General features: G+C 39.0%; 2 protein-coding genes across 2 annotated transcripts in view; both read right to left on the reverse strand.

The window, feature by feature from the left end:
- Positions 1-214: 214 nt before the first annotated feature.
- xylt1 (xylosyltransferase I) lies at positions 215-71,205 on the reverse strand. The gene is made up of 11 exons (XM_020941922.2): positions 70,860-71,205; positions 28,757-29,318; positions 24,456-24,628; positions 24,130-24,332; positions 20,585-20,665; positions 18,888-19,104; positions 18,012-18,188; positions 16,314-16,579; positions 12,614-12,812; positions 7,098-7,431; positions 215-2,872 (listed from the first exon to the last, which is right to left on the reverse strand). Exons 1-11 carry the CDS (start codon positions 71,136-71,138, stop codon positions 2,550-2,552), a joined length of 2,814 nt encoding a protein of 937 aa, XP_020797581.1. The 5' UTR covers positions 71,139-71,205; the 3' UTR covers positions 215-2,549.
- A 67,490-nt stretch (positions 71,206-138,695) lies between these two features.
- The window catches only part of nomo (nodal modulator), a 21,872-nt gene continuing 16,388 nt past the window's right edge, over positions 138,696-144,179 (reverse strand). Inside the window, 15 exon segments of the mRNA XM_055158451.1 lie at positions 138,696-140,020; positions 140,128-140,220; positions 140,300-140,419; positions 140,496-140,597; positions 140,676-140,786; positions 141,254-141,337; positions 141,460-141,601; positions 141,665-141,792; positions 141,894-142,007; positions 142,500-142,626; positions 142,834-142,993; positions 143,255-143,337; positions 143,415-143,636; positions 144,001-144,096; position 144,179. The exon segment at position 144,179 is cut by the window's right edge and continues 63 nt beyond it. Coding sequence (XP_055014426.1) covers positions 139,889-140,020; positions 140,128-140,220; positions 140,300-140,419; positions 140,496-140,597; positions 140,676-140,786; positions 141,254-141,337; positions 141,460-141,601; positions 141,665-141,792; positions 141,894-142,007; positions 142,500-142,626; positions 142,834-142,993; positions 143,255-143,337; positions 143,415-143,636; positions 144,001-144,096; position 144,179 — 1,715 coding nt within the window. The 3' untranslated portion in view covers positions 138,696-139,888.

The raw sequence follows: 144,179 nt of genomic DNA on the forward strand, positions 1-144,179 counted from the left end.
CATTTCAGTCAGTCTACCCCTGGGCAGGTGTGGCTACAATAATTGCCAGTAAGTATGGAGTGAATGAATAATGCAGTGTAAAACTCTCTTCATACATTATTATTATTATAATCAGTCTTTAATCTTTTAATTTTATAAGCACTGATTTTTGACAAGAGATGACTCTAGTGATACTGAGATATTGTTACACAAAATATTCGTAGACGAGTAACAATCACTTTTCAGCTTTTATTTTCAAAAGCAGTCCAAGAAACAAAAAAATAAGCCAGTCAAGTACAACAAATGTCATTTTCAAAAAAGGCATAAAACAAAAGGTGGTAAAGACAGAAGGCCTGATGAAAAGTACACAACAGCAGACATCTATTTGGTGTTGCAGTACCGGCGAATCAAAAGCGGATTCATGGTAGTCATTACACATGGTCAAATCAAAAAAACATGTCATTTTAAAGACAGAGAAGGTTCTAAAGTCAGCTAAGGCACACAGAGCCTCCCCGAGAACAAAATGTAAAAAATAATGTAGTGAAAATGAGAGACGTTTGTGCAACAGTTGCTCAACAATACATTCCAGCAAGAATAACAACAATCTGGCATTAGATTTACTCTGAGGCCGCAAACAGGCATTGTCCAAACACTGAAAGATTAGGTACTTGATCAATATACACCATCCATTTAATTTACTTTTTGTGTCCAATTACTGTGACACTTCAAAAAGCTTTTAATAATTCACCATCTTTTTAAACCACATCTGTATTTACATATACAATACTCTTGAAACAATAATTCATTACAAAATTCTTATGTACATTTTCATCATTGTTAATCATTTTGTTACAAAATAGGACTTTCACTTTAATAATGTACCTTTCAAAAACGTTTGAAATTATGTATTCACTATTAGTCTTATTTATTTTGTATGAGTAAAGTGACACTGTATGTTTCTCACTGTCTCTATCCACAGAAGCAGTGGATTTGAGGGAGGAGGAGAGGCAGCAGTAACCAACACATCTGACACGCACAAGGTGAACTTGACATTAATGAACAGTAATGTCTTTAATGAGGCCTCACTACAGCACTCAATGCTGAACACACCCGAGTGTCACGCGCCACAAGGCTAATGGATGATTTAAACTAAAACTAACACACACCTCATGATGTGTTTGTTACACAGCCCATCCTCGGATTTCACTCGTCCCAAAGGTCCAGATTGTCTTGATGGCTCAACTTCGGCTGTTAACTTTATTGATCTACTTCATTTTAAGTTTGGGCAAGTAGTATTTAGTGTAAGTTGCACATTACTGTCACAATGAAGCACTACCATCACTATCACTCAGACAGACAGTGAAACAGTGTCCAGTGTATGTAATGTTTCCTTCATCTTCTCCGTTTGGTGACGTTGTTAGGTAGCTGACCTTTGACCTCATGGGTCAAAGTTGGACAGAACACAGACTGACACACATGTGCGGCCATAGAAAGTACAGTTTGGGCTGTGGGCCTTTGTAAATAAAGGCGACTTTCTTTACAAAAAATATTTATCATGCTGCCAAGGCAGCGACGCACTTATTTAGTCACTGACTAAACTTATCAATATCCATATAAATTTATAAATAAATACTCATGGACTCTCATTATTCACACAAATTTCAGACTTCTAGAATTATATACAACATCAAGCGTCATTGAAACTGGAAGAAAGATAAAAATGACAGAACAAAATGAGAGTTTAAGGTCAGCTCGAAAGTTTCAAGTTTGAGGCAGTTTTGTAACAGTTTGTTCCTTCGCCCTCTGCCTGTCACAACATGTGGGATTTATTAAAGACAACTACCCTCTGAATGCTAAGTCTCCGAATATGACAAATGTAGCGATTATGACTTGAAACACTAAAAAATACCTACATTAGATTTCCATTACACTCCAAACAGAATTAATTATTCTTGGAAGGCCTCTGTTTTTGCATTTGTCATTTCCATTAAGCACAGCAGCTCTGATCAGGCACTCAACTGAAACACACTGAACTGCTGCACATTGACTGTGATGCACAAACACTTTTAAGTGCTGTGATGCTAAATATGAGTTTAAAATGATTTGAATGCCTCTCTCTTCAGTACGGCACATTACAACATTTAAATATCGTATTTACTTTGTGCTGACAGAACACTAGGAGGCACATTGTACTCAGTACCCCTCCCCATAAACTATGAACTCATAAACTATAAGGCCTTTCGCAGCAGGATTCCACAGCTCAGCAGTGGGGAGCACACAGCCCTGGTCTGGCTCCATTCAGAGGAATATTAAAGGCTGGACATTTTTAAGTTTGATCACAGTAAAACTCAGCCATGAGGAAACAAATAAACACACTGAAAAAGCAACGCCAGCATAATCCCCCACACAACCGTCCCAGGAGCCCTCTGATGCATTACTCCGCTTTACCAACATCCAGACCATAATCCACTTCCTCTGGAGGCAGGAAGTGCAAAGGCCCATCCCTGAACCCTTTGAAATAAATAAACTATAACAATGCTCAGCCTCCTGTCCCACTGGAGGCGTTGCTGCTACCTGATGCGCCCGTCAGCGCGTGGCGGTCCCAGATGGGATTTGGGGTCTGCACTCAGAGAGCTCCAGCGGTTTTTGGGACAGGCCTGCATGACGGGACATGCACTGAGGCCCACTGCGCACACGTCCACAGCCTCCCACATGTCTCCCACCACACTGTCCACCCAGCGCTCTAGCTCCGCCCCTGTCAGAGCTGCATTCCTCTTGGAGCGCTCCACCAGGTCCAGGCTCACCGGGATGTTGAGCACTGGGTTCAGCCCATGGAAGCTCTGCTCCATGTAACTGTTCTTGGCCGGGCCATTGTGCAGCTTCAGGGCGTCGTCTGGACAAACACAAGAGAACAAGTTTGAATGGACACAATTAAAATAGTATATTGACAACAATAAAAAGGAAACTCTCCTTATCTGAATTCTTCCAAAATATACAAGTAAATTATAACATGAGATTTACATTTGTTGTACACAGGGATGGGTGATGAACAAAGATCTGAAGATCTAAAGATATTTTTGGAGTATATACCTAAAACTCAACAGGATGACTCCTCCTCACCCTGATGCGGTTGAAAATTCCTCACTGCAGCACTAGCTGAGACATTTAGCCCACATGTTAGCCCACACATTTCTTTTCATGGGCATGTGACAAGCTGTCAGTCTGAGGAGCTCACTGCCCACTGCCTGTGGCCGGAGCCTCTGCTCCGTGTGCTCAGGACTTTGTGTGAAAAATGGTGCAGAGGTCAGGTCATATCCACTGGCGCAAAATGAAAGAAATAGCTATCATATATTATAGTGGACTGAGATAAAAACTAACATTACAGCATCTTCAGACGTCATGATTGGGTATAAACTTTACCAATGGATGACAAACATAGAACTAACTTTATAATTTTTTTCCTTCATCTTTTTTCAATTATTTTTTGTTTTATTCACTATATGATAATTCACTATACGTGGCTTTCAGACTGTAGAATCTCATGATTTCATACTTCCGACTGGAGGGCAGGAGCCAGTTTTCCCTATTCATTACATGGGATTTTCATAAGAAATATTTGAACCAGATAATTTCTATATGCGACTAGGGTATTGGACTCGCTGTGACACATAAAATATTCACATATTAACAGTGAGAATATTATCAGCACCATCTCCATTAATCATTATAGGGCAATCTATGTCATCTGAGCAAGCAACTGAACAAGTAGTTAAAATTCAGCTTAACTCCAACAGTTCTGATGAGGAAATAATACATCATGACTAAAAGTTCATCAAATCAGTTTAGCATGTGCAGGATCTAGTAAGTAAAGTTACTGTCTACCTCAAGGCATAGCATTCCTTTACCACTCCACTCATTAATTGTTCTTTTAATAGAGTGAAGTAATAGTGATTGCTCTCAGTAATAAAACGGCTCTATATTTAAAGTAATGATCAGTTAAAGGTGGTGAGTGTAGGAGGTAAAGGAGCTGATTTGCATATATGGAGACAAGGATTCATAATTACTTTTCATTAATGCACAATTATCGGAAACTGGTAATCTGTGCAAAAATTGCTTAATGGTTATCCTCATGTTGTGTTATTTTCTTTGAATGTACTTCTGTTGGTATTTTCACAGTTTGAGTCCATGTAGTTAACCTACGAGCTTGCAATGGTGTTCATGATGTTAAAATCATGGTGTTATTACTTTCATGTTTCAAGGATCTGGCATATTTGTATTTGAATTATGGCCCTTCCAATACCATATATCCAAAATGATTACAACATCAGCAGCATTCATATTAATCCAAATATACAACATAAACAAAATCCAAACTCATAAAAGAACTGTAAGAAAATAAGGTTGTCCAAAACATGTTATGCTCAGATACTAATCAATAATAAAACTCAGCATTCGATACTCATTTGAACAAGTATCAATAATATAAACAAATAAAATCACTAAGTTGGCGCTTTCCTGAAAAGTTTCAGAATGGCCTGGTGCCACATCAGACCAATAAGTACATCTTATTTGCTTACATTTACTTTGAAAATAACATTCTATTGTTTGTAGTTATTGTGGCATTAGTATTGTATCAGTATTTCCTTAGTATCAAAATCTAGTTTGAAGCTTTAGTTTTGCAATAATACAGAAGTAAATAAATATTACTTGTAAGACATTTAATGCTTTTAATACGAAAAACAAAACAAAACAAAAAAACAAAAATTGTGCACTAAAATCACTGGTTCTTTTTTATTTTCAGATTGAGGAAACACCAGCTCCTCTCCCTCAGAGATGCAGGTTAAAGATAAACCCGACTCCTCATTTGTTTTTGCTTTTCTCTTTGTCATTAGAAGATTATTTAACAGTGAATGGTGCATTATTCGGCATTAGTGTCACCAACTCTCCAGTGACTTTGACAGCCAACGGGCAGCTTATGGACCGGTGCAATGTCGTGATGGCCGTTATCCACGCTGCCTGATTGATTTAATTGTGTCATTGTTTTCGGATAGCCAAGTATGTGCGGTTGTTTAACACACTGTTTAATATGTATGAGCAGCTCTGTGGGTTATTAAGGTTGACTTGATGACAAACAACATGTCCTCAGAGGCCTGTGGGCTTGATTAGAAAGGACATCTCTGCAGATACAAGGATGTCTGCGTAGTACGTGTGTTTAGACTGCTGCTATTATTGTTTTAGATTGGATAATGGGCAAACAATACAGGTAATTAATTTCAATGAGCCTAGCCAGAGATTTGCCTTTATTTCAGCTAAAGACATTTTAAATAAAAGAACAAGAGCTGTTTTTTTTTAATTGCCTGGGGAAATATCTGCTCTCAACAATGAACTAATTTTCTAATCAATCATTAGACATTATATTACTAATTGTAACTAGATACTCATTTAGACAAGTATTGTAAGGTCGATGATTTCATGGATAGTTCTAGAATAGTTGTTAATAATAATAATAATAATAATAATAATATGAAGAAGAAGAATTGAATTAAAAATTATAATATACCATTGCAAATATAAAATTGATGAAGCTTGGTTTAGAATTCCTCATAACACTGAATTAAAAGCATCACACAAGCCTGAGACATTGTGTTTTCCACTACATAACATTTCTACATAACATTTAATTTCAGTATCCACAAAGTAAAGTAGCACAAACCTGTCTTTGAGCCTAGCTGTTGTTTATTGTCAAACTGATCCTGCCTGGTATGGATTTATTGAGACGTTGGTAACTTCAGCTGACAATACACTGCTGGTTTAAAAGCTTACAAACTCCTCTGTCTTCTGTCACAGCGGCACCAATTTAATAATGCTATAATAATTCAGAAAGCAACCCCTCTCATGTGTGACAACAAAATATGACACAAACCACACAGACTCGAACTTCAGAAATGACAAAAGAGTGGCATGCATTCCTCTGTGACTGAGTGTCCACAAGCAACAAGGAAAACATTACATCCTCTTGTTGTATGGGTTTATTACAGAAGGTCCCTATTGGTTTGCACAGTGCGATGTTCGGTTCATTGTAACATAATGTGTTATTGGAGGTGATGTCATCTTCAGGAAGACTACTGGAGAAGTATCTTTTTTACCCAAACTGCCGTAGCAAGTCCCAGCTACTACAACAAAGTGAAGACCTATTTTATTTTAGGTTACTTTTTGGCATTGGCTCTAATTTATTGTCACTATTCAAATAATATTAACTATAAAATGTTACACTCTCTTTGAGTTGAGTTTAGAAGATGATAGTAATAAGAAATGTTATATTGCTATTAGGGTTGTCAAAAAATCAATACCCAGAAAATACTAAAATGAGCACGGAAACTAGATATTCATCTGAACAAATTACAGAAAAATATCACATAAATTGGACAAAATTATACCTTTCCTGATGATAATAATAGAAACTAAAACGAGGCACCAAGTATTTTGTGTTAAAATTCCATTCTATTGGCCAAAATAAATCAATAGATTTATTGCATTCTTTACTCAGTATAAAAATCAAGTTTGAAATTTTTGTATTATGACTAATTTCAATATGACAGTTTTAGTGAATTTTTGCAGAATTTTTGGTAATATGCCTGATTTGATCTATGTTATAATGCTGTTAATGTTGTTTCATTAAAAACAGTTGTGTTTTGTTTAATTCACATGTGTAACACGCAGACCCTACATATTTACTTCTTAGATGAGGTTTTCTCTCAAACTGATGAAGTTCCACCCTGTGATGTCATATGGTAATACACAAAGTGCTCTACTGTGTTTTTAAACTCCATACACTGTCACTAGAATCATTTGGATGATTTCGGCCCTGGAATTGCCAGTCCTGACTGAGCTAAAGGTAAAACCTAGCTGTTAACTTGAAAACTACTGCTTCATGACATGACAAATATTTTGAGCTTTGGAGATGGACTTATAATAAAAAGACAAACGTGTAAATGAAACAAAACAAAACTCCAGGCATGTTTTTGATGAGGTAACATTTTAGCATGGCTTAAAGCTTACAAGAGTAAATTTTGCATAATATAGGACCTATAACGTTTTCAACGTCCTCCTATCCTCACCTTGTTTTATGGGCTGATGCTTGCTGTAGGCCAGTGGTGCAATGAGGAAACGCAGCTCGGCCACAGGGCTCCAGTGGTGCAGGATCCTGACGCTCCACACCCCGGGACGCAGCGGCTGGTTCAGGGGAGGACGGTAATGTGTGAACTCTGCACTGGCATCGATCAGGATGTCATAGGTGGCGGCAATAACATTAGTCGGGTCTATCCAAACTACCGTCACTGTTACATTTGGGCCTTTGTTCCACTTCTGCATCCCAACCGTTTCATCCATAGGGCCCATCAAACCCCCGAAATTCCTGAACATACGCTCCTTGGCATCCCACTCGGTGCCGACCTGACAGGAAGAGAGTGGGAGAGAGAAAACAGGAAGAACGCAGTGAGTGACAGAATGAGGTAAGTGCAAACATCAAAAGCTGAGTCTGGAAAAGGCTGGGAAATCATTTGACTGCTTAACACAGCCCACAGTGAATAATTAAGCAGTGATTCTGAAGGGAAGACAATTAAGTTAACCAATACACAGGCTTAATTATCTCTGAGAATTATCTACTGTATAGCTTGCATATTTTATGAAACAGTACCATACTCCCCCTCTATCTCTCGTGGATGTTATATAAGTGGGACAATTCTATTTTATTTGCAGAAGCATTTGAGAGATGTTTTAACCTGTTGTATAATGTGTTTGTTAATACAAGGCAAAATGAATAAATCTGCTGGTGCAAGACAAAGCAACTAATGTCATTGATCTAAACACAATCACGATAAAGTGTTGAAAAATACATAATACATTAAAAAACGTGTCATGGTATGAATTATCGGTTTGTTTTTGTTTTTGTAGTGTGTGTTTCCCTCCTATTTGATTGTTGGCCCCGCCCTGGCCTAATTCCCACTGTATTTGAGTTCTGAGTTCTGTCCTGTTCTCTGCTGGTTTCCCATAGTAACTGTCACATAAAAAGTTTAATCACTGCTTTACTTTTCTGGACTATTTCGTAGATTTTATATCATCTGAATTTTGGGTCTTTTCCCCTTGATAACCTAGTCAGTGCACTAATGCTATAGTCGACTTGAGAAATTCTTGGTTGACTAAATGCATGCCCTCCAGTCAATCGTGGCTTGGTGCTGGCAATAGCTTTCAGTGATTTAAGGATCATACTGCACACAAAGAAGTATGGGTAAACATAAGTGAAATGGCAAACTGTACAGCCATTCTTAAAACTCTAGCTAACGTTCTTATTTCTGCTATAGTGCATAAATTCTTATAATCCCAATAAAATAATTACTCAGCTAAGACCTCATCGACTAATTAATCACACTTACAATCTTTACAAATGTTTGGAAACTGTAACTCAGCAGGGGCGATGCTGAACTGAGGCTGAAAGTGATGTAGATGAGTGAAGATTAAAGACAGAGACGGGCCTATGGAGAGGTGTGGCATCCTGACAGTGACTGATGCTCATGCTGCTGGCTGGGTGTGAGTGGCGTGGCTGCTTTAAGAGATGCTCAGTCTTTACAAAGCAGCTGATTAACACAGCTTCACCCTTGTGTAGGATCGATGCCTGACGGGAACTGCCTCTCCATAACATCCTTGGAGAATACAGATTGCCACGTCCTGTATAAATAGCCTGCATAAATGAGACACGTGGAAAAGCGCGTGTGTTTCGTGGCTCTTCGTAAAACACACTTTAATCTCAATTATTGGACCAACCTCTGTTATCTGCGCCCCACGGACCCCGGTGTTTTCTTTTCAAATCGTTAATCAACTCGCTTGTCTTGTGTATAGCTCATTACTTTATCCAAGGCCGCCTCTCTGGCCAGCTAACATCCCTGATTGATTGGCAGCAGTCTTGTTTTAAAGCTGCAAAAATGAAGAGCGTATCGACATAGGGTTCTCAATGTAATCCACTGGGAGCAAGGCAGAGGAAGTTGAGAGAGTATGTTTGCTTTCAGAGGGTAGACGGGGCCCCTGGAGACTGGACTGCCCATAGTTCATTCTGTAACATACATCGGCCAAGAAAACACTAATTATATTCCACTGGTGTCAAGGTTGAGTCGGCAGCGCAAACGTAGGAGCAGAATATTCAGGCCAGACGAGTGGGCAGCCGCCTCCTGCCTCCACCAGCCCGCAGGCTCACATTTAACTCAACAAACCATGATGAATAGTACTCCCTACAATAAATATCATATCATATAAAAGTTAATTTGACAGTCTCTTAAATTATACTGTAATAGCTCAATATATATATATATATATATATATATATATATATATATATATATATATATACACATACACAGTATATAGTGCTTTGTGAGCAAAAATAAGATGAAAAAAACCTCAAACAAGAACTCCCAAAAGTACGACCATGACCTCTGCTAACCAAAATATATATAAAGTGATCACTTTTATATAGTGTTTTTCTATGATCAATTGACTGTCAAACTGTTCGTAGAGACTGGGGCTGAGGCGGGTTAAGTGTCTTGTCCAAGGACAGAACAAGTTGGAGTTGGAATCGCACCGCCAACCTGATCTGACCACTCTAATGCTGTTTACTGCTGACCTTCAAATTGAAGGACATCCACTGTATCAACTGAGCCACAGTCATAATTCATTCATTTTCACTTTCTTTGAGCATCTTTGACCATTTTGCTTTAAACATTGTGGATAATGTATGAGGCCAAATAGTGGACCACCTTTCCTCCAGTATGAAAGTGGGTCAAACTCAGATTAACTTGTGACCCATTTGAGCCTGAGCCTGAAGCTTAGACTGACCTCCACATTCAACCTGTCTCCAGCTGCTTCTACTGCCAATAAGCCAATAAGACCCAGCACCCTCTCACCAGCTTCTAGGACAACTACCCCTTATAGTATTTTGTGATTCATTTCTTCAAGCTATTATATCCCTAAAACTCTTATGTGATATACTCTGACCAGTGGCAGAAAATTGTTGATATAATCAAGATCTTATCATTTGCAACAGGTTATAGGTTAGGTATTTTTAATTGACAGGTTTACAGCCAATAATAACTAAGAGCACAAAATTTGGAGCTGAGTTTAAATTTTTGAGGATGACATTTGATCATTGTTAAATGGCACTGGAGTCAAAATAATTCATTTATGATCATAGTTGATATATATGTCTGCGAAATATGTCTGCCTTGTCTTTGTTTGGGATTGCTTTTCATAAGAAATCACTAAATTGGAAAAGTTGAGCCCACCAAATGCAAGAAAAACAAAAAAAATATATATTTTCATTGCAATATTGCCCAGTCCTAACTTAAGAAGCAATGTAATTAATTACCTGCATTCCAAGCAAAGACAGTCACTTGGTGTTTGTCAATACATTATTTCAGTCACTCAAATCACTCAATAACAGGAAGCAGTTGAGTAGTGGCTACTCATAAAGGGAAATGCCAATAGAAAATATTACAGTACAGTATAGCTATAACTATAAAGAGGTTCTCACAAAACCATCTCCTACACAAGAACAAAGCTAATGGGTCCCATATTAGACATTTTACTGTTGTGCATTTCATTCGAACTCAGTCTCTCTACCTGATTTAATAGACCACATAAAGTGCTCCCATCTTGTTATTGAGCTCTTTCCCAGTGCTTCCCCATGACCCTGTGACCTCTGCTGACCTCTGCCCTCATGAGCATGACACTGGCGCCTTGAGCCTGACACCTCTATTAAACATTACAGGTAAATTTAATCAGGACCGACCCAGCCCATAAACAGCCCTCAAGACTCTATTGGCATTTATTAGTGGCATTTCTGTGTGAGGTAATGACACACAGGTGTTCAATGCAGCACGTAAGGAGCCCCCAAGGACGCCCCCTACGCTATGGAGGACCAGGGAGGAGAGAGTCGTATTTACAATGCAGTGCAAAGGGCACAGAAGAAGTGTGGTTCTGTGTCAAGAAAGAGGTTGGGAAAGCTATAACATACATCTAAATTAAACAATGTCTTGTGAGCTGGCTGTGGCCGAGCATAGCTAAATTATGCCTGACCTTTCTAGTGTCCTTTGGTGTTCACAGTGTAAATACAAGAAGGGTGAATTAAATTACAACAACTCTTTATCCAGAGTTATATAACTGATCTATGCTATGTTAACATGGGGCAGTAAAGGGCAGCTTCACATGGGGACCTTTTTATGCATTAACGGACAACTTCACAAAACACAATAAAGGAATCTCATCTTACAATATGGACTGTAATAATCACACAAAAATGCTGTGTTTCTTATGTCCTTCTTGCTGTGTTTACAGACTATTAATGAAGGCTAAAATGAAGCAACTGTTTCCTGTCAATAACCTAACGCACTTTCCTTTTCCATCACAATTTGTGTATATATTTTGTACCAAGGACGTCGGCATCATTCAGAGACTCATCCGGTACCGAGTAAAAACGGTATCTCTCAATGTCAAGTCTGTCTTGGGGTGCAATACTAATTTTAACAGTGTGAGCTGAAGCTGCTCTCCTCTAATCACTCCATAAAGTCCTTTGCAGGCAGCTGGGAGGCGTCTATTGAAGAGTTTAAACAGACATAAATGTCCTTCTTTATATCTAAAGGAAGACAGGGAACACATTGTTAAGCCAAGCATATGGTTTATCTACCAAACCCCATACTGGCTAAGCATAATGACATATCTGCTAAGTCGACAAAGGGATAAAGCTATTGCTGCTTCTTATTTAAAGTCTTTCAGCTTTAAATGACACATGGACAAAGTGAGTGACAAGCGCTATAGAGCCACCGACAGACTGGCCTTTCTTAGACTGAGCATCCTGATAAAAGCTACAGTTCAAATCACTGGACTGTCACTCAGGGCCCTGACACCAGTGCCGCTATGTTACAGGAAGCGTTTTGCACTTTGTCGTTTGTAAAACCACTTAAAAGGTTCAACTGGGTCACAGCACATGGCGAAAATATAAAAAAAGCAAGAGACCACAAAACAAATTACTTTTTGACATTTCTGCAGATTGTCGAAAAGGTCAATTTGCATTCACATGGTTAATTTTGTCCTTTTTCAACAGACATTTGGCGGCTGTCACATCAGAGGGGGGCTTTGTATCCTAACAGGCGTCATGGTAAACAGAAACACAGATTAACATAACAAGACAATCAGGGGAGGCATGGGAGTGTGAAGGTGAGATGGAGTCCTATTAAGAGACAACAAATAAGCAGCACACGCCGCGTTCGTCCCCATAAACTCCAATGAAGCCAGTCAATTTACATTTTACAGGGCTATTACAGTCTCTCCGTTTAATTGTCTGAAAATGTGCAGCTAGCTATGGGCCTGGACAAGGGCGCTATTGCAATGAATGTAAGGTCAGAATGGCAATGAGTTGTATATTTCACCTCTAATTATAGACTATAGGGCTGTGTTTCTGCTCACACTTTTAATTGAACTAATTTCTTCTGATGGGCAACGCTTGACTGATTGTTTTGCAAGTGACGCCAAGCGGGAGAGAGTTAACTGTAAATGAAAAACAAATGCACAACACAACATGCTGACTCACCTCGGCAAACTGCAACCTGCTGAATGTGCTGCTAGGAGGGAGGGTGATCTTAAAGTTTTTCTTAGGTGCCACCCAGGTCTCCATGGTTTCCAGTTTGCTTGTTGCCAGGTTGGTGGCGTGGTGTCTGACCAGGTAGCCCTGAAACTGGTCCTCCTGGAAGTACAGATGTACCGATACGGGATGTCCCATAGGGAAGTACCTGGCAGCACACACAAGAACAGAACAGAGGAGAAAAAAATCAAGTCATTAGCAAACCTGATCCGTGTTGACCTACCCGCTGTGCTGCTTTTAGGGCCCAGCGGTGTAAGGCGAGTAGCGTATCTTGATTCATCGGGATAACGCTCAGCGAGCCTTGCACATGCTAATGTGCTCAATGCTAATTTATGCTCAGAGTGAAGGTTACGGGGGCTTGTGATTGTGCGACACACTGGACATTAATTCACTGACCTTTTGTAGAATACCAATTTGTCAAAGACATGAGTACACCATACTGATGTGATTTTTGTTACTTATGTTGGTATAAAGTCAGTATTTTGATACTATAGACTAAGTACAAAAGTTATGGGTATCTCTGTTATCTCCTGTCTTATTGGCCTATATAATCCTCTTTCATTGAGCCATTAAACTCTAAAACTGTATTTAACAATGGTTGTGCGCCTGCTAAAGAGAATAATTTGTTCTTCTAGTGACAGATTCCTGTATGTTTGCTCTGCATCTTGAAGCAGTCCAGAATCCCTCTTTGTTTCTCAGCTTGTTCTTCAATATCTACCATGAAGACATAAATATTTGGGTACATGTTAAAGCAAAGTAATGTCTAGCTAGAGGTTATGATTTTACTGTTGAACAAGAAGCGTCCTTCGTCCAAATTACTGCTTTAATTTGGAGCAGTGGCCTGAACATGTGCTGGAGTCCTGAAGCAGAATGGACAGTTAAATGTGATAAATGGCAGGCGGGACCACAAGTGTCGACAAGGAACAGACAATTATGCCGTCGGTGAGGGATTTGTCACACAACTTAGTTACCCAGTTACCTAAACCTCAACATCCTTGGTTCAGTTCTCACTGGGAAGATATGGCGTTTCTGAGTGTGTGTGGGATAATACTTGAAGACGGTGAGGAAGCAAGGTCTCTTTAAAAGTACCCAGGTTGATGCTGATAATCTGTGGCAGAGGTAGTGACAGTGGCAGATGTAAGGAATGTGAACAGCAATGCAACAGGTGAGAGAGAAGTGGAAAAACCCTTCCATGCAGTCTGAATATTTGCTTGAGCTTTGAGTAGTTTTCACTCCAAAAATATATATTTTTTGTCATACAGTATAGGAGTTGCTGCTGTAATTCACCATCCTTTTTCTCTCCTCCCTCCCCCCATACCTCTCCATGTGATCTGTCTCTACACAGTGCCCTCTGCTCCCCGGAGCCTATGGCCTCATCAGTATTCCTCTAAAGGCCCAGGAGTCAACTCGGCCCGGTAAACGCTACTCTGACAAGCAGAACAGCAAATATTTACACCCACAAGGATAGCAGCGAGCAACCTGTCTCCTACTCTCTTTCACAATGCATGCATTTCTTCTAGTTTTGTCTACTATTTTTCTCAGACTGTATTTCCTGTATTGTCTTTAGGCATTAATTTATTGGTTTGCAAGTATATATAAAAATATGTTGGGATGAGCTACTCAACAATCCAAAATAACTCCTGTAAAGGCATTATGATGTAATTTAGATGTAATTACTGGGCCTTTCCACTTCATTTCACTTTCTCCGGCATCACAAGTAACATTAAAAAGACCAAAAACTTGGGCTCTACAAAGTGTGGCACTGCAGGAATGTTTTTTTTTTGTCCTTTCTATTTTGGCTTGAAAGTGTTTGAAAGATTATTTGGGGATTTTCGCTTAGAGTATTTTATTCCAAATTAGGGAGTAACCCATAGACTAATACAGACCACTGAAATTTTGACATCATAAAATTCCCAACCGATTGAGTAAATCCAACTCATTGCTACCCACGTCTGGTCTGAGGCACTGACTTTTCCTACAGACCCACAGTGGCCAGTGTTAAGGTGGTGGGAGAGGAACACTGGGCGTATTCTGCACAGAAGCTCTATTCAACAGACTCCTAGTCTTTCCAATCAAGTCACAGCGGACCCCCTAAAAGCCACCTCCAGGCCTGGCCCCTCACTCCAGTCTCACTCTCTGTCCATCTGGAGCAGGCACATCTAAATTCTACACACGCGCCAAACAAGGGCCCACACACGCCTTATGGGTGTAACAAAAAGATACTTAACTTAAATGTAAAAAGTCTGTTTGTTCTTTACGACTGGGTTTTGGTAATGAGCATTGCAGATCAATAAAGCAGGCCTGCTTTAGTCATGCCACACATCTTGTGTATTTAATTATTAGGCTCATAAAGCAGTGAGTGGCTGGATGAAGTCACAGCGCAGCACTTTTCAGACTTTATTTTTCCTCTTAGTGGAGCCAACTTATTGTCTTCTACTACTTATTTTTTTCTCTTCAAATTAGCCTTCAGTCTCTCACTGACTTTTGGGTATTTGTGTTTTGTGCCAGGCATCTTGGGAATCTTTAGAAATACTATACTCAGTTTTATGTACCTTAAACTTAACCCCTTGAACATCCTAGGTTTAACATTTTTGGATTTTTATGCAAGCAAAATAACATTGTATGTGATGTAATGTAATTAAATGAGAATGACAAATGACACTTTGTAAGAAGTAAGTAAGATCTAACTGTATATCTATCTGAATAAATAATAACAGATACCACATTCAAAGAGCCTTCTAAAAAGATTTTTAGGTTCAACATTTGGAAACACACATAATGCATTTGTACAAGGATAGTTATTATGTTGAGTGTATAATGATGAAAGTGTATAGTTGTAACTTTAGTCTCTTAGGTTTGTGTTTATATATATTGTTTTATGACCGGAGGGTTTACTTTATGACTGTGTACACCTCAGCAATATGTTTTACAACCAGCCACTATGTATATGCAACCTGCAAATAATGTCACTTAAACAATAACATCTCCTGTTTATGCAATAGATGCAATGTGATTTATGCCATAAGATATACTACTAAACGATTAGATTTAAGTATATTTTTAAATTGTTATATATTTTGATCTTTGACTATACATTTTTATTCCTCTACTGTTCTTGTACTTTGCATTGCAGGACTGGAATTCCCTCATTGTGGGACAAATAAAGGCTCTTTATTTTCTCAGATTTCTCTTATAAACTTAAGGCTTTGTGACTCAAAAAAATAAATAAATAAAAGAATTCAGGGCTAGAACACCTTTTAGAGTCCACATTTAGTCAGTATTTTTTGACACACCTTGTTCATTTTTATCCCTGGAAAGGTCAGACTATTAGCCTTGTGTAAAGTATGTATGTATGAAGTCATTATCCCGGGGCTGAAGTGACAGAGAGCCATATCTTGTTTCAAAATGAATAGGGTTGCTCCATGCTGCCTTCTGCTTATTGGAGAAAGCTATTGTGATGAGGCTGCTTTGACATATGATCACGTTACATAGGAGCAAATACAAATGCTTTTCAGAGCGTGTTGACTTCCCTTGCTTACAAAGGTGTGGTCCTCATAATATCAGTGGCTATATGTGGAGCAGGTGTACATTGTCTGAACCTAAAAAAAACATGTTTGCATACAAGAGTGTGTGTTTTTAGAGGACCAACCTGCAGCTGTGGTCATTAGGGCTCCCTTGCAAAGAGGAAGAGGCGCGGGACAGTCCCAGTCTGGAGAAGGAGTGGTAGTAGGTGAGTTGAGTATCTAATAGACTGGCCACTCCATCGGGCTCGTCATAAATGTTCTCCCAGTACGAGTTCAGGGCTGGAGTCCCATGTGGCAGAGGGCCAAACAGGTAAGAGTCCAACTGGTTCACGATCTCCTGGTTCACGCTGGCCTCAAATTTACGGGCGAAGAAGGTGGGGCGGACAGTTTGCTGCAGAAAAAAGGTATATAACAAATAGTTGTGAACAGAAATGAGCAGTGTTTCCACATTGTACTCAAGCTGCATCAGAATACTTTTAGAGATTCGATTATTTATATTTCAAAATGTGGGCTACTCATGGGCTACTTGTGCCAAGAGTCACCTCACTGCTAGTTGTGGGTGAGAGTCCTTTATAAAAATGTCCATAAGTTTCAGTGCATACAAAAATAATTTTGCAACCATTACTGTATCTTGGCTGAAAGAGCAAAAATACACAAATACAAAAGTTTAGAGAGATGAGATGGAGATGGAGGGACATTTAGTGAACAACTGTGAAACAGCACAAAGAAATACATTACCTCACTGGAAATATTTGTAATTATAAATATTTGTAAGGTCTGAAATCAAATATTTTTCTAAGTGATTGGGAAAGTAAAAGAGTGTAAATGGAGGGTGTAGTGAAAGGAAGGACATCAGGCATAAACCTAATCTAAATTAGTGAATTTAATAGCTACAGATGGAAAATCTTACAGTACATCTACTAATATGTATAATCCCTCCCATGAACATCCCTCTGCCAAAGCACGATATGAGAACAGCAGATAGTTAGCAGCAACGTAATTATTCGTCTCATCTGCAAACCAAAATTAAACTTCGTGTTAGTGCGTCTCTATCTTTCCACTGCAAACGTTCAAAGGGAAAATGTGATATTAAGAGCCATTAATACTGGGGTCTGGCGGCCTCGGATGGACTGTTGGAAGCGCCTGTTTTTGTTCAGGTTTTTGGACTTTGCCGATCCCACAAACTCTGAGCGCTGATGCCAGAGACCCGTGGTAATGTGTTGGCACTGACCAGGGCCAGACTGCAGCCAGACAGCGGGCACACTCGCCAGGACAAGAAGCAGTGAGGTCAGCCTGACGCCTCTCACTGTGCTGTGAAAGACGGGGAGACCACCACTGTCCTCGAGCCATTTAGCTAGGGTCAGACTTGTGAAAATGATTTATCAGTAGTCTATTCAGCTTCACTTTGAAATGACAGTGGAACCAAAACAGCAGTGGAGTATGTTTAAAAAAGTATGTTTAAAAAACAAACAAAAAAATCAACACATGAATTAAAATAAAAAAAATTCAAGTTCTGAAAATTAACTGATCTAATAGTAAGTAGGTCAAAATCTAATTATATTGGGGAAAGATTAGAAGGAATAATAATTTCCATAGTCAAACTTAACCATTAAAAGTATTAAAACTAAAAATAACTCCCTACAATAAAGACAGTTTTGACTTTTTAGATGTCCCTTCCCTGAAATGCCAGCAGGTATTACACAACTGTTATCACTGCTAAAAAAAAGCCATTAATGCTCAGTACAGATACTATTAGTTAAGCCGTAGGGGCTTAAGTAGTACCACTACCACTAATAAATAATACCACAGAAGTAATATATTACCTGGAAGCGGTGGAAGTCAGCAGGTTTGAAGTCATTGGGTGAGCAGCCGCACCAGTCCACGATGTGTTTGTACTGGCATTTACAGCCCAGTTTACGGTTCCAGTTTGTGATGCGCAGGTTGTTGTCCACCATGCTCTCACAGTACGCGCTATTCTCCAGCACAGTGTGGAAAAATGACTGTGACAGAGAAAAACACACAAAAGACAGTAAAAAGCTGAAGTGAGAAGCAGAGAAATCAGAAAATTGTAAAGCCTTTTATAGGTTTTGCCCACCATCCAATTCACAAGAGGAAATAGAGTAGCGGCACAGAAAGGCTCATGATAAACATCCCATTCGCCCAATTCAATTCTCATCCAATCCTTGTATTTGGCTGAAAAGGAGGGATTTACACCATGCTTTCACTTTACAGTGTTGTCTGCCTCTTTCATTTTCAAGAGAAATAAGAGTACTATTTTGGGGGACACTCGAAAATGTGCCATGTGCAACAAAAAGTTTATTCAGCTTAACTACAACTGCAACTGTAGCCACACATCTGCAAAATTTAGGCCCATAGAAGTTTTCAGTACTTTTCATATTTGGTAACTAATTTGATTGTATTTGTACTTTATACAGGGAAATTCCAGATGTAAATACTGCCAAATTAATTTTGGGTACATAAATATATGAGGATATTTATAAATAATTGTATAAATTCATACTCATTCTTTACTCAAAATGGTTGCAACTACATGCATTTAATTTTTTATTTATTTATTATTTTTACTTGCATGATACAATGTACCTCCACTGAAAAATCTATAAAAATATGTCTTATTATAAATGTGCTTCTTTCACTATATATTGACATGAATGACAGTATACTGTAGAGCAGTGTACCTCGGCCGGCAGCAGGGTATAGGCATAGAAGCGCTTCATGTTGGTGACCAGGTCATCGTGAGACTTGATGACATATTCTACAAACATACGATTGAGCAGGAACCAATCAGAACCTCCGTCCACCGAGATGCCCTCTGGGATCTTCCTGTCGCCCAGTCTCCACATGTGGGTGTCACACTCATAGAACAGGCGGTCCAAGCCCTGCTTACGTATAAACCTAGAAGAAAAATACACATTCAAATACTTTCTAGAGCAAAAGGTTTAATGGGGGCCATTTCGTTTGCACATTTCTGAAATATAACTTTATCATCTAGGCTCCACAGAGGTCATAGCTTTGACTATAATGTGACACAGAACAGCAATGGGCTTATCTATCTTACATTAAGTCAATTACTGGTATTTTTATTACACAAAAATACCCTGTAAAACATGCACAACAGACTGAGAAAGACAAGGAGCAATCTCTGCTACATCTACACCCAAAAGGTCAGTAAAGGGACAAATTAATATATAATAAGAGCTTTGACACAGGATAATATAAGATCAGTTACACATGAACTTGAACATTCAAGGTTAAAGTTCATGTCTGGTATCACATTTAGATTGTGAGAAAGAGAGAGTGGTGTTTAACCCTATTTCTAATCTCATCAAATGTTAAACTGCTCATTTAACAGCATTTTTTGTGATGATGAAACTAGCATTGTTACTCTAATTCAAAAAGGCATTGTACAGTATCAAGACTCTTAATAATGCATACACAGTTTCTATGGAGACAGTCAGACAACATGCATTATAGATAACAGGAGTCAGGTGACAGGGTCAGACTGTTCCTCTGCTCACATGGGACAGAGGATGACTGACTTTGCGACTTTGAAACATAAACAAAGACAATGTCAGGTGTAAACAGTGCAGAGTATATATGCATAGTATCATTGGGGATTAGCAGAATTAATTATAGCTTATAGATAAACTAAATTAGTCCTAAGCTTCCCATCTCATTGAAAAGTATTTAAAAAGTGGCTATGTTCATGTAGGGCGTGTCATGGTGATTTGAACACAGTGTCCATAAGTAAAATGTGTATTTTCGTTAGTAAATCCATCAATAAAAGGAAGCAGAACAATGCAAAGAAATTGTCATTTGGGTTGGGTAGCAGTAAAATATATAAAATCTTATGTTCGGTTTTTATACAACAGCTAAAACTACAGCATTACATCCATAGTTTCACAGTTAAATTTCAGAGTTGCAACAAAAAGAATTACTGCTACTAATGCAGTTCAGTTTTTTAGATAAAATAATATTTATGTTACTAATGCTACAACACCCATCTTCACACTTCTAATTAAATACCTCTAAATATGTTTATACTTGTAAAATGTAAATTAGGTCTAGATTAGTAGTATCTAGTATATAAGTATGCAGTGAGCATAGCATGAGAGAAGCATTTTGACTCATTCACAGTTGGTAATGACAGAGCAGTGGGACAGTAACAGCAGTGAGGGAAGTTCTGGCTCTCACCTCTTCCTCTCACCCCATCACCAAGGTTAATTAATAACGCCACAGATGGGAGCTAATTGTATTATGATTCAGTGACCACATCGCACTGGCAGCGCTGCGCCCTGAGAGAGGAGAGCCAGGCACTCCGAAAGGCGGGTACTTTAGAGGGCAAATGAAAATGAGGTTTAGAGGAGTGTCTCACCTGGCGTTATCTCTGCCATGGGACTTGATGAAGTTCATCTCTCTGTATTTGGACAGGAAGGCCACCAGCTGGTTATTGGTCCTGAAACGGGACAAACGACTGAGTCAGACTGGGGAACATATGGTGGAGCTGAGCTGGGAGTGAAATATTGATTTTGCTGTAACATGCAGGGCAGGTGCAGTGTAGCTGCCAGAAAAAGAGATAAAACCAGCTTTGCTCCTGAACCAGCCTGGGTAACTAAGTGTGTGTAGAGAAGAGATGCTCCAATGAATTTACTCTTTAATGTCCAGTTATAATATGAAATTTATGTTTAGGAAAAGACTGAAACCATATTGAAAAAGGCACCTGGATACCAGATTATACACATACATGAGCCCAGTTTAGTCCCAATAACTGATTTGGTCCTGTTCCAGTCCTAGTTTAGTCCTCATCTAAGATTACTTCCAAAATTAGTTCTGGTTTTGTCCTAATTTTGATGTAGTCTGTGGGTAAATGTGAACACATGTGGTATTTGGTATGTTACTTACTGGTTATTCAGGTATAAGGTAGAGTTTATAAAGCATTTATTGATGCATAATAAGATAATAGTTAAGATAATCCAATAACATTCATATGGTGCTAAAAATGCTAAAAAATGGAATTTAAGGAATTTATTATGTCATAGTAGTTAGGATAAAACATGAATGTACTTTATGCACACTAACAAAGATCTCTAAATTACAACTTAGTATGCCTATTACTACTAGTTAGCCATTGATATGTAGTCCCTAAGAAAGTGTTACCCTAATTGTCTGACTCCATTGTTGCTTTTTTGTTTCATATTTAAAAGAAAAACATATAAACACATGTTTGAGCTGTTTTAAGCTATGCCATGATCAATTAAACTCCTCTTCTTGCAGCCCTTGAGCCTGTTCATGTTGTTAGTGGCGTTTAGGATAACACAAAAGATCTATGATTTTGATGAATGACTGCATGCTGGCGTTACATTGTAAGGCCGTCTACTCCTTCATACATGGGCCAGACAGGCTAAAAGCTTTGCTCTGCAGGCTGTGCCCCAGTCAATGGCTTCAACATTTCATCTGCACTGAAGGCCTTTGATGATGGCTTGGGGTGGCTGTTCTAAAAGAGCAGCGAAGCCATGGTAAAAAGGCTCACGGATCAGTGGGGGAGGGACCAGCGCATATTAATGTCATTTTCTCTTCAAGGAGCAATTTCACAGCCTAGGGGGTTTATCTTAGGAGGTCCTGAGCCACAAAGCCTAACTGATGATTTGCTCTAGACACTCTCCACTTCCTGAACGCACACATAGGCCTCGTGTGCATCTGCTACACTGCACAAACGCTCCAGGCCGCACTGACACATGCAGTCGCACTCAATGAGGAAGTTCATGCAGAGCTCCAGATTAGCCACCTGAGCGGTCACCTCCTCCACCATGTCCTCTTGGTTCAGTCAGTGTCAGACCTTAGACTTACTCACCCACTGTTCTCTGAAATAAACAAGAGAGTGTGAGTGTACTTAAAGTTGTGTTCATTTGTGGAACTTTATTCTGTAACTACAGTTTTGTGTATTTGTAGAGACTATAAATTATCACAGTAAATGAGTTTCAAGGCCTTTCAAGCCCATGTGATTACAGTTCCTCTAATGATGACCGCATTTGGACACAGCACCTTTTAAACAGGGACTGGCAAAGTGGTGAAGATTAGAGATATGAGCCTGCAGCTAGTCATTGACTCATCAGCTTAGACCTCTTAAAGGCAGCACTGGAGTCTATGAAAGGGCTTTAAAGGGAAAGGGCTAAGGCAGAAGACAGTGCAGATTAAAGCTGGGGTGGAGGGCTGCACTGGGAAACTGAGATTCCCCCTGGACACTGCCCCTGTGCTGGTGTGAGGCGCTCTCAGCCTCCCTTTGAGGGGCAGCCATGCGGCAGCACAGATATTATCAGAGAATTAGAGGGGAAATAATGCTTGTCTCCAGTCCCACTGATAACAACAGCGGTAGTCAGAGCTGAACAGGGCAGGGAGCCTCCCACATTCCTCTTGCACCAACTGCAAAGAGAGAGCTGTTGGGGCTCCACCCCAAGACTACTGGGCAGTCATATGATGTTTACATTGTACACTTTGTAGTAATGAGCCCAACAGAAATACATTGTGCTAAGGTGGTAATGATGTAGAAAAATAATAGTGTTACTGTACTGCTGTAGTTTGAAGTACCTCTTTACAGCACAAGTTCTGGGCAGACTGGTGTGGTCTGTGATAGTATAATGTAATGCTGATGTGTTTATTCTGCGGGAGGAAGTCGGAAAGATCACAAAAGTTGTCAACAGCAAAATAACAGCCTGGTTTTATTTCCCTGATTCAGGATACTCTGGATTCACTTTGACTTGGCAAAGCAAAGATAGTGCATTTGTCTACAATACTTCATACTGCACAAACATGCAGTTCCTGTAGTTGCCCTGGGGCATCTCTCGCTCCATCAGTCCCTTCTCTGCAGATGAGGCTTAAGCCTCACTGTCAGCATCTGCCTGATGCAAATGAGCAGATGAAGCAAAAAAGCAGAGGCAGAAAACACACACCAAGAACTGTAATAGTGCACTGAGGTGGAGAGACAACCCAAACACGCATCAGTGTGGAGACAGGTAGTGAACAAGCTCCGGTATTAAATATATGTAACAGACAGGTAGTGAGCAAACCGGGGTAATAAACATATGCAACAGACAGGCAGTGAGCAGCCTGCTGGGGTAATAAACACATGTAACTGACAGGTAGTGAGCAAATTGCTGGGGTAATGCATGAACACAGCATGCAGCGCTGCGCACTGATACAGAGAAGACACAGACATCTGAGAACAGAGGCTCCAGCTGTGGAGCTCCTTTTGCCCACTGGCCATTACAGGCTGTCCTATTCAACTGGTGGACATCTGGCTGTAGTGAGGAGATAACTCTCTCTTTAACAGGAGCTTTTTTAATTGGCTGCTGTGGAGCTACATCAAAAACCCAGCAGACCCTGAACTCCCGCAAGGACCATAAACCCACATAAAAAGGTACTCGTCCAAAAGGCTATTTCCATGACTTCATGTCCAGCTCACACTCTTTTAATTACCTCTTAGTGCCTTTAAAAGCCCCAGTTTGGAGCAGAGACGAGCCCGGGACGGTACAGTACACATCAGGCCGGCACAGTCGATATGTATTGACCCTCTGCAATTAAATTGTAATCAGTTCAGCGTGTAGCCCATTGAGTGCAGCTGAGGAAAGGAAACAGGGATGGGGAGGTGTGAATGAACCGTGCTGGAGAAAAGCAGAGGCTCTACTTCATTGATCTGTTTGCTTTGGAGAGACTCTTTATTTAAAGCTCACAGCTAACCACAGGGGCCCTGACCGGTCTGGATTGAATTTCCCCATATTGGCTCAGCACGCTCTGCTATTATTTTGCACACTGGACATCTGCTTTTGAGGGAAAACTGCAGGTATTTGGTACCAACACATGCCGCTTAATCATCCCTCTCCACAGACACATGCTGCTGCCCATAGTAACATTATGCCTGTGCACCTGATGGGGTAGTCGGCCGCACTGAGGTTGATGAAGAAGTCCCAGCTCCAGTCTCTCATGGCCAGCAGGTCAGCCATACTACGCAGGTACATGGTGAGGAGACTGGCCCCACCCCAAATGGTGGACATGCGCCATGGGGTCACCCTCACGTTGGGATATTGAGATGCCAGGGACAGCACTTGTCTGTGTAGGTAGTTGGAGCGCTGGAAGACAATACAGATTTATATTAACAACTGTATCTTTGAAATGTATTTACTTAGAACATAAGTTCTTTTGAGATGTTAGGCATTAGGTATTTACTGGCCATGCGTGCACACAGGGCTTACCTGGTCCACGTGTATGTAGTAATAGTGTGACGTGTGGTAAATGGCTTTGAAAAGGCGATGCAGTTGGCGAGAAGCTCGTCCATGGACCACCAGCACAAAGGCGATCCGCACTGGTTTAGATGGAACAGTCTCAGCTGAGTCCTCATCCCACTGGACATTAACATTAGCTTTACCTGTGTGAGACAGAATGTTGGAGCCATATTAGCTGTGGCAAATCTATTACAGCGCTCAAATTTAATTAATGGGAGCTCCCCCTGTAGCTCTCCTATGTGAGTACAGTGTCAGTACAGAGTACAGATTAAAAAGTGCCTTTTTTCTTTTCACCTCTTTTCTTTTTTTTTGTTGACATACTGAAATTATAAGCACATACAGAAATTAAAACGTTACCAAGTGTAAAACAAAAAGTCGAGGTCCGCCATTCTTGCAAGGGTGGAGATAATGGCTGCTCAACAGTGGAACTACATACAGTATTTAACCATCACAGGGGCTTAGAAAGACTTTTAATGAGATAAAAATGTTTTACTTTGTTCTGCTTTAATAAAACACATCGCATGACATAGCATAAGGATTTGACTTTGAACTGGTATAAGAAAATACTGAAAAAATTGAAGCTTGAAGAATAATTAAAAACACATTAAAACAGTACAAGGATCCCAGTTGCATGCCACAGGGGCTCTTCTTTTTGCCTTTCTTTGTTAAAACTCCCCAAAGATGTTTTCAATTTCATACCAATGACAACAAATAGCACAGAGCCAGCAGCCATGTGGTGCCATGGTCACAGTCTGCCCATCCTGTATCAAATTAAACTATTCTCATCCTCTCCGGAGAGACGCTGCTAACCTCAAATATCTTTCCGATGCTCATGCCGCCCTAAACCACTGAAGAAAGAGATAAACATGTCCCAAAGAAGCCCTGGGCCACCAAAGTCAAAGCATTATGGGATTGTTTGTTTTTGAATCTTTACTAATTGTAGAAATGGGCTCATGAGAGGCTTGTACACATAATGTCCCATAAAGAGATAAACGAGTGTCATTTTAAATTTTGCTCCCAGGAGGATAACCACATAGACAAAAGATAAAGGAAAACTAAAAGTGTATTTCCTCAAATCCACATCTACACTAAAAAAAAGGTGGCAATTTTTACCACTTTAACCAACTGGCTCTGTACAAAACTAAGCAGCTAATTGAGCTCATGTTGAAGCAAATGATTTGCATGTTACAACACAATTAAAGGTAATATTAAAGTAGCATCATATTTTCTGTTTGTAAAAACTGTTCCCCCTCACACCTGCCACATTTTCGATATAGGCTTGTTGAATGAAGCAGTGGTAAAAGTCCAAAGTCCTGGTTAAAATTAATGGTAGTAGTAGATACTTTAAACATTAAGAAATGGTTAATGATGCGCTTGCCCAATTTGAACTTCTGTCAGTCATTTGTTCTATGTTTTTGTGTATTTGTGTAAGCGAGAGAGAGAGAGCCCATGGGGAGATCTGCTGCAGGCTATATCAGATTGAATGGTAATTGGTGGCCAGCTAAGAAGGTTCACTGGTTTGCTTTGCACATGGATAATTGGCCAGTCGCTCCACAAAGCACTTTGAGAGAGTGCGCGATGCTAGCTAGCTGAACTAATGAGCGTTGCAGGGTGTGTGAACCTCCATTTTACTGACAGCTCAGTTCAGCATGTGTGTTTTTGTGCAGCTCGGTGTAGTATGTGAGCTATTGTTGAACCTGAGCAGAGGTTTGTACTTGAACTCATCACTCTTTATCATGGAGGTCTGAGCAATAAAGCTTTTAAATGGCCTCTATCACATCCACCATCAAACCTCTCCACATACAACTGCGCACTCCTGCTGTCTTACCTTTAACAGTGTGAAGGAGCCAAGTAAAAATACAATTTTACACATTACCAGTGCCAAGAGCGTAACTAACATCCAACTATTATGCTGATGATACCAATGAAAAATATGTATTATATTAAAATTTTTGGACAATTAAACTTATTAATGAGACACACGATTTGTATCTAACAGTCTTAGCTAAGAATATTTTAGACTATATTTATATAATATAATTATTTAAAAACTCTTCTTGCAATAAAGATTTTATCACATTCTAATGACCATATAATCTGGTTCTGGAGTTGACAAACGGAGAGTTGAAACTAATGCATATATTTCATTTAAATGTTGGTGGTGTTACTACCCAAAGAGCTGCCGAAACTCATATGCCATTCTTTATTACATGAATGGAATAAGTGCTCCCTGCATGGTCTTTGCAGTGGGTGTGAAGCATAATAGGTTGGTCTCTTTAGTAAGAGCAACAAGCAAAGAGTCTGGCCAGTAGGTTAATGCTTAATGCGCTCAGGGTCAGTGAGTGACAACATGCTACTCCTGCTACTGCCCACTCAACACATAATTAACCACGTTAGTGCATGGCATAGGAAATGGTCTAACACACAGCTTGCTTGCAAATATCAGCACTAATACAATTACTAATGTAGCCAAGGTCTCAAGGACAGGACAGCTATCAAATCAAATTGGACAATTTTGTACTAACAAGGTTACAACTCAAATTGGGAAGGGAGCGGGAGAGGGAAAAGCAAAGAGAGAGAGATAATGCATTGGCAGGCAGCAGACAGGCGCTGTAAGAAAGAAAAGTGATTTAATTTAGCTGTCGTGTTGTTACAGGCTAGCCACCAGGGAAAGCCCTTTTTCAATTTCTTTGTCTCTTCTGATCAGACTGTCAGTTTGAGTGGGGCAGAGTTGAACCATGAGATGACAAGAGCTTAGGTGCTGACAAATGATACCGCTGCTCCTGGGACCACGGGGGAATGCACAAAAGTTGCAGAGTCACTGGTGCGGCTTGAGTTATGGTGAAATAACTATGTGCTGTGGACTGACAGTATGTGTAATAGCTTCTAGTCTCCAGTGCCCATTGTCTAGTGTGTGTGGATGTGCCAGCCGCTCAAATTTGGGAAACGGATGGCATTATTGTGAGTCTTTGTAGACCGAATAAAACAGCCCATGTGTTGCTTTGAGTCCGTTTGAGTAAAGAAATCCTCTGCTATGTGGCCAGTTGGGCAAAATAAATGAAAATGGGGAGAAACTCATTTATACCAAACAAGCTCAATTCTAACCATATTTTCTCCACCAACCTCTGCAAATATACAATACGGATAAGAAGATGTTTGCTGTGTTTGAAAAGAGCTATAATTGCAGTGCATGAAGTTCAAATCTTCAATGGATAGACAAAGTTCTTTTAATCTGTTTTGCTATTGCTATAACAAAAAACTAGAATGTCTTCCTTTATCCAAGGATGAAAGAATGGCATTTAAAGTTTTGCATCAAACAATGGGAAAAATAAAGTGATGCCACAGTAAACTGAAGTTGCAACTTGACCCCTGAAAACTACTTATAACCTTTTGGAATTATCACCACCTTTAAAAGAGAGTACCATAGCAACCGACTAAAAAAACAACAGCAAAAAGGCAAATCTATGTTTTTAATTCACTACTTCTGTCTCCTCTGCTGTTTTCCAAAGCCAAATCTGAAAGCTACAGATGTAAAGCAAGATGAGTAATGTGGACTAACAAATAGGTATTTGATGTGGTCCTTTTTGCAAACTTGAGTACACAGCTTGAGAAAACTTTCCTATCTTTGTTCCACAAATTGTTAATATGGACAGAATTACAATTTAAAGGTCCTATTTTAAAGGTCCTGTATTACACAAAATGTACACATGTGAGCTTTCAGTCATGTTGTCTCCTCAAAAACATACCTGGACTTATAATTTGTTTCATTCACATATCTTTGAGTAATCCTTTATTAGTCTGTCTACATCTCCAAAGCTCAAAATGACCTGTTCCACCTTTTGATGTCACGAAGAGGTAGTTTTTAACTTAACAGCTACCTTTTACCTTTAGTAGAGATTGGCGATGGGCTGAAATTATCCAAATGATTTTAGAAAAGGTGTATGGAGTTTAACACAATGGAGCATTTTCTGTATTACTACATGACATATTAATATAATATAGCCAACCATGTTTAACATGAATGAAACAAAACAAAACTTCAAGTATGTTTTTAATGAGGAATCACCATTATAACATAGATCAGAAAATGTCATATGGACCCTTTAACACTACATGATTACAATAAAATGACACTGAAGAGCATCATTGCTATTCACCAGCTGTCTGTCAAAATTTGCACTAGGGTATATTCCACTTACCTCCAAACACTTAAGCATTTAAAATAACTGAAATCCAATAATCAATCACATTCATTATGATGCTGCACTCACCTTCGATGGGGCAGTAGCGTGTGACCTTATCTGGCATCAGCTGCCCCTCTTTGTGGCGGCAGTACACCTCTGCTATCTGCTGCCTGCACTCTTTGCTCTTGGCCCGGGACAGTGCAGAGATGGCCTCTTTACCGTTGATCTCACATTTGGGCGGCTGCTCGTAGGCGACGTCCAGTGGAGCTGCTGCCGCCTCCTGCCTCCTGTGCGGGTGAACGTGCCTGTGCTGGGTCTGCGGAGATGGGACGCTGTGGTACGTTTGGCCCACTTGTTGAGAGAAGTTGTTTATTCCCATTGAGAGATGCTGGGTGTGCCCCACAGGGAGGACCTCGTTGGATGCTCTGCTCATGCTGGGTGCACTGTCCCGCCAAGCTTGCTGCTGAGCATGGGCCCTCTCTTGGAAATGCGCCCTTTGCTGTTTAATCCCAGGAGCGCCCACTGTTTGTCTATGGGGCTGCGATCTTGCTCCAAAATTACTATTGTCTATATTTTCAAAGTCTTTGGGCACTGAGTTCTCATTGTTGCTGTCCACTTTCTCCTTCGGCCGATGCGAGTAATACCCATCCTACAGTGAAAAGGGAAGTGTAGGGGAAGAGGGGGGGAAGGGGGAACAAACAAGAAAAACAAGATCAGAACTGAGCAGGCACGGCATATCAAATGTCGGATTAACAATCAATGTGGCATGAATGCGCGGGCAGCTCTGCATCGAACCGTGAGCCATGAAATGAAGTAGCGAGGTATTGAGTTTGAGCGGTTACAAGGTGCAGGAGGTGAGGCGATGCTCGGGTCTCGCCACTTCAAGCCATCATCAGATTAGCAGCGGTTTCAATTAAATTCCGCCTCAAATGGGCCCAGCAGTCCGTAAATAGATTACCAAGAAGGGATAAAGGACAGAATGAGAGTTTATATGATGTGTGCTGGAGAAATTGCAGTGTTGAGGCTTGTCAGAGGAAAGATGTCAGCATGTGTGTTTGTGTGCAAAGTAAAAGTGTATGTTCTTTATGCTGGAATAAACTGACAGCATGAGGAAGAACACAAAGGAGAGAGGGAAGAAGAAGTAAGGAATGGGATACAAGATGCACGTTCTTGTGTTGAAAAAAACACAGTGTTGCTGTGGCGAAAATGTGCAACAGTGCATCAAATGGGAGAAGCAACTTAGAACAGGAGAGCGAACGGCATGCTGGCACTATAGGGGGGAGATAGCGCTGTTAAATCAGGGCTGTCCACAATGTGTTTCTCCATTTTACGAGACAGATGCACCGTAAGGAAAAAGGCCATGGTGTTACAAATGCAATAAAAGGTTTGTGCAGGTGAAGCAAGTGGAGCAGTGATTGTAGAACAGGGAAGCACTCAGCATGGAAATGTCTGACTGTGCAGCCCCCCAAAGCTAGGCCTGTTATCAAGCCATCACGCTGCCCTCTCTGCAGACACCTTGTACCAGCGCAATTACAAAGGCAGCGGCTGACACAACAGACAGGGAAGGGCGATATTATAGAGTAGAGACCCAAGACAAAACAAATAGAACAATACAGACATTGTTAGCAAGTCTTAAAAGTGGGTTACTCAGCTTGCAGATGTCTTCTACATTAAAGTCCCTATTGCTTGCCATGCCTGGTTTTCTTTTACTGTTTCTTTTATAATCACTGAGCCTTTCTCAAAATGTGGCACTGAAACTTCTGCAGGGTATATAAAGAGGGCAGATGGCAGATTTTGTGAAGGCGTATTACACAGAAAGATAGATACTGTAGATTTGTGTTCAGTTCTGACTTTACCCCATACATAGTTTAGGCTTTGTTTAGTCCTGGTTAGCACTTCTAGGTCTGATAGCAAAAGACAATGATTCTACCTGGACAACATCTTTTGTCATGGTTTTATCTCTATTTTTAGTAATGCGTTTAAGATTCCTATAGTCTTTCAAACTTTGGAAACCCATGATTTACAGCAATTATACAGGCAAATACATTCGTTTTTTGTTTTGTTTTGTTTTTTTAAGATGGTATTCAGCGTAAACGGTTTCAGCATTACATAGCATTGTTGTGAAAGTGTACCCAAACTTCCTCTCTCCCACTCTCGTGTCTCCTGCCAGTTTAGACAGAGCATGTTGTGTGAATGGCAGAACGTGCTAATCCGGCGTGTAACAGCTGCTTATACCAGTGATCACCTAAAAAGAAATCCCTGCGCGCAGACTTTCAAAGGGAATGCTTTAGCAGTCTAATCTGTGCGCTGCTCATCAGTGTTCACAGAGGTAACATGAGTCAGGGTGAGTGCATATGTGGCAGAAATCAGTTTGCCATTCACTCACATTTGTTTAATACTTTGAGGGATATTAAATGAGACAGACTTTTCATGGAAGAATCCCACTCAGTACTGTGTGGAATGTGGAAGTACTAAGGATTTAATTGGAAAAATGCCCATGTGAGCGATGCTGCAACACAATATTCCCTGAATCACCTAAGCAGAACAAATCCACCTTGATTAAAATGGATACCATATACCTGTAAGTCAAGCATAAGGCTACAAGTAATTACACATTACAAACTACCTCAAACAGGCAAATCCAATGTAACATGTTAATCTGCAACAAATAATCTATAGAATATGTTACAGACAATTAAATGTACACTTTAAGGTTACGGTTTTGGTGGGGGTGGGGTGTCACCTGCTTGTTTCCTTGGAGATGTTATTGCTTTGCCAGCAGTGTTTCAATTCAATTACAGGCATTCTAATTCTCAAAAAATACCTTGAACATGCTTTCTACTACGACCATCTCCACAGATCTAATCTGCAATTTAGCCCGGTGGTGTCACATATATAGAGGTTAAAGCCACACAGTGAAACACTCCAGACGAAGCAATATTTCCACGGAGACAAGCAGAAACGTTACGTGCACATTAATCTATTTAACATATCTTGAGTTAGTTAATAAACCTTAAGTTAAAAATAAGACCTATACAAAACATAATAAAAATCCTTCTGTTATTAAAAGAAGGCCAAACCGTGTCTAATATCTAAGCTGTCCTTTTGACTTCAACTCAAGAAGTGGAATAATTATATTTTTCAAGGGGTGCAAATCTTCAGAGGAATACTGCTGATCCAAATAAATTATCACCGATATGAATCAGTCGCAGTCAGCCCCTTGAGCTTATGAAGTGGAAATTACTAATATTCATTGTTTGCTCAGGAATGATCTCTTTTGGATAAACAGATTTTACACTGTAACTGACACAACGTGCTATACCACGAATAGTACATTACCTCCCATTTCCCCTGTAGTCTCTCCCTATGAGCACCTGAGTTAGTATTAAGGCTGCAACTCAGAATTATTAAGTCAGAGATATTTTTAAAACACATTATTTCGTTTGTGATGAAAAATATATTTTTTCATGTGTTTTAAAGGTCCTATATTGCACAAATGAGATTTTTAAGACACGTGAAAACATTGGTTACCTCCTCAAAACCATACCTGAAGTTGTGTTTTGTTTCATTCACATGTTTGAGTAATCCTTTATTAGTCTGTCTTCATCTTCAAAGCTCAAAATGCTCTGTTCCATCTAGTGATATCATAAAGTGATCATTTTCAAGCTACCAGCTCTTTTTACCTTTAGTTCAGTAAAGAAAGCAATTCCAGGGTTGAAATTATCCAAATGATTCTAGTGAAGGTGTAAAGAGTTTAAAACCACAGGGAAGCACTTCCTGTATTTCCACATGACATCACAAGGTATAACAGAATGTTTTCTGTTTGAGAACTCAGCCTAAATATGCAGGGTGAATGAATGTGTGAATGAAACAAAACACAACTCTGGCTATCCTTTTGATGCGGAAACAACATTATAACATAGATCAGAAAATAGCGGAATATGGGACTTTTAAAGTCCAGTTAACATTGACCAAAATATGATTACAATTATTTTAATACTGGACCAGTCACTATTATTTTGATAGTTGCAGCCCTAGTGAGAATATACCTTTATACTGGGTTTGCTCTGTGCAGGAGTGAATCAGAGAATTAATAGTACCAGTGGTTGTGGGAGATAGGGCATGGAACTAGGGGATGCTATTGATTGTTACCGTGGATGTGTTTTCCTGGGGGAGTCTGAGAGAAAAGAAAGGGTGGGGGGGTAGGACAGCTTGGCGTATCTCTGCCGCTGCTGACGAGAGAGGAAAAGGCACTGGTAAATAAATGCTCATATCATCCATCAGTGAAAGGTACATTTAGGGAGAAGCCTGGAGGGAGTTAGCCCCCTTTCCCTCTCCTCTGGGAATGGTTTGGTCCATTCCTCAAACACAAAGGTGCTCCCTTATTTCCTGTACGCAGGGGGGAATATTTCCCCTGTCTCTCTCTCTCTCTCTCTTTCTCTCTGTGTTTGCTTCCTTACTCCCTTTTCCCTCAGTGTGGCGCCGAAAAGCACATATCTCTCTCTCAGCACTTGCCCCTTCCTCCCTCTCCTGTTGCCCATATCATCCCTGACTCGAGGAAATAGGAAAGGACTGCTTCAGCGGACCCACCCCCTAATGCCATCACTTACTGTTGCGCTCCCCTGGTAGATGCCGTATCAGTTTCACCTGGTCCCCCTCAGCGTGTTCCCTCTAAAACACATCAGTCCCGAGGGGCCAGCTGCAGATAAGGGGCTGTGTGTGGCAGCAAGTACTTACTACTCAGGAATATCTACACTTTGATTTGGCATTTTTTTAATTAAACCCAAACTCGATTCTGGTCATATATATAGAATGACTTTAACAAAACAATAGAGACTGATCTGTAAAGCTGGTAATGTGAACGACTGTGAGCTGAAGACATTTGTCACAGTGAGGGACAGGAGGACACAGGACAAACTGCTCTCCATCATGGACACTCCTGCTCACCCACTGCACCAGACTATAGCAGGACAGATGAGCTCATTCTCCAACAGGCTACTACAGCTCCGCTAAACCACTGAGAGATACAGGACTACATTCAGACCATACTCCACTGTACTACTCACCCTTTTGTAACAGATAGCCAATCACTTCTAATGCCAATCACTATTTCATCTTTGCACTGTTATATAGATGAGATATATTTTGCATTACTATATTTCTATGTTTTATTTTTACTTGCACATATGCATTTACTTAATTATGCCTTATTTGACACCAGTCTCTTGCAATTTCTGCTACTCACTTTGAATTTATTATTGCAATTTATGCTTTTGTGCTTTATTATTATATTTATTTTAATGTGTGAGCTACTGTGTCCAAATAATTTCCCTTGTGGATCAGTTTTGTCTAAATCTAATTAAGTATGTTGTTTTGTTTTGGTACTGTGCAACAGCAGTAATGGCATGATTGCTTTTAGAACTTGTTTTGAGTAATTCATATACTGTATATACTTTCCATTACACATCAATCTTCCATTCAAACTGCCCAACATGCACTGGAAAGTGGAATAAATGACAAACCTTCCATTGAAAAAAATCCACACCAATAAAGATGGATTACATATTTTCAAAGAAGTTATATCAATAAACAACTTCGTATTTATATTGTGCTGTTAATTTGTGGTGGAATAGGCATCATTTGTCTTCTTTAGCCTGCATTATTTTTCAATTCAATTCAAGCACTTTATTTATTTTACACTAGCAAGAAATTTCCACTGCCAACAGTTTGCATATTTGTCCATAACAACTCCCAAATTGGTTTTCAAATAGCCCCCTTTATTTGTTATCGTCAGTGCGTCACTACAGCTGCTGAACCATACCAAGATTGCCTTAACATCCAGTAGAGTGAGCACTGGACAGTGGGTGCTGAGTCACCTGGCCTCAGCCTGTGGACATGTGGTTAATGAGCTCAGATTAACCAAGTGTACTGAACTCTCTCACTCAGAGCACGGTGACATCTGCTTGGACACAGAGAAGGACAGAGCACGACAACTCCACAGAACAAGCCAAGGTGGGGATCAACTCAATGTAAAGAGATACTGTACATTTACTGTCCCAAAATAAAAAGTACATTATAAGCATGTCTTTTTTTAAATTTTTTTTATTTTTTTAGCATAGTTAGAGGTATATTTTACTATTATTAGTCATAGCTTTGTGTGCGACATATTGCCTAAGAAAGTTCCTACCAGTATTGTGACAATACATATTTTCTGATTCTGACATCCAAAAATGCAATGCAAACTTACTAATTATTCTGTTCACTTTTAATAGTGTGAGCAAAGGACAGACAAAGACAAGCTAAGGTGGTAGAGTAGTTTGTATGCTCCTGATTCTGATCAAGGAGGTTGCAGGTTCAGTTCTTTAGTCAATCACTCATTCACTAACATCAGCCATTGCCTACTGAATGTGGTATTACACTCCATTAACTAACATTTGTTGAGGCGTACCCCAGCTGAGGCCTGGGACAGACTCCAGCCACCTGCTACTTCTAAAAAAAAAAAAAGATACAATACATTTTGTTTGTTCTAAATGCACCCCAAAGATTCATAAAAATCATAAAACAAAATATTTCCCTGTTTCCCCAAAAATGTTCCTGTTTATTTTCTTTGTCTTGATTCAGACAAAATCCCTTCAATCTTCCCTCTTCCTGTGGCTAACTCCACAGGAATGCCTCTCAGTCACATGTAGTAATGTAACAGTGTACGTGTTTTCAGGCACAAATAGCTGATTAGTGGTGCTTCTGAATGAACAGTCCTGGTTTGGTATGCACACAAGCCTCTTGTTGAGGGCCATGCCACAGGACGTCCCAGTTAGCGCTCTGAAAGGCACTGGTCTGTATGTGACTGAGTGAGAGCTGCTTAGACGCATATAGGGGACACATCCACAGCCCAAATGAGTCTGCCGTTTGAGTTCAGTAAAGGGGGAATTTGAGCAGCCTGTTTTCCACATAAAGCATCATCTCACTGGTTTAAAGGATTTACATTTTAATAAAATCCACACATGAAAACAAATGTATTCTGGGCAGTGAGACAAAAAACCCAGACTTCTGTATTTATGATTATTAGAAAAAAAACAAAAAAAACAAGAAAGAAACGGTTCCTTTTTGAGCAAAGTTACAAACTTACAAAACTACATACATACAAAACTGTGTTATTGTTTGTCTCTCCTCCATTACATGACTGTTGTGTTAGGGTTGTCAAATGTAACAAAAATGTGATACTAATCAATACTAAAACTACATACTCATTTGAACAAGTATCAATTAGACAGTTCCTGAATAGTTTTAAAATGATCTTGATCTTTATCTGACCATGGTAACAAAACAGGTAGACAGAAATTATTATTTTTTATATTGAAAAAAGAGTATTTTTTATTAGTGGTATCAAAATCAATATAGTATAGAATATAGAGCCTATTCTTTAGTATTAAAATCCAAACCCTAATGACTGTCTAATTCTAATTTTAATAATTCTAATTTTATACTGTAAAGGTAAAACTGGACACTCGGCCAGATGCCATTATCAACAAATACTTTCAGTTAAATGGTTGTAAGAATTGTAACAAAGCCAATTTGCAGTTCAAAAGCTGACAGTAACTCATAAAAACCTATACATAGATGAGGTTAGGAAGGCCACTACACTTAGAGGAGGCATATTTGTATCTGAAGTTTTCATCTATTTCAGGATTAAAACTCAATGTGGATTATAATGGAGTAATTCTTGTTCAGATGTGCTTGCTTTTACTGGAAAATGGAAGGCCATAAGTACAGTAAGTGAGGGGGTATCACGTTTATTCCCTGTGGGGACTTTAGCCTAAATTGGATTAAGGAGAAAACAGAGTTGAGAAACAGCCTTGAATAACCCTCTCAGATTTAGTGCGGACCAACACTGTACGAGAACTGAAATCCCTGAGGTCTGCTGTGTGGTAGACTGGAGCTGTGCTCTGTTCTTACATGTGTGTGGATTAATTACCATACACTCATTCACCAACAAAATTGGGATTTCTACTCTGTGGACACATGGGAAGTTATGAAAAAATATATTTACATCATAAGCTTTGCTGAGAGATTACAGAAGTACAGCAGAAATGAGCAAGTCATGCCAAGGCATCTCATCTTCAAATGGAAGCATATATTCTGCCTTGGTGCTAGTTAAAGGGCCCATATTAGGCTATTTTCTGATATATATTATAATATAATAATATAATGTTGTTTCCTCATCAAAAACATACTTGGTTTGTTTGTTGTTTTGTTTAATTCACAGGTTTGACAAACAAAGCCTGCACAGACTCTCAGACAGAAAACACCTGTTTCATCTTGTGGTGTCATGTCATAATATAGGATATGCTCCCCTTTGTTTTACACAGCCCTTCACCTTCACTAAAATTATTTGGATGATTTCCGCCCTGCAATTGCCAAACTCTACTGAACAAAAGGTAAAAGGTAGCTGATGTTAACGTTAAAACTACTACTTGATGACATCGCAAGGTGGAACAGAGCATTTTGAGTTTTGGAAACGTAGACAGACAAGTAATAAATAGTTACTCAAACATGTGTGAGTGAAACAAAACACAATGCCAGATATGTTTTTAAAGAGGTAAAAGCATTATAACATAGCTTAAAGCTCATAAAAGTAAAACAAAAATAGCAATATAGGACCTTTGAAGAGGTGCAAAGAGTTATCAAGTGTTGCCAATTCAGATAGTCCTCTTGACTAACCCAATCATCAGCCTCAACTCCACATCCTGCTCCAAGTCCAGTGTCTCCCATTGGATACTTATGGGGACTGTATATACACTCACACTATAGCCACCTCTTATTTTAACATCTCACACTCTGTATGGGGCCCACCAGACTATTCCTACACCATATCTCACCAGGGCACAAAACCTGCCACTCCCCACCTCCCCCTCACCTCCCTGTGCAGCCATGAAATGACACCCCTATTTAATCAATTGTGAATCATGAAATTTTGCACAAGAGACCCCTTTTCTTTGCACTTGACAGTGATTGAACTGCACAGCCATGCAATTCCATTCACCACGGCCATGAAAAGAAAAAAAAAAAAAAAGCTTTGGGGGAGGGGGAGAGTTGAAGGAGATTTCCCCCTGACATCATGGGCTGCTGCTGAATGGGGGAGCTACACAGGGACCCTACTATGTGTTAGGGCCAGCTGATCTATAAGAGACTTAGAGCAACACAAACTTTTTACAGGGGCCCTCACAAGACTAGGGCTAGGAATAATAACAGGAACAGAATGAGTGTGTGTGGTGGGGGGTTGCACAAGCAGTGGTCCAAACAGAAACACCTCCTGATGAGAAAAGCCTATACGCCTTCTCTCTTTTGAGTACACAGTTTTGTTTTGTTTTTTTAAAGGTGCACTATGCAACTTTTTCGGTGTTCAACTCTTAGTTGTCTCTATGGAAACATTATACATTATTTTTTTTAAAACTTAAGGATTTGATATGCTTCCAGACAGCAAAAATAATGTACAAGGCAGAAAGGAAGGAACTACCAAAAAATATTCAGAAACTTTTCAGGGAAAAGGAGACAACTTATAATTTAAGGGGAATTCATCTTTTTAAAATGGTCAGGGTTCGTACAAAAAGAAAAAGTTTCTGTATTTCAGTTTGTTGGGTCAAAATCTGGAACTCTATGAGTGATGACCTCAAAAGAATGATCAAATATGAAAATGTTTAAATATAAATATAAAGAAATAGTTATAGCTAGGTATGCTCAAGAAATAATTTAATTTTATTATTATCTGAATGTAAACGCTATATTTATTTTTGTATCGGGAGTAATGTGAAGCACTACATGAGTCTGGCAGAAGCACATTATTTGCTTTTGTGGGATTGTAAAAGGGGGTGGGGGCATTGCTTCTCCCCACTCCTTTTCGGAACAAATTATTATTTTTTTCTCTTTTCTTTTATTTCTATTTGTGGATATTATAGTTGTGATGAGCAGTGTAAAATAATAGCCTTTAGGTATCTGTTGATTATTGCATATGCAATCTATCATTTACTGTATGATAATGCAATTTATTATTTATGGAAACATCCGAAATAAACTTTTCATCATTTCATTTCAAAAATTATTGCTCTGCCTTGAATGTTACAGTACAATAATAAACAATACAGCAATAAACATAAAGGTCAGTCTTTCTCTCACTTTGGTACATGTACCACTGGTGGTACATGAGCTCTGTCAGGTGGTCCTTGGACAGCTCTTCAGTATGTGGGTTTGCCTCATTTAGAGTTCATTTAATCCACATTTCTGTCCTCCTTTGGATCATTTCTTGTTTAGAAGTACAGTGCAAATTCCACTTTTAGACCTGGTTTAACCCTAGATTAGACCTGGAAAAGTCTTATTATAGATCTGATTTAAATCTGGTAGTTCTTGGAAAGCCAAATATTTTCATTGGTGGTACTTGAAACTTAAATGAGAGCCACTTATTAGCTCTAGATTTTGTATTTATAGATATTGGTGTTGAAAATCATGCTCTACTTACTTTTTCAGATAAAGCAATAACAGCTACGTAGTGCACCTTTAAGTATAAATACTACAAATTGTAGAAGTAGTGGTAATAATTGTATTATAATTATTAGAATACATACAAATACGTAGTAATCAATCATTTCACACCATTAATACCATAAAAAATAACTAGTCAGTACACAACAGGCACATGAAGTTCTCAAACATGTTCACTAATGGTTTTTTGTTTTGTTTTTTTTTTTTTTTTTTTTTTTACAATTACATCATTTACAGAAATAAAATTATATAATATATTCTGTAGGCAATTAAACATTAATTAACAAATAGTTTGAAGGGAGCAGTGCAGTGTGAAGTCAGTTCACATGGTTTAGGCAGGGATTCCTTTAGGTCATGTGACAGACTGTGACCCTACATGACCCCAGCACACAGGTCACCAAAGCTGGACTGTTTAAAGTATCTCACTGGCACCACAGCTCTATGGAAGTCCCAATCACTGACTGAGGTTTTGTTTTGGGACATAATGGCAAAACTAACAAAAAGAGAAGCACAGATTTTAGTTTCAGTTCTGCAGCATTCACACGAGGGCCATTTCCAGAAGTCCATTTTTGTGCAAGAAAAGAGAAGTAGAAAATCCATATTGACCACAGAGGTTTTAAAAATAACTTTTCCTGTAACACAAGAAGAAGCTTTTCTTTAATTAAACACACAATTCACTGGCTAAATTTCAAGATATTGAGACAGCAATGCATATTTATTTATGATGCAGACCATATAAAATTGATCACAATAGCAACAGAGAAATTAAATATGAAATTGAAAATAACCTGTGTAATGCAAACTCCAGACCTATTTCTACGCATGTGGTTTTTAACTGCACTTTTTAACTCCACATTGTACACTAACCGTATAGCTTATTCTAGCGTCATATATTTAATGAATGTGGACTATAGTTTAATAATAATAGTAAACAAAATTATTTGCAGCCCACCTTCTAATTTGGTCCAACCATAAACCTTTAATTCAACCTGTAATTAGTTAAATCAAAGCTTCTCTAAAATAAAAGCATGTAGATGAAATTGTGAATATTTTGATAGCCATAAAAGTCCTTTAATCTGCTTAAGTCATTTTGATATCCCACATTTCTGTTACATGACGGGCTCCACTGGGAATGTAATGCACCTATTAATTATATGGAGTAATGAGGTTATGGTTTTCCACTGGCCTGGTGACTCATTCAACATGAGGCCTATGTGCCACGAATCAAAGTATCTTTTATATGGGTGGAAAGCAGATGTAAAGTATAGTAGCAATTGTTGTATTTGCGGTCATATGCAATATTTACTTATATAGTAATCTAGTAGTTTTTGATACACTACAATTTTAATATCTGTATTAAAGAATGGGCGAATATTGATTTTTAACAATGATTAAGGCTTAGTACTCAATTAATTAATCACCCAGCCCCAACCAGTTAATAAAGTCTGAATCATTCTTAAAGCTAATATATTTTGCAAATTGACTTTTCAAGCCATACCAGAGTGTTCTTACCTCCTCAAAAACATACCTGGAGCTGTGTTTTGTTTCATTCACACAAGCGATCCTTTATTGCTAGTCTAAAGCTCAAAATGCTCTATTTCACCTTGTGATGTCATGAAGCTGTAGTTTCCAACACCTACCCTTTACCATTTGTTTAGTAAAGATTGGCCATTGCAGGGGTGAAATTTTCCAAATGATTCTAGTGAAAGTGTATGGGGTTTAAAAATACAGTGGAGCATTTCCTGTATAACAACATGACATCACAAGGTTGAACAGAGTGTGTTCAGTTTGAGAGAAGAGCTCAGCCTAATTATGAGGGGTTTGTGTGTTAAACATGTGTGAATGAAACAAAACAGATACAGATACAGAAGTAGAAATTATAGTAGCACTGTCAACAGTATTAGCATGTATATCAACAAACAAAAAGTAGAGAAAAGGAAGCTTTGCAGAACATTATGGAAATGTCAAGTACACAATGGTTCAAGGTTTAATTAAGCAGTAGAGGAATTCAGGAGAACCACATGGGGCCGAGCGAATGTGTTGTTCACGGTCAGTGCAGTAGCCCTCAGACCACCAGGGCGCCCACAAAGTAAGACCAGATCAAATATTCATAAGTCAGAGAGCGAGAAAAAGGGGAAGGGGGTGTAAGGGTGAGAGAGAGGGAGAGAGGGAGAGAGAGAGAGAGAGAGAGAGAGAGAGAGAGAGAGAGAGAGAGAGAGAGAGAGAGAGAGAGAGAGAGAGAGAGAGAGAGAGAGAGAGAGGAGATAGAGAGCGAGAGAAAGAAGAGAGACCAATGTCCAGGAGTAGAGCGGAGAGAGAAGCAAATGCGTACACCTCAGGGCATGTTGGTTTTCACAAGAAGAGTGACAGAATATTTATTACCTATGAGACTAGAAAAATGCGGCATGTACTGTGAATGGGATACCATAGTTCAGTGAAATATCAAATATTCTCAACTTGATTTGTAGTTTATGAGGCAATATTATTAAACTGGGAAAAGCAATTTAATAACCACAGACAACTCAACCCATGTCGCAAACCATAAATTTAGACTGGATTAAGTTCAACAGTCATCACACTTACTCATATAAGTGCAAAAAGAAGCCACTATTTGTATTAGTGAGTTAAAATGTTCATGCTACTTTAGAGACACATATTTGGATTCAATACAAACGGCATATTTGGCTGGAATGTTAAAGCATCTCTTCTACAAGCTGCAGAGGACAGTAATTCCCTTTCTGGACGGGCCTATCAGGAGAATGTAGCAATAGTTTTATCCAGACAAACAAATGTACAAATGTCATTTTATTGGTGGACCAGCAGTTACTTAGAAAGGAGAAAAAAAAATAGTAATCATGAACAGAAACCCTGTGCTTGTTCGGTAGACCTGTTCTTTCCCAGTGAGATGAGGGGTGTCCCAGGGCTGTAATCGTGTCTCTTCGTCACATAGAGCTTGTGGAAACAGTTGTTGCTTCTAGGAGAATTAGAGGTGCAAATCTGTCAGAGTGCAGCACAAATGTTTACTGAAGCAGAAATTGTGTAAAAATTGCTTTTCCAGCGTGTCAATGGTCCATTGGCTGCATTTACATTCATTTAGTGTGTTTGTCCAAAATATCATTTTCCAAATGATTATAATCAATTCATTTGAAACTTGCCTTGCGACGCTTGTATTTGCATTTATACAACACTTCCAAACAACGGATGGCTCTTGTCCAAACAGCCGCAATCTTTCCAGTGGGTTTTTTCAACAACACACTGTCAGTCATGGCTACAAACACACGACAGGCTACAAAGGGATTAGCAAAAATAGCACAAGATATATCACTATATGATAAATTAACACTGATTTAGTTTGACTTTTTTGTCATTTCAATGTTAAAAAGGTCAGTTCTTCCATCTGAATAACTGCTAACACAATATTTCTCAGGACTTTGTGACTGCAGTAAAACTCCAGACTGGTGTTTGTTTCTCCTGTTCTGGAATTTGACTCACTTTTGTGATCCAAGGCCTTTGTTTATTTGCCCAATTAGAGCAGGGCGGAGAGATGCTTGAGGCGACTGATGTCCAGCAGATTTGTGAATCAAAAAGAAGACTGACAAAAACAAATATCACAACATTGTGGACTAAATAATTCTTCACTGAATCAGTGAATCATCTAGAATGTGATAATGTCATAATCCCAAATGGGCAGACAGAGACAGTTTTCCTATTGATTACAAAGTACTTTGCCATGAAATATTTAAAAGGGAAATGTACAAATATTTGATCTTATCTTTTCTATTATTGACTGGACCTAAAAACATAATTATCTGCACTTCAATAATAGTTTTAGCTGCCTGGCATCTATTAACTAACATTGGCACATAGAATGTTGTGATTTCATCTGATATATCATTGACCACATGTTAATGTAGCTTTGTTGTGTTTGTTTACCTCTCCTGTTTTTATGAAATGCTTTGCATGTTTAGGTGAAAAAGACACGGGCAGTTCAGTAGGATTTGGATCTGTGCGAGTTTAATGGTTAGAGTAGAGCCACTTTCTCTTGTCCTCTGCCATGACTCTAATCTGCTGACAGACCAACGAGAGGATTGTGCAGCTAATGGTAAGCCCTGATTGAACAAAGTGGATTGTCATCCTAAACAGTGGGTCACATGTTAATGCTTTGCATCTGTGTTAATGGACTGAAAGCATGCTTCTGTTGGCAAAAAATAATTAGTTAACAAAAACACTTAAATGACAATAGGACAATGTATTTTTATTCTCTAGAGAACTACAGCTTGATTTTTCTTGTATTTATTTATTTATTTTTTGTATTGACAAAATCTGTATGCTGTCTACATCCACCCCTACTTTATTTCACTGTCTGAACAAAGCTATCATAAAGCATGTCAATGCTGCACAAAGGGTTTGTGTGAGTCGCACAAGTGAGTTGTAACTTTATTATAAATATGTCTTTCCTCTTTTGAACATTGGGTAATGCAGCTTTAACGGAACAGAATAAAAACTAATCAAATATAAAATAAATTAAAGCTGCTCACAGTGATGATGGCCCTCATCCCGGTGCGCACGCCCCCCAACACATAACCTCCAGGAACTCACGACCACCCCAGCACAGCACTCTCTTTTCCCCAGAGCCACACAGACCGACAGCTTGTCCACCAGAAAAAGTAGATAGTGCACCTTTCAAATTGGCTAATGTAACTGATTCTAGAGACAAACTATAGAAACTACGTCATAGGTCACGTGGCATTTATGGTCAAGAGCACTGTCCAACTAAGACTGCATAAAAACACACCATCCATTATAAAAGTTACATAGTGTGTCTTTAAATTTCTTAAAAGTGAATGATTCTAGAGGCAAAAGTGTAAAAATTAGGGCATAGATCTCATTGACTTTTATGATCAGGAGCATGTCAGTGATTGTTCTGCAAAGTTTCACAAATTAATCTTAAAGTTATTTTTTGCCCATTTTATTGAATTTTTCGCAGTGCCAGTCGATCTGATACCCGGTTTGGGAACTTTTCGTCAACATTCAGGGGGTCAAAAATGCAATTATATGTGGGAAAAATGAATAATATGTAAGAATATTAAGTTCGTTACTGGAGAGGGCCAATAAAAGAGTGCAAGAAACGGAGGAAGAACAATAGAAATACCAATAAGCGTGGAGGTGTTCGTAGCTGGATGTTGGTGAAATCCGGCACAACTGTCACTTAAGAAGGAATTTGGATGCATAAGAACGCTTTCTGAATCTGAGTCTAATCTCTTAAAGTGAAAGTTACAAACTTTTTTTATGAAAAGACTCATGAATGAGGCCCAAGCAAATGGTGGAAAAGTTACACACACAAATTTAACTCTTGTGAGCTTTTAGCCATGTTATAATGTTGTCACTTCCTTTCAAACAGACCTGGAGTTGTGTTTTGTTTCATTCATACATGTTTGAGTAACTCTTTATTATTATTCTGTCTATATCCGCAAAGCTCATAATGCTCTGTTCCACCTTGTGATGTCATGAAGTGGTAATTTTCAAATTAATAAGTACCATTACCTTTACTTCAGTCAAGATTGGCAATTCCAGGACTGAAATGATCCAAATGATTCTAGTGAAGGTGTGTGGAATTTAAAAACACAGTGGAGCACTTCATATATTACCACATGACATCACAAGGTGGAACAGAGTCTTTTCTGCTGATTGAAGAACTCAGGTTAAATCTGCAGTGTTTGTGTGTTTAACATGTGTGAAATGAAAGAAAACTCAAGCCCAGGGCTGTTTGTGATGAGGAACCTACATTAGAACAGATCAGAAAATTGAGTCATATATATGAGCTCCAAAACCTCCCTCATGACGATCAAAATATACAGACTCAAAGTACACATCTTTAGCACAGCCCAGAGACCTGTAAAGTCAACTTCTCGAAATGATGTAATGAGACACAACTACAGCCATTTACACAGAACCCACAGGAAACCAGACAGTGTTGTGAAAACGCTACACAACAGAGTAAAACAGCAGAGGTCTGCAGCCAATCCTCTGTCAGGAAAAGACTTAAATACAAAAAGAAACATTGGTTTGGAGCAAAGTTAAAAAGAAAAAATGACACACATGTGTGTATTAAATAGCAATGATTGAAAGTCTGTATTCTGACCTTGGGCTCAGTTCAGAGCCTGGTGATCCATGCTCTGGTCAAAAAAGTGCTCCAAAAGCTACCATCTAAAATGAAGTCCCACCACGATGCAGTAGTGCAGACTCTGGAGAAGGCCAGAGTCCCGGACCAGATGAAAGTCCCAGCTGAAGTTCATCAAACCCAAGAAGTTGAGCAAAGCCGCAGCCAGAGACCTGATCCACAAATATGGCTCTGCCTCCAAGCTCCTGGTGATGGCTTTGGTACCAGATCCTACAGATTTCCAAAAGGAAGTCATGAAACATTTGAACTTCCGTCTCAATGCCTTCAGGAACCAGCCCAGAACTATTCTGGCACGGCTCTTTCCACAGTGGGACCAGCCCAAGAAGAGGGACCTGTTAGTGCCCTGTGTGTCCTTTAAGAGTCACTTGTTTGGTAGAGAGGTGTCAAAGGTCACTGGACACTTTTAAAGTTGAGACTTTCATTTTAAGGGTCAAAATGCTGAATGGTAGTTGAAGCATTTCCATTTCAAAAACTTTATAGATGAAACCTGCGACTCCTTTTCTCCCACAGACCAAATGAGGATCACACGACTCACAACGCCTTTATTCAAATCCATAAAAAAAAAAATAAACATTTCCCCTCCCCCCAAATATTGTTATTATCTTTCTTTTATGTCTTTTTCTCTCTTAAAAAGCTTGCTCTGGCCTAATCATCTATATGGTAACTAATGACCACAAGCTCAATCATTTTATTTAAAATTAGTTTCTGAATCTTTATAAACTGTGATGTTATGCAAACATTTTCTAGAATCTTGCACTTTAAACGGGCTTTTTGGACTTAAAACAACTGGATTATGGATATCTGTTGGCATGTAGCTGCTAAGAATCCACAGTGCCTTCGAACTGTTAATATTAGAATTTTTTTGCAAAAGCGCCTGTTTATTTCATAAGTTTATGACTCCCTCCCTGAGTTTTGGACACTCACCTGATCTCGTCCTCCCTCTCTCCCTTGTGCTTTTACGTGTCACAATACTAAAACCCTTTTTGACCATATTTGAAAGTTTAGAGGGCGTTTCTAACCAAATACAGATTCATTTTCTATGTAAATAAAATGTAAATTAAAGCTGCTCGCAGCGAAGATGGCCCTCGCCCTGGTGCACAAGCCCCTCCGACACAACCACTGGGCACTTGTGACCGTTGCGACATGCCACCATTACTTCCTAACAGCTGCCCAGGCTGACAGTTTGTCCACCAGACAAATTATATAATGCACCTGTTTGTGAATGCAAATAATGCAAATGTTTTAGGAGTCATTGCGCCCCTGCTGGCCAACCTTGAAAAATGCCCCATGTCTGTAATATATTATTTTGTTTGTAGTTATGCATAGAATTTAATTCCTGATTTTGGTACAAATCTGATAATGTTGACATTTTATGTCTATGGTAGGAGGCACTATTAGTTTACTATTATAATCAGGGCAAAATCTGTGAAATCAGTCAAACACATTTCATCACGACCGAACTAAGCATGTGTGTGCAAGATATTTTTACCTATTATTTGAGGGATTCTTTGCGCCCCTGCTGGCCAACTGTGAAAAATGGCATATGTCTGTAATATATTTTTTTGCTTGTGATCATACATAACCTTTTATCTCTGAATTTGGTACTAATCCAATAATGTTGATGTTTCATGTCCATGGTAGGGGGCACTATAGTGTTCACTTTTATTACATTTCATATTTCATTACATTCAGGCTCAGATCACGCAATTGTGATTTGAATTTGAGTTCTCTAGGCCAATGCCTGTGGCCGTGACAGGTCACCAAACAAACAGGAAATTAATGTGTTTTTCGCCGACGTGCTACGGGCAAACAGTACGGAGTATCCCAAAACCTGCTGATGATTTTTGTGAGTTTATGTCTGTAGATGTGCCTGTGTGTCAAATCTGAGCTCATCTGGACCAAACGCCAGAGACTTGAATCTTTTTACAGACACGCAAGTCAAAATGGCAGTGAATTTTTGATCCAATTTCATTTGCCTGCGTCAAAATATGCTTTTCAGCTGCCCATAAAGTTTAAATTTTTACAAATTCCAGGGAACACTGCTGAATGGGATTACTTTCTGCATTGTTGCGATGCCCATTTTATCAAATTTTTCGCGAGACTGGTCAATCTGATGCGCGGTTTGGGGACTTTTCATCATCGACGTTCAAAATCACAATCATTTGCAAGGAAAAATAATAAAAGAGCATGAGAAACGAAGAACAATAGCCCTCGCCAGTTACTTCGTTACTGGCTCGGGGCAATAACCATTAAATTCTAATGACATGACTAGACATATGAACACTGTATACTACTAATAGTGGTGACTAAAATTTGCCTGAGAGTGCCATCCCTCCAGTTATTTGCATATTACATATACAGGAAATGATTTAGCAATTAGGATGGCATTTCAGGCAAAACTAAAATATGACTAGATTTTAGATATGTTGTATACTGTACAGTTTATATTCCTTTGCTATGACAGCTAATCAAGAAGTGCTGTTCTGTCCTTTGTAATATCCTTACAGCAATCTGACTCTAGAAAACCCCACCAAATCTTTCAGATCTTTTAAACTCACATCAAAAGCCATTTGTCTCCAACAGCGCAGCCCAAACCCAGCCACACCCAAGACAAGTCACCAGCTAATCTGGTCAAATTACAGTGCTCACCTCCATGTTGTAGGTCTTTAAAAGGGCACCTAAACACCCCTGTTGTGGACCACCGGTGTGCTATCAGAGCTCGCACCCCTGTGCAGAGAGGAGGGACAGCAGCAACACTTGTGCCTTTCATTTCCTCTGCCACAGCAGGGCTCATAGGTCTGAGCCAAAGCCTGGTTCAGCCTCAAAGAACAAATTACATAGATGGCAAAGAAAGGGTGTAAGGAACCATCATTTAAGTGTTTGTTCAGAAATTGAAGCGTGAAATGAGGTGTCATAAGTTATAATTATAATCAATAAATAAACAAAGGGATGAGATATAGGGCATTAAAATATTGTGTGTGGAAATTTAGACATTATTTAAATGTATTTGGTCAAATTATTATGGGTGCTTTATGTATTCAAGTCATTTGTCAGTTGTGGTAGGCAGTAGGCAGTGGCTTTTGACTGGGTAAAACTGTGTGTGGTTCCCAAAACACACTTGTGCCAAGGCTTAGCTGATAGGCTAATTAAGCACACCACAGGGAATAAATGTTTCTTCTGTGCCTGCCATTTGTCACACCTGGCATGGGAATGTCACGACACACACACACACACACACACACACACACACACACACACACACACACACACACACACACACACACACACACACACACACACACACACACACACACACAGACACGCAGACACACACACAGAGGGAGAAAGGCTGAAGCTGTGAGGAGAGGGAATCAGAAACAGGAGAGACAAAGCATCTCCAGTTCAAAAACTTGATCCAAAACATGTACAATTATTCAGAAAAAAACATTCAAAATACAAAGTGAATCAGCTCTGTGTATGCATACCTGAGTAATATCAGTCTCCAAAAAGACACTTATTTTACAATTATTTGTCAGTGGCCATCATTGTCTGAGTACTACAGTACAGAGCCATGAATACTCAAAAGGTGACCCACAGTATGAATAATTATATTGTGGGTCATCTTTGAACAGGGTTGGGCAATGTAGCAACAAAACTAATCACAATATTTCTCCCTTTTCCATACTAATTCCTCCTGATTTTCATTTTTATTTTGTCTTACTAAAAAGTTCCTTCTGTTTTTACTGACAGAGGATTGTATAATTATGTATAGAGTGTGCAATTTCTTTGCAATAATGGTGAGATTTTTGCCATTTTTTATGTAATAAAGTAAGATTTAAGCTGTAGAGCAGAGATGTCAAACTCAGGCCCGGGGGCCAAATTTGGCCCGCGACATAATTATATCTGGCCTGCGAGATCATATCAAATATGTATTGGAACTCGCTTTATATAAAATTTTGTTATTATTTTATATTATGCTTGTTCTGGATTCAGTGTTTAAGCAAAACTATTATTAAACATTTATTTTAATAAGAAAAGGTTTAACATTACATATCTCGAAAGAAGAGAAAACATGCAGCTATTGTAAAAAAAATTTCAATAAATATTTAGTTTGGCCCACGACTTAGTCCCAGTTTTTAATTTCGTCCCTCTGTGAATTTGAGTTTGACACCCCTGCTGCAGAGGGTAGAATAAAAACATGCTAAATATTGGTTCATTCTTCATTATTTGTTGCATGCTCATGATACAGCATATTCAAAAATAGGTTCACTGCTTTGTGGCAATGGTATAAAGTAGTTTGAATATTATCATTTTTTGCTATATTTCACTGTAGCAATATATCATGCTTTTTATCGTGACAGGCTTAGTGAGCCCTGTATTAAACAGCAGGTGGCCTCCTATGCAGTGCACTCCAACCACGAGTCCTATGCTACAGTAACGGTATAATATTAGTACACAGACTGCATTGCTGTCGATACGCGGCTGCTGTGAGTGATGTTGTAGCCTGTCGTTATAAGCCCTATAATTAAAACGCATTGAAACAACAGGTGCTGGACAATGTGTTGGCTGTCAGCTGAATGGGGCTCACCTGCTGCTGGCACATGTTGGCGCTGCTTTGATACGAGACGCTTCATACATAAATCTGAGGTTATTACAGCCGCGACAGCTTAAGTCAAGAGCAGCCCCAAAGCCACTGTCACACAAGCACAGAGACAGGCAGGTGAGTATATGGAGAGGCAAAGGTGATACCAAAGATGACTGGAACCAAAATTACACATTTAACACAGAGCAGATCGGAGTTTCATTATATTTTCGAACTGCACCTTTTCAGCTCTGATACTGGTATCAGTACTTTGACTTTAAGTATCTGTCGGTATCCAATATTAACATAAAAAAAAAAAAAAAAAAGGTTAACTCATTACAAAATGGATCAAATTGTGAAATATAATTCTTATTTCTCTAGGTAACTACTCTTATTTATCTAAGTAACTACTGAACAGCTTTGAATGAAGGTTAAATCATTATGAGACATTCTCAGGCAGTAAATCATCTTTTTACATCAAATGAAAGTCCCAACCAGGGTATCAGCTGAACCAATATCATGGGACCAATACTTGATACAGCAAAATTTCCTGGATCGACACTGACGATCCGATACCACTATCGTATCGGTACATCCTTAATTTTATTGCAAAGCTGAGTTGCTATGGACTTTAATAGACCTGCTTGTGTTATATCAGAACTTAAACCTTTCATGGATAATACCAGAGGCTTGAAAATAATGTAATAACAGACTATATAATAATTAATATAACTGTAAAAAATACAGATTTGTACTGTATTATCAATTAGTTATCAAAATGTGTATTGAATATCAAAGTTTCATTGCTAAACTCAGTCAAGGAGGAGGAAAAATACTGTAAACCCCAGATACAGTACAGTGTCAGTCCTTTAACAAGACCAGGCCCTTTTCCTCATCCACAGCAAATCCATGCGTGCCACATACAGTCATTTCCACAGATCACTTCAAAGCCAAGTCAAATCAAAGATGTGGGACTTCCATGCATCAGGAGATCAAGATAGTGTACTGTTTCATCTTTGTTCCTTAGTGCTGCTTTATCTGCCTCTTGTCAACACGTCACTTAGCCATCCTTAACTAAGACAGATTTCTCTATCAGATGCCCGGCCCCTCTCCGGCTTTTCCAATCCCACTCCTCTCTTATTGCTCGTCCAATTAGTTGCGTCCTGGTTGTTGACAGTAGACACGGTGCTAAAGCTGGGGACATGCGGTATGCAGTTAGACAGCGCTCCATATGGAGACTCAATAGCATGAAAAATCTGAGACACTTGGAGGCAGCCTGTAAGATGATAGTCTAACATCTCAAGTTGATTATAGAGCTACATGTCATTCCTATTGCAGTGATGGGAGAAGGGACACTAAAACAACAATGAAAGGGCAGATGTATTTTAATAGTATTATTATTTTTATTAGACAGAAATAACTTCATTGTGACTTCATTGGCACAAGACTACTTTAAATGAGAAACAATTGGCTGTAAACCTCTCGATTAAAAAGGCAAAAGCTGATTATTTGTGATTTGAAATAACTGGATAAATTTGATTTATTACACGACAGAGCATCTCATGTTTTGGAGATAAAATGAGAAAGACTAGAGTGGGATGGTACTGAAGTGGATAGTGAATAAAAGTGATGAGAGGATGCTACACATAAATAAACTGGCTTCAAATGAAAATAATTGTATCCTGTTCAACAGTTAACCAAACCTTGCAGCTAAGGGCAATGAAACTTGAAACTTAGATCATCTTGACTTTTACCGGGCAGGACATCGATTTATTTATAATTAACACCTGCAACTTTTAGCAACTAGTTGACACTTTGCCCCTCTTCTTCTTTGAGCAGGTTCTTATTATTTATCTCTTAATGGTCTTAAATCATTCCCCATGCCTCCGCAAACCCACATTGTGTTTCAATGCCTCCCATGGCTCTGTGGCACTGATAACGCGAGCAGGAATCAGACAGCATTTGAGCGGCTGCGTCTTAATCTGCGCTCCTCCGGCTCAGCCTAACTGACATTTGCTTCATTTATTCCAACCAGGATTCCAACATTTTAATTAGGTCACTGCAAATCTCCTCCTACGCTCTGTTATTGCAAAAAACTTTTTATTTCATCATATTCGTCATTTTCTCATTCTCTCTTTCTTTTGCACTTGTCAGTTTGGGCTCAGTGGGTTATCTCACTAATGATGTATAGTACCCGCCTGAGCAAATCCCTCCGCTGCTCCCAGAAAATACAGCAAGAGGTAAATGCATAATTGAATGTTTGAATTGAATAAACGATTGGCTTTAAAAGAGGATGTGCAGTGTGGAGCAGGAAATATAAACATGACTCTAAGCAATGTTACTTGTGTAGAACGGTGTGTATTGTTGATGGTTTCAGTACAAATCTACAAATATTATGACAATTAATCCAACAGAAATGTGCAATTTCTTATTCTAACGTCACACATCATATTTAGCATATTTTCAACTTTAATGATATTATTATTTTTGAAAACCTGCCCTATAACCCACAGCATGATGACCCAGAGCCTAGTTCAAGGGTGAATGTATTTTCCACTGAACTAAACTGTTATGCCAAACAAAACTATATATGTCAATGCAAAATGGCCTTTTTAGCAGTTTTTTTTATTTGTTTATTTATTTATGTATTTATTTTTTGGGATCCATAGAGGCTTTTCCTAAATTCCCAATTTTTTGCTAAATATCATTCTAAAACACAGGTAGCTATTTGGTACTTATTGTTAGTTATCTATTACATTTGTGCTGTTCTCAAATACACAAAATGCATCTCTTCAAAGTATCTGACAAGGCATTTCCTGCATGTTTTGAGCAGAGACACATTTTTTACGATTTAAGTGCTTAAAGAGCTGAAGTGTGTGATGTGGTGAGTGGAGCCGTCTTTACGATACATGTGGGCGGTTCCAAGCTCCAAACACACAGAGGTGACTGCTGAGTGGCACTGTGACTGGACCACAGCCAAACCAGTCTAAGACATAGTGCACGAGTCTGTACAGGATAAAACACATCATACAAAAAAATTTAGCTATATCAAGAAGCCTATAAACAAGAAATTTACCATATGAACACCAACTAAAACCATAACAAGCAATACAAAATCAAAATAAAAAAAGAACTGTATTTACATGAGACAAAAGTAAATGTGTTGTCGTCATAAATTTTTCACATTTAAGTTTAGTTTTCAAGGACTGTAGCTATTTTAAAACTTAAGTGACAAATTTGACTTCCTTAAAGTAAAATATATAACATCCTCATTTTTGATATGCATATGCACATTCAAGTTTTTACACACAAAAGTCCAAGTTTGTCTCTTTGGAGAAAACTGGTGTGAGTTACTGAGATCATGATAAAAGATCCCACATGAAAAAAACAAGTGATGAATCCAGCTGACACACTAATCCACTTGCTCACATCCTTTCACCTTTGATGTGGTGCACGCAGGAAGATTCTGTTTGTGAAGAACAAGGGAGCCAAACTTGGAAGCATTTCCTGACTGAGTTGTGTCTTTGTTTCCCGTGATTTAAACAGGATCTGACTAAAGGAAATGTAAATCATCTCTGACTGCATCTCACTTGTGTGCGTCTACTATAAACACCTCTCAGAGGATGTAGAAAAGATAAAGTTTATGGGTAGTCTATATTAGTCTAATTCTCTATACTCACTTTTGAACATGTTGCATTTAAATTTCATTTCATTCTTTTCCAACTGGTGCATTAGAGAAATAACAGTCCAATCCAGTCCTCATCACCAGTCCTCATAGTTTCCTCCCACAGCCTGGGGCACTTCACACTGCAGGCTGCTGTATTGACTCTGATCCATAGCAGTATAAATGTGAGACTGACTTCATTGCTACAAGGCCCAAGGATGGCTAATCCATGACCTTCTGAGAGCGATAAGCTGAGAGTCAGCTGTACTACAGCACACTGCAGCGAGGGTTAGAGGGTCTGAGGCAGAGCTCTGCTACAGGATCAAGTCCTGCTCTGGGCCGAGGAGATCCCACGAGCTGAGTGCTGTCATTATGTGGTTAGCCCTGGCAAGTGCCACAGCTCACATTATTAAAGCCACTGAAGACCGCTGCTACAGTGGTGCACTGTTTGGCAAACCAAACCAAGTCCTCTTAGAGAGAGGAGACGGAGAAGCCGCACAGAGCAGCCTCTGTTACAGAGAGACGCCAAAAAGCACCTTTCCTCTGCAGCAGCGGAGCAGTTCACTGGGTTTATGGTCAATGCACAAACTGCTTTGTGTTGAGTTTTTGGCTGCATACAGCCACATGCATCAGAGCTGGTACATTACACTGCCAGGCTGAAGGATGGCCACAGTGCAAGCACACAGTCAACAAACTGCTCAGTAGAACTATAAATAAATACACATTTCACCATTTGGTTGTCAATTTTACTCTCCAAAACTAAATAGCCTCTTAGATAGTCAACATAATCGGTACTAAATCACAGTCATGAGCCCATTATCACTGCTGTATTGTGGAAAGAATTGACGGGTTTAATTACAATGTAAAACAAATGAGAAAACAAAGTGATAGATCAAGTCTAATGCTTAGCCGTACATACGGGAACCATATGGGCTTGTCACCACAGTTAAGACAGCTTCTGCTGTGCTAATCGCTCTGACAGAGCAGATGCACACTCACAGGCATTATTGGCTAAATTAAAGCTATTTTCCTCTTTTTGCTCTATGTGGAACAGCTGTCCTGGACTGGACAGAGCCAGAGGACCGAAGCAATGGCCAGTGTCCAGACTCCAGGCGATGCTCCGATCCCTCGGAGGCAGGATTAGGCCATGATCCAGATTTGGGGCTGGATTTAGGCATTTTGCTCAAGCTGAGCCCAGCTGAAATTCAGATATTAGCCGATGATGTCATTGTTTGTGTGGGGAAACAAAAGGCTTGAAGCTCTCACTTGGTATTCAGATCATGTTTTGGTCAATGCCATCCACAAAAGGAGCAGTTAGCCTGAGCAGCAGCATCAGTCTGTCAGCGAGCGTTCTCCACTTATATAAGGTACTGTGGCCCCTGGGAGCCTCAACAGGGCACTAGTACAGACACAGAGGCCTGGAGTGTGGAGTGTGAAACTAGTCCTACGGACTAACATAGACTTCTTACCCCTCTGCCCTTGCTGCTTCTGAACGAGTCTAAAGTATGTAAACAGGACTTCAGCTGGAGCGCCCCCACAACTGGAGAGGAGAGGGTCAAAGGCAGTCATGTGACCTATGTCCACTGCAAACTCAGACCATGTGAAGCCCAACAGACAGAATGACCCTTTCTGACCCATTACGTCTAATGCACCACATACACTACTGTATACAAGGGAACATATGGTACTGTGGGCCATTTCAGAGTCGACACACTTCATCTATTAATCAACACAACAGCACACAGGCTTCTGCACTGAATACAAATGCACTGTATGCTGCAGAAAACAAACACACTGATTGGCAATGCTTCACACATATCAGGCAGAATGAACTGTAACCTCCAATAGGACTGAAGCAAACCTAAACAGGTTCATTGGCTAAATTACAGTCAAGTTTTTATAGCACTGATTTAGACAAAAAACTCCCTGCTTTCCCAATCTAAATGGATTTACCATTACAGAACTTATAGAAACTTTTCATCAATGAAAAATAGGGGTCAAACCAGACACAGGTTCTACAAGATGAAACATGACATGAGACTGGGTCCACAAGAAAAAGATAAAATGAGATTTTTAAAGAATGAACATATTTATTTATTTATTTATTTTTTAAGGTGCAGTAAATAATTTTTCTGGTGTTGGGTTTGACCAATTGCTTGTATATGGCTGTGGAAAAACATATGTTTAATGCTATATACTGTGAAATATTCCAAGCAAAAAAATTACATCTCAATAGAGACAAGCAGGGAGTGAATCTTTCATCAGAAAAAGTAACATAGTGTACCTTCAGAGTAAATACAAGGACTGTGAATACACACGAAGTGATACCATACTCTAAAATGTAGTATTTATGGCAATTTAGTGTTTACTTGGCACACTTGGTTGTCGAGATTGTACCAAACATTTGACATTAATTTTACCATCAGTAATAAGCAAGCAATAACCTGACCCTATTAGAGTAAAATACGGAAAAATAAGCATGAAAAGGGAAGAAATTGTTTTGGAGGAGCTAATAAACCACCTGCCTATTAATCTGTATTGCTGCCAGTGGGAATAAAGCCAGAGAAAATATAGTGCTATTGCTTTGATTATTCTTCCCCACCTCAGAGCAACACACATCAGGCAAATAGTTACCAACTCATTACAGGGCCTCTCTATTGCTGTTAAATTGCAGTCATTTGTGTCTTTTAGGCAAATAGACTGAGTGCTAAGCAAGCAGACATGCCCTGGCTCAATTATAATAGCCTTCACCAAATCTCCTTCTCAGCAGTTAGGCCAATTATGCACAAACTCTATATATGCTATGGTTATGTGTGGGCTGCCAATATTAATGAACACTCGGACTGTGTTTAAACAGTGCAATTTATAGTTACAAGAGAAATTATGAGGTAGATTGAGAAGTCCAACTTAAAAGAAGTCCAACTCTTAAAGCCATATTATTATTTAAAAACTTACAAAATATCATATATATAACATAGGAATTTCAAGTTTATTTCATGCTGCAATTAAGTATATCACCAAATGTGTGTGTATCAGAATTTAGTTAATAAAAAAAACGTGAATTGTGAGTGTCCACTTCAGTCAAAGCACTACTCCTGTCTTTAATAATAAACAAAATTAGAAGATTAAAATACCAGGCCAACTTGACAAACTAAAAATGGTTCTTGGTAAAAATGGTATCTTAATAAAAAAATCCTGATAAAGATGGATGAAGGAAAAATGCACCATCTATAAAGAAAAGAATAAAACGGGCCAGGGTGGTGTTTTTGTTTGTTCAAATCTCCACACGGCTCTCACACAAATAGAGTGCTGACACCAAGCAGTCAATGATTTTCCTAATGGGCCGACTCTATGGAAATGGAGCTCTCATGAGGATGGTTAAAGCACTAAGAGCCACGTGTAAACTGCACTTTCAATACAGTAGCTATCTGCACCCGCACACACACACACACACGCACACCCACACACACAAACTCTAAAACACATTTTTCCTCTTAAACTATTTAGCTTCACATTTTAAATTGCTGATCTGGCCCTGCTGCGAGTTCATTTTGTTGTTTGGAGTATGGTAGGCTTTAGTGTGATCACATACACCTCTATATTTGGAATAAATTAGGAAAAAACTGCAGTGAAGGGTGAACTGAGGTGAAGGGGTTAAAATATTAGATTGCTCCTCACCCCCATATCACACTGTTTACAGCTCTACCCAATCATAGAACTCAAAAGTCTTATTATAGGAATATTACAACCTCTTAGCAGTCACTGATTATTTCTATGTTCAATTTTTAGCTTTGATTAAACCCAACAGTATGGCATCTGTATGCAGTGCACGGCTGATGTTCAAACATCTGCTCAGTGACAGTTGATCCCTGGGTTTGTGCTTGTCGGCATGTGCAGTGTAGTATAGTATTGGATATATGTACAGACAGCATGTCATTTGTCATAGTAATTATTTAAAATACTATTTTGGTTTCAGTAATCATTGTAAGGGAACTATTTTTATATTCGTTAAGCTATTTTATATTCAGTCCAACATCGTGTTTTTAATAATTATTGATTAGTGGCTAGAACCTGGAATTGTATAAAATGTTTAATCAATACAGTCTTCCAGGATATATTAGATTTCATTCTATGGTCCTACAGCAGTATAACAGACCTTGTTACTGATTAAAAAGATGAGGTTAGGTTTTTTGTGCATTTTCCTTTTGAAAATTTTGGTCCAGAATATGAAAACTACATAGAGCATATACCCACAGATATGTATTTATGTATTCAACGTTTGACTACCACAGTGCTGCGGTCTCCGAAGTGCTTCCACCTGTACAGTCCCTGCCTGAAGGCATCCCCACCTCATCTGAACCCAAAGCCTGGATTATACAGACCGACCTTGACCACAAGCTCACACATACTCTACATTCACATCCAATGGGCTTAAAGCAGTAATTGCCTCCCTATGACCTTGCCTTATGTCAGATCTGACAAATACACTGCTACATGAGAGCCATACAATTAGATCTGAATTGCCATAACAACATTTAAGAGGGTTATTGGTCAGACTACCTCACACATAAATATGTAACTTTTCTGGTGAAAGGTCTGCCTCTGTCTCCAAGGAGAAGTTATTGTTTCAGTAGAAATATTTTTCATCAATAATAATGTGTGATTTAATGCGAGCTAAATGAGTTTAAAGCCATACTGTGGAATATTCCAGGCAAAACAATAACATCTCCAAGGAGATACCAGAAGATTTAAATAGTGCACCTTTAACCACTTAAACCCAAGTAAGTAATTTAGGCAGAGGGAATAATGACTTCTCCGATGCTCTCTGGCCCAGTGGGAGTTTGGGCTCAGGTTTGTTTCCAGATTTCTTCTCCAAACGACTCTGTTTTCCTGCCAGCTCCTCTCACACGCCTGACGCCCAAAACCCGGGTTCCCCTCAGGATTACGCTGGGATTTGAGTCTATGTCGGATTTGTAGAAGGGGATGAGACATTTATCTTCTCTCTTTTTCTCCCCCCAAACATTTCTTCACTAAGCACTCGCCTCCATCTCCTGTTCTTTCTTCTTGCTCATTCTCTATTAATCACAGATAAGGCAAGTCTTCTGGGCTGCTGGCACTTGTGCTACGCTACAAAACGCTACTGTCAGTTCCTTCCCCTTTTCACGCCTTGGGAAAAAATGGTTCGGTGATGGACTGTATCTTTTTTTGGTCATCATGTCGCCTGTTGAAGTGTCATACTTTTTTCCCATGCTTTTCTGCTCCTGTCACAAAGCGGTCGGTCCTATTAAAATGAAAGGGGAGAAGAAGAGTGGAGTAGACTGGCAGAGCAGGATGTTTCTATACCACATATGTCATTAGATTGTGTAGGAGGGATCATATTTTCAAGTGCATATATATGTTGTACACAAGCTTGACTGTGTTGTGGTGTCACTGGAGCAGCCAATCAGCCGCGTGCTTATCGGACTGAGAGCTTGTCAAGTGTTTTGGAGTTTGATGTGACCATTACAGTTAAGGGCCTAGCACACTCCATACAGGCTAACGATCCCTCACACAAGTCTATTCATGGAGTGAGTGGAAACCGGAAGTATTTGAAACAGAATAGAGATTTTAATTGGGGTACTGAAGTAGAGGAGGGATGGTAACACATAAATTAGTTTTAATGTAACTTAATATTTCTATGGATATGTCATTGCTATACCTGGAATGTTCCACAATTTGATATTAAATAGCTCTACATTACATTTATTCAATTACATCTGGTTTTACCGCTAAAAATACCAAGAAAAACAGGCATTCTGACCTTGAACGAGGTTGCCTCTCCACAGATCTGACTGGTAACTTGGTCTGGTTTGGTCTCCGTGAAGATATAGTTTAACACTATACTGTGAAACATTCCAAACAATGCAATAACATTTCCATAGAGAAAAGGATTTGACAGACCCTCTATCAGAAAAGTTGTACAATGCACTTTTGTTTAAAAAAATACATTTTAATAACCTAATTACCTAACTCATGAGGAACACATCATTTATTAAGAATGATTCAAGCTTAGTAACTACGAATTAAGTATCCTGAATCAATCTTAGTAAACTATTTATTCATTATGAACTGAGTCTTTACTCATTGCTTTGTTCATGGGCAATACAATCACACAAGTTGATAATTCAAACTGAATAAGGACAGACATTTGGCAAGACAGAAAACTTTTACATCACAGCTCAAACTTCCAAAAGGACAATTAAAGGATAAGAGCCACAGTAATTTCCAAACTCATATCAAAAGTTCTAATTAAACAGGGGTCAATTCAAAAACACCATCTGAGAGGAATAATTAAATATGGAAGAGCTACTTTAAAGAAAATGTAATTATTAAACCTTTTGTGATACTTCATTCACTGAAGCCAGACGGTATACAAGTTCCTTACAGTAACCAGAAAGACCTATATCACAGCATTCTACATTTGTAGGATATAATTAATTTTGAGTGACAGATTTAAAATTCACTTAACTTAAATGTGAATTGTGTAACTTTTCCAGTTAAGGGTCTGTCAAATGCTTTTCTCCATGGAGGTGTTATTGCTTTGTCTAGAATGTTTCACAGTTCATGGAAACCAAACCACACCAAGTTACACGTTAGATCTGTGGAGAGGCAACCCCGATCACAGTCAGAATGACCATTGTTCTAGTTACTTTTTTGAGCTATAAAACCACCTGTAATATTATAAATGTAAGGTAGATCTGTTTAATGTCATACTGTGGAACATTCCAGGAAGAGCAGTGACATATCCTAAGAAACAAGCAAGTGACAGACCCCCAAACAAAAAGTTACATAGTGTACCTTTAAATAACAAGATCTTGTTTTTACTTTCTTCTAATTTTGAGTAACAGTTTTAACATATTCTTAACTTAAGACAGGGGATCTATTTAAAGAGATAACCCTGAAACTAGTAAACAGGACGGGAGCTGAGCGACCTAATAACCCCTCCGTATGGCCGTGGCCTCATCCAAATGTGAGTTCGCTTAAGGCATTTTAGGCCTAAATATTAACATGGATCCTGGTCTAATTCAGCCACAGTGCATCTTCTCATCGCTCTGGCTCTGCTAAGCCTCTTACCTTTGGGATTATTGGCAACACAAAGTATTATATAGCTTCATTCATCTGGATAACGTGTTATTAATGTATTCTGGGATGAAACCATCTGCAGTGCTGATGGGAGGAGGAGGAGAGGAGATTGGGCAAGGCAAGCTGTCCACAAAATTATTTGGTGTGTTATTTGATTTCAATTGAGGGGAATAGTAGAAGGGCTGCAAGATTGATCGCAACTGAATCAAAATCACAGTTTGGATGCAACTGGCAAATTGCAAAGGCTACAATTTTTGAAGTACCATCATTTACTCAACAAAAAACCAAAAAAAAAAAAAATATGGTGTCTTGCTATCCTTCTGCATAAAATAGATAATCCTGTATCTTAAATCTTATCTTACAAACATGTTCAGAAATGAGTCAGTTCATATTTTAGTCTATTTGTCAATTCTTCTAGACAGGTTTAAAGGAAATTCTGTTCAAAAGAACTTTGAACAGAATTAGAGATCAACCAGTATGGGTGTTAGGCCTATGCCAATTGTTTTCCCCAAATTATGTTTTTTGTAATTTACTACAAACTCCACCACAAGCCTGTAAGAGAGCTTGGTAATCATGTTTGGCTAGAGATCTCTTTGTATTAAAGTAATATAGGGCTTTGTGTGAATTTTTAGGCAGCAGTTGATCAAAACAAAATATCAACCCATGCTAGAGAAGACAAATAGCTGACAAGACAAAAAATCCAAATATCGGCCTGATATATCAGTCTGTCTGGCTATCTCTAAACCGAATTCTATTATTAAAACATAAATTGCAAAACTAGTTGTAATGTTCAGTTTGTTCAGCCCTAAATAGTAGTGAGGTTGAGAAGAAGAAGCAGAGATCAGCGTTATGATGATGATGGCCTCTCACTGAGCACAAGAGGGACACACAGACAGGTTAAGAATATGAGGATAAGTGAAGTACGTCTTAAGCCCCTCTCAGATGTGTACATCGCTACAAATACATAATTTTAGAAAGAGCCAGATTTGTCAAACCCCTTGTGAAGAGATGAGACTCTCAGACAGATGGCAAGGATGTCTAAATAAGTGAGAGACATATAAGCAGTTAAACAACAGTTAGAGCAGTCCAACTGCTATATTCTTTGTTTATAAAAAAATATTTCTAACATATCTCCAGATCTTGACCTCCACTCTATAAGCAACAAATGATTGTTTATTCCCCCCAAAAGACAGTATAGTTAGGCCTGTCATGATAATGACTATATCGACTAACTATGGCTAGTTATTGCTTCATTCTGCTGTTTATTTGTTGCAGCACAGGAGTTTTGAATGACACTGTCTATTTAAAATGGTTTACTGGGATTATCTAGTATCATTGTTTTTGTGTCATGTGACATAAAGTAGGTTAAATATTATCAATTATCTCAGTATATCTATGTAGCAATATATTGTCCTTCAAATTTTGTTATCGTGACAGGCCCTAGTAGAGCTGGATGTCAGATAAACTTGAAATTAATATGACATCATCACAAAGTACAAAAAGATATCAGTTAAGTCAGAAGAACACATATCTCTGACAGTTGACAGTCTCACTCTTTTGATGCTCAAAAATTTACATAAAACTGTCACAAGTAATGTTTCACTCTATCAAAACAAAGCTCGCGGGATTACAGGAGGCAATAATAAACACATAACTCATTTTCTTCTTACATTTGTTTCTCAGCTTTGGCGTTAAGAACAAAATATGGCTTTTGAAGCTTGGACCATACAGAAAAACTGCAGACAACACAGATGGGGTATAGCGAAATAGCAACTCGCACTACATGTTTAGCAAGTAAAAAAAGCAGATTAAACTGCCCAGTCATCCCAAAACTCCAGCTAACTCACTCCATGCAGTCTCCTCTCTGCTAAATCCTTGCTAATAAAATAAATAGTTGGCTAATGCATATTTTGGTGACACTTTAGTTTAGGGACCACATATTAATTGCTAACACAGTGGTAACTGGTATACTAATTAGTTGTTACTTAGCTATTACTTGATATTTATCAAACACTTATTAATGCTTATTAAAATTTCAGTGTATGTACAGGAACATATAATATTGTATTGTATAACTATTGTAATACTTTAATGGGAAGAAAATAGTTAATGGCTTAATAGCAAACTACAGCCTTAAAGAAAAATGCATTAACAGTACTTTATAAATACTACCAAAGATGTAATTAAGCACTTATTTTACTACAAATTAGCTATTAATGTGTGGTCCCTAAACTAAAGCTTTACCCAAATTTTGGTCAACTAAAACTTCAACTGGCTAAACAACTAAGAAGTACAGCCTTACTATTTACCTTTTGGGCTTATTAAACATGATGTAATAACAGAACTGACTCTGAGGCCATTTTGCTGTTGCGAATGGCACTGGAAAGGTTTTCTCCTACTGGAGGACTGTATACTGTACGTGTAGTATTTCAAACATCTGGACACCTGTGGAAAAAATGAACCTAAAATTACAAAATGTCAGCACAGAGCAGTCCAAGGTTTGTGGACAATTTTAGCAGGGAAGTGCCACCGGAGATGTTTGGGAGTGTTTGAACTGCTATGGCTACTAGGTAACACATTGTATAGCAAAGTATAGTATCAGGTTTACAAACTACTAATCTAATGAACTGAGCTACTAATTAAGGAATTAGGAGGTAAAGATCAGGCAGCAATTAAAGGTGCACTGTGTAACATGTCTAGTGAAGAGTCTGCCACCTGCTTATCTCCATGGAAACATTACTGCTTTGTCTACAATGTTCCACAGTATAGACTAAACCTGTCTATCACAAGGGAGACAAGTAGGTTACAGCACTACGCTATTCAGATCTGTGGAGAGTCGTCGACTCACAGAAGGAATTATTGTATTTTTTGAGCAAGAGAAATCTGTAATGAATAAATGCTAGGTGGACATCTTCATAGGCAAAACAAAAACCCTCCACCAGAAAAAGCTGCGCAGTGCACCTTTAAGTAGATATTAAGCCTGATTCATTCCTAATAAACTATTTGCTCATTATATTTCTTCATGCTTTATTAAGGCTAATTAAACTGTAATTATTATAAATTGTTTGCACTGAACTTAATTCACGATAAAACTTCAACATTTATTCTTACAGAGTTAGTTTGTTGACAGATTGCCTACGCACCATCAAAAGCCGTTCATCAGCTGCATTATGAGACAAATGTTGCGTTGCTAGTTGGAAACACAGGTATGTATACAAATTGCACTCTAACTTCAAAGTGATTTCCAGTGTCTTTCATGTCTTAGGTGAGCACATTTCTTTGCTTTAGATCTGAGTAAGTCCCCACCAGTTCCCATTAGAGAAAAACACACAGACTGATGGACAGGTTCCACTTTACTTTCACTCATTACAAGTTTTAGAGAGTAGCTTTTTCAAGATGCAATGATTTGTGCGTTTAAAATTGTGAAATTATATGCTGCATCTTGTGTGTGGCCCTGGACTATAATTACGTACATCCCGGGGTCTGTGTAAAGCATTGGCAAACACTGGAGAGGAGTTTCTTCTGGGGGAGTGACAATTTAAGTGCCAATTACATCTTGACTGGCATCTTCAATGGACTTAATACAATGCACCGAGGTGGTAGAGAACAGTACATGTGTATAAGGTGTTAAGTATTCATAATGATAGCTCTTTTCTGTTTCATAGCTTTCCTTTATTTTCTGGATCACCAAATCATCTTCCTCCAAGCATGCCATTGTCAATGTAGCTCTCATGGAACTTTAGAGAAGACTTTAAACCATGTTATAATGGTCATCATCACCAGCTTACTCTTGAGTTGTATTTCGTGTCTATAGTAATCTATTATTCTGTATTCAAAAGTTATGTTTTCACATTCCCCTAAACCCCACCCATGGCTCTGGAGGTCCTTGGGATTCTTTAAAAAATGTAGGCCATGGGTTATACACAAAGGGTAAAAAATGTTGCATAAGAAGACAATGAACAACAAGACAATGGGCTGTTATCTTCATCAATGTGTTTACAGAATTATTATGTTTTACAATAGATAGAATGTAAAATCATGATCTATGTTGGTGATAGCATATTATTAAATACCACAAAAAATCTACTAAATTGACCAAAAAATGTATAGTCCAAGGATTTTCCCAAGATTTTGAATAATATTTAGTAAAATTTCTTGTTATTTTCTATTTTCATCTTGTATGACTAATCCCAAAATGCCTTGGAATTCCCCTGCAGGAGCTAGAGGAAGTGTCTGGGGTGAGTGAACCCTGACAGTCCTTGTTAACATCTGCAACAATCAAAACAATGATATACCATTTTGACAGCAATATGTTCCAAATACACTGACAACTTTAACAGATCCCATCCTTGAGACCTGGGCTTTGGACTGGTACAAAGTATTCAAGACACTGAATGTTAAAAAATACTTGCATGTCAAAGTTCAAAGTACAATGAGTTCTATAAATATCCTCATTTTAGTGGGTGTATGTGATCAGCACCTTTACACTGTACATTATATTGTGGGTGCGAGCTTGTGTGAGTCAGCACTGAGATCCTGGACACAGAGAGATGAATCATGTTGTGGGCAGGTTGTGGTTCTGAATAGACCGGTACCTCCAATACATTTCCCAAAACCATCTCAACAGAAAAAACACATGGATAGAACAGCGCATTTGATTACAGCTGGATAAGAGCGCATAGATTACACCTCTTCAGAGCTATCTTTGGGTTTTTACAGAAGAGAAGATACTGTTATTTACATTTACTGGAATTTATAAAAGAAAATCAAATGAGAAAGATATAGTCAGCAGATCTAAAGGTGAGCTAGGAAAGGAATCTTGAGTTGTAGTGCAAATTGAATCTACAAAAATAAAACTATAAGCCAGTAAAACTCATCACTTCACTAGTTTGGCAGTATCTTCGAATTGCTCATCATGGTTAAAAAATAATTTAATTCTGTAGCTGATACTGACCTTTTTTTGGATGCAATAAAACTTGATACCAGGCATTTTTACTATTTTGGTAACATGATAAGAAGTCAACAAGATAACACTGCATACTGTACCTTCCTTAAAGCAAAAAGAAGAGGATAAAATGGTCAGAACCACAAGAGATATAGATAAAGGGATAGTAATAACAATATTTTGTCCAGTTTGTCAGAAATTAAATAAAATCTAAAGTTTTAATCGGTAACAGTTGAGTGAAGCAGTGGGGAACTGTACAGAATAAAAGAGGGAAAATGATGACTCAGATCCTAATTACAAACTTCAAATTCAACCTCTGATTCATCGTTTTCAGAAGACGCTAACCATGAATTAGCCACTTAGCCTGGCTGATTGCTCTGGGTTAGGGCAAACAAGATGAAAATGCACTGAAATTTTAAAGTACAAAAGGTGGAGGAAGTACTGAAGTAAAAATACTGTAATGCCACAATCATATTATTCAAGCTAAAGTAAATCATGAAAACTCCAGCCATGAAAAACATTCTACATTTTGCTTTTTATATTTGTCTGCAAAGTCATCCTATTTTTATACAGCAACCAGTTGAATTCTGTTCCTCTGCTGTCATGCTTCCCAAGGCAAAGCTGCTGTGTGCCAAGTGTGCCACAGTGGGTAGAGAATGCTCGTAAAATAAAACAGGACATAGTCATTTGTGGTTTTGCATGTCACTTAAACATTATCACCACGGTCACTGGCGTTGATGCAGAACAGAAGGAAAATGTCGTATTCTGGCCGTAGGAAACCCATTAGGAAAACAGTGATGCGCACTGTAGTGGATATGGAAAAAGTGTAGATTGGAGGTAATGTAACATTGTATGACCATGACTAATAGGGAAACTCTTTATACAGCGTGTGAGAGCTGGACACCCGCAGAGAACATTACCGTTACACGAGTCCACAGGCAGACGGAAAGAAAAAAATGCTGACAACCAGATGTGGAGCACGGGCCAGACACTATTTGAGCATTGGGTACAAAAGGATGGTAGGAATCTGAAATAGTTACACTCATCAACCTAGAGATGGGTGATGTGGCAAAACTAAATAAATAACCATAGTTTTATTCCCACACTGATCACAATTTTAATTATGTTCATTTCAAGCAATAACCCAGAATTTTTTCCACTGCCACTGACTACAAAATTCCCTCTAAATCTGAACTCTCATTCATACTGCATGCTTTTAGTGTCATAGGATTGGCTGAAATACCATATCATTTAAAAAGCCCCAAGATCATCATTGCAATCTACAAAATATTTGATCATACAATTCAGTTAAAATATAAATGCAATGCACTCAGTTAATTCAGGCAAAACATCTACTGGTCATACAAATACTGTGATTCTGTGATGAGCACTTTGGCATGGATCGAATACTGATATCAGATATTGCTGGTGACACTGATAAATTTGCTGGATTGGACATTTGGCCCAGAAAATCTCAGAATGTTTGAACTTTTGAATTACTTGAGATAAATAACAGCTACATAACAGCCTTTGCACTGGTACTGGTTGATATTGTGAACCATTGGATATTTTTAAGTATCAAAATCAGTATCGCAAACCATTCTATTGGCCTTCAAACAAGCACACATGCCCATCGTGCTATGATTTCAGTTTTATCACTAAAACACTGCTCATCTGAATTTGTATTATTGCAGATGATCAGGTCCAAATGTGTAAAAATGCATAAATACATAAATACATACAAATGGTCAAACATATAAACCTGTTAGATGCATATTTAAGTGGCTGCAGCTGTGAAGAGCATTAGCAAGCTGATTAAGGAGGAAAATGTCAACAATCACGAGCAGGTTTTTCCTCACGAGACACAACAGGAGACTCACTGATGACAACTGAGACTCCACAGACTGCTGCCTGCTGCGCGGACACATCCTCTGCTGCATAATCTCCCTCCATACGGAGCACACACATCTCTCCCATGTAGTACTGTACTGGTACTATGGCTCACGGCTTTCTATTCTATTGAGATAGAGTGGTCTTCTTTAAGAGACTGGAGCAGTGTTCATTTTGCCAGTGCATAGACCTGTCAACCAATAAACAGAATGAACCAACATTTAGTCATAGAAGTTATTTATTCAACCCTCTGTCGCTCATATTATATTACAACAAAAATACTCACAATTTCCCCGCTATTGCAAAGAAAATGTACACACAAGCCCCCACTGAGCCTCAAAATATATTGTTCCAGCTTTTACATATTGAATGATAAGTTAGTATAGTACTTAGTACAGACCTACCAATGCAACAGACAACACACTCATAATCTACAGTATTATACTGTGTTAATGTACAATAAGTGCTGTTTCAACTATTATAACTGCTGCTGCAGGATTTTACACCATTAGGGTCCATTTGTACAGTGCAATGTGGCTCTATAATCTGCACAGGACAGCTGTTGATGCAGAATTTAGTTTTTGTTCTCTTGGTTATCAGACTGGATACACCCTAGACAGAAGAATAGTATTACATGAATATTAAACAGACTCAACTGAAATTAACAAATCCATTAAAGCTCCTATGACACAAAATTGATTGTGAGTTTTAAGCTCATTTGTTAGAATTTTGTTTCTTCCTCAAAACATACCTGGAGTTGTTTTTGTTTCATTCACACATGAATAATCTTTTATTATTAGTATTTGTTATTTCCAAACCTTAAAATACTTTGTTCCACATTGTGATGTTATCAAATGGTAGTCTTCAAATTAAGTTAAGCTATCTTTTATCTTTAGCTCAGTAGAGAGTCGCAAATCCGGGGCTGAAATTATCCAAATTAGTCTAGTGAAGGTGTATGGAGTTTAAAAACACACTATGTTTTGTGTTTGAGAGAAGAAGTCAGCCTAAAAATACAGGGCTTGTGTGTTAAACATGTGTGAATGGGCCCTTTAATACATACAAACCTGCTGAAAACTACCACTATATCCCTAATATCTTATTTGGCTGTTTATTTCAACATTTACAATCCTTTTACTCACTTATATATTAGGGAAATGAAGAAAAGAGCATTTTGATTTGATCTTAGTAAGTATATTGCAATTGGCATCTAGGTGATCTGAATATGTTATAACCCAGGATTGCTTAACCACGTAGACATTTGGCCACAGTGAAACAGAAGTGATAAACCAGTCAAAGGGCAGTGTCACTGAGGGAGACTGGTCAGTTGTCAGTGGTAATACAGGGGTAGAGTTGACAATCTGACTGGCAGCTCGTGAGTGTGAGCGGGCTGGTGGACAGGATGTGTACGGTCCTTTGAAGCACCAGGGGCAATAGGGATAAAAGCCGTACCCCAAAGGTCAACCGCTAACATCCTTCAGTTTGTTAATATTGAATGTCATCTGAACAAATCACTGTCGATGCCTATGAATAAGTGCTGACACAACCGATCTATGAAAACACCAGCCTCTCTTATGTAACACTACAGCCTACTAATGTACAAGCCTTTAAAGACAATTGAGAGACAATTCAGAAACAATTAAGAAGAATACCCTCAAGTGTCATCATGCAAATTGGTTAATAACATTGTTGATATACCCCTTCCCCGTGGTGCCATCACATACAGTTTCACTGAAAGATTCTCAAAGTGTCAGGAAACTCATTACTATAAATTTGAACAGTGAAAATGCAGTTAACCTGGGAAAAATACTCCTATCTATATGGATTTAAGTAAAAGTATGATTTTAATGAGACACAAAATATGCCACAAACAAAATTACAAGTACTACAATTATTTTTATTTCTACCGTAGTCTTCTTAGCCTTCTTCTGTATCCACATTTAACACAGTGTATTACAGTTAAACAACTACTAGTACTGTCATTATATTGTTATTATCAGATTAAAACAAATATACCTATTTACAAAATGACAAAAAACAAACAGCTCCATATAAATAAAATTGATAAAGCTTAACGTAACCACTGCTACTATCACTATCAAATTAATGTAACTCTATGGTATCATGCTACGGGTAAAATGTCTTATCTGCTGGAAGCTACTGGAAAGACTGTTTTACTTGAATAGCTGCACTTTTATGAAGGGAAAGCACAGTCCCAGGACTTGCCAGTAAACAACTGCGTCCAATTTCTTTGGGGCACCCTTGAATGCTTCAGAGACCAAGCAGCACAAGAATCCCAAGTTTTTAATTCCAGGCATCAGGTACTGAAAATTAATCACATACTGTCCCAAAAACCTGCTTTGTGTTGGCCAGTGGAGGAAAGGAAGGAGACTGGAATTTAGAAAAAGAAGTTAGTTCATGGCACAGGTTTAGGCTACCTGAGCTGGTTTCACAGGCTTGTAGACTGGACCTGTTTAGACCATGAATTGTTTTGCCTTCTTCTTTGTTTGCATGTTTAAGCCCTGATTTAAGCTATTTTAGTTTTGCATAAATCTATTTCATTGACACATCTAACTTTTTTTTATAACAATTTTATGCTTGCTTTAGGGTCATGCAACTCCCTATATTTGGCATAACCTGTTCTATTCCGAAATGACAAAAACAGATATAACCCACTGATACATCTCCTGCTTTCTTTGAACTCCCTGGCATCTGATTTGCTGCATGCTGCTACTGTACCTTACTCTACTAAAACTTTAACATTGAGGATGTTGAATCAACCATCAAACAGTTCAGGCTGGCCTGAGAATGGCAGATCATGCTGACCCTTGCTGCTTCTGTACTTTTATCAGGCTGCCTATAATAAGCAAAACCACTGATGTCTAAAATAAGGATTTGCCTCTGCCTTGCTATAACAGTGCCCCGGTGTGAACTACACGCTGAGTTCACATTTCGTTCTCAGTTGTGGTATTTGATTCTGGAGTGAGCTCGCTCAGACGGCGCTGCGTGCCCCACGTCTTCATTGAGCTTAGGATGCCCGTCTCAGCATCGCTCCTAAACGGCTACGTAGCATCTGTCTACAGCGACATCATCCAAATATGCCCGCGTTCACCAGTGACAAGAACTCATTTAAGGCCTGAACGTGAGCTAAGCATTTAAGCAGTGCGTAAATGTTATGACCTGTCGACCAACCCATTCATCTACAGTTTAGCGCGTTTTATTGGGAATACGGGGTTAGAAAGGCGCGGATGTGAGAGGGAATGGCTCGTCTCCTACCGGCTGCTGTATGTGTCGAGACGCCCCTCTTCCAGGCGAGGAGAGATGCTGCCGCTGGTGGTGCCCGTGCTGGAAATAGTCGCTGCCAGCGGCTTTGTTGCCCGAGAGCCGGTCCCTCTTCTCGCGCACACTGGATCCACGGTCCTCTCGCTCTTCGCCGGAGTCGAGGCTGCTGAAGTTCCAAACGATGAGCGTCTGCACCAGCAACACGGTGAGGGCTGCTATCAGGGCGGACCGCGAGCGCCGGGCCAACCTGCGAGCACACAAGCCGCCGACCATGTTCACTCCGGGCTGCTGCTCTGTGGCTCTGCGCAGCGCGACGCCAACACGAGTGGAAGTGTAGCGGAGGGACGGCAGCAGGAGGAGGTGGGTGCGCTGGAGGAGAGGAGGGAGCTTACGGTGGCGACGCGAGGAGGAGCGTCGTCAAGGAGAGGCACAGGGCCACCGTGTGGAGAGAGAGGAGAGAGACTGGAACAAGGCGGAGGGAGCGTATTATTGAAGCCGGTTCGTTATATTTCCAACGCACATGATAACGTAAGCTATGATTATATTTATTTTAGCGCACCATAACAAAAACTATAGGCCTTACCTTAGGCCTATTATGTTGGTCTGTCTCTTCATTATGTGTTACGCTTTACTGACTCTCAGTCACAGAGCATATGGCTCCAACTTGCGTTTTCCGTATCATCATATAGCTTCCGTTTCAGATAGGCCTAGGTGCAAATTCTGAAGCCTAAAGCCTGCTTAATCAAATTGTGCCTCACAGGTCCAAGACATATCATGCCCTGTTTGAGGCACAAGTAATATCTCCACGTTGTTGAGATTAGTGCTGAATTTTAATAAATGCTGCTTATCCTCTGAGACTGAGTTACAGAGGATGCAATGCTTCAGGCGACACCAGTCTAAACGATTCAGTTGGAGTGATAGGAGACTCCAGCTCATTTTAAAATATAATATTCACATTACAAGGCAGAGCAGCAGGATTAAACGGTCTCCAGAGACCCCTGACTGACACTTTTGATCCCAACAGGGCTATAGCAAAAATCTGTATCCCCAACACAACGCCTAGAGCCCCACTTCACTAAATCATACAGCAGGGTGTTAAATTAGCCTTGTTTAGCTTTTAGAAATGAATACGATGTCTATTTCACACAAGACTGTTCCCAGCTGAGGAAGATGCATTTCCAGAAGTCCCTTTTCCACATAGATCATGATGATGAATTGGCATCATGGGAGTTACTCATCTGGGTGACTAGTCAGATTAACCAACTTGCTGCTAAATGATTTTTAATCATCCATTATTAATGAAGTACATATTGTGTCTCATTTATAAATAAAGCTTTAGTAATTGCTCGGTGAAGCATTGCCATCTGTTGAGTTAGGACACATCAGCTGTCCAAGGACACAGCTTCCAGTACAAGACAAATGGGACACAATTGCAATTTATTAAGAATATGGCAGATATTATGACAGTACTGACCAAAACAACAAAGTAATGACATAGTTTTACAATATTAAATTGCAGCTTTAGTAATGAAATTACACGTAACAGTCATCTAGTAACATACTTTGGAATTGGAAACAGTGCTCAGTCTTTGAAGCAACATTAATAACTAATAACAACTATTTATATATATATATATATATATATATATATATATATATATATATATATATATATATATATATATATATATATATATATATATATATATATATATGGTAAATGGTAAATGGTCACATTTTTCTATAGCGCTTTTCCACCTTCAAGGCACTCAAAGCGCTTTACAACAAGGAACCACTCACCCATTCACACACACATTCACACACCAGTGTACGCAGACACTGTGGGCAAGGTGGGTTAAGTGTCTTGCCCAAGGACACAACAGCAGCATTCATCTGTGGGAGCTGGAATCACACCATATATATATATATATATATATATATATATATATATATATATATATATATATATATATAGTCATAATGTCTAAACTTTGTGACTCATGCGATGCCATTTTTAGAGCCTATCTACTAAAATATTTCCCCTCATGATCTGATTCAGCCGACTGTGGGATTCCAAGGCTCTGTGAAAGAGGATGACGTCATTCACAGTTTGGTGCACACGTCTGGCCCACGCACCATTCAAGAAAAGTCAAGTTACCAAATTTGACTTATGAAACTTACAAGCTGCTGGAAGCTATTGGAGACTACTACTGGAGTGTTTCACTTGAATGGCTGCACTTTTATGAAGGGGAAAATGTGGTCCTAGGACTTGCTAGAAAACAACTACATCCAACTTCTTTGCGGCACTCTTGAATGCTTTGGAGATCAAACAGTGCAAGAATCCCAAGTTTTTAATACCAGGCATCAGGTACTGAAAATGATTCACAAAACTTGCTTAATATAGGCCAATGGAGGAAAAAGAAGTTGCAGTAGTTCATGCACACAGGTTTAAGATACTGGTACATCTCGAACTTTCCCTGAATTGTCTATGGCATCTGCTTAGCTGTAAGTAGCTACTATCAGTAACTTTATTAAAACTTTAATATTAAGGATGTTGAATCATGTTAGTCCAGCCATCAAACACGAGTAGTTTAGCATTTTATCTTCCTGCGGAACATAAACATAAACCTAGACAGATAATATACATTGACAGGATAAGGATTACCTCAATTGAATAGCAGTTTTGGAATTCCACATTTGATCCTTTATCAACAACCATAACTTTAGACAAATCTTTTGAACATATTTTAGGGCATGTCTTTTTCTGCCTCCAGGTGCCATAAAGGTATTATCTGTGTGAGCTGGAGACAAGGTCCAAATTCTATGCGTATAAAAAACTATCTGGCACAAAGTTCAATACAATTTCTGTCCATATAAAATAAACAAAAGTGAATTTTTTTTTTTTTTTTCAATAGTTTTAGAAAATAGTGCTATTACTCAACCCAAATATATGATTGTTGTCAGTTTAATATGACATATTTGGGGAGCCAGTTCTCAACAAATAATGATATGGCTCAACATTTGTGGATTTTCTGTGAAACAGTGAATCTCCCATGAAATTACATAGGCTCTCCATCTGAAAGTACGACAATACCAAATTCTTCAATGTGAATGCAAACTATTGAGATAAAACAACTTTATTGATAGTTGATTGTACTTCTAGAATCCAGAAATAACTAGTCTACAGAGACACAGAGAGAGAGCAAGAGAGAGAGTGGTCTATGCAGTTCTGACAGCTCTCCAGTTGTGAGTCATATAAGTAGATTTACAGACTGTGTATCTTCACACTTCATCAGGATGTCTGCTGCGGTGCGCCTGGTCAGCCCCACTTCAGAAACACAGAGCTCACACTTTCTCCATATCCTCACATCTCGTCCACCCAAAATAGAACACAGACATCAAATTACCACCAGTGGTACTTCACATTCAGATAAGTCTACTGCATCCAACCACTGCAAAGTAAATTAGATATGGGTAGTATTTTGTCTGTATTCAGTATTTTTAAAAGGATCCATTGGGCACTGATCTGTTTTCATATTAATTAAGTAGTTGTTAGAAAGATATGAAGATATTTTAGTTTTGCATAAATCATTTCAGACTATTTCATGGACAGATCTAACTTTGTTTTATAACCAATTCATGCTTGCATTAGGGTCATGCAACACACAGGCCTGTGTAATACAGTTTAATTTTTATACCATGTTGTTGTAGTTTACTACTAGTATATTACAATATAATGGACAAACTACAGTTATTTATTAGTTGTAAATTAGATTCTATTGGATAAAAAAGTGTGTTTTTACTATCATCAAATATTTTCCAAAATTGAGTTTCAAAATTGTAGTATTGTGACATCACCATAATGTAAACCGAAATAGTCTGATCATAGTTCTTAACCTAGAAGCCATTTATGCCCAAACCATAAGATGTACTGCATTGTTTCTTATTTGGACACTCACAGCATGGTTTTCCTTCAGGAATGTCTTGGCAGTCAGTCAGACAAAGCTTATTCCACAGAACAACAGCTTTGAGGAGGGAGATCAGTCTGTGAGAGGCATCTGACCTTCTGAAATCAATACTCCAATTAGACATTCCTGCCGTTTATAGAATAACATCAGACTCTGTAATAGCAGACCATCCTCAGACTAGGAGGTGGGTTTGTTGGGTTGACTGCACCACTAAAAACTGTAGCTCCTGTGAGGCATTCTTTGTCTGCAAAAAGCTAAAAAGTAATATCTAGGTTCTTTAAATTACTGAAATTAAGAAAAGTTACCTTTATTTATTTATTTGTAGATTTGACATGACAGGTAAAATGATTTGCCAATGGAATAACCATTTTATAATCTATAATAATCTTTTTCATGATTCAAACTATATAAGATTTAGTTTCTTATTGTTGGAACAGAAAGGGACAGAACAGGCTGCACTTTCTCAGAAGGCTTAAGACCTTTAACACCTGCCAGAAGCTCCTGCTGATGTTCTACCAGACAATCATCTCCAGTTTCCTCTTCAGCACTGTGGTCTGCTGGGGAGGAAGCCCCAAGAAGAAGGACGCCATGTGGTTGGATAAGGCCGCTGAGAAGAGGGCTCTAAACATGCTCCTGTCCATCCTGGATAACCCCTAGCACCCCTTATTAAGCAAAAGATGTTCATTTTGTCTTCTTATATACTTTAACTTCAAGGTAAACACACTTTACTGCATTGTCTTTAAAAAGAACCCAAGAAGTCCCTGGCACAGCACCATCACTGGACTCATAGACTCTGGAAGTAATTTGTTCCACACGCCATACAGGTCTATAAATTGAAGCACTGCTGTATTATTATTATTGTTATTATTATTATTATTATTATTATTATTAATTCATTTATTTGTATCAAATATATAAAATATAGTCATTCAAGTAATTGTAACTTGGCAAGAATTACTGGCATTTTTATTGCCAAAGACACTTGGTTTTCTTGTCTTTGTATAGATTGCTATGTTTTATGCTATTCTGTGGAACATTCCAGGCAAAAATCCTTGGAAAAAAGAAGGTTGTTACATGGAGAAGCCACACAAAAACTTGTAGTGCCATTTTAATATGGTTTCACTACTCAACACACTACAGTATTAGACATCAATCCTATATGATTTTTTTAAATAATTTAATTTATATTTAATTATGTTTCCAGATTTATTAACAAATTATTGAAATAGTTTTCAGCTTGTAAACAGCAATAAGACTGGTACCACAGACAGACTGCTAAATGTGGCATTGGAGTGAGTGAGCCCTTGTTCTCACTCACTCCAAAGATATCAGAGCATCTTATGAATGCTAAATCCCACCTCATCAAGGACACTGAGCGACAGAAGGAGGGAGAGGAGGGGAGAGGAGTGTCTAGGACAATTTTAATTGTGGTAAACATAAAGAGGCAGACAGCGAGGAGAGTAAGGACAGGAACGTCACTGTAAATGAGACGTAAGATGATGTTCAAAGACAGAAATAGAAATAATTAGATTATGGAAGCTATAATCAAAGCATTGCTGGAAGACCTCTGACAAATTAGTGAGACAGACCAAGGCAGGACATATAGGGCAGACAGAGGGCAGTAAGACAAATGAGATCAATATGAAGTAAATATATGAAGCTTACTATTTCCTGGAAGCTTGCCGTCCCTCTCATTAGCTGCAGTTCTGTTGCTTAGGGGACCAAGTGGGCTGGATTGTCACAGCAACAATACTTATGATCACCCGCAGCAATGAACAATTCTAATTAGCAACAACCTTTTAGTTACCTGGACAAAAATGCAGAGCTGGTTTCCTTATTATTACTTCATAGTGTCTGAATGTCTTAAGTGGTTTTGGCAGTTAAACTGTCTCAAATATAATAATCCATGTTTGGGGTGATTAGAGATATAATGTATAGACAAGAAGTCACACTGCATGGGCTTATTGCACATTTCATAAGTGAAGAAACAGCTGCTTCCTGATTACCACAAAACCCTTAGATACATTTTCTTTCAAGATCCAGTATTGTAAATAGTAATGTTCATGTTTTTCAGTTTAAATTCTTGAGACCCTGTAATGCATCCCCAAAACTGTTGTTTATAAAACAATTATAAAGGGTAAATGAATGTGGGGCTAGATGAGGAGAGACTGGGGTATCCTTAGATGTTTGGTGCTGGACACTGTCTCATGTATTAAGGCTTGTGCACACTGGTACAGTCACAGAGCAGACAGATGTCTTTTACTGAGCTCTCCCCAGGGGTCCCTCTGTGATCTGACAGGACAAACCAGGATGACATGCTTCCACTGCACATCTGTATTCACCAGAATAACAGAGGTGCAAGACTGGGTAACAGTTGAGGAGTTTTATAACATTCTGCAACACAGGTACCAAAAAACACTGTTTCAAAGAACAAAGCTCTGAAGAACAAGCAGTTCCCGAGGTAGCCTTTAAAAATGTTTCTTTTGTAACTTTAGAAAGAGCTCTCCATTACCATGACAATGCAACAGCAATCACAAGAAAGTGTTACATCATATTTTAAATATCACATTAACTGCTTCTCATTCAAACCTTGAGTGATTATTAAATATGTTGTCAATATCTTTGATAATATATAATTCTATAATATTTGCAATCATCATAGCATAGATGTTTCTTTGAACTGAACTTCTTTTAGATGATTTAAAACTGTCTTCTTCTTGCTTTGATGTGAATTTACTGAGTGAAAACATGCCCTTGTCTTGGTTTAAATTTGATTCAGAATTTGCAAGTTTCTGACTTAGTCTTGATTAGTTTAATGTCTAAAGATTGGCAAGGTGTGTTCAGTATATTAACTGTTAAGCTCCCTTTAGGCTTGGTTACTCCCATTTTGCATCTTCCATTTGTGTTGTATGTAATAATTTTGTTGGGGCTATACTTTGTAAACAAAATATTCAACTGCTTGGTGTGAACAGTAGGAGAAACACTGCTCTGGCTGTATCTGAGCTCTTGCTTCCAGTGGCCCACTGTGTGTACAGAGATGAGGAGATTTCCTCACACTGGTCTTATCCTGAAGAACACAGAGCATGTTATCAGGAGCAGAGTCCCTCCAGAGAAGCACAGGGCCAGCGCAGTCCGGGCCCAGCTTCAAAAGGCCAAACGGATAAGGGAAAACAAGTCAGTCAAAGCAACAGCACCTCTCCACTGAGTAAACTGAGGAAGTGTCAGAAGATGTCTTAACATTAGCATATCAGAACCAGGGTGCAGTATTTGTGTGGAGGATTAACTAGTCTGCAAAGATAAGAGGATTTTAACAACATTGGAAAACTAAAAAACGATGAACTTGGGCGCATTACATTCACAAAAAAGGAACAAAGTGTGCCCTTATTCATGTAGTTGTGTTCTACTGAGGAATCAAATTGATTTTTCATGGGATTCAACACTCATTTTTGTAAACAGTACTCAATGTTATGATGGTAAACAAAGGTTGTTTTTTTAAATACGGATTTTGTTTTATAAATATTCATATATTTACTAAAAATAGTAATTATGGAGGAAACCAAATGGCATATATCATGGCTATATCATACAGTTAAAATATATCAAAACATATATCAATAGCTTCTGACCGACTCTAGTGTGATTTGGTCATTCATTTGGTCATTCACAGCCTCTATTGTCATTTGTGACTTTTGCAGGAGCTGATTTGTAAAAAATAAGACAAAAGCTTCAACAGTTTTTTACTTTTAATCTTTTGAGCTGCACCTGTTCTTTGTAATGACACATTCACTTTGAAAATGTGAAAAGCAGATGTTTAAGCAAGAGATAGGATCCCTTATGTTATAATGGGAATTTAAGCACATTGCATAAAGAGTGTCTGTTTAACTTGTCAAAACACGACAAAGCGATGGTAACTTTTAAGAGAGGGTAATGAGGAGAGTGAAGAGCGAGAGCCACAGATTCTGATAATTGAATTTGAGAAACATAATTACACATAATCTGCACTTATTTCAAAAGTGTAATGAGGCCTACTTCAAATACATCAGGGGGTAAGTTTCCTCATGCAACAAGAGTCATAAAAAAGAAATTAAAGGATCAAATTACTCACAGTATTAGTGCTATAGCCTATAAAAGATATGTGTCATGTAAAATACTTGGGACTCAAACTTATACTATCTTACTCATACTGTAGGCCATTTAGAACCAAACTGTTAACAATGTTTTAATGGCATATGGTCATCAAAAACATACCAGAAGTGATACTGTCCTTGCACTTTCTGAGGGCAAAAAGGTGCAAAGATCTGTGCAGAAACACTCTTACTTGTTTTCTGCACATTATTTTTAAAAGTACAAATGTGAAATGCCAAATCAAAGATGAACAAATATAGTAGCCAAGTAGTAAAGCAGTGAGAGTAGAAGAAGGAACAGTCAATACTCAAATCTTAATTAATTAAGTACAACTGCATAATCATAAGGTTTTTTGTGTGTGTATGGATTAATGCATTCTCATTTCATGATTTCAGGAAACAATACAAAACTAGGGGATAGTCTACTTTTTGACACATAGGCCTGTCACAATAACAACTTTTCAAAGTACGTTATATTGCTACAGAGATATATTGTGATCAACATTGATTTCAAAACTGCCTTATGTTACAATAACAATAATGCAAGATAACCCATGTAAATAATTTTTAAATAGACAGTATCATTGTGTGGCAAATAGACATAATTAACCTACAATTATTTTTCAACCTTCTATAGCTCAAATCTTTTCATATTATTAAATACCCAAGAAAAGAAAAGGTATACACAATATTCTTTATCCCCAAAATATATTGTTTCAACTTTCATATATTGAACAATAAGTTGATACAGTAATTATCATGACAGGTCTACTCACACATTTCAATCCTACTCTGTGCAGTCACACTGAAAATGTCATGAGATCCACCTTGCCAGTAACATTAATCTCTACTGCAGTGCCATGTCCCGCTTAATGTCTATTAATATTGATATAGTGTGGCCTGAGCCTGCTCCTGTTTGTCCCAGGTCTCTGTGTGAACTCCCTGTGCTGGAGTCACAGCGTTTTACAGAGATAACTTACCCCAGTGCCACTTCATTAAATCTCTGAATAATTTATCCCCCATAGACCCAGACCCTTGTGCTTTTTCTGCTGAATGGACACAATGTAGGCAGGCTTTAATGGCTCTGAATGGGCGTGGGTATGTGACAGACAGAAAATGACTTTTGCAGCATTGACATGTACTCCTCTCTGGAGTATGAGATTTTCATATTTCACTGAAGCTAATGGATTGTATCAAACGGTTCATGTGTGACCTCTGTGTAAATAGGGAGATTTCCTATTGCTCTGCTTGGTGCTTCCACAGAAAGAATGTTTAAAGTGTAAAACAAAAAAATTTGTATTTGACTGCTCAACTGAAACAGATTTTTTCCCATTTGAGCAAAATTCATCTTGCTCCGATACAGATATATTATATAATTAGGACGTGTGCTGCTAGAATGTTAATTGTTGTTAACTTTACTGCCAAGGTAAACTCTGGTCTCGTCTCTGAAAGTTGTGAAATGTGCTTACAAACTTATCACGAGGAAGTAGGATGATACGAATGGATACGTTAAGTGCGGTGAGGATAATAATTATAAATCATTTAAAATGAACAAGTTTGAAAAGTCTGGTATAGCCCCTACAAGATAACTTCCTCCAATCAATAATGTCTCAGTTAAGCAGCAGTTTAAAGCAGCTGTGTTTATCCAAACATAGGGGAAATAAAAGAGGCATAAACACTGAGTGCGTGGGAATACACATCGGTAGTGAGCTTAATATGCATATCACGTATTAGGGTACTGGCTTGGGTGAGTTTACCCTATGTCCTCCCTTCTATGTAATGCCCCAGTATAAAAGAAAAGAAAAATCTCAAAAATGAGGCTTATATGGTTGCCACTGGAGACACAAAAATTATCTGAACAGATGTGTGAAATGTAGCTGCACAATATGAAAGAACATATTTAAAGGCCATTTTCTTAAAAACTTTTAACTCAGAAAGTATTTCAAAGTTTCCTCTGTAAATGTCATACAACTTTCATCTACTCCTTGATCTTTCCTGCAGCTCTGGGCTTTGTCTTTGGTCTAAAACCACGTCTTCCTTTTCATTCTCCCGTCTCTCTTCCTGTCTCTCAATCTCTGCAGTCTGAGCTCTAGGGGCCTTCACTGTGAGGGCAGACCTATCCACAGGCAGATGTATTGTGCCTGTGTCTCTGCTGCACTCAACATTTCGTGCCTCTGTGACCAAGCAACCTTGTTAGACCGGTAAAAATAGTAACACCAGCAATGATTTGAGAGCAGTGAGAGACTGTGTGTTTTGAAAAAAGAACAAGGAGAGAAGTGAGGTAAGGTAATGAGGAAGCAAGAGGCAGAGGTGGGAGTTTATATGTCGCTATGCTCCGTCTGATTAGTGATGACCTTATGTGCGCAAGTCGTGCCACCACAAAAGTCACGTTTTACCTCATTTAAGATCACAGATTCAAGAAAAAAGGAAAAGATTTTGGTATCTAAAAATGTATCCTTATAAAATTGCTCAATTTTCATAAAGACTCACATGTTGAAAATGTCATTGCCCATAAGAGGTGACAGTGGCTCTGTGGTTAAAGCAGTGGTGCCTCAACCTGAAGGTCAGAGGCTCAATTCCCACTCAGACCAAGTTCTGTCATTGTAACTTTAGGCAAGATATTTCACCCACCTTGCTTAGTATGAAAGTGGTGTGGTGACTGAAGGGGCTGTTGGCACAGACTAGCAACCTCCCTCCCATCAGTCTATCTCAGGGTAGATGTGGCTACAATACTACCTCCATGTATGGAGTGGATGAATAGTGATTAAATACAAGTTACATTAGACTGTAAAGCGCATTACTAGTGTAAGGCATTATTATAATAATTAATGGTTGAGGAAGGATTCCTGATTGTTGCTGACGTTCTTGTGAATTCAGTGTACACCCATATTGCATACTCTAGTCACATTATATGTATAGCTGGAGGAAATGAAGCAGACATAAATAAGCTTTCTAAATTTAATCTAAAAACTTCTTGGAATATTGCACTTTTTTGTTAAAAAGACTTGGACTAAGTCTTGGCAACCACAGAGGAGAAAGTTTCATTGTCTTTCTTTAAGGTTTTGTTCTAGGAGCAAAAGTGCAACACAGATTGTTGACGCAGCTTGGCATTTACAGTAGAAACAAACTTTGAGAGACTAAACAAAGTGCAATAATAACAATAGTTCATTTGCAGCTGTAAAGTTCACATAGAGGCCAGGTCAAGTCTGATGCCAAATGCAATCTTTGAGTGTAGTTGCAAAAAAAAAAAAAAACCTGCTGTGTTCACTATTTAAAACACTAATAGTTTCACACAAACTTTTCCAGAATCAATAAAAAGACAGGGTAAGCGTTTACTGTGTAATAGTAAATTCATATTGTTCAGTTCCTCCTCCCCCTCACAGGTCTGCGTGGTTGTGCTCTCACTGCTGCTGCTGCTGGTTAACTTTTCCGGGGAATAATGGAACACAGTGGACTCCTTATTGATTTGTTTGTCTAGATACAAGTCGTCCTCAGTAGAGCGGGGCTGCTGTATTTCTTTGTATTGTGGGCCTACGTCGATGCCTTAGCCGAGGGAGTGACAAAAGGGCTGCAAAATAGGCCACATGTGTCAGCTAATGACAAACACGCAACATTTTCAGCCAATTTGTTTACTTTGTGTTCCTGATGAGGTCAATGATGGATCTAATCTACAAAGTCCCCCTCACTCTGACAAAAAGCAATACATCTCAGCTGTCGGTGTTGGCTGCATAATGTTTGGTCTTCCCTAATGAAGCATTGTGATGAATGGGACTATTTCACCTGGTGCATGAGAATGTGCCTCCTCCATATAGATCACTAATGGACAGTGTGTTGCCATTTTGTTGGGCACACCAGGACACATTATTATAACAGTATTTGCACCACTATCAAGAAAAGTTTTGATGCCTCTTTCCCAATGTAACCCTAAATGAAGACCCTGAACCTATTGTATCATTGTAAACAATGTCAAATGCTATATTGGATGTTTTTATTGATATATAAAAACATCCATATATATATATATATATATATATATATATATTATATATATATATATATATATATATATATATATATATATATATATATATATATATATTTTAAAAAAGTGTTTCTCACCTTCCACGGTGGTAGGTCTCTCTCACCCTCATTGAGCTCGGGTCCTCTACCAGAGGCCTGGGAGCTTGAGAGTTCTGCGCAGTATCTTTGCTGTTCCCAGTACTGCACTTTTCTGGACTGAGATGTCCGTTGTTTTTCCCGGTATCTGTTGTAGCCACTCTTCCAGTTTGGGGGTTACAGCCCCGAGTGCTCCGATCACCACAGGCACCACTGATGCCTTTACTTTCCAGGCTCTCTCCAGCTCTTCCTTGAGCCCCTGGTATTTCTCTAGCTTCTCGTGTTCCTTTTTCCTGATACATATATATATATATATATATATATATATATATATATATATATATATATATATATATATATATATATATATATATATATATATATATATATAATATATATATTTATTTTTTTTTTTTTTTTTTTTTTCATGAAAATTACAATGTACAACAAAAAAGGAAAGTGCTTCTTGACTCCAGACTGAAGAATTCTAAAACAATTAATAACTTCTGTCACACAAATGCTTAAATAAAGGTACTATATTATACCAAACTGACTCTAATTGACTTGCGAGCTTAAAGTCATGTAAATATGTTGTTACCTCAAAAAACATGTTGTGTATATTAAAGTAACCCTTTATTATTAGTCTGTCTACATCTCCAAAGTTCAAAATGCTCTGTTCCACCTTGTGATGTCATGAGGCGGTAGTTTTCAAGTTAACAGCTACCTTTTACCTTTTGTTCAGTAGAGACTGAAACTTTCAGGGCTGAAATTAGCCAAAAGATTCTACTGGAGGTGTATGGAATTCAGAACACAGCGGAGAACCTCCTTTACTACCACATGACATCACAAGGTGGAACAGAGTGTGTTAAATATGTGTAAATGGAATAAAACACTCCGGGTATGTTTGTGATAAAGAAACAAACAACATTGTAACCGATCAGAAAATAGTGCAATAAGGGCCCTTAAAAAATGATTTATCAGGAGAAAGTGTGACAAAATGTGAGGAAAAATTAAAGTCTAGGCCTCACAAGCTGTCTTAAGGCTGTAAGTCCCAAGCTCAGACTGGTAGGGCATCTGGTGTATAACTTATGCATAATCTTTGTGTAGGGATGAGAAGATAGTGAAGCAGCAGTAAATGTTTTATAATTTACTTCTTAATCCTGTCACCTTCACTAAAACAGATCTTGCTGACAACATCAGGTCCAGGCTACAATCTTCAAGGACACTTATAGATTAAGACAAGAAAAAGATAGCAGCTAACAGAAAAAGGTCCAAGGCTCTCTGTGTATTAGACTGAGATAAGAGCAAGAAAATGCACTGTATAGCTGTAAGACCAACCCTATGCATTATCATTAACAGTAATAAAATGTTTAAATAGTTTCCTACTGTTATTGAAAATTAATAATACTCATTTTGTCAATCCACATTCTCCATCTGAACCACATTGCCCTATTTATTGTACAGACATGATGATTTGCTGTGATTTTCTAAAGTGGCCTTGTTCTAGTGCTGGGCAAAAGATCTATTAGGTGATAATTGCCGTCGCCTTTTAGCCTCAGGAGTGCAGGTGCATGTGCTCTGTGGATGCCATATGGACTGGGTTTGAGTGTGAGTGTGTGTGTGTGTGTATGTGAGCTGGATAAGGTTAAGGGTTGTGTTAAGCTTTCATCTCTGTTGTGCTTTAAGGCCAATACAGCAAATAGCGCAGAGTGACCAGCTGCTTGATGCTCTTTTCTAGCGGCAGCCTTCCCAGACGCCCCCCGGAGACTGTACTGGCCTTCTGCCCGCACACACCTTTCCTGATCTCTACTGCTTTTATCTGCACCTCCACTATCACGCTGCTCCTGCCACGCTACTATCTGCTCCATCCTCATGTCCTTCAATTGTGCTCCTTTCATTTCAGGTCTGTCTTTTATTGTCACGCACAGTGACTCTCTCTCAAGCCAGAGAAAAGTACTGGAAAAGTCTTTTAATGTTCTACTAGTATGTTTCACACACTAGGTGTTGTAGTTAGGCCTGTCACAATAACACATTTTGAAATGTGATATATTGCTACAGAAATATATTGTGATAAATGATAATATTCAGAATATTTTGTGCCACTGACACACAAAAAATAATGTAAAATAATACCAGTAAAGCATTTTTAAATAAACAGTATTATTCAAAAACAAAGAGCAGAAAGAACCAGTAATTAGCCATAGTTAGTTAGTCAACCCACTACAGTTAAAATATTATTGTATTTCAACAAAAATACCCCAAATACATCCACTTTAACAAAAAAATGTATCCATGATAAATACTGAACCTGAAAATATATCGTTCCAGCTTTAATATATTGAAAGATAAGTCGATATAGTAATTATTGTGACAGGCCTACTTCTATTTCAAAAAATAAAATCTTTGGCTAAACATACACCTAAATAGGTTACAGTGTTATAACCAGAGCATGATGCTGACAGGTTTGCTCATTGGCCACTGAATAATGGCACAAACTACATGTTATCCTTTTGAATGTTGCATTTGATCATCTTAAATGTACACTACAGTATGACACTGGATATGGAGACAATGGAGGAACACTCAAATTGCATTGCTAAAATTACACACACACACACACACACACACACACACTACACACACACACACATATATATATATATATATATATATATATATATATATATATATATATATATACACATATATATATGAAGATAACTTGAAACTAATCAGAAATACACTCTATACATTGTTAATGTGGTAAATGACTATTCTAGCTGCAAATGTCTGTTTTTTGGGGCAATATCTACATAGGTGTACAGAGGCAACTGTCGCTCCAGTGTTCTAATGGTACAATGTGTTTGCGCATTGTGTCAGAAGGCTAATGGATGATTAGAAAACCCTGTTAGGACAGCTGAAAACAGTTTAGCTGGTTAGAAAAGCTATAAAACTGACCTTCCTTTGAGTGGGTTGAGTATCTGGAGCATCACATTTGTGGGGCCGATTAAATGCTCAAAATGGCCAGAAAAAGAGAACTTTCATGTGAAACTCAACACTCTATTCTTGATATTAGAAATGAAGGCTATTCTGTGTGAGAAATTACCAAGAAACTGAAGATTTCCTACAGCAGTATGTACTACTCCTTTCTTAGCACAAACAGGCGCTAACCAGAGTAGAAAGAGAAGTGGGAGGTCCCGCCACACAACTGAGCAGAAAGATAAATACATTTAGAGCCTATAGTTTGAGAAATAGATGCCTCACAGGTCCTCAACTGGCACAACAACCTCAGATTTGAACAGTGTTGGGAGTAACGCGTTATAAAAGTAACGAATTACAGTAATGCATTACTTTTTGCTGTAACGCAGTAATGTAAGGCATTACAGGGGAAAAAATAGTAATATTTTACTCGGTACAAATGTGAGTAACGCGCGTTACAGTGTTTTTTTTAACCTGGATTGAAGTGGTGGGTTTTTCTTCATACAAATTCGCTAAAATCACCTCGATATCAGCAGCGGTGAAACGCCGGAGATGCGCCCTCATAGACCTTCAGGTAACCGCGGGCGAAAGGACTGACAAAGAACTCCACGCTGTTTAGACCTGGTTTAGACCTGGGTCAGTTTTGGTTTAGACCTGGTTTAGACCTGGGTCAGTTCTGGTTTAGACCTGGTTTAGACCTGGGTCAGTTCTGGTTTAGACCTGGTTTACACTCGTCCCTCCCTCTATCGCAGTTCACTTTTCGCGGTCTCGCAGATTTTTATTTATATATATATATTTTTTTTTTTTGTTGTGTGCAATTTTGCATGCCCTGTTTTTTTTTTTTTTTTTACATTGTATGAATGCGTATTGCGTTCCTCCCGCTGCGTCCTGACTGGCCAAGGGACTCCTGTCTCCTGTACAGTACAGTACAGAATGTGTTCAGCTGCCAAATTTAAATACATGTTTAATCTGTATCAGTGTGATTCTGAAGTGCTGTACGGTTGCAAGTTTTCTCCCCGACGAAACCCACAACGTCGACGAAACGTTCTGCACCGACAAAGTCTCCTGCGCTCGCACCCAAAAGGCAGAGGAAGATGCAAACCATCACACAAAAAGTTGGACTTCTGGACACGCTTAAGGAAGGTAGAAGTTACGCGCTGTAACAGAGTCTTGCACCGGCTCGGGTACCTGCAAATAGTTGCTGAAATCAGGGTCGCGAGCCCGAGCATCAGGGTCCATAAAGAGCGATCGGGCGACAGCAGCTCTTACCTCCGTGAGGTGCGGAGCAGAGCCGCTCCTTTCTCCTGCGGTCACCTTCGAGCCCGTCCCTACAGTGAGTCCTGTTTTAGTCCTAGTTCAGTTCTAGTTTAGTCCTAGTTCACTTCTGGTTTAGTCCTGGTTCAGCTCTGGTTTAGTCCTGGTTTAGACCTGGTTTAGTCCTGGTTCAGTCCATATACAGTGCAAAAGTTATTTTGGTGAGAGTAACTTAAAGTAATGCAATAGTAATGTAATGCCTTACATTTTAAATGCAGTAATATTGTAATGTTTTGTATGTAATGTAATTACTTTGAAATGACAGTAATAGGTAATAAATAACGCATTACAGTTTCAAAGTAACTTGCCCAACAGTGGATTTGAAATATATTTAGCTTTAGTTGCCAGTTATGTCTTTTATTGTGACACGCTTCTGTGGAAAATGTTTATTCAGCTCATGACTCGCAGATACAGTCCTGACTTGTCTCCTGTCAGGCCTAACGTACACCCAGTCATCACGAGGAGTATATCTTCTTTCTGATCGCCGCCTCTCTTAAGCTCTATTTATCTAATTCTGACAGCGCTACGGAGATGATAATTGTTTTGACAGTGACAGCGAGAGAATGGGTCGTGATTGTGTGGTGTGGGCGAAAGCATCTTGCACTCACATTGAACGCAATCATGCCAAGGTCCCTCTGTCCTCAGCTGTAGCCCCCGGACACGACTGGTCCTGATGTCTGAGCAGATTAACATATGACGCACACAAACACTGTAAACCCAAGAAAACAGCGATTTAAAAATATGGACAATGTGCTCGATTAGAGATGATGAAAATGAATATTCTGGTGCACTCTGAAACAGGTTAAACGTTTTACCAAATGAATTAGTACCAATTACTTAATAGATTTTTTATGAGGATGAAAGGATTATTCAGTCATCATTATTATTCATTACTCACTAAAAAACAACACAAAAAACAATACAAACAAACAAACAAAAAAACAAACTAAAAATTTATTTGTTTTGAGAAGTAGACAAGATGATAGAAATTGATAATGGGCAAGTTTAAGTTTCATGCAGTGTTACAAATAGTTAACTTGCTGTATGGTATACAAAATAATAATAAAATCATAATAAAAAATATTTATAGAGTTTGCTTGAGCCAAACAGATGGCTTTCTCAGTAATCTATATTCTACTGAGACCAGAGTGTGGGTAAACCAGACATGCTCAGTCAGTCCAGATCTTGAGATATGAATAACACAGCAGGCTAATTTCAGTCGGAGCTTTTTCATCATTTCAATAATTTAATACCGTGAATTGTACTGTAAAGGACTGAAAGAAACAAGCCATATCAACAGCCTTTAAATGAAAAAATGCAGTTGCATGGGATAACATATGTCTGTGACTCTAACAATATATCTAACATATAACATGATAGTTTTAATATGGTCATATGATATGCTTTATAAACTGTTTGTTTATACAGGCTATCCCCAGGTTTGACTACCCCAAATAAGTGATCTTAAAAAGGTCTTTTAAAAGTCTTATTTTTAAAGACCTTTTTAAGACCACTTAAATGAAAATTAAGACCAACTTTGCACCCATTATGCGGGCGAAAAACAATAGATCCAATTCTAATTCTAATAATGACCAACCAGCAACTATATCTAGAATCTAAGAGCCACTGTGGATTAAACCTACACTTTCCCATGATCCATCCAACTTCTTCCTCCACTGTACTGATTGTTTAATCATTGCCACCGGCGCCAGAAACCAAAGTATTGTTTGCGCATACTCCAAATTGGATATTCATTCACATTACATGATTTCAAGTAGTTTTTTTTCCCTCCCTCCATTTAACATTGTACGGCAGCCTGGTTGAGTTGCAAAAAAAGGCTAATTAAATTTAAGACCTTTGTGAAAAAATAAGACTTGGACAACATAATTTAAGACTTTTTAAGGCCTTAATTTAGGAACATAAAATTTAAGACCATTTAAAGACTTTTAAGACCCCACGGCTACCTTGTTATATATGAAATTAAACTATTTTTGTTCATGTTTGCTCTAAATAACAACATGATACTGATATAATGCTGTTAAGATGCTGTTTGCAGATATATGCTAAATTAAGTTAAGTCTAAGCGATTTGGTAAAAATGTCTACTTGTGATTTTTTTTTTAGTGCATCGTGATTGCAATTTGATTTGCAGTTTATGCTTAAATAAGACATGCTGTCCTTGAGTCTGTAATATAGACATATAGACACTTATGCATCATTACATTGGAATTTGGACATTGTAAATCACAATACTGATCTAAAACAATTTCATTAAAAAAAAAAAAAAAACAAATCTGCTGACTTCCTTGTTAGAAAACTGCAGTGCCCAATGTGAGCTGATGTTGCCATAAATGTCATAACAAGAAAGACCTGCAAAGCTGTCGGGACCTCAGATGGATAGCTGTACATTACACAAATAACTTTTTAATTTTCATATGTACCCTATGCAACAATGACAAGTCGCTTATTAAGAATTAAAATAAAATTGGAGAACAAAGTAAGTACAGAGCAGTGTATAACAGTGGTGGTGATCAGACCAGTGATGTCTTTAGTACTGGACTTAAACATGCATGGCACAACATGGTTAAAAGCTTTAAAAAGTTGATTTTGCCTCCACAAGAATTAACAAAATGACCAAAACATGAAACTCATTGTTGTAAATAAAATTAAGGTGATTAAAAATTGCAGCTTTTGTGATTTGCTAATTGTGGATTTCAATTCAATTGTGATAAATCTTGCAGCCCTAAATTGAATACCGGTAATAGATAAAAGACAATAATACAGTTTTTCTTTCTCCAAACCACATAATTCCAAGGTTATGTTCTCTTTACTATGTTAAAGACCTTCTCTACACTATACACTCTTCTGTCAAAGTCACATATTCAAAGTAATGATATTAGTCTCTAAATGCTTCAAATAGAAGCATATTTATTCCTCCCTGGGAAGATATTATGGACACCACAAGTGGCACACATGAAGGACAAGCTTTATCCTCAGGGCTTGCAGACAAACAGATACAGAATATAGAAATATCTTTGGTTACAGGAAGAACAAGAGGCTCTGTGTGTGTATTGGTGGATGCAGGCGCGTACATGATGGGGTGTTATTGCTGAGGGCAGAAAATCAAAGGGAGAGGAAAACAATACAGGCTATTCTCTGCGCCGCTCCCCTGGTAGTTGTAAGAGACTGGCTCCTCACACAAGCCTCTATAGACTCTTCATGTTTGCCTTTTTCTTCTGTCTTTATATTTTCCCTTACGCAACATGTATATCTCCATTTCCACTCTTTTCCGTGCTCTGTGGAGATGGTTGCTCAAAGAGCCCTTCCATGTTTCCCTGCCTTTAAGCTGATGGGCCGTAACATAAGACGCTCCCTAAAGTGAGAAGAATGAACAGTGACATGTCCCCCCCAAACACACAGGGCAGGCTTAACATGACTTATGTGCTGTTTCCATGTCTTTTCTTAATATTCCAACTCTGTAACAACATTTACTGCTAGTATATGGACAATTTCATTTTTCCTAAGCTTGGATAAATAGAACCTGTAATATGTGCTGAAGTGAAAAGTACTTTTTGGGGCTTTTAGTCATAGTATAATATTGAATGAAAAACATACCTGAACAGAGCAATGTTTATCCATTACAGTGTGTGGCAGTAGGGTCACCTGTCAAATGAATCCAAATAACCACAAATCACTGATTTGGGTAAGTTCAAAGATATTTCAAGGTGCTGCTTTTCTGGTTGTGTGTTGGTTTGCCAGTGAAGTTCCACCTTATGACATTAAATCTCCATGTACACAAGAAGGTAGTGCCACCAGGTCAGGTCTGTGGTGCAGCTACCCATAGCTCTAATATAAAGGGTGTAAGCTCTAAGTTCCTACATCATGTATGTTTATGGCACAATGCTCAGCAGTTACCATAGTGACACAATGTACACAATAGCAAACACTGGCAAAACGTTTTGAAAACTAAATGAATTTAGACAATATATTTTCAGGAGCCTGTGATCAATGCGAGTGTTAATGGTCGTGTTTATGTATGTGCTGTTCAACAAAAAGTGAGAGTGACTTACTGAAAATACTGCTAGCTCATGCTAACTTGTGAATGTAATGTCATCTGTTATTTTATTTGTTACAGCTCAGATCCAATCACCTGTTGTGTCTTTTCATGGTCAGACTGCTTTTAAAAAAAATCTCAGATTAAAGTCCAATTTCAGTAACTGAGCTTCAGACAGAGTAGTGTCCCTAGTTAGCATCACATCACCCAATAGCCATAAAAAGTCATAAGCTACTTTCAATATTGTGCTTCCTGACAGTCTGACCTGAGTATCCTTCACAGCAGTATCAGGGACTGCACAAATGTGACTTTAAAATGCATCACAGGAGGACAGACTGGTCTATATCCAATCATTATCACAGGGCCGACACAGCAGCTCACTGGTTTCACACTACATTTGCCTTCATTGACTTTAACACCCAATTGGCTCTCAAAAGGAACGGGTGGGTGTAATTGCATTTTGAGTGATGCTCGTGTCATTACCTTGCTTCAAAGTCAGTGACGAACAACAACAGTTTAGCACCGCGCATTCGGTCTGCCCTCAAAAACACAGCTGCTCTTTCTACTCAAAATAATAAGACAATGAAGTCACTTTGAAACACCTTTAATACTGATCACACAGGGACTCAAGTGCTAACAAGTGCACTTGTCAGAGTGGAGTGTTCTACCGCAGAGGACTGAGCCATAATTACAAAACCCAATGACATTTGACTGTTTAAATTATGGATTTTTCACTTGGTGCACTTTGGAAATGCTTGCAATGATCAGGCTAAAGGTTTGGCTTTTGAGTGGACTTTTTGCAGTTATAGTTTAGGAGCTTCTGTAAACAAAGCCAAAATGCTAAATTTTGTAAAGAGCATAATGCAGGATAATTAAATGATGATCCTGACACTAATAATAATGGGAAAGGGATTCAAGCATTAAACCCTGAAACTTCCCATACCAGTAATAATACATCTGCTCTTCTTATGTGAAAGATAATCCATAAACATTTTCTTTAACAATCATTTTGGTTAGTTTTCTTCAGTTTAAGTTTAAGAAAATATAAGGAAAGCAGGATTTGAAAACAGCACAGTTAATTATTAGGAAGATGCCGTTACAAGTTTGAAATAACACCTTAACCTTCATATTCAATGTTTGCAGCAGTTATTCTAAACATATCATTAAAGAAAACACTGTTCTTCCATTGTATATTCTCCATATAGTGTAGACATGAGCTCTGCTAAATTTAATGTCTGTAATACCACATAATAGTCTGTAGGCTTAAACAATAAACCACATATACCATATACAATCGTTCTATATGTAGCCTGAGTTAAACACCATCTTGCCACAATCTAGACATTACTTTGCCATAACTCAAACATAATTTTTTTAGTAAGTTGGGGGAGCATTCAAAGCTACCAGGCACTTGTTGTCCCTAGACACTGCTGATCCAGTCTCTCATCTCTAGCCTCTTGTTAGTCAGTAGGAAGTGAGTGCTCAAGGCTACAGTGTTAAACAGATGTGTGGGAATTACAAGTGAACATCAAGGTTAAGGAGAGAGGTTCTCGGAAAAACCCCGGGCACCAGCAGTACCTGTGTAAGTATTTATGTGTGCAGGGACTGGAAGGAGAGGGATCCATTTGCATACACAGGTTCCTCTATCACAGAACAAAGATGATTGTTTAGGGGAGCAGTGATTTATTATTTATGGGCTGTGCTGAGCAAGTGACACGATGGATGCTACACCTTTAACTGCAAGGTGCAAGCTGTATATGATACTTTTATACTTGTAATATTTTGCAACAAACTATTATCATGCTCACCAATAAACAAAATGTACCATTATTACTTCACAGAAAATTTAAATAATGTGCTTGAGGGAAGAAAAAAATCTAAATATGCATAAGACTGGTTCCAAAATATCGGCCACCGGCTGCTCTGGATAGCAAAAAATCTGAGTTGCCTCAGCTATATAAAAACCCATACTTTTCCAATTCTGGTTTTAACCACTTGTCACTGGATAAAGCAGGAGAAAGTTCATTGCATCATACTTCATTCATGTGCACCGGTATGAACATGTCTACATACTATCAGGGCCTACAAAGTCATCTATCTGTGGTTCTGAGCGAGGTTACAATAACGATTTATTGTCCCTGCAGGGATATCTTACTCTGTAACCTTTTCAGTGCAGCTGGGGCAAACCATTTGTCTAACCGAAAGCACTTTAAATCTCTAATCAGTATTGTTTGTACGATCTATGAGAGAGAAATCTAAATCGTAGAGCTCCAATACAAATCCAAAGTTCTACTTAAATTAGCTGGAGGGAAAAACGGTGACCTGTACAATACTGTATGAACACAACAAGTTCTTACAGGTGTGGACAAGTACGTAATATGACTACATGGTTATATGTTGCAAGTGTGGTAGGAGTAATTCATTTTAAAAGTTAGTGTTAGAAAAATTCCATTTATGAGCTGTACAGAGGGCATTCTTGTTAATTTGGCCTATATCATCAGAGGTAGAATACTCCCTACAACGGACGCATAGTCAGACTAGACAGCACTCGACCAGAATGGACAACACTATTACAGTGTCTTGAGTGTTCATTTCTCCAGGGGCTGGGTTCTGTTAGCCTGATTCATCAGCCGGTTTCACTTCGTGGAAACTGTCTGACCATCAGGATTTGTTTGCTTGACGGTAGGTGGATACTTTTTCTTATTTAATCGCTGCTATTTAGTCGTGATGTATGTGATGCACCAGAGCGCTCAGTGGTGTCCAAGTAATTGCCAGCACAACAAGTTTGTATTTGACAAAGGAAGTCCAAAAAGGATAGCGTATGCAGTCTGCTATCTCTGCTATCTCAACTCGGGTTGCATCAGCTCTTTGCTGATTGGCCGGTGCGTGGTCTACAACTTCTGGGGTTCTTGCAACTGTCTACTGTATTCCGATTCCTTACCTAGTTGCTACAAAGAAATTAAGTTAAGTGGAGGCACTAGGTGGTGCAAGCCTAGCTAGGGTAAACTCCTGTGTCAGAACTACAGTCTCATTCTTCTTCCAACTCTCGGGCTACAAAAACGTCTACAACAGTTAGCCCTTTGAGGAGTCTGATCATTCTGTTGATGATATAGAGAGGTCTGGTGTGAACAATAGCAGTTTGGGGATGTTTATATTGGTTCAAAGCTATTGTCATGAAGTCAGTAGCTGAAATAATCTGAAGAATTTCTAAACCGGGTTTCTCCTTCAAATGCTTAGTCTGTACTATAAATGAAACCAGGTAATTTGCTTATTGCGAAAAACATGTTACAAACTTTATATCTTATAACGCCTTCAAAACATACATGTCATATTCGTTTATAGGCAATTCATGACAAAGTTTTGTCTTCCATCTACCACAGCTTATTATATTTGAATTTATAGGGGGAAAAGACAAGCTTTGCATTTAGCCCTCTCAGTAATCCTTTAATGTTTTATCTGCATTTCCCTGTATTTCAAATATGAGATGTCTGTTACAAAGGCTAACAAGATACTTCAAAAAGGAGATGACACAGTAAATATCTTGAGTTTTCTCTGTGGAGTGTTGGGTTTATTTCCAAAGTGTAGTGCCAAGATAATGGTAATTAGCGAATCACTGAATCATCATCAGCTATGATCTGAAAATGCTGGGAATTCATTTTTGGGCCCTGAAAGCTAAATTTATTATCAGATGAAGTCCCCCCTCGTATTCTGTGTTCCAGATCGAAAACACATCTCCGTTTTGCTGAGAGTTAAATTTTTGCAGAATACACAAACAAGGCCGGAAGGACAGCTTATATTAACGCTGATGCTGTTATTTAGCCTCCATCAAATACCAAATGTTCTGATAAATAGTCACAAAGTAATTACAGTAATGTTTTGCAGCGTTATCAAACAATATCAGCCAGCAGTATCTTTATTCCCAAGTACAATCAGAATCCTGCAGCTTGGGCCCTTAAAACCAGTGAGTATGTTTGTATTGATTTTGAACTGTTAGTACAGTTGCAGATACGTAGCTCACAGTTTCAGTACACAGTGTTCAAAAATAATGTATACATGAAGAGTTAGTTTGCAAAAAGATGGCTTTTTGTTTAAAGGTGCACTGCGTAACATATCTAGTGGAGGGTCCACCACCTGATGTCTCCTGAAAATGTTGCTTTGTCTATAATGTTCCACATTATAGATTAAACCTATCTATCACAAGGGAGACAAGCAGGTTACAGCACTGTTACATTACAATTTAGATCTGTGGAGAGTTGCCCCTAGTCACAGAAGGAATTAGTATTTTGAACACCCATAATGAACAAATGCCTGATGGAAATGTTTAAAGTCATGCCATGAAATATTCCATGCAAAGCAATAACATCTCCATGGAGACAAGCATCAGAAAAGTTCTGCAGTGCCGTGCACCTTTGAATAAAAAAAAAAAAAGTGTTTCCATTTTTTAGTTACTTGATATATTATTAGTAATTAACACTTTTAGTTAAGCAATCAACAGGATCTTTCATGTTATAGATCTGTCTTTCTGTTTGTAATGTGCTAATTATATTTATCTGTCTATAAATAAAAACAATCCTTTAACTATTTCCACCTCCTTTTTTTCCTCCATGAAATCACACTAGAGGCCCAACCACTACTGCCAGGCGGACTTGAAAACCTTGCAATGGTCCCAGCTGTCACTCTGCACTCATGCGAAACAGAGACAAACAAACAGTGGGGCTGCTCCATCTCTGAATGCAGGCCATCGATCATGAGGCTGCTCTTCCTGGAAAAGGCAGACAGTGCGATATGCACACGGAGCTACAGAGGCACTTCTGTGTGTGGAGGGTACAAGACGTCCTCGAGGTGCCACCCAGACATCTGCCACCTCCACAGCCAACTCCCAGCAGCCTGTGGTCGCATTCCAGCACAACCACAGCCTCCATGAAAGGAATAATAGGAATATGACATATGAAGAGGTGGAGATTAACCAATCAAATGGTTATTACTATTCAGTGATTTGAGTATATATATTTTGTTGATTTTCAGATTTTACAATGTGATTATGTCATTAGGAGTAGGGGTGGCGGGAGAGCATTTATTATTTGCTAGACATACTAAGTGTAATACAACAAAAATCCCCGATCAGAGAATTATATTGGGTTATGTAAGGATGTCAACTGGTAAAAAAGACATTATATGCTTTTCATGATATTTACTAGGCTATCACATATGTAGAATCTATTAAAATGTGCATATATTTTTATAGGATTACTCAAACGTGCATGAATCAATCAAAATACAACTCTGAGTAAGCCAATGAGGTAGGGCAAACCATTATGACATGATTTAAAGTACACAGAAGTAAATTATTTCTGTAGCTAAAGGCTATATGATATAGCCTTTAAAATATACAGTATATGGTAAAGTAATTATATTTAGGAAAATCATGAGAATAATTTTTCCAGTTGAGTGATGTGACAGACATTGCATTTTAAAACGACCAAACAATAAAAGAAAAAGAGAAGGATTAGGATTCTGGTGATACCCCCTTTCTTCCTCTTCTGTCCTCACGTCCAGCAGCTATCTCATCTCAACCCTCAAGGCTGTCTCTGCTCCACTCACCCTCCTCTCCCCCCTCCCTATGAAAAGTTCAATCTTTGCATTTTCATTGTGGTCGCCTCATGTAAGTTTCATCTGGTGCCTCTCGTGCTTCCTCATTCATCCCTGCTCCCCTGCCACATCCACGCCGAACTCTGTAGCTCCCCAGGTGAAGAATGGTGATGAGACGACCAGGAGAGATTTGCCATGCTGGGCCGCGCGCTGCTCTGCTCCAGGCCAAATGAAAACAGCCCATGTGGACTGGACGCAGAGACTGGAAATGCCTTCATATCTTGTGCATGGAGCCTCAAGCCAGGGATGCGGTTGGACTGATGTGTGGATCCCTTTGCTTCACCGATACAAAGATCTTTTGGTGAAAATGCCTCCAGTGGGTTTGAGTGGGCTAACTGATTAAAGAGGCAAAAAAAAAACCTCATTAATATCCACAAAGAAAGACTGCTAATTGCCTGGTGACATGTGCCTTGTGTATGAGTATGTATATAAACCAGTACTGCTGAATGGTATTTGCACAATAGAAATATATTTATTCACTTAAAGTAGTGTCAGAATTTGACAGCTCTAACTGTGAGGGACAATTGCTGGGTTTCAGATGACATTGCAACATTTTATAGGACAATAATATTTCATACAAATGTATTGTTTTAGTTCTGTGAGTTCTTAGGTATTCAACCATGTCTTCCATGGGGTCGTTTGGGGGTAGTCCGTCAAGAGTAAGGGGTCCGAAGCCCTTTGCTAAAGGTTGCCTGGCCCCTGTATGACCGGAGCAGGAACTGTGTTCAAACTGACAACAGCAAGTCAGACCTGTTCCCAGTGCATGCTGAACTCTGCCAGGGCTTTGTTACTGGTTCTGTTCATTGTTTTTATGGACAGAATCTCTAGGTGCAGTCAGGAGGAGGAGGGGGTCCGGTTTGGGGACCAAAAGATCTCATCTCTGCTATTTGCAGATGATGTTGTCCTGATGGCTTCACTGAACAGAACCTACACCATGCACTGGGGTGGTCTGCAGCCAACTGTGAAGTGGCTGCTCTCTCCAGGTAGGTGGAGAGTTGCTGCCTCAAGTGGAGAAGTATCTCAGGGTCTTCTTTATGAACGCCTTGGGGTCCCACTGGAAGTGTCTGGAGTAAGGGAAGTTTGTGAGTCTCTGCTGAGACTGCTGCCTGAGCCCCAGCTAAACGGATGGATGGCCAGTGAGTTCTAGGATCTAGTCACTAATAAAATAGTCTAGATTCAACATTTGTGCATTTACCTTCTGGATATTTCATGGCAAAGTGCATCTGAGGCTATGACATCATCATATTTTACACATTGAAAACCAACAACACAACAATCCTCAACTATCTGAGTTTTAACAGGCACTTGGATTTGGACAAGTGAAAATCAGGAGGTAGCATAAATGTTGATGAGGTTAGTGCTGAAGTAAGTATATAATAAGTATATTATTACCAGTACTCTTGTTGCTCTTTTCCTAGTTGATACCCTCTGCATTTCATTCTCACTGAGTAAAAAATTGTCAGTGTAATTTTATGTGTTGCTCATTGCTGCTTTGAAGCAACTTATTGACTATGCACATAGGTTTTCTCACTCCAGAATTGAATAGAAGATACCTCATTAGAAATTGCTAACAGCCAAGTTTATATTCTGGTATATTTCTTACAAGAGGTGTTTAGCTTACATTAAACTGAATAATACTGCATGACAATTCATTGACAGAGGAGCTCCAGGGGGCGCTGTGGAACCTGACACTTTGATGAACAGGTGTAGGTGGCTGAACTCTGCTCATCGCTCTCTCAGCTAAATCAATGAGCTAACCAGTCAATGTGTGCCCACACTGAGCCTATTGCCGAGCCCTTATCAGGTCCCGGCAGTTTAACACTGACCCCTGCACAGGTAGCAGCAGACACGCTAATCCATCTCTGCTGCTCTGAAAGACTCTCTCATACAGCTATCTCTCCACCTCTCGATTGCCCGCCTGTTTAAACTCTTCCCCTTTATGTCACACATGGTTCACAACAGCGGACAGGCATAACATTATAACTATTGACAGGTGAGGTCAATGACAGAGATCATCTACACTCTGAATGGGTAATGCATTAGATTGGCATAGCAAGATTGGCACAAAGAATTCAGTTTGATTGTGAACTAAAGTACTCCATCACATCTAAAGTCTCCATAATGACAAACAGATGATGCCTCCAGGCCAAATTACAGGTCAGATATGTGGAGAGTAAGAAGTAATACTGAAAAAGCTACTCAGCTACTAGTTTCAACAAAATAACACAACTCTTCCCAATTCTAACTTGGTGGTTTACAGATTTTAGAACATGATGATTTTTTACTCCCAGATTGGGGTAAGAGACACTGATAGAGTGGTATTTTACAGAAAATATCTAAAAATAAAATCCTCTAATGCAGAACCTAATCATTTCCATTATTGACTAGGCCCTTGCACCTTCTCATAGATTACAATTGTGCCTATTAAAAATTATAAATTTGATCTTGGCACTACACATTTGGGTATAACATGACAACTGCTCAATTACATTCGGCTCTTTCTACTTTACTGCATTATCTTTATATCTCTGCCTCTCTTGTCTTGTGCTGAGCTTGCTGACTCCACCTGCCTTTCATCGCTGTGGGTGCCTCCTGGTCTGGCCACTGGAGACAGGGCTCTGGTCAAATTGACATACACATCATTGCCTATCAATATATGCTGTGAATGAGGGCTGAAGGACTGGAGCAGGAGCTGAGTTTTGATATGCCTCCCCCTCCTTCCGCCTCAGGCTCTAGCGTTTGATTACAAAGAGCTTCGGCTGAGCAGCACAAGTGTCTCTGAAAATATCTCTGTATCCATAATAGCCATATGGAAGTTATTTGATGCAAGACACCTCGCACATTAGAACTGGAGAAAACTAGTGTTGGTATAGCGTCTTGTCACTGTATATGTAATATTTTACCTTGGAAAAAACTGAAATAACAATTTTAAAAGATATATGATTCTTTTTTTTAGTTTATTGCATCAATGTAGTGGCCATACCAACTTGACAATGCTCAATCGTGCCTCATCTTGAAAGTTAAGCAGATTTGAGCCTGGTTAGTACATGGATGGGTGACTGCATGGGATACCAGGTGGGAATCAGTGATTTTACTGCATATTGTCATTGTGTCCTTAGGCAAGACAATTCACGAACATTGCTTAGTATGATTGAGATGTGTGAGTGGGTGATTAGCGATGGTCGGAGGAAGCAATGGCCTCAGTCAGTCTACCCCAGGGCAGCTGTGGCTACAGAAGTAGTTTACCCCCACAGAGTAAGATTAATGCAAGGTAAATACTTTTTGGTGTCTTGAAATGCAAAACATCAACAACAAATTATTTTACAATGTCGGCCTGGGTATTCTTAATTTGCATGGGCTTGGGCCTATTTTGAGATAGTACAGGAAAAGGATGCAAAGGATGGTTTGTGTTAATCATCTGAGGTTCATTGATTAGACTGTTTAGATGAACTGCATTTAGAGAACATTCCTGAGTCTGGACATAAGGCAGGATTTGAAGAAAAGGGAAGCAAAGCATAAAATGAGAACAAGGGCCTGAAATGTAAAAAGTAGACTAGTGATAAACAGGGTGAAGGAATGGATGGCAGGAGCTGAATTGCCACTAGGCATTGGCATTTAAGATTCATTACAGCCAAATGTGCTGTTTCAACAGCAGGAAACTCAGCCGTCACCCTGATATATGAACACAGCTTTTTCAACCTAAATCCTGACGGCCTACAGTAATTTGGTATTTAGTAAGTGATGTTTATCTGCCCACCTCTCCTCCTCCCACACTGTGTAAAAGCACCACACTGACGTTCTTCTTTTCACAAGCTACTGTAAACAACAAAGACCGAACAGCTTCTGGTTTAACAGTAAGGGCTCTGCAGTATTTCAAGGGCTGCAGGATTTATAACAAACAAATCAAAATCTACATTTGAAAGGAGCAATTAGCTAATTGCAAAGATGGCAGTACTGAAAGTTACATAATAAAAAATGCAAAAAAGAAACAATCTAGTCTTCTAATGTAACCCCGCTAACCCTGTAGTTGAGTTAATTAGTATGTACTGAAATGTGTATACATTTTGTGGAAGTTTGGTAGTTCATATGTCAGTCTTCTCTCAGATGTTAATGCCCATAGACTTGTTTATAATGTAAACTTTTTAATTTCCAACTAAAACATAAATCGCTAACCTACACAAAACACAATCACAGTGCTAGTCATAAAGAACTAACTAAACTAGTTCAGCTCTGAGTGTGACAAGGCCCAGTCTACAGATGGGTTCTTACAAACAACGTAACAATGGGTGTACAATCAGATTTAATACAAACCAAAGCTATTACAAAGTAACCACGTAGAGAATTACAAACAATTCTCAGTGCTGACACAGTAAGTCTAACACTACTTAAACTTTTTGAAGTTCTCAAAACTATCTAAGGGTACACAAGCAGGAAGCAGTTTACATTTCTCTTCCTTGTACTAGGGCCAGTGTAGTCCTGTTCTGACATTTGTTTTGAGGGTGGCGGTGTCAGAGCAGGTGGGAGGTGCATGCTGGGAGAGGAACGGCCCTGGGTAGGATGTCTATAATTACATATTGATTTCTCGAGGTCCGCTGTTCTGCCCGAGCTGTGAAAGTGTGGGATAAATCACTTGGCCTCTATGATAGCCAAGTATTTATTCTTTTTAATTCTGTTTATGGTGATCTTGATTCACGCCCTACAACCCTGGTCACAGCTCATTGCGGATGTCCCCTTTATGCTGGGTTGGAGATGGAGTCTTCATGAGTGTGTTGGTATGTCTCGGGGCCTTAAAAATAAACTTTTTCTGTTAATCCTTAAAATAACTCTCAAAATAAATCAAGCGATAACTTGATAAAGGGCGGGCAACAACTCTGAACTGATCCTGAAATCGATACCCATCAATTTTTTTTTTCAGCATCAGACAAAAAAACAGTATCAGCACTGGTGCATCCCAAGATTTTTATCACAATTCTTCAACACTTAGCAGCTTTTTGATAACTCAAATATTAAAGCCAGCTTTTTCACTTTTCTTACATGGAAATGTACCATTTGTGCTCACTTTTTAATGAATAGCTGCTTTAAGAGTTATTTTGATAAGAGACCATTAAACTACAGCAACTGAGATAAGTATAAAATCAATATGTCCTCAATTCACTGTTACTTTTATAGATTATTAAACAAATTGTACACTATATGTTGAGTAGTATCTCAGTTGTGCATGGAAGACATTTCTTCAGCAGATGTAGAAGCAAAGAGATGAAATCTATTGATTCTCACTGGGGAATTTAGTTATTACTGCAGCAAATATAAGCTGCAGATAAAATTCAGTGTATAAATTGTATTTACAGATCACATTACAGATTAATGACACTGCGCCTGTGCTTGTAGTAATGATCCCAGATCCAATGATACTATGGTACTGTACCTGCAGCCCCACACTGGGAGGAGGTGATGGTATCACAAACCTGACACTGTCACAGGATTTCACACTGTCGCAAGATAAAGCATCGACTGCCATTAAAGATACAGTATGATGTTTAAAAAAGGCTTTATTAATCCTACTCCCTTTCAAACTTATGATGCTTTCTACTGCTGTATTTTCATTTGTCCTTTAATATGTATCTTAACTGTATGTTTCTAACTAAGAATCAAATCAGAGAATATCTCCATTAACTGCAAAAGCATTATTCCAAAACAATAATGAAAAGTCAATAGCAAATCTATTCTGTTTTAATTTTTCTTTTCAGCAACTAAACTATTGGCTCAAATCCTACTGCATGATTTGAAACTGTTGATTGCTCTGTGTATTTCACCAGCGTTGCACAATTATACAATGTTAACAGAAAAGGACATACAACTGCACTACACTCATCTGTCACCACTATGCTCCCCATCATTATTCTGCTTTTTATTTATTTATTTTTGGCTGACAAGGCTGCACTCTGTGTATGGATCCGTCATTTTTCCATCACCTGAATTTGATCAAGATGGAGGCACAATAAAAGACATCATTGCTGTGATTTATAGTTGCCATCACAGTTACCAAGGCAACTAAACTTTCAATAGTCTCACCTGTGTTAAGTCTGGATCAGTCTGGATCCCCATTGCTCGCACACTAATGCGTCTACAGTACAAAACAACATGGCAAGACCACATTAACTCACATACGCACACATGCAGTTGTGTTCTCAAGGCCCAGGAGCTTGTGTAACACACTTCATTTGGCGTATTCACCGTGCAGCTCGAGCTAAAAGCGTCGCCGCGGAGTATGAACTGAATTCATTTGCACTAAAATCAGGGAACAAAAACAATTCAATAACCCACTGAAACCACACTCGATTTCTTTCGCTTCTGCGCCTCAGTAGCAGCCACGTGGAATGAGTTATAGCTTGGAAAAAAAGGAAAAAAACACAGACAAAACCAATCCACCAGAGCTGTCATAGTGTCTGATGAGAATAAAGCCACCTCAACCAATCTCTCCAACGCTCCCCATTTCTATCACTTCGTTTCTCGGCTGCTTGGCTCCTGTAGTGACCCATCAATGTCAAGTCGAAAGTTTCCATCATGTCCGCCTATGTTTATCACCGAGGAGCGGTTTAGCAGTCATCCTCTTTATTAAGTGCATAGTCGCTATAGCGTGAAGTAAACATCACAACAATTCACATATGACGAATGGAGCTCTGTGCTGTGGATCGAATGTGTAATCTGCCAATGGGGGGTTACTAGGGAACAAGGCGCTATCAGACTTTGTGAGGGATTTGCTGTCAGAGGTGCCAGAGGTGTAGAGCGCGCCTTCAAGAGCGTTCACTCATTGACATCACAATAAACAAAGGGACTTTCCCCAGGCAAAGTTACTCCAAGTGTCATTGCCACACATCAAGGAAAAAGTGAAGTCTCACACAGAATGGTACAGTATATATTCTGCAAAGTTTAACACAAAATTACCATATACTGTGACTGAAAGCAATAATATAAATCAATGTTTGGCCTGCATATGAACTCTGGCTTGGACAGTTTAGATGGAAAAGATGCATCTTAAATTCACAATTCATATTTAACCTGCTTTTACTTGAATTCAGAAATATTCAAGTGACAAAAATATAAATAATAATTTCTTTGTAGGACTATTCCTGAATTTCAAATTAATGTGTAATTATTAACCACTCAATCCTACTCAATGTTGTAGAGATATTAGTATAAACAAGATTTGTATTGCAGACTATTCTTTACTGCGTTGTCTGGTTGCTTGATATTATCACATTCATATTAAGTGCTAATGTGTTATAATCATAGTCAACCAGATAATTAGTGGTAATTGTTATTCAAAAGCAATGGTTATTCAAGGCCTGATTTTATTTGCAAAGATAATATTGTTTAAAGCCACCTGGAGTTTTAATATTCTTGCAGCAATGCTGTAGCTGCCGAGTGATCCATATTATTTAAATGAGCAAGTGCTAATGTGAAGATTATTCACTGACACGAGCCCCACGGGTATGGCTGACCTGTCATCGCTCTAGCTCCAGTCTCCGAGGTGCGGTCCATCCATCTCACCTCAGCCCTCTGCCTCCTCCTCCCACTCCATCTCCTCTCTCATCTCGTCCTGCTGCCCTGCTCTGTCTGACTCTCTGTCACCTGCACTGAACGCCAGAGAGGGAAAACTTTTAAGCAAGTGTCAGCTCCAACCTTCAGTTATAAAGCACAAAGGAGCAACAAAGCTATACTGGTTTAGATTCCAGATGCATACTGTAACAGTCCAGGGTTGATCATGCCCAAAAGCATGGTAAACATCTACAGCACTGCACAATAGTTTAAATATTAATCTAGCCTTAGTAATCTCGGAGTCCTTCATTTGCAAATCTCAAGTCCCAAGTCAATGACCCTCAAGTCCATCAAATTGTAGTTTCAAGTCCTATCAAATCTGTATACTAGGTTGAAGTGTCATGACTTTTTCACTGAAACAGAAGGCCATTTGAAGTGGTGGTCACAAAAGCGAATAATTCAAACAGGTGCATCCCAACCTCAATAAGACGCCTTTAATGTTTTTATATTGGCTTCATAAAAGTAGATTTTTAATACTTGCAGTAATCTGGGACAATTCAGTAGAAAGGTTGAGGGCCTTATACTAAATCACCAGAGAGAGCTTGTATTTTTTGCAATTTAATCTCACATTTAGTCTCAAGTTTGTGACGATGGGCCTGTTAACTCTTAATTGTTAGCTGGAAGTACAATATCAAGTATAGCAATTTGGATTCTTTAACTTTACGTGTGCAAATGATGCTGCAGAAAGCATGTAAACTATGCCATAATATACCATAGAATGGTTAGACTCCCTCTTGTCCCTCAGCTCTAGGTCAACACTTCCCTGAAGCCCAATGAGAACCCAATGAGAACTCTACAATGCGCTGATTGAACCCGCCTCCAGTGAGCCATCTGCCTGAGCACATACTGGAACTGATGTCCTCACCTTCCGGAGCCAATTAACTCTAAATATGACTCTCGCTCCACCGTCCTCCTCCCATCGTATATATAATGGTTGGGGTACGCACAAGTTGAAGAGAGGGGGTGGAAGGTGATAGGTAATTACTTCAGTCAGATTTATACAAGCGGTCATGCAGGATGTTGGACCAGTGTCTTTTTAGTCCTGAAGCTGTTGAAGGTTTTGGCCTATCTGCGCACAGTGGGAGGGGTGTGGGGGCAGTGAACAGGGCAAAGGGTGGCGTGCAGAGAAGGTCAGATGATTAATTGAAGGCCCAGCTCAGGGTCAGCCTCCATTGTCGGGGTGGCAGGTCAAACGAGCGCGGCATTGAGTTGGTCACCTGATGCATTGCTCACCCCGGCCCTCGGCAATGGCTCACAGATGAAGCTGTAAGTCAGGGCGAGAAATCGAGAAAGAAAAAAGGACACTTGAGAGGAGAAAATGGGATTTTGCGGATTCTGAAATGCTGTCTTCCAACTGACATTTCAATTAAACTGCTATCACAAGTGCCAGGAGTATTGTTGAATTCATATGTTGATGTGAAGATATTTTTTCCTCTTCAATGGATCTGAATTATTTGAACAAGTGCCTGAAGTGAACCCGCCGGATCAGACAACAAAGCATAGAACAGCCACAACGAGTCTCAATTTACAAAAAAAAAAAAAAAAAAGGTTTTGCCACAGCTTCTAAAAATTCTTTGGATACCTTGAATGCCTCTTGGTTTTCCCATTTGACCCTGGCATATCTTCCCATCTCTTTTCAGCAACACTAAAACTCTTTCTAAAAGCTTTTCTATGTCACTATGCCACATTTCAAACCTATTACTGCAACACTGTAGACGTTACCATGTATAATCTCAGCTTCACTGTTTATCAACATATTTCACACTTTTGTCCCATTCCTTGGCGTTCCATCTCCTCATCTTTGCAATAGTCATTTTATAAGGCATTGTATAGCCTCTCTGTCCTTGGAGGAAAACAGTGAAGATCTACAGAATGCTAAGAGGCACATGGGCGTATCATTGATAGCGATGCTCAGCTATCAATCTTGGAAACAGATGGGCTATCAGTTGCATAGCATTGTCCTCCACATGTCTGCACTGCATAACGGTGACCTCTGAAGAAAAATGCACACTAAACATGACGGCGTATTTTTAAACTCAAATGAACTCACGCTTATCTTTGTGGGAATGCTTTGATAAAAGGATCTTTTATACTGTTAACTATTTTATGCATTTCGATGGCCTATTTTGGAGAGAGCTAATGGAAGTTGGGATGGAATATAAAATAACCGATTAGGCTGAAGTAACTGGCCATTGTTCCAGCAACACGTCGTGCTTATCAACAGCTCCATGTTGGCTTTCACGGCACAAGAAAGAGCAGTCGTGTCAATCCTCATTAATTCTCCCAGCGAATTAGAGGCAAAGGAGATGATAGGAAATTAATGTCGGCAAGGAGATACTTAAATTATTCAGCAGTAACAGGATTATGATGAAAGATCACCACTGCGTCTTTTCTCTGCATCCCATATTCAGCTCTCCTACTTCACATACACATTTTATACACAGGTTTTGTCTTTGTTTGAAACTGCTTAAATCGATATAGTTTGTTTTAAAAAAAACAACCAAAAAAAAAAACTCCCACAGAGTTGTCACAATGCTACATAAAAAAGCAATTGTTAAGCAAAAGGCTCCATACAGATTTTGATACTGGTGATAGTGAATAAAATAAAACGCATTTTCTTTCAGTTCATATTACCATGTGGTCTTAGGTCTGATTCAGATCCACACAATTCTAAAATTTTCAGGAAAGTTCTTGAATAGTTCTATTCACAGAATTATTGACAAAAACATAATTCCCAATTATGTCATGACCAACTGTAGCCTCTTGTTAACCATAGTTCAGTTGTATTACATCTCATAACAGGACAGGCTGGTTCTGTGTTCTATCGCTATAAGTTGAGTCTTCATCCCAAACAGTACCCTGTCTAAGGTCTTGGTATAGAATGCAGCAATAACAGGAGTAGGGCTGAAAGATCTTGGGGGAAAAAATCAGACTGTGATTTTTCTGACAAACACTGCATTTGAGAACATGTCTGTGGAGTTCTACATTATGCAGTCAGTAGGTTTTAAACACATAATAGGCCATTTAGCAATTTGACTGTGATCCCTAGGACACTACATAATTTAAAATACACAGTGTCCCCATATTGCTAAAAATGTATGAGAACTTCAACAAACAAATTATATGCTACAGAACCTGATTTTTGTAGCCTTTGTCTGTATTTGTGTCTAATTACAGTAAAAGATCTTGATAATACTTTGAACTAAAATGCAGCCTCTGAACCTGACATTACGTCTTACAAGGAGAAAACAAACCGGTCCTGATTATGAAACATGGCTATTTAATTAGGCCTGGGAGGCACTGTTAGAAACAACATGCCTCTGAGTAGATTTGAGAGACTCCTATAAATAATTAGACAGCTGTAATGGTACAAATTATACTCAGTTTGCATTGCATCTATTAACCTTTTCGCATTACACTATGTCAGGACAGTATTGCATAGATGGAACAGATCAAGTGCTGTCATATTCTCAATTATTCAAACTACTTTGTAGGATCGTTTGGGCTTTGGGCAAACCACAGTTGTAAGTGCAAACAAACCCCAAACAGACAGGAACGATTAATTTTGCTTTGTTAGCTGCAGGATGCTACTAATGATAAACTCTGAGTCCTCTAATAATTTATATGGGTGAAAATAAGAACAGTGGACACAAATATTGCAAAAAGATTTTCATTTTATGTAAGAATTCTTAATAGAAAAGCCTACAGATTTCGAATCAATTCTGGGAAAAAAAGGTGATCTTAAAAAAAAGAATATGCTGCAGAAAGCCAATAAAATAGAATTATTATAGAAAAATCACTCTTACAGATTATGTGCACGTAACAAAATACAGTATGCTTCAGTTTGGGCAGTTAGCCTGAATTTAAATGTAAATGTAAATGTAATTTACACGAGTGTGGCTTGAGGATGAATTTATTTAGTAACAATTTAAGAATGTTTAAGAATCTACTTCACTTAGGCATACCAAAAAAATATGGATCACACTTTTATATTATTTTCTGGAAGTTGTCAAATGAAAAGCGGACGTACTAAGAGAAAAGTAATTAACTACAGAATGGAGAACATGCATCACAGCTCCTCCCTGCCAAAGACACTTCCGTTATCATTAAACACGCTTCCTGTTGCCTTATGAGCAATGAACAGATTGGACTGAAAATAGCATGATCGGTGCAGTTTATCACCCTCTTAAGTGAGAAAATCACAAGGCATTCTCAACGTTAGCTGTGATTTAGTTTTAAAAAGGGTGCATATTTAGAGAAGGTCATAATGCTGTTATGATAGTATATTGATGCTCATTTTTAATATATAAAAGTTATGGTAATATATAAAAGTTGACAGTTATCAACATTCCCTAGGGATGTGAAGCTAACACTACACTGTTAGAAGCACTGTTACTCGAGTTAGACTTAATCTGAGCTTTATTTTAACACAATCTCACCAGAAAGATTTGATTTGGTTGGAACTACAACAGGTAAGATGATGTGTGCTTTTAAACACAGTCACAAGCATTAGCATTAACCTACAGTTTTTCAGTTAGTCACTGATCACCTTTTTTGTTGAAAATTAAAGACCTAAACAGGACCATGAACTCTCGTATTGAGCAAAGGCTCCTGAAAATGTGTTTTTTAAAACCCATTTCATATTTACTTAGTTTTTTTTAAGTTTCAGACCAGTCTTAAAACTTTTTTGATTGCGTTTGCTAATGTGAACATTGTGTCACCATGGAAACTAATGAACATTCAGCCAATAGAAATGCATTATAGAAATGCATTATAGATCATCCCTGGTAGCTAAAGCAGCAGATGATACTAATAAAATAAAGAATGTCCTTTGTATGTAGCAGACTGAGAAGCCCAGATGTGGGATATGTTTTTATATTAGACACAGCTCACTGATAAAGAGGATAGAGCTGGCCTCTTCTACGTGACAAGCTGGCACATGGCCAGTAGTTGCTCAGGCATATGACTTGTGACAGGCTCGTCTGCTGAATGACAGAGGGAGCCAGCAAAGATAACGTGATGTAATTCATTGACATGACCTTCGCAATTGCTCAGTAAGAAAATACTATCCTCAAATTGAACTAAAAGATGCCATAAGGGAGTATATATTGAGCATATTGGAGAAGCTACTGTATGTTGTCTCCTTCATTCAAATCTTATAAAATGGTTAGTTTTCTGTCAATCCCGGAACTATACGCAAGCCTGCTCCATTGCCAATCCATGATATTAGCATTTCAATAAGCTTTATCTCATTGGATAAGCATACATGAGTTGCTTATGTTATATGGGGGGTTGACTAAAACTTTAAACTTGGTGAGACAAATTCAGTCTTCCTTCAGCTGCAGAGATTTGGGTAAAAGCTGACAGAGGAGTTGAGGATGGAGAGTTAAATGATACAAGTGTTTCTCTCTTTAAGTTACAATGTGCAGCTCGGAGGGATGTGAAAATAGAAGGAAAAGAGATTAGGACTCAGGATGAAACACTCAGTCCTTGACATTAAACCCCATCTGTACTGTACCACATTATTATACTGTGCTAGAGGGCTCACAGGGCAGTGCAAGGTTTGAGTATGAGAGCTAGAATACCAAAACCTGTACGTATTCAAACAAACAGTTTTAGTTTTTCAGGCTAAAATGTATGTTATTTACTAATAAACTCTGTAGTGTGTGTCTTGATTTAAGTTAACCTGTTTTTAAAATATATGATTTATTTTATTTAAAGTAAAACCTTTAGTTAAAAAAATGTACTATTCAACAAAATCTTCCTGATAGCCAGATTTGTTGGAGGGCCATGGTCTCTGGACGGGAGTTTCGTTTTTTACACAATTTGGAGTTACAAAAAAATCACCTCAACACTAGACCTGTTTCAATAACAATATAACACCTGTTACAATATTACATTCTTGTGAAAAATAGAATACAAAATGCTTCTTCAACATTGCTCTGCAAAATTGCAATCCAGTGGTGAACCAGTATTAAACTAGTACTAATTAGTACCAGGCCTAAAGCAGAATTGAACAAGAACTAAGCCAGGATCAAACCAGGACTAAACTTGTATTCACCCAGAATAAACCAGGTGTAAACTAGGACAAATTCTTAAGTAACCATGAGAAAATATGACAGTATTTGGAAGGTGGGTCATAGGCCGGTTTAGATCATCTTGTGAGTTTGATCTGGGCTCTGAGCCGCAAGTTGAATAGGCCTGTTATAACCTACGGTCAAGTTACTATGTCAAAAACTGCTACACAGACATTTCTTGTACATTTTGCATTTAAGACTATTTTTCAGTTGAAAGAGTACAAAAGTGACATCAAGACAGGTCAAGACTAGACTAGAAATCAAGCACAACATTCTGGGCCCTGGGTACAAAACATCTTTGTGGGCTTGGACTACATTTCTCAATGAAAAATGCACTTTACAGACTTTGTGACAGCCCCTCCCTGCACTGGGCCCTGGGTAAATGAGTACCGTTTACCCTCCCCAGTCCGACACCTGTACCGTCAACTACCCAAGGACTTTACTTTCCCAATGAAAGTGCTCTTTAAATGCTGGACCCTCTTTATACTTGGATGGCTGATTAAACTTGCGTCTGGGGGTTTAGCTTCCAAACCTTCAGAGTACATTTCATAACCAATAGATCAGATTAAAGTGGTCTTTGCTGCATTTTACACTTATCCATTTAAGCATCCTTTCCTACCTGGATGGCAAGCGTGTCCCTGAGATGTTTCTTTCACATTTAGCAAAAAGGAGAGCCTGTTAAAAGCTCTGAGTCATAATGTGGTGGGTCTGTTTTTATAAAGTCTCAATTATAAATGCTGTTGTTTGTACTACTGCTGTTCTCATAAGCATTGTGATATCACAAGATTGAAGTCCACAGGCAATACGTGCAATGGATCTACTGGAAGAAGAACCTATGAAGCAGAAAGTTATTTATATTATGACATTAGCAGAAGTAATATAGCCACAGGAGTACTTCTTGTAGTCACACACCTAGACTGGAGGACTGCAGCAAATAAACATGCAAGCATGGTTATGTTTATTTATTATGGAAACGTGCATAGTAATAATCAAGTGTTATTTTCAGCATGTTAAGTATGTAAGTTAATGTAGTCATAAATGCATTAACTCTTAGTATCTTGATAAAAACAGATTATTTGAAACAGATATTCCATTGATTTTAATGATTTATTATTTAAGTAATGCCCAATCTCCATCTCACTGCCACAAGTTCAAGCGCAATAAATAACCCAACATGCACTCATTAGGCACAAGCTCATTCCTTTCTTGGCTTTATTGGCCCAAATCCACACACCTATATGTAGTTTTCCCCTTGAGATCAGCTGAATATAAATCTACAGGGCCAGTGGTGTGCTAGCCCAGGCCAGCCTGCTCATTACCCAGAGGCAGAGTTGGGCATAGAGGTGACCTGCTGGACAGAGGGACCAGTGTGCTGTCAGCAAAAGCAAGCTGACCTGCTTTGTGCTCTTTCACACACTACTGATGGGGATTCTCATGCCATTTATCTGTCTCACACTCCACACACAACACAAGGCTTTTATCCAGAGCCTGGGCATTACATAAAATGGACAACCAGTTTCACGAAGGGCACAAAGAACTAGTTTGTGTTAAAGGACAAATATTATGCATTATTTGTATGGTTACTGGCTTTTATATGTGGTCTAGTGTACATTTCCTTTGGAATTTCATGACTTGGAAATTAAAATAATGCCTAACAAAAAATATAGACTAGAAATTTTAGAGCACTTTTTACAGAGGATTATTGAAAGCAGAGTGAATGATGTGACATACACTACAGGTATGTTTTTTTTAATGAAAGAACAATATTCTAACATAGTTAAAAGCTCCAAAAATTCAACTTCAAGCATAATATGTGTTCTTTAATGGACAAACATACTGTGTTAGATGTACTGGTATGCACACTATTGATTTCCAATGATCCAGCGAGTTGTGCCATTTATGGTTTGATGCACCTGTGACTATCATACACATACTTTTAGGGATCATCATATTGTGAAACCAACATAAAACAAATACGCATAAATGGGGCATAGACCAGAGAAGATTTGGTGGTTTAGTGGTAGGTGATAAAACAAAAGAAACAGAAAACATACACCAAAATTCTTGTAGAGGTGCAACTGCAAGGAGCAGCCAGACAAAAGTGAAAAAAAATGCCTAGCACACTCAGATGGCCAATGTCCAAAAGCTTATTTATTTTCAAAATAACGTTTCGGCAAAAAAAAAAAAAAAAAAAAAAAAAAAAGCCTTCATCAGATATTTTTTCTTGCTTTGGACCACAGCACACATAATAAAACAAAACATTGATGTGATAAAACAAAGCATTCATATCACATCCCAGATCTCTGTTTCTTTAGTATTTTTTTGTTTTTACTAAACAGCCAGATGCTCATTCTGACAAATCACTTTGCTGTGAATGTAGTTAAATTACTATAATGTCACAGAAGCTGACCAACAAGGTCTGGATGGAGAAAAGTGTCTGCATTAAATAGAGAAACAGTGAAAAACAAGATCACCAAAATCATTTATTCAATTTTATTTCATGCATTTATTTATTGCTCAAAGATGTAGTGAAATAATGTGCATTCTTACTATGATATAGATATAAATATGATAATGCCATATTGTGGAACATTCCAGGCTAAGCAATGACATCTCCATGAAGACAAGCAGGTGACAAATCCTCCACTGGAAAAGTTACACAGTACCTTTAAACATCGTATGACACAATCCTATTGTATACATTGAAGCGTAGTAAAGTACTAAAAGTGATAAGGAGCTTGGTAATGGCTGAATCATCAAGAAGCCATGTATTCTCATTACCTCTATTAGGCTGTTATAATGGCTTCATCCATGTCCTTCACTCTAGCTCCTCATAAATAGCAGCCTAACAGCAGCATAACAAGGTGCGCATCACATATTACAGTATATTTACAGCCAGTGCAGACCGGAAGTGTGCCTTAGCTGAACTTTACAGCTACATCAGATGGGGTTATTTTAAAAACCAAATCTAAAATTGTAGATGAGTCAAAAGCACTTCCATTTGGAGTTGGCAGCACGCACCCGTTCCCCACCTGGTGCTGTCACGCTCCGGTGGGTCGTCCCAGCAGGAGGTGGCAGGCTGGGGGCAGAGCTCGTCAGCCACGGTCGCACTGTGCACTTGGAGTCACACTATTACAGCTTTAGGTGTGTTTTAAGGGAGGTGCTGACAGACAAGGCACAGAACTCCTGCTGAGCTTCAAGGCGAAGTATGCTAAGCTGGAGAAATACGTGTGTGAGTATATATATTTAAGCATGTGCGTGCATGTGTGTGAACAAGCAGACTGCGAGTGGGCTGTGTGAAGCTGCATAGAGGCACTGATGATGATCACTGCCAAGAAAAGACTGTCGGAGAAAAAAAATACAGTGGCACATGGTGGAGGTATGACAGCACCTGCCTGATGCATGTGAAATCTTGTGGTGTGACATTTTCGGATTATGTAGTTGTGATAAAACATGCTGCACATATTTGACGGACAGGAACATGGTGTAATCCTAAAAGTGGCTCTTGTGTAATGAGACAGATGTCTACAGTTCTACAGTGTGTGATCCAGCCAACCTGATGCAATTAACAGCTTCACTAGGCTCATCTTTAAGTGAGCAAAAATACATCAAAATCCCATTTAATATTTGGTGACAATTTTAGCTGTGCAAAAAGCAAACAAGTTATACTATAAATAACTGTGTGAACAACTAAAAGTGGGTTTACAGTACACTGCACATTTACCACATCAGAACTGGCAAAATGAAACCTGAGTTACATCAGGTCTAAACAAGGACAAGAACAGAACAGACCCAATCCGAGTCCCCATTAGGTGTAGATTAAGCTCAAATGAGGCCCACATAACAACGAATGTGAGAGCAACCCAAGTGTTATGTAAATAGAATTTACAAAGAAGCAGTAATAAAACAAAAAAAACTTGACAAAATAAACTACGTCTTGAATTACTACTTTTGTTACAACAATCAGTTGCTCATTTACTTAATTTTTTTTTTTCAAGAAATTTCTAAACGTTACTGCATCACTCATGTTTCTAGCTGTTGTACAAATGGTGATCCTTCTCTTCAAAATAGAAGCAGGTGGTTTGGACATGCAGTTCTGTCTTTGAGCAGAGGAATTGTCTGTCTTCTACAACAGCACCAAAAGCTTTATATCACATCCTCACAGCTCCATAAAATGCCCCAGACTCCCATGTAAGCCCTTAAAGCCTTACATAAAACTGTGCTGTATTTGAGGGATAAGTGCATGTAGCAGGAGACAGAGGCAAAACCAGGGCTCAACTGGTGCCGTTCCCGTGGTGATCCGACAAATCCAGTTTAGTGGCACTCTCACAGAGCCTATGCTACATACAGTATGGATTCTCCTCCTGCCCTGCCAAGGTCCCTCCCATAACACCAATCAGAGAAGAGATGTGGCCTGAATATTTAGCCAATAGCATGGGCATAAGCAGTTATTTTTAAACTTTGTAAAATGACTGATCAGTGGGGTGTCATTCAGAGTGACAGACAGCAATATGGAAAGGCCAGTCCAATCAAAGATTGGAGGGGTCTCTTAAAATTTGAGACTTATCAAAATGTAAATGTAAACAGAGTTTAATATTGTGACCTCAAAGGGAAAGAGGAGAAGAATCAAAATGAAACATAAATATATATATATATATATATATATATATATATATATATATAATATATATATATATATATATATATATATATATATATATCAAGGGTTCAAGACTTTGCAGACTTTGCCTGCATCAGTGTTCAGGCGGATGTCATTTGTCACCTTGATAAGAGCAGTCTCAGTGCTGTGGTGGGCTCTAAAAACCTGACTGGAAAACATCAAAGGAGTTGTTCATTTGGAGAAAGTTCGTAAGCTGTTGGTAAACAGCTTTTTCAAGGACTTTGCCAAAAAATGGCAGATTTGAGATGGGTCGGAAATTGTTCAGTACTGTGGCATCAAGACTGCTCTTCTTTAGGAGAGGCTTAATGACCGCAGTTTTCAACGCGTTTGGGAATGTTCCAGATTGAAGTGACATGTTAACTATGTGAGTGAGTGGTGAAAGTAAACTGTTGAGGACAGACTTTAGAAATCTAGTGGGTAACATGTCCAGGCAGCAAGTAGATGAACTCAGACTGGTAACGATCTCTAAAACAGTTTTGTCAGTTACAGGTGCAAAGTGATTCAGCTCTAAGTGTCTCTGTGGCTGCATGCTTGTTATTTGTGTTGTGGAATTGATGGCATTTTTGATGCCCTGAACTTTGTCATTAAAGAAAACTGCAAACTCATTACATTTAGATGTGGAAATTAGTTCTTGTGGCAGTGGAGCTGGAGGGTTTGTTAATCTGTTCACTGTTGCAAACAGGACACGAGAGTTGTTACTGCAATTACCAATAATGTCCGAAAAATACTTCTCTCTTGTTTTACTCAAAGTGTAGTTGTACATATGCATTGTTCCTCTCTGTAAATCTCATAATGAACCTGGAGGTTTGACTTGCGCCATTTCCGCTCAGCCTTCCGGCACTCCCTTTTCTGTGCTCTGACTGAGTCATCATTCCTCCTCTTTTTGCCTATCTTTAACCACTTTAACCTTTATCGGAGCGATGGCATCCAGAACATTCAAAACACTCAAAGTCACAGAGTTCAACACATCATCAACATTAGAACATGAGGCAATTTCAAAATGTATCATTTCCATGAACAGTGCACCTGTGTTATCATTTATGTGTCTCCTTCGAACAACTGTAGGAGCAGCCGGTGGTTTGGGAATAACAGACAGGTCAAAGAAGACACAGAAATGATCAGACAGAGCAACATCAACCACATTGACATTTGAAATATTTACACCCTTTGTAATGAGCAGGTCCAGAGTGTGCCCTCTGTTGTGAGTGGGCTCACTGACATGCTGAGTCAGACCAAAAGTTTCAAGGACAACACTAAGCTCTTTGGCATTTTTGTCACACACATTATCCACATGTACATTAAAATCACCTGTAATGACTAAACCATCAAAGTCTGTGCATACAACCGAAAGCATCTCAGTAAAATCATCAATAAAACTTTGACAGTGCTGAGGAGGTTTGTATATGACTATGTAGAGTATGGACGGTGATTGTTTTAGCTCCATTTTGAAGGAAACATACTCAAATGATGAAAACACCCCAAATGACAACCTGTGTGTAACCAAATGATCTCTAAAAAATGCACACACTCCTCCACCCTTTTTATTTGCTTGTGTTTCAGATTCAAATTTGAAGTTGGGAGGGGTTGATTCCACTAACACTGCATGACCTGTGTTTTTGTCAAGCCATGTTTCAGTTAAAAACATAAAGTCAAGATTAAAAGAAGAAATAAAATCATGAATTAGAAATGATTTGTTACATAAAGATCTGACATTGAGCACAGCAAGTTTCTGATTAGTTTCAGTAGGACTGGATGTTATCTTCTTACAGGGAATGTGAACTAAATTTCTCTGATTAGACAGTCTAACTGTCCTTCTTTTAATCTGTCTACGTGTTGTAACTGGAGCTATAGCTCCATCGCAGGGCCCCAGCCTGATATTACCTTTATCATGACTGTATGTCCTGGGACAGCAGAGGCCCTGTGCGTCCTAGCTCTTGGTGATAACAGCTCTGGGGAAAGGCGGGGGAGGGCGAGCAGGGGAGAGTTTGGGTAAGTGACCAGGTGAGGGACCAGGTGAGGGCTGAGGAGGTGGCCGAGGAGGTGGAATACGGGGAGGTTTGGGTGAGGGGCCTGGTAAGGACCGAGGAGGTGGAGTAGGGGGAGGTTTGGGTGAAAAATTAGAGGGGAGAGCTGAGAGAGTCTCTCTGGTGGTGAAACAGGCACAGTTTTGTATGGGGGAGAGTTCAACATAACCCTTGACCGTGCTATGTTAGGTGTGAGAGGAACCATCTTGATTCCCGATCTGATGAGGCTTTCTAGATGGTTGGGCAGTGCCATGGGTGAAGGTGGGGAGGAGAAGGAGAGTGAAGAGTCCGTTGATGGAGTAAATGTAGCAAGGGGGACTCCAGGCTGGTGTGTGGGCAGCGGAGGTGATGGGTGTGCTGGTGGCGCTGGGGGAGGTGGTGGTGGTGTTACTGACTCATTCTCTGGGGGAGGTGGTGCTGCTGACTTGTTCTCTGGGGGAGGGGGAGGTGATGATGCTGCTGAGTTGTTGTCTGGGGGAGGGGGAAGTGGTTGTGGTTGTGGCAGTGGTGGTGCTGTCAATGGTGCTGACTTGTTGGCTGGTTCTCTGTTAGGTGCAGCAGGGATGATGAAGAGTATATATGACAAAGTAAAGCACCAATTATTAAAATAAAAAACAACAGATAAGTCACGTCATTTCAATTCTCGCCCACTAGTAGCATCGCTTTGAGATACTAATAGGTCCTTTGCCAACTTTTTGCACTCAGGCCTAATAATGCACTGGAGTTATATAGCACCTTTCAAGAATGCATTATTCATTCACTCCACAGTGGTAAGATACAGCTGCAGCCACAGCTGACCTGGGGCAGAATGACAAAAGTCGATATGTTGCCTGACCTACCTTTTAGCAAGAAGGTTGCGGATTGATCTCCCGGCTGAATGTAGTTACCACTGGCTCTCAATCGGTTCTCTCTCTGCATCTTCTGCCTACAAAAAATTTATTTATAGAACATTTCTGAATCAAAAAGTCACTCTGTGATAATATCCACAGTGTACTTTGTCTAAGGCCGATCAATTTCAGAGAAGAGCAAATTGGTTTGGCAATACTAGAATTTCTAACTTTATGTTGATACTAAGGAAAAGGCTCAGTATATCATTGCATTTTCTAAAGCTTCAACGAAATAACACTAGTTGCAACCATCTTCAACCTCTTGCAAGAACAAACATTATAGGCTACCATGAAATGTATTTATGATTAACACTAACACTGATTAAGATACAATTTAACTTCAATTTGCCTAAACCACGCTTCACACTTTACACACAATGATGAGGCCTCTCCAGTATTTTATGTGCTGTATGTTTGCCTCCTGTTTAATGCATGTTACATAACTCAAGTAGTGGGAACCAGGTCTGCCTCTAATCTGTGGAATTTATAAAAAGGTGAATGTATTAAATGGCTCCGATTTCCATTAGCCATGTTGAACCAAATTGTTTATCGACCCATATCTCTGAGCTGACACAGGCTGATGAATGATGTTATTAAGAAGAGGAGGAGCAGTGGGCCAAAGATGACAGGTCACTCCCAGTCTGAAAACACTGACCATTGACTGGTGTGGGAAGTGCGGAGCTTATTAGAGCAGCCAGTGGAGAGAGGAAAATCCATCCTGCCAGATGTTGGACACACAATTATACGACTTCTCCAAACTTCAACTATCTGTATTCATCACAACAGCATCTGAATAGTATGAAGTAGTCCTGGTGTTAGTCATGTTACAAAAATTTTAACAAAATTTTGACACTATGAAAAAGGCTTGATATCTGATGCAGATTTTGATACCACAATTTTATCCATCCATCCATCCATTTTCTTCCGCTTATCCGGGGCCGGGTCGCGGGGGCAGCAGTCTAACCAGGGACTCCCAAACTTCCTTCACCCCAGACACGTCCTCCAGCTCCTCCGGGGGAACCCCGAGGCGTTCCTAGGCCAGCCGAGAGACATAGTCCCTCCAGTGTGTCCTGGGTCTTCCCCGGGGCCTCCTCCCGGTGGGACATGCCTGGAACACCTCCTGAGGGAGGCGTCCAGGAGGCATCCGGAACAGATGCCCGAGCCACCTCAGCTGGCTCCTCTCAACGTGGAGGGGCAGCGGCTCTACTCCGAGCTCCTCCCCTGTGACTGAGCTCCTCACCCTATCTCTAAGGGAGCGCCCAGCCACCCTGCGAAGGAAACTCATTTCGAGCGCTTGTATCCGCGATCTCGTCCTTTCGGTATTTACCCAGAGCTCATGACCATAGGTGAGAGTAGAAACGAAGACTGACCGGTAAATCGAGAGCTTCGCCTTTCGGCTCAGCTCCCTCTTCACCACAACGGTCCGATACAGCGACCGCATCACTGCAGACGCTGCACCGATCCGCCTGTCAAGCTCACATTCCATCCTTCCCTCACTCGTGAACAAGACCCCGAGATACTTGAACTCCTCCACTTGAGGCAAAGACTCCCCACCCACCCGGAGAGGACAAGCCACCTTTTTCCGGTCGAGAACCATGACCTCGGACTTAGAAGAGCTGATCCTCATCCCAACCGCTTCACACTCGGCTGCAAACCGCCCCAGTGCATGTTGCGGGTCCTGGTTCGATGGAGCCAACAAGACAACATCATCTGCGAACAGCAGAGATGAAATCCTGTGGTCCCCAAACCGGCCCCCCTCCGGCCCCTGACTGCGCCTACAAATTCTGTCCATAAATACAATGAACAGAACCGGTGACAAAGGGCAGCCCTGGTGGAGTCCAACATGCACCGGGAACAGGTCTGACTTACTGCCGGCAATGCGAACACAGCTCCTGCTCCGGTCATACAGGGACCGGACAGCCCTTAGCAAAGGGCCCCGAACCCCATACTCCCAGAGCACCCCCCACAGGACACCACGAGGGACACGGTCGAATGCCTTCTCCAAGTCCACAAAGCACATGTGGACTGGTTGGGCAAACTCCCATGAACCCTCAAGCACCCTATGGAGAGCGTAGAGCTGGTCCAGTGTTCCACGGCCAGGACGAAAACCACACTGCTCCTCCTGGATCCGAGGTTCGACTATCGGCCGGATTCTCCTCTCCAGTACCCTGGCATAGACCTTACCGGGAAGGCTGAGGAGTGTGATTCCCTTGTAGTTGGAACACACCCTCCGGTCCCCCTTCTTATACAGAGGGACCACCACCCCGGTTTGCCAGTCCAAGGGTACTGTCCCCGACCGCCACGCGATGTTGAAGAGGCGTGTCAGCCAAGACAGCCCTGCAACATCCAGAGACTTAAGGTACTCAGGACGGATCTCGTCCACCCCCGGAGCCTTGCCACCAAGGAGTTTGCCAACCACCTCAGTGACTTCAGTCAGGGTGATGGACGAGCCCGCCTCCGAGTCCCCAGCCTCGGCCTCCTCCTCGGAAGACGTGACGGTGGGATTGAGGAGATCCTCAAAGTACTCCTTCCACCGCCGGACAACATCCCCAGTCGAGGTCAACAGCCCCCCACACTGTAAACAGTGTTGGTGAAGGACTGCTTTCCCCTCCTGAAGCGCCGGACGGTTTGCCAGAATCTCTTTGAGGCCGTCCGATAGACCTCCTCCATGGCCTCCCTGAACTCCTCCCAGCTCCGAGTTTTTGCCTCAGCAACCGCACGAGCTGCAGCACACTTGGTCTGCCGGTACCCATCAGCTGCCTCAGGAGTCCCACAAGCCAACAAGACCCGATAGGACTCCTTCTTCAGCTTGACGGCATCCCTTACTTTCGGTGTCCACCACCGCGTTCGGGGATTGCCGCCGCGACAGGCACCACAGACCTTACGCCCACAGCTACAAGCGGCTGCATTGACAATAGAGGCTGAGAATGAGGCCCACTCGGACTCCATATCTCCGGAATCCGGGAGAAGTCAGAGAGGTCAGATGACCTCCGACCTAGGGTGTCCTGGTGCCACGTGCACTTATGGACACCCTTGTGCTCGAACATGGTGTTCGTTATGGACAAACTGTGACTAGCACAGAAGTCCAATAACAAAACACCACTCGGGTTCAGATCGGGGAGGCCGTTCCTCCCAATCACCCCTCTCCAAGTGTCACTGTCGTTGCCCACGTGGGCGTTGAAGTCCCCCAGTAGAACAACGGAGTCCCCGGTTGGTGCACTGTCTAGTACCCCTCCCAGGGACTCCAAGAAGGCCGGGTACTCTGCACTGCTGTTTGGCCCGTAGGCCGACACCACAGTGAGAGACCTGTCCCCGACCTGGAGGCACAGGGACGCGACCCTCTCTTTCACCGGGGTGAACTCCAACACACAGCGGCTGAGCTGTGGGGCAATGAGCAGGCCCACACCAGCCCGCCGCCGATCCCCGCGGCCAACGCCAGAGAAATGGAGAGTCCAGCCCCTCTCAAGGAGTTGCGCTCCAGAGCCCAAACTGTGCGTGGAGGTGAGGCCGACTATATCTAGTCGGTAACGCTCAACCTCCCGCACAAGCTCAGGCTCCTTCCCCCACAGCGAGGTGACATTCCATGTCCCCAGAGCTAGTCTCCATGTCCGGAGATCCAGTCATCAAGGCCCCCGCCTTCTACTGCCGCCCAGATCTCTTTGCACCGGCCCCATATGGCTCCTCCCGCAGGTGGTGGGCCCACGGAAGGGCGGCCCCACGTCGCTCGTTCGGGCTCTGCCTGGCCCGGCCACCAGACGCTCGCCTTCGAGCACCCACCCCAGGCCTGGCTCCAGGGTGGGGCCCCGGTGACGCCATTCCGGGCGACGTAACTGGCCTCTGAATGGAACTCATCATGTGGGGCTTCTGAACCGTTCTTCGTTTGACCCGTCCCCCAGGACCTGTTTGCCTTGGGTGAACCTACCAGGGGCATGAAGCCCCCGACAACATAGCTCCCAGGATCATTCGGGCACTCAAACCCCTCCACCACGATAAGGTGACGGTTCAAGGAGGGACACAATTTTATTTTCAACCTAAAATAATATTCAGTTGTGGGAAGATGTAAATGTATAGTTAAAAAAATACTAAATAGCTGCATTAAAATGTCACTGACAGTCCAGTGTACTATATTGTGAACACTTACACATTGTGTTGCTTTATATTATAGTGTAGAGACTGCATGTGACTAAAAACAGCTTAAACAGTTAAAAAAAAAAAAAAAAAAGGTGAAAATCTTTAAAAGTATGGATTTCCAGAGTGGAAGAGCACTTATCACTGAACTAATAAGTTGCTAAGTCTAGTCCAAGTGTATGGACTGAGTTTATTATTTAAAGGCTACCTTAGCTAACAGACGTTTGTACTCTCTTATAAGTGTTTTATGAACCGTCTGTATCCAACTTGATTTGCACGTACCAAAGCGCCCTCTAAACACTGGTAATTGCCCTGCTGAATGTTTGAGTCTTGTCACACTACTTTTCTTTGATTGCCCTTTGTCTCCTCCTTACATGGCACTATGCTAAAGTTCCTCTGCAGTGGTGCTGAATTTAAACATGCTGTTGAGTGTGTGTTTGCGTGCACGCGGATGGATGGGCCTGGCAGTAATTGGTTGGGTCCACAGAATCACGGGTGGAACGGCGGAGGACAGGACGAACAGAGAGCGGAGGAGAAGAGCTCGGATGCTTTGCTTCAGCTCATTAACCAACGCCTGTTAGCTTCCAAATAAATTGGGTAAGATTCTACCACTGGAGAGGCAGATTAGTTCATTTTTCTCCTCCCTCTGACTGGCGTCTCTGTGTTTCACTTACACACACGGACTTAGACATACGAGGCTGGGCAATATATGTATAGCAAATTATCAATATTGTAGTTTTCAAGGTATGCAAAACTATATTGGGTATAATGTTTATAATAAAAAATCTAAATGTGGCAAAAAAGTAATTATATTCAACTCAACTTGAACGACCTTTTAACCATATAAGGCAATTTTAGATCAATCAGCAATAGCAATTAAATAAATGTAACAATTAATTTAAAAAAACAAGGGTAATGTATTAAAATGGATGGGCATGATTTTACTGTTTTCAGACTTTTCATTACATTTAAAAGCACATTTTAGTACATCTTTGGAATCATTCTGGGAATGCCAAATATCTTATCAGGACACTCAAACAAAACAACAACAATGAGACAACAGTCATTTTGGTCAATATTGCCCACCACCACATACATGGGCACCACATGTGTTCGACACAAATACCAGTGCAGTGTCACATGGGTGCTGGAGCAGATGTGAAAGAAACAGGTGTCACAGAACAGCCCTCTCAGCTCAAAGGTCACGCAGACCCTCAGTGTCTCTGTATGGAAGTGGTGAGTCAAGTCAGAAAAGCCACTAGCTGCAGGAAAAGTTCAAGATGACCTTGGCTTAAGAAAGACACCTACGAGGGTCTTTGGCTGAGTGAATCTGTGGTAGATGTAGCATTTTCTTTTTATAAAATGACTATTGTATTATGCTTGAAAATGAGAATATTACTAGTATCCACATGATGCATACTACTGGGAGCAGTAAAGTTTGGTCTTGTAACTGACAATAATGTGAAGCAATTAAATATATTATTTAAAATAAGTTTACATCACAAATATAACATAAAACTTGATATTACTTATGTCTGCTGGAAGTGTCATTGGCACAGTCAGGGCAGTGGTTATTTAGTCCTTTAGTAAAATTCTTGAGGTGAACGGGCCTCTCAGGGAAAAACGCTCTATTTGGCTTCAGCCTTTGAGACTTCTACATGACCAAGAACAACTTTGTTCTACTACAACTTTTTACCCTAGTTAATTTACAGTACAGAAAATCTACAAGATACAAGCAATTCAAGTTTTTATGACTTATGTAAAAGATACTGGACCATAAAATTCACACAGTACAAAATGAATAAAAAATTATTTTCTAACTCAAGTCATACTTTTTGTATTTACAGTATATATTCATGGATTTAAGCTCATGTTTATTTGAGACATTTTGATAAAATATAAAATATTTTGTTTTAAATTGTTAAATTAATTTGGCAAGTAATAATTTTACATCACTCTGAAACCCATAGAAGATTCACAGTGGACTTTCACTGGTCAAAATAATCACAGTTAAAACCCGACTTAACCCCGTATAATGACTGCACTAAACAACTCTATTCTGCGCCCAGCTGTTACCTGTCAGTCAATGCACTGAAGATGCCCAACCTCTGACCTCACAATCAATGACAATAATAATTAAAGCAGAGTCCATCAACTAGATGCCAATACTGTTTAACATGTTACTCAAAATGTGCACAGAAATAGTGAATAGTGAATAGCTAAGGTGACCTTTAGTGAAAATGCCAGTGCAAGCTTCCAGCAAAAAAGCAAATTTTGGCAACAACACTGGTGACATTATTGTAGGGGATTTGCAAAAAAAATATATATATCTAATGAAAACCCAACATGCTTTTTGTTAGTTAGATACATTTACTTTTAGTTAGATAATGCATTGTGAGATGTATTACAATACCTTGGGCTGCTTACTGCTAGCCTTCCTCCGTAGGCTAGTGGAACTTAAAAAGATGTGTTCTTCCAAGGCCACTGTCGAACCTAAAAGTTAAAGTTAAATATTTATTAATATTGAGGACCAAATAAACATTACAACAATCATTCTCACTAATAAACAAATTTAAAACTTCATAAAGTGACAGCTGTTTGAGAAAATTGTACTCCTTCTACTTTTTCTGTGTTGATACTAGGACTTCACTAAAACCAGCTGTGCTATTTAACACAATGAAGCCAGCTCGTTTTACGTATATATAAATAGGATAGTACAGGTTTTTGTTAATCGCTGTGACACTAAAATCTAAATTTCAGGCAAATTCCAAAGGTGGTTACAGTTAAAATGGTTAGATAAGTTTATAAATCTGATGACTGTTTATATTTTAACCATTAAGTGTACTTTTTACAAGAGTGTTTTATGTTTTGTTCATTTCAAACATTCTGAATTGCTCTGAATTGGGTCCGGTCAAGCGGTAACAGAGGGAAACAGGGGCAGATTTTTTACATTCAAATAGCTCTTATTCAGAAACTAGAGGGACTATTGAAATAAGTAAAGTATTAGAATGTAGGAAAGAGTTAGCACTCCAACAGGGTAAAGTTAAACCTGCGATATTCTTTCAAGTTGTTGACAAAACATTTAAAAACTCATGTCAGTAATGGAGGGAATTAAATATGCAGCACTTTTTGGGCAAGAAATACAAACAGTGATAACTACCGGTTCTCACTTACATATCCTTAACAAACTGGTTTGAATATTTGCTTAATATAGTTTTCTACCATATGGTACAAGATTAGGTTGTAAAAACCTCTTACTTTTTGAGTAATGAGATTTTTTATTAAGAAAAGGTCATGGTAACGGAGGGAAAAGTAATGGAGGGAAAATTGTGCAAGCAAGTAGAAGGTGCATGGTTTTGCTTAATTTGTCAGCTTTTTTCTTCCCAATACTTTAATATTACTTCAAAATGAAAGATAACTCTCTATAAAATATGTCAGTCCTTCCAAGCTAATTTTTATCATTTTAATTTTAATTTTTTTTGGGGGGAAAAATCATGTACCTTCATCAACAGTTCAAAGATCGAATAAGATGATGAAATACATCAATTTATTTACATGATTTGCAGGTCTTTGAAATTTGGGAAATAATTTTTTGTTCCATGTTGCATACATAAAACGTATGTAACTTTAGAACCAAAAATGGTACAGAAAAAAGGTAAACAGTTTCATAAACTAGAGTACATATGCTATCTGTTGAATACATTTTTATATCAGATGCATTAACTTGAATTTTTGGCCTTGCTGTATACTTTTACTTGACCGGGCCTTGTCTTAAATAGATTTGCGAATGATTTACCAGATTAATGAGAAGTTTCAGAAAATGTGCCAAAGCCATTTAAAAAAAACAAATGAACAAAGGGGTACATGAGTAATTGCAAAGAGCTTTAAATCAATGTTTCATAGTTTATGTAAATATTTTAATGCAGGTTATAGCAGCATCACATGAAAAGAATCACTGTGGTGGAGAGCTGCTGTGCATATCAATGTACAGAATTTCAATAATAGATGGAGACAGTTTTTTGTACAAATGAGCTGATAAACAAGTAAGTATATTAAAAGTGACAGCATTTTACTATAAGGAAAAAAGAGGGTAGTCAGAACGTACATGTGTGACAGTAATAATACCACAAAAGAAGCATGTTTTAGAGTGTGGTGAAACTGATGTGTCAATGCTGATAAATTGTTCATATGATTTGAAAATTCCTAGGAGGCTGATTAAGTGAGGTTATATGATCATAGCAGGTGATTTTTAAACCAGAATGAAGGGACTACTGTATGGACAGGTGATTATAGATGTACACACGTGCATGAATGTATAACAGAGCTCAGAAGTGCCATATCAAATCTACATCAGTTACTCATTTGTTAGTCACTGAATGAAAAGCTATTCATTTTGATAGGTGGGCAATAGGGTGGGTGATATTGACAAAAATATCTTGTTTTTTTGAGTATTCCAATGACATTAATTAGACTATATTTTATCAAGCCAAGAGCAATATTATATTTAATGTTTATGCTTGGTATTAAAAAAATGCAAAAAACATTTACTATATAATAGTAATAATAATATATATATTTTTAAGCAAGATATTGGAAAGAAAGAAATCTTTTAATTGATTTTTGTTACAGACATGTAGCTGTGTATAGAGCAGTGTGGCAGCAACACTCTCTTGCTGAACGAGCTTATTGCCAACCAGTGGGAGAGTCCAGAATAGTCCTGATTTTGGACAACATTCCCCTGTCCGACACTACACTCAGAGTGTCCAGGTCCTCCCCTACAACCTGGATGGTCTTATTCATGATCTTATTGAGTCTATTAGTGTGCATCATCACAGACTACTCGCAGCATATATGATGACTCCGGCCACCATGGAGATCATCCTGAGCACTGTCCTGCAGATGTCAAAGCCCTTCAGAAAGTACAGATGACTCTGTCCATGTTCCTGCTCTGTACAGTTTATTGCCAAAGTACATTCCCAGGTTCTTGTACTTCTCCACCACATCCACACATAACTATCCTCTAATTGCTAAATTCCAGAGGACATCATCACTTCTTTAGACTCCTGGACATCATGACTGGGTAACAACTGCAGTTTGTTCATCTTTTTCATCTTTTTCATCTGCTTTGGTCTTTTTCTTGTTGAGTGTAGTTCAGGTTTCATTCCAAGTTGAAACTTTGTTCAGCCCTAATATTTATGTGGTGTACTAAGGTGTTCAAAATCACTGGCGTTCTCTACCAATCTATTTCTGCCAACATAACAGCTAATCAGGACACTGACTAAGACAAAGAACATGTATTTTGTACTGTTTTGACAATGGGTACTAACAATCTTTAAAAAAATATCTCCCAAGTCTAAAACCATTTTTCTGATCACAGTACAGAGCAATCACAGTGCACCACATCGTAGTGCCCACTCTAAGAAATATGACGAGCTGCAATTTGGGGGGAAGTGAGGAAAACCCTTTCATTACCCAAGTGTCTGTGGTGTAGAAGAAATCAATAGAGGTGTCCAAGCTGGATTCATCTATATTCTCTTGTGTGAATCTAATACTATCACATGAGCCAAGATGAGTGGGTGGCTGCAGGGAAGAGGTGAGGGACGAGGCAGTAACGGCCAGAAGGGAGAGGGAGTAGGCCAAACAACTATTTATCCAAGCACACAACTTTAAATGGTTTCAGGGGCTTTAGGGGAGTTTGTTTTTTTTAAAAAAAAGAAAAAGAAATACAGTCTAGTCACAAGAGGCCAGAGCTGCGCAGTTTTACTATGTTTTCTTGTATTTTGTTATAAGAGTGGTATTATAATTCAGGAAGGGTATCTGGAATATAAATCATTATCTACATCTTGGCTCTAGGGGGCGCACTGGTGTGACAAAGAGCAGCAAAAATTGAAAGAAAAAAAAAAACAAAAAAAAAAACTATAGTAGTGTCACAGGGGAAAAATAAACTCGACAATTGACAGGAGACAAGCACACGCAATTGCTGAGCGAGACATGCTAGTGGACATTTCAAGTGTGTGATGCCATGCTAACAAGGCCCTTGTTCAACCTCTGTGAAAGTCCAGCGCTCATTTACACACACACGCACACAGAGAGGATCTAACAACCACATCAGCTGTCACCGGGAGCCTCATTAGGCTGACAGGAGCTGGCCTCTCAGGGCAGGCCAGCACGTCACAGCCCTCTCCTCCTGTCAGGACGTGATGGATCTCTGCACCAGGCCCTGCCAAGCTGCCACTCTCCTCCACCTTCCTGTGGGCATGCATTCACATGGCATTTACTCGGCATCCTGTTGATCAGCGTATTTGTGGCCAGTATAGACAGGTCTGGTGTACAGAGGCTGCTTACATAATGCACTGTATAAGTCATTTAATGTCCTATAAAGTGACAAGATTTTCTGTCCACCATGCTACAGAAGATTCACATGGACTGGGGACCGCCAAGTTCAGGGTTCAGGTACAGTCCACTGTCCATAATATAGAGCCACAATAACCATATATCAGTAACATACAGTGTTAACCCTCTAGGTCTGGAAAATAACTTAACTTCTTGCCACAATCATGCAATAGTTCAATAACTATTTATTATTTATTTTGTTCTAGGGTCCAGACTGTGTTCAAGATCAGAATCATTTTTCCTTTCTTGGATGATTAATAAACTTTTGTAAAGACAAGGGCACTTTACTGTCATAAATATGAAATTTAAATTCAACAGAAGGCAACAGTAACTTAGTTCAGCTAACTCAAAGTTGGCCAACCAGCGTGTACTGCTGTGTCCTTGGGCACGACACTTTGCTAACTTTTTCTCAAGTTTGTGTGCATTGGTGTACGCATGGGTACATTCAAGCATCTTTACTCCTCACTTTCTCATGAATAAATAATATAAAAATGATAGAAAAATGAATTATATTATATATTACTTATTATAAATGATAGAAAACGTATTTCACTATTTTTGTTCACTATTTGTTGTTAACAACTGGTGTATAATAATACAGGTAGTTTCCTGTCAGGGAAGAAATAGTCTGTGTATAGATGCTTAAACATGGTTGACTCAGATCACTCAAAATAAAAAAGGACAGCAGTGGACATATAAGGCAATTTTGCTGAATAGTCAAAGAGCCCCCTTAGAATGGAATGACATGGATGAATACATTACACTATCAAGAAAATGTATGGTTTTTAATTAAAGTCTGATATTCTTCTGCAAAGAAGGAAGTAAGCCTAACAGTAATGTGTCAATAAAAGTCATGCCTCATTAAATGAAGCTCGTTCTGCAGTTCATTTTCTCTAAATTGACTAGAAACTGCTTTAGCAGCGATTACACACACTGATTATAGTATAGAGACGCACAGAATGTGATCACCAATTTAAATTATAGACCTCCAAAGAATGAAGACAGAACATACATTGATTAACAATTTCATATGGCCCATGCAGCGGAGATCACTTTAGCAGATTAGAAATAGTTGTAGTTACAAAAATAAAATGGTGTCTTTAACAGTCTTTAAATTTTGGTGGGTTAAATTTGGTCATTTGTCCCGCAACCAAAAAACAATCAACTAGAGAGTGTCAGAAAGCAAAATAGGAGCCATGCTAAATCTAAATACATTTTGTTTTCTAATCTTAAAAATTAGGATAAATGCATGTCATCAAAAGTAACCCTATTACTCAGCACTAAATTACACTACATTTCAGTTGTTATCATTTTGTAGTTGCTTACTTTTTTATGTATTTTTTTTATTATCTTCATAGTTTTCAGAAAAGACATTGTTTTTGTTTTAGATGTCTATGAACAGAATCTGCTATTTGTTGTCCTTTAAACAGATAAATGTAGCCTTTAGTATTACATGAGGTATGGACAAGTATGAATTATCTTAAATCTCTTAAATTGTGCTCAGACACCTCACAAAGTGGCTGTACCAAGAGATTGTCAGCTTTGGCGATAACAATCTGCGGCACCTGACAGTTCCATCGGCAGGGTTCTCCTTCTGTCCGAGTCCTGTGTGTGATCAAAGGACGGCTGGAGACAGGGACTCCCCACTGAGGCACCCGCCTGTCCTCTACAGCCTTTTGACAGTACATAGTCATGTATGGGGCCATCTTCAGCCCATTTAATGCTGGTTGCTCTTGTATGCAAACCCCAGTCATGACCCAGTGACCCGGGGTATTCAAAGCAGGTCTGTTAATAGCTCAGTAGACATAGTTAATTAGGTTATCAATTAGAATTAGATTCATTTGCCCGTTTTAACATCATGTTTTCAAAAGGGATTTGCTGAAAAGTAAATTAGTTAAAGTAGTTTCATTGAGGATAGGACCCCATTAAAGTGTTATTGAGTTGGGCGGGTCTATACCGTGCACTGAGGGACAGGCATTTGGACAATAAATTATCTAGACAAGTTAACATCTTCAGAAATAATACCCAGATATATTATAGATAGCAAATATTTTACAGTGTCGAGGGCTATCTCAATAAATCAACTTATTGTTGAATAAATAAGTGTGGGAAACTTTTTTCCTGTCTTACTGATAACAAAATATGTAATCAAGATATAGCAGCACAGTTCATCAGAAATGAATCAGCACTGGATTTGAAGAATGTACCTATTGAGAAAACTGAGGGTTTTTTGTTTGTTTTTTTTAATATGTAAACAAAACAATTCTCAGCAACTTTTATTGTTCTTTTAACAAAAGTCTACTTATTTTTTCTTTCATTTGCTGTTTTCAATCCCTGTCCTTGAAGGATTAAAACAAACAGCAGAACACTGTTAAAACCTGCTCAAAAATCACAGGTGTCAAATTGAAAGAGCTGCATTCTCTGTGGGAGGAGCATACTGAAAAAAGCCAATGGTCTCCTGGCTCAGCCCCTCCATCCTCTGGCCTATGTCAAGATGCCTTCAGTACGTCGGTTTTATGCACCAGTACATTTTGTGCCTTCTGCTATTAAATTGCTTAATTCGAATGCTACTGTTTTTTGAAGTCTGCATCATAATCTGCATTGTAGATTACTAGATACTGTTGTATTGAGTTCTACTTGTGGACTCTAATGGACAGACACACTGTGTGTGTGAGCGGAGTGACAACTGCTCTCAGAATACTAGAAATTATTTGCCCTCTGGGTTCAATAAAGTTTTCTGAATATGAATCTGGATTGGTGCAAATATAAAATCACTGCAGTTATTCAAGGAATCAATGTCCTTTGCAAACTACAAAATATTCTCTTTTTATCTTTTTAAATGCTTAACATGCATGTGATTGTATTATTTTTGCACTTGTAATCTCACGTGTTTTTTACTGTGTAACAAATGTGTGGTTGGAGCAAGTGAAAGTTAAAGATCTTACGTTTATGCACATCCTTGGTAGCCGCCACCGAAGTCCTAACACTCAGATGGTACTATTCTCACACCTCAACCAGTCAGATTATGTTTTATTTACCTGTACAAAGACAAAGGGATTCACCTCAGCATGTGCACTGATGGAGATGTGGAGTATGCAAACAGATACATTATTTCAGGGTGAGTTAGACCTTGATGAACAACATTAGAGGTGAAATACGTTAGTGTATTTTAGTGGCAGCACGCACCTGCTGCTTGAGTCTGTGATTAGCAGTTTGCTTCACATAGAGCAGGAGCTGATCAGTGAAATCACACACAGTTTTTTTTTTTTTTTTTAGCAATAAATAGTTAGCAATAGTAGCACTGCAACCTACAGTCAATTAGCTGTAAAATAATTAGAACTCTTACTAATTACCACACCTTCTCTTTGTAGGCGTTTTTTGTAGGCCAACATGTAATTTTATATAACGGTAAGTGTGTAGCATTAAATGAAATTAAGATATCTCACCATTTGTTTACTCTATGGTCACCGCCAGCTCCAGTGAATCTGACAGAAAGCACGTGGTGTATGACGTGAGCACATGAGGTTTTGGCGCTCAAAACGCTATACAAGTATAGGCTATGGATATGATTACAGTCGTCCCTCGCTATATCGCGGTTCACAGGGACTCCTGTCTCCTGTATAGTACAGTACAAAATTCGTTCAGCTGCCAAATTTACATAAATGTTGGATCTCTAGCAGTGTGATTCTGAAGTGTTGTATATTTGCAAGTTTTCTCCCTGACAAAACCCACAAAATGTCGATGAAACATTCAGCACCGACAAAGGCTCCTGCAGTCGCACCCAAAAGGAAGAGGAAGATGCAAACCATAGGAGAGTCTCGCACCGAGTCGGGTACCCGCAAATAGTTGCTGAAACCAGGCCTTAAGAGAGAGAATCGCGAGCCCGTGCAGCAGGGTGTCCGTAAAGCGCGATCGGGTGACGGCCGCGCCTTCCTCAGGTGCGGAGCTGAGCCGGTTCTTTCTCCTGCGGTCACCTTCGAGCCCGTCTTGACAGTGAGTCCTGTATCAGTTATGGTTCAGTTCTGGTTCAGTCCTGGTTCAGTCCTGGTTTAGTTCTCCTCTTCAGTCCTGGAATCAGTCCTAGGTTAGTCCTGGGTTAGTCTTGGTTCTATCCTTGGCGTAGGCAGCGCAAAAGTTCGATACAATCTCGGGTTAACGGGCGAGTGCTGTGTTGTACTGCGCGGGTGCATGTCTCCCGTCCAGGACTCTGCACTGTAGACTCCATTACGGAATAAATTAATCTTTGTTTGTTACATAAAGAAGGAGGAAAACAACAAAAGGATGACAGTAGCTATAAGTTTTAAGAAGGATGCAAAAAGGGTTAACTGTCCTGTCTGAGAAAAGTATAAAGTGTGTGGTGAGGGTTTTTACAACCTTAAAACAGATATAATAATTGTAAAATATAAAGTTGACTACTTCGTGGATTTCACGTATCGCGGGATATTTTTTAGAAACATAACCCCACGATAAAGGAGCGACCACTGTAGATGCAATGATTGCATCTCTAATGTCCCTCCATCTCTACATCCACTAGTGGTGCAAAAAACAATTACACTTCATCAGAAGAGATTCTCAAAATTAACGTAGACCTATAGCCTATAATTTACAGCCACATTTTAGGCCTATCCCCAAACCATATTAACTACAGTATACTAACTTCCCCATTGGTCTTTGCATTGCAGTGGTGTGACAATTTGTCAAGCCAAAGGTAACAAAAGGGATTTTGGAGAGGTAGGGGGCAACAGGTGAGTGGAGCAGTCTGCATTAGGCCTATATTAATCTGTTATCAGGAGGATAACAAGTTAAAAGGTGAAAAAGGAGAGATGGTGGTCCACAAAAAAAAAGGTGATCCAGATACTTCTTCCACATGCAAATTGAAAATGCATGTTGGACAGACCTTTAACAGCTTCTTATTTTAGTCCTTTAGCATTTTGTTGATGAAGCAAGCTGTAAAAGTAGGATATAAAATCTGACCATTTATTGCACCTGCTTCCATGATTCCCTCTGTGCCACTCTTGTGTCCTCTGACTAACCAATGGGCCTTGAGGAGGAGAGCTTTTCTGATCATTTGCTGGGGAATATGAAGAATCAGTGTTTCAGTTTTATCCATCTAAAACCTAGAACAGTCTTCCTGAAGATATGAGACGGGCCTCTGCTTGGACTATGTTTATATTCAGGCTCAAAATGGTTATTTTTAGCTATGACTGAAAGGTTTTTATTCTGCATTCTTCTCTCTTCTCTTTTAATATTAATTTTATGATGATTATTTATGTTTTGATTTGTGTGTATTGTGATTTTTATGTCTTATTTTGTAAAGCACTCTGAATTACTTTGTGTATGAATTGTACTATACAAATAAACTTGCCTTGCCCTGTCTTGCAGTGCCATCAATTTGCAAGTTATCAATTAATAAAAAAGAATTATAGGCTTTTTGATTCAGGATAACAACATTGGGCACATCTGAAGAATAAGCCTATATCTGTCTCCGTTTCTTCCCTATATTTTTAGAGATACATATCCATAGGTCAGTGTAAAAAATAATTATTGTGACAGCAGTGTATATGTTGAATCCAGAAAAATGTCTGAATCATGAATAAATTAAACACAAAACAATTTACCATTCAGTATTACTGCATTGCTGAATTCCACCCAATATAGCTTGAAGGTATGTGGGATAACATTATGAATCTTTAATTGGTTTCATTAGCTTTGTTTGCATATGGATCTGTGTAGCCAAAATGACATATACACTAATTTATTAAAAAAGAGGAGTAGACTTTCACATTAACATCATATCAAAATAGGTATAAGATTTTCACATTTTGCCTTAGAGGTAAGAAATGGAATGCAGTAGCAAAACATTGGAAATGCATTCAAACAGGAAGGGCATCTGGTATAAAAACAATAAACCTTTTTTGACTCATACACCAATGAAAATCTTTGGAATATTCCTTGTTTTTAAAGTGCAATCCTACTATTACTCACTATTATTATTACTTGCATCACATAATTTACTGATTCTGTAGCCCACATTGTGAAATACCATGTTGATTCCCTCATCAGACTTCACAGAAAAAGCCATTTTGTTGGCAACCTTTTCTTTCTTTTCTTGACTTTGCTCAAGGACAGCTCAGTAGTGATGAACTTCCCACATCTACACACACACACACAAAACATTGTTCGTCTCTCCTCCTCTTTGGTCAGGCTCTGGTGACCATACAGATGACAGTATAGACTCCAGCACCAGTGTATCGGAACCGTGCACTGAGGAGAGCAATGAGAGAGGACAGTGAGATACGGGACAAAATGAAATGGATAGACTGAGAGAAAGAGTCCATTTTAGAACCATGATGGCAGTCCTTTTATCACAATGTCTGCCAACTGAAATCTCCAAAAGCCAACAGGGCGCTAACTGTGGAGACCTAGTGAATGGAAAGTAGTCTGGGGTTAGAGAGTAGTAGTAGGATATTTTACATTACTCTCCAGATACATATGATATTATACATATTATCACATAAAGGCTTTGGTGCATACTAAAAAAAATATATATATATATATATATATATATATATATATATATATATATATATATATATATATATATATGTATGTGTGTGTGTTTGTGTGTGTGCGTGTGTGTGTGTGTATATATGTATATGTAACTTTAGTATGCACCAAAGCCTTTATGTGATTACTGCATGGGAACAAAGTGATTTATCTTTTAACTGTGAAAGTTATAATTTGAAAATTGCCAATTTAATCCCTAATCTGAACAGGGCATGCTTGTTATCATTGTTGTTACTTTTGTAATCGGCCGCAGGGTAGCTGTGGATACATAGTAAAGTATGTAGCTCACTGTGTGGGAACTTGTAAAGGGCAGTATTCTCTCAGTCTGAGGCGTTATTATTAATTATCTGGAAATATTGCTATGTCACAGGATTAATTTTACTTTTTTTATTACATTTTTTTATTTATTTTTTTTTACTTTTTGATGAAATAATAATCAATACTTAAAATTTTGGTTCATTTACTTAATCCCATCACTGGCCCGGGTGATACAGCCACAAGAGTGACCCCACCAGTCCAGAAATGCTTTGAGAACACGGGACAGGCAGTAGCCTGACCAGTGTGCTCATAGAGATTTCTTACAGTCAGAGGATTAGAAGACAGAGTTGGTGTGGGGCTCAACCTTGCACCTCTGGGAGCTAAGTACAGGAGCTCACAGTGCAGTGGAAGTGTCCTTAGTGTCCGAGACAAATCTGAGCAGAAAGAGCTTTGACCGACACTGTAGCCCAGAGAGAGGAGCAAGGACAAGGAAATAATGGTGGATTTTACAAGGCACTTACCAGTAAAAGGCACTTTGCACTGAGGAATGATAAAGAGGGGCAGCATGATAAGCAGCTAGTTTGAACTTCTTAATGGTAAATATTTATTACAGTAAATGCATTTTCCAACTATTATGTATTAAACTATAACATACATAGATTTTACATTTTGTTCATTGTAAACAGCAGTGTTGATCTAAAATGGCTTGCTAATAGAAACAGGTCCACTGACTGATACAGCCCACCCTGTCACAATAGTATTTCACACAATGATTTCACTGTAGCAAGCAGCAGATTTTTGAACCCTACAAATGTGACCCAGGATTTTATTTTTTATTAACTGAATGGACACCCTTAAAAAGGAGAGGATGCCTCTGAAGAGGCTATTCAGAATAAATAAATATAATTAATAATACATTAAATAAATAAATAAATACAGTATGAGTAAGTACAGATCAGTGGGCGGAGTTAGGGGGCTAAGTGAACAGAGCTAATAATGAGGGAATACAGTTAAGGTAAATAAAGTTTTACATAATATTTCCCCTTTAAGATCAGAGTCTATCACTACATCGTGTTATAGACTTACAAACAGCCAGAGCAGTATCACTTTAACCAGATCACCAACACATGCAAACTAAGCCTTGTAATTCCCTGCCCTTAGAACTGAACCCATAACTTACTTGTTGATAGAAATTCAAACTAACCAAGGTCTATCTTTTTCTAAGTCCTTTACCATTCATTTTGTGCCACCTGAGATTGTGGGCCAAAATGACACCCTACCTTCTGGTCATGGCCTTAAACTAAACCATATTATGAACTTGAATGTCCGATTCAATAAGCCTTGTGGATATATAAATTGCCTACAACTGTATAAATTCCAAAACCTGTCCGACCTTCTATGCTCTCTGTGATTACATTTAGAGCAGGAGCCTCAGCCCTCGCCACACTGAGTCAACTGTAAGTAGGTTTGGGGTTTCATAAAAGGGTGACTTGACACACCTCTTGGCCTGATAGAAAGTGGCACTCTGAGTCCGTCTGGGTCTATCTCCATACACAGCCACTGGAGCGCCCACAAAAGCTGCAGTAGATATTATTACACATCATCTTCACCACTGCTGCCCATCTTGTCATCATTCCCTATGAATATTTAATTCCTCTTTCCTCCGCTCCAGCCTTCTCATCAAGCCACTGGTATTAATGTGGCACAGAAGGTCCCCCGCCTCACCCTCCCTCTGTGCGATGATGACTGCTGTCCCGGCCAATGCATTACGACTGCTGGGGGTGACTCAGGCTGGCCGGCACGCCACTACAGTGTGGGGTGACATGAAGAGAGGAGGGTTATGTTAGGTAAAACACATACAGAAAGCTATAAGAATTTAAAAAAAAAAAAGAAAGAAAAAAAAATAATTAATAAAAGCTTTACCTAACCTAGCCATGTTTGTATGTAAGACATGACATTTTTTTTTTTTTTTACTTTTTTTTCACATGTGGGGGCTTGGATGGTGAAAGGAGAGTGTGAGGAGGATCTGGAAGCTGGATGGGAAGAAAATGTTGCTTTTTTAACATGTAAAACTTTTTTTTTTCTGATTAAATACGGTTCTGTTGGATTGATCTTTGACGATTTAACTTTTTGTACCATTCCCAACCCCTCAAGAAGAATGTCTGCAGTTATGTTTCAACAAGTTAAACCAAAAAATACAATTTATCACAGCACCCCCCTGTGCCTTCTTCCAAATCTGTTTCTCCCATACATTTAACAATAATCATAGTCTTGTCTATTAGTAGGCAACATTGCCCTTGGAGTGTCAATCTCTATCTCATAGATAATTTTCTGCATTTATTCAGGAACAGAACAAAATACATTGCAAGAGCTTTGCAAGAGCTTCAGTTGACCTGTATGATACATGAATATACACTTTGCTCACAACCCAGTGTTAAAGGATTTTATGCAATTATGCATACATTCATGCATTCTAAATCTGTGGTTTCCCTTACCACATATTAACAGCATGTGAAAGCTGTCAGACCCAGCTATCACATTAGATGTATTACTGGTGTTTCAGCAAAAATAATCATGTCGTTACATGATAATGATCCCTATAGGGAGGCCAGTTATAGCAGAAAATCTCAAATTTCACAAAGAAGGCGAGAAAAAGTATGTGAGTCTAACTTACATATGAAATGTACATGTATAGAGTAGTAAGAAACCAAAAAGCGCTGATCCAAATGTTTTTTTTTCCCTCACTGTGTCATACAGGCACTACAATTTTAGTCACTCAAAAAGACACACACAATGGTTGCATTACATCAGATGTTAGATTAGTGATGTGGGTATTTTTTCTGTAAGTAATTATCACATGTTTACCAGTAAGAATGAAAATTATGATATAACTGTATTTTGTATGCATCGTTAATTGTATATTGTTGCTTCTAAACAACATTGCATCTATGTAGGCATTTATCCCAAACGTTGCACTGCCCCCTACAGGCAAATCCATTAAAGACAATAGGACTTCCTTCAACGTTTTATTCAACATCTAAAAAATGAAAATATTTTGACTAAAATGCAAAGACCTCTCACCCCTACCCAACCCGGATCAAATGGGGATCATCTTAGTCAATAACTATAGTCTCAGACAATAATCAGTGTCCGTCTCATTTCACTTTGAAAGTCTTCCACAAATGAAAACACATGAATTTAATACAAAAAGTAATTGGGGTCCATTCATTTCACAGTGCCACATTCAGGGAAAAAAACTATTAAATCAATTATTTCTGCTTTGTCACTTAGACAAAACTAATCATTCTCCAATAAAACAGCTCAAGACACATAGTCAAAAATCCACTATACAAACAAGACAGTATCCAAAAATTTGCACAAAATGAATTAGAAAATTAATAAATTATTAGTATGTCCTATCTGTACAGTACTATGCAGAATCAAAAAATCTAATGTTAATGCAAATTGAAAGCTTTGTAATAAATTATCTTTGTTAATATTAGTTACTGAACGGTATATTTGCAAATTATCAGGAACAATAAGTATAACCCCTTCAGATCTAAAAGCCTTTGCACACTATTAGTATATATGTATCTTCTACCCCCAGTAAATCAAAATCTTAACTCACACAGTAATCAGCCACCATGCATTCATCCATCTTTCCTGAGCTAAATGGAGATGAAAAGCCAACCTTTTGTGTCACCCCATAACAGCTTATATCGAAAAAGTGGAGTGGATTACAGTAACAATTGGCTATTTTTTACAGACATGAGCCTGAAGGTGGCTGATCTTTTTAGGCTGGCCATGAATTCATCAATTCAATGAAGTTTTAAATGATTTTAGTGCCCTGAATATGAAATGGTGACCTGCTAACAGGTGACATCTAAACAATGTTATAAGACTAGTAAAGAATCAACAAGTGCTTCCATGGATGTTTTTGACTTTAAAAATATGTCTCATAATGGCTCAAGTATCAGCAACAGTCTTTTAACAAAAATTAACACAAAGGTTTGGCTGATGAGGGTGTGGTAAAAATGTTCAAAGCTTCATCAGAAAGAAAACAGACTTTCAACTCAAGAAAACCCATTGCCACCTCTGCAGCTTTGGCCTGGTTAGTTCATTATCACCCATTAACAACTACTGGTTAATCTGTGATAGTGAAATCAATAACTCTAGAGATGTGTACTGAGGTTTCCATGGTTGTAATCAAGTGCGCCTAGATTTTGGTCTTTTTGCTTGTCGTTTGGCTTCGTCCATTGTGGCGCTGTCTACACTGGTCTGGGCCATGCTCCTCACTCCCTGAATGCGGCTCACCAACTGCAGCAGGAGTGGGATGACCTGAGGGAGGTAAGTTATTGAATGCATATATTTAGTGATTATTTTTCTCTTTTTGACAATGTATGAACAACATAATCGATTACTGAGAAATGCTGAATAACAAGTACCCTTTCATGATTATATGCTGCTAACAGAAGTAGCAGAGTCAGGGGTAGAGCAATGTAGGAGCCTTGGGCGACGTCTTGGTCAGGCACTTTACGCTGTAACAGAATAAATACATCAAGAACACTAGATTTCCTAATATTAGTTTTGGTATAATTTTCAATGTAAAAAGCTTACAGTAGGATTGAAGGTGAGGGTGACGTGCTTGTGGTACCCAGTAGAGGTGAAAGACACCTGGGGCAGTGTAAAGTCGTACTGGGAGCGTGACAGTGTGGAGTACAACATCAGCACATAGTTCTGCAGGCAAAAGAACACAGAGGTGTGAACAGAGTCAACACAACACACTAAAAATACAGCTCCAGCAGAAGTATACCTCTCCATCTCTGTCCAGGGGAGGGAAATGGAAGAAGAGAGACTGTCCCAAAGAGACACTGTTGATTGGATTGTCCAGGTTGTCGCTCTTATACAGTTTTACCTTGATATAAAATTAACAGGTTACATTTTAAGAACAATAAAACACTAATGACTGAGCTAAAAACTAAATTAGTTTTACCGAAAGTGTGGGGAGATGTTCAGGAGACGTGATTATATTTCCACTGAGGTCAAACTGATTGATTTGTCTGAAGGCAATAATGTTGACCCCTTCAATGTCATGGCTGCCAACCTTAGTGGAAAACAGAGTTTTTAAAGTTAATAGGAAACAAGGCTCCAGGTCACAAAGTGTGATAATAACAGGGAATTAAGTGGAATTAAGGCATTTTTTCAGTTGCACTGAAAAGATTAGGGGCCTGCACTTTTTCGACGAGGCAAATTATGAAGTGAGAGGTTAAACCTTGCAACGGGATTATCTGTGCTTTGTTCTGTGTATGAAAGGAAACTCATGTGATAAGGCTGTTGATAAGTCATAATCACAGGGTTCACACAGTCACTATAACAATTCAATTACAAAGCTCCCCATGCCTCTCTGAGGGATTTAACCACTCTGCCACAGCAGAGCATTTTACAAAGAACAACCTCTACAAATACAAGGACAATGAATGTTTCATTTGAAGTCTATGGTGTTCATTTGTGCGCTGTGAAGAGAGAAATTACCCTTGTTTTTTAGCAAAAGAAACTTTTAATATCGTTTACCTCGATTGCTCTGTGCTGAGGCAGCGCTCTCTCAATGTGGTCATTGCCTTCTGCTCTTAACTGGATGAGATACTTGCAGCCCGGCTAAGGACGAACGAGACAGTTTAGGTTAATTTAGCCCAACACCTCCATCCTTACATCCATTATAGATTATGAATAAAACAAAATAACTCTTTTTGGTCATATAAAGTTATTATGCTTCTCACCAGCAGTCCACGGAGTCTGAAGCGCCCCTCTTCATCAGTGACCGTGTCTTCACTGTAGAGGCTGCAGTCGCCCTGTCCCACAGCCTCCACTGCCACATCTCTCTCTGCATCTCCACTCAAAGACTGCACAGCTCCATAACAGCTGGACACATAACAGTATTGTAGTTAAATAGATCCAAAGGTAATTAATTAATAAGTAATTTACCTGTAAGCAGTCTTAATGCCAATGATATTGATGCTTAGGCTTTGACCTTCTTCTACTGTGATCATCTGAGAAGCTGGCTCAAATCGAAACTCCTTCATCATGGGTTTGAAGTAGTACTGACCAGGACTCTATTGACAAGAACAAGACACTGGGTAAAACCAAAATGAGAACAAAAACTCAAAATAGATTAATGTATTTTTAGGTAAGCAGGGAGGTCACTTGGCCCTACCAGGTTATTAAAGGTTAGGAGACCGGTGTCCTGGGTCAATAGATTTGACCGAAACTGTCCTCCACTCAGAGACAGCAGGACGCCAGATAAAGGCAAACCATCTTCTGACTGGATCTAGAAGAAGTAGAAAGTAGAAATAGAAAATATCAAAGGATACAATCAAACAATAAGTCTTCAGTCAACAAACATTTAAAAAGGCATCAGTCTAAAGTGCAAGGAACAAACAAAGGCTCACAAAGTGCTTTCCTCATATCAACATGTCAAAAGGAAAACTAACATTAAAATTAGTGGTGTCAAGATGTAATGAGGGCTGAGGATGATTACCAACCCTTTTAACAAAGAAACAACAAAGAAACTCTAAACAGCACATGACAAAAATAAAATGGGCTATTTTTCATTAGAGTTGCACTGTAATTCATGTTTGTAAAATAATAAAGAAAGTGCCATCAAGAGCTTTTATTGTGTCAAGTCACATTAATTCAACGAAAAAGAGCAGTGTAAACAAAGGATGATAACAGAGAGGAAATTAAAGCATAATTTATATAAAGAAATGTTATGCGATGATTAAAATTATGTGAAGTGCATTGGATTAGAAAGTATATTTACCTTAAAGGTGACTCCTGCTAGAGCAAATGCCTTAAAGTCTCCCTGGGTTCCCTCCACAGGACTCAGGACAAAACCCTCTTTACTGGCGGTGATGTCATACTCACGGTCACTGTGCAGTGGGCCCACACTGGAACAAGACATTTATGATTTAAGTAGAACGTACAATATACTGAAAAAGTTTATCATTGACTTTTTGGAAAGCTGTATGGATATAGTAAAATCAAAAGTCCATGATAGCAAGTTTTTAGTACAAAGATAGTGAGTAACAGTGGAGCGGTTCTAAATGTTATTTGGAAAAGACTGCACTACTACAGTCTACTTTTTTAACACAAACCTGTACGCTCCATTTTCATTGGTAGCCACGGTGATGAGTGGCACGGTGGCTCCTCTTTCTGTGATTGAAATCTCAACCCCCTGCAATTCAGGTGACACTTTGCCTTCCAAGAAAAGCCCTGCCCGACCCGAGATATCCACCAAACGGCCAGGGCATGACTCTGGACAAACAACAGGTCAAAGAGACACAAGGGTTGAGAACAGTTATGTAGAAAACAATAAAAGGTATACAATTTAAGTGTGGTTTAGACTGACTGTGTAAGCTTAGAACATGTCAATATTCCACTTAAATTTACTATAAAAAATAATTTGTAAGTTCTTAATCTTAAGAAATACATATATATCCATCCATACATATATCCATGATTGGAAGCAAGTGTTTCCATAGGATTACACACTGTACACACACGAGTCTAATTTACCTCCAGTTATAGTGGCCTCTACCTCTGGGGGGTAGAAGAGCAGCTCCTTTGAAGATGGAGTCACTGTAATTTTCTCTCCAGCCCTTTAGGGCAACAAAGAGATATGTTTTAGTTAGCAAATTTTCTTTATATAGTTTCAAATAGGGGGTTGGGAACCAACCTTGCCCAATAAGAGAACTCATAATGGAATGGACCGGTTAGTTCATCTGCTTTCTCCTGTATGGGGGGGCTGTCATCTTTAGCCCCTCCCTCCTCCTCGGCTGCTCGGCGCTCCCGCTCCTGACGACGCAGCTGGATCTCCTGCAGCTGTTGCTCTTGTCTCTGCTCCTCCAAACTGCGCAGAGGTCCCAACACAAGAGCTGGCTCACTCTCTATAGATGACCTGACAAATAAAAGAGACATTTACAAGCTGTATAAAAACATTTCAGTAAAGTAAGAAAACAATACAGAGAAGGCATTTCAGTATAAAACGTAAACCACATTATGACCACAGATAGTTAAAAAAGAGACCCATCTAAGGATTCAGATATCAATCTAACTACCTTAGATAAGCATTATGTTTAAACAAAAGCATTTGAAAATTGAAAACTGTTCAAAGGCAGGCAGGTGGTGCTATAAGGCAGATAGTCATAAGTTTTTGATACTTGTTATTCAAGCAGTTATTAAATTTGGATAATTACACACTTCTTAAAAAAAAAAAATGCCCATAGTGAAGTGGGTAATGGCGTTTTTGTGTGTGATCGTACTTGATTGTCACAGTGACATCCATGAGTTTGTCCGTTGTAATGAGTCCAGTCATGTGATGGCGCACAGCTGTCAGTGTCAGAATGCTGGGTGCTGAGCTGTAGGAAGCAGAGAAAAAACCCATTTGAAACTGGCGAGAGATATAGATTTTTAATGCACTAAGCATTTACTCCCACTTACG

Source organism: Boleophthalmus pectinirostris, unplaced genomic scaffold (genome assembly GCF_026225935.1).
Source record: "Boleophthalmus pectinirostris isolate CB_2022bp ecotype Guang Dong unplaced genomic scaffold, ASM2622593v1 HiC_scaffold_22, whole genome shotgun sequence".
Lineage (NCBI taxonomy): Eukaryota > Metazoa > Chordata > Actinopteri > Gobiiformes > Gobiidae > Boleophthalmus > Boleophthalmus pectinirostris.

Coding starts and splice junctions, on each gene's coding strand:
- xylt1 (XM_020941922.2), bottom strand. CDS start 71,138: ATGGTCGGCGGCTTGTGTGCTCGCAGGTTGGCCCGGCGCTCGCGGTCC. Junction 24,629..28,756: donor ACGCTACTGCCCCATCGAAG/GTGAGTGCAGCA, acceptor TGTCTCACACAG/GTAAAGCTAATGTTAATGTC. Junction 12,813..16,313: donor CCTAATGACCACAGCTGCAG/GTTGGTCCTCTA, acceptor GTGTGCTGCCAG/GTACTTCCCTATGGGACATC.